This window comes from Grampus griseus (genome assembly GCF_964374135.1).
Source record: "Grampus griseus genome assembly, chromosome: 10".
In the NCBI taxonomy this organism is placed as follows: Eukaryota; Metazoa; Chordata; class Mammalia; order Artiodactyla; family Delphinidae; genus Grampus; species Grampus griseus.
Genome location: NC_139004.1, coordinates 84,101,661 through 84,245,839, shown reverse-complemented (window position 1 = coordinate 84,245,839; position 144,179 = coordinate 84,101,661). Strand labels below are relative to the sequence as shown.

The following is a 144,179-nucleotide window of genomic DNA, read 5'->3' as shown; positions in this document are numbered from 1 at the left end:
CGCAACAGGAGAGGCCCCAACAGTTAAGAGGCCCGCGTACCACAAAAAAAAAAAAAAAAAAAAAAAAAGAATGATCTATCAAACCATGCAAATATGCAGATTAATATTAAATGCTATTGCTATTAAAAAAGCCAGTCTGAAAGGGCCACACAGTATGATTCCAATTATATCACATTGTGAAATAGAAAAAAAACAATAGAGATAGTAAAAACAGATCAGTGGTTGCCAGAGGTTCTGGAGAAGATGAGGGTAGGGGGGCTGATAAAGCAAAGGGAATTTTTTTTTAGTGCCATGAAACTATTCTGTATGATACTGTAATGGTAGATACATGACATGATGCATTTGTCAAAATCCATAGAAATTTACAGCAAAAACAAAGAATGAACTTTAATGTGTGAATTTAAAAAAACTACTAATTTAGGAGGGTGGAAAATCAAAGGATGTGACAAAACGATCTGACTGCATTACAATTAAACAACTTCACCAAAAGGAGGCAGGTAGAGAGGTAATGCTCTAAGTAACATTTGAAATCACTGAATTCTGTAAGACCAAAGGCAAAAGGAACTGTACATAAGCACTGACCTATACTTGATAAAGTTGTTTCCTATGGGAATACAGGTTATCACTTCTGAAACCACTCTTCATGTATGCTGGAACTGAACAATTAAGAAAATGGATGACAAACTTTGGGAACAAGATTTCTCACTGTTGGAGTGGGAAGTTATAGATAAACAAGGGGAGAAAGTTAGTATGATCCATGTAATAATGGATTAGAGTTGGAGACATCCATGTGAACTCATGTTTAATTTAATATAGATATAGATTATTACATGTAGAGATACTTATAAGTATACACAGGAGTAAGTGTACACACATATTTCCTTGTTCTCTAAGCTGAGATGGCCTAGAAGCAAAGATATACCAGTAACAACAAGAAGACCTCATACCCAGACCTTGGTTTCTGGTATCATTCTCTAGTAAAAGGAACCAGAAATCCTTGGAGAAATGGCTAATGCTACGGCTGAGGCAGCAAATATACCAGATGAGCCAGGAGCACCTTATAGTGCCAGAAAGTAAGGAAGTGCTCAAAAACACCCACAATCATGGAGGTATGTCCAAGGCACACAGAAGCCAGTTGAAAAAGTTCCCAAAGGCCAAATATGGGGCAATATGAGCATCAAAGTAAACCATTATTGGCTTCTGTGTTAAGTATAAAATAAATATCCATGCATCCATATAAATAAATGAATGAATAGATACATGAGGGAGAAGACACAGATCCCATATGCATAAGAATTTTGAATAATTTATATAGATACTCTACCTTCCAGGAGGTGGAGTATAACTCCCCACCCTTTAAGTGTGGATTGGGCATTGTGACTTCCTTCCGAAGAGTACAGTGAAGAAAGGGGAAAGAAAAAGAATAACTTTATAGTGGAAACTTGACAAACATTACCTCACCCAGGTAATCAAACTTAACCTCAACAGTGGTAAGCCATATTGAGAGTGCATATCCTTGATATGATACAATGAGCACCAGACTTTACCTCTGTGGCCTTCCTCCCAAAAACCTATAAGGTCAGTCTATTCATAAGAAAAACATAAATGAGGGCTTCCCTGGTGGCGCAGTGGTTGAGAGTCCACCTGCCGATGCAGGGGACATGGGTCCGTGCCCCGGTCTGGGAAGATCCCACATGCTGCAGAGTGGCTGGGCCCATGAGCCATGGCTGCTGAGCCTGCGCGTCCGGAGCCTGTGCTCCGCAGCGGGAGAGGCCACGGCAGTGAGGGGCCAGCGTACCACAAAAAAAAAAAAAAAAGAAAAAAAAATAGAAAAGAAAAACATAAGAGAAATCCCAGTTGAGGGGCATTCTAAGAAAATACCTAACCAGGGCTCCATAAATTTCTCAAGCTCGTCCAAACCAAAGAAAGTTTGAGAAAGCGTCTCAGCCAGGAGGAGCCTAAGGAGACATGACAACCGAATGTTACGTGGGGTCCTGGATGGGATTCTAGACCATAAAAAGGACACTGGGTAAAAACTAAGAAATCTACATAAAGTATGAACTTCAGTTATAATAAGGTACCAATACTAGTCATTAATTGTGGCAAATATACCAGACAATATAAGATGTTAAGAGAAAGGGAAACTAAGTGTGGGATATTCAGGAACTCCCTACTATCTTACCAATTTTTCTGTAAAACTAACATTATCCTAGAATAAAAGGCTTATTTTAAAAAAGCAATGGGGAATTGTCTTCAAATACTAAACTCTGCGCTCTAGAGCCTGTGAGCCACATCTACTGAGCCTGTGTGCCACAACTACTGGAGCCCGCACACCTAGAGCCTGTGCTCAGCAACCAAAGAAGCCACTGCAATGAGAAGCCCGCGCACCGCAACGAAGAGTAGCCCCCGCTCGCCGCAACTAGAGAAAGCTTGCATGCAGCAACGAAGACCCAATGCAGCCAAAATAAATAAAATAAATAAATTTATATAAAAAACAAAGGTAACATCTCCAGTTCCCTCTTGTTTGGCACTTGTAACTCTTCAAAGCATTTTACACCCACTGCTAACTTTCAGTACCTACTACCCCTGTTTGCCACGTGCTGAATGACTTGAACTACCACGTAATGGAAATCAGCCACCTCTTTACTCCTAACTGCCACAGTACAAAAACACTGGCCAAAGATAAAGGGAAAGGGAGAAAAATTGAAAATGAAACAGACAGAGAAGAAAAGAAACACAAGCACGTTTATGTTGGAAGCGCCGAGGTCACCAGCAGGGACCTCCTGCAGTGCTGACCTCGTTTACTTCTGCCTAAAGAGGATGTTTCTGGAAAGAAAGGGTGTGTATCTCATAAACCCCCTCTTACATTCTAAGGCAGAGTTTATAAAACACCCGCAGGACATTTCGGCTTTCTTCAGAAAATGTAGCTTACATTCATCCATTAATCAATCAATTTAGTGAAAGAAAAGTGCCATTTGGTTCCTCGGAAGTTAACAGGACACTCACATAAACCCTTTGGCGAGAGGATGGATGGTGTAAAGCCAACTACGCCGGTGCACACCACCAATGCACCTCACTCAAAATTATCATCAATTATTCACGAATTCTCAGCCAGCTAAGCATTTATGCTAAGATATAGATTCTTTAAAAATTTTCCACTTATTAACAAGCAGTGTCAAATATGACAGCAGGTGTTTACCGAAGCTACTGAAGAGATGAGTTTGAAGTGAGTCACCTAAAGTTTCCTGTTATAGATATCATGTGATCTTCCCAGTTTTTGTAAAGCAAAAAAAGTGCTTTCTGTCATCACTCTTTCTGCCTCAAACAACTGATCCCCAAACACTCAATGGTAATAGTAACAGTAATAGTATTTTACAACTCGAAATGGTATATACAGAATAAAGCATTTCTATTAAAGCCTATATTTCAGAATATGCTTTGCTACTATTGCTTTAAAAATGTTAGTTTCTTTGTAATAATCCAATAAGAATCCTGTTTTGGGGATTTTGAACAAGGGCAGTTTTACAGCAAGTCTCTAATAACCATTTATGCAAATGTTTGCTTCGAATATGCCACATTCATTGATTTACAGGGGTATCTATTAACAGACCTTATATACTACTGATATATTATAAATATTGTATGTATCCAATACTAATAAAGCAATATTTTTAAAGTTTTCTCTTATTGGAGTCCTTATCTCATGTTGGACACTGTGTCTCAATAAGGAAACATTGCGATGTTTCATGCCACCATTAAAGGCAAAGGTCTTTCTGTCCATCTGCTCTGACATCCTTACTTGAATAGCTTGTGTCCTCATGGACTCAAAATGGCCGCTGTGCTTCCAGTCATCACATTCATGTTCTCGGCAAGAAAGAGGCAAGAGGGAAAGGGCTGCTGCCTCATGAGGCTTTGTCTTCTTATGGAGGAAGGGAAATACTCCCTAGTAGTCTTATTCTTCCATCGCATAAATCAGAACATAGTCATAAACCAATCAGTGATCAAGGGGAATGAGATTGTTTTATCATGATTTGTTTTGACTAACCAGGATTTATCGTCTGGGCTGGGATAGGAACCTACCTTCTCTGAGATTAAGCCATCTTACCCTCCTTATAAAAAGTATCAGGATAGTGATAGATGGAAATGAAGACGGTATTAGCTGCATGCTCAGCAGGCCAAAAAAAAAAAAAAAAATAGGGGTTGCTACACAGTTCTAGATTCTAGCTGGGTAAAAGCACTCTCAGTATATGCAAGTCCTTTCAGCTCTACTTGGTCTCTTATGGGCTAATTACAGAATCATAGCAGGGCCAAGCTGAGAAAAGGAAGTGACTTGGATGCCTTGTCTCCCCCAGCCCCAACTGCATCAAGGAAGCATATCCCAAAGCACCTGAAAGAGGTCTAACTTAAAAGACAAGGATTCAAATAAAATAATAATAATAACAGGAATGGCAACAACTCACATACGTATGACACTTTGCAGACACATACAATCAACACATACAATCACATGTTAACTTGGCAGCCACCCTGCAAGGGAGATTTCAGGATCATAAACATTTTACAGAAGAGGGAACAGACTCAGTGAGGTGTATTCACTCATTCCAGATCACTGTGTCAGGGGTCCACAAACCACCCTAAGTTCAGTGATTTGCTAGGAGGACTTACAGGACTATACATGAGCATACAGTCATATGCACGACTACGTTTTATACAGGGAGGAGAACCAAAGCAAAATCGGCAAAGGAAAAGGCACATGGGTAAAATGTGGAGGAAACGAAGCCAAGCTTCCAAGAGCTCTCTCCTGTGAAATCGCACAAGGTATGTTTCACTCCCCCAACTGTGACAACACCTGTGAAATGTGGTCGTCTGGGGAAGTTCATTAGAGATGCAGTACACAGGGTTTTTGTTGGGGGGCTTGTTACCTAGGCATCCTCTGCTGAGCACATACCAAAACTCCAGAGTCCTTGAAGGAAAGCAGCCGCTCAGCATAAACCACATTGTGTTTATACAAACAACCTAGGCAAAGCGAGCCACTCTGTTATCAGTTAGGGTGGTGGGAACCCTCCCCAAATCCAAGTTCCCACACAACAGCCAAAGGCCAACATCTCAAGCAGAGCTTTTTAAGGGTAGCAGTCTCAGGTTTGCTATTAACTCTTTTCTGCACAATCACAGATCTAGAATACTAGACAAAAACCCGGACTAGAACATGGGTCTTCTGTTTCTATATCCCATCATTCCCCTTTTTTCTTTTTGAATATAAAATAGGGAATTTCTAACATTAAAAAGAAAAGGAGTAGATATTGGGATATTTATATCCAGTTATGACTGAAAAAGGAGGGGCTCAGAGAGTTCATATATCTTGGCCAAGATAAAAATGTAATGACTGTGAGGGAGCTACAGAACTGGGATTCTAACACAGGCTTGTCCAAATGTTAAAGTCAAATTTCCCCCCATTAAAACACACTGGTTTAACAGAGAACTCTACTCAATATTCTGTAATAACCTATATGGGCAAAGAATCTGAAAAAGAATGGATATATGTCTATGTATAACTGAACTACCTTGCTGTACACATGAAACGAACACAACATTGTAAATCAACTACAGTCCAATACAAAGTAAAAATTAAATTTAAAAAAACACACTGCTTTATAAAATTGATCATATAACAAATACATTATAAATGTTGATCACTGAATAATAAAAATACATGACTCTAATCTTGGCATACTGGAACATACACAATCAAAAGGGTTTAATATTTTAACTATAATTTTATGATATCTACAAATTAATATATTTCAAAGGAACTAGAGAAATGCAATGAAATTGAATTTTAAATAAAAAGAAAAAGCAGAGATTCAATGTACAAATTAACCTATGGAGAAAAAAATATAAAAACAAAAGTAATTATTAAATAGAAGATAACATGATAAATGTTACAGTTTTGAATTTTATTTATTCATGTTTTCATTGAGTGTGTGACCAGTGGAATTCCATTCAGGGAATCACAGTTTTAAGATCAGTTTATGAAATGCACAATCATTATTTAAGTTAGCATGCCAGTCCATATCCTAGCAGGAATAGAGGCACCTTCTAATATCAGTTATAGCATATGGTTATGCCAAGTGATGAAAAAAATCTCGCTAAATAAAGCTTACAAGATGTCTATCATCATTGCAAGAAATTATAATAAACCTTGGACATGCAAGATGGTGAGCATTTATTTATTCATATTCTTTGCTTGCTGCATTTTCCTTGGGGAAAACCAGCAGCTGAAATGTAGCCACGGTGCAGAATTTACAATAGGGAAAACAAGCACTTAACAGGGTAACTGCATTCCAACACTGCTGGCCCACAGTTAGAGCAGGAAGCCACGACTCAAAGAGGAGCTGGTACTCTCTTTATGGTTCTAAATCCTGGAATACCAGAGCAATTATTTTTAAATTAAATACCTAAGAGCATGAGATATAAAACTCCCTGTTAAATTTAGATATTATTAAGTCATTCTAATTTTCTGTAACGTAAGGAAGAATAACACTGGACAGTCCCACAGTCTTTATTTCACAGTCCTCAAAAATTAGATTTTACGGCCATAATTTCATATCAGAGGGACTTAAATCCTGTCCCTTAAAAAGGCAACACCATCATTTGATTCACTGATGGTGGTCTGGGAATAGCTAGAAAGAGATGAACTTTTATCTTTTGGTAAGGAATCTACTCTTCAATGAAATGAACTTCTCTCTCTCTCCCTCTCCCTCTCACAAATACACACACACACACACACAACAAGAACAACAAAACTGTCCATCATGTTCAACTCCTGCAACAAAACATTCCAAAGGAAAGATGATGATTCTTTCTGAAGAAAGGATTCGTTAGGTATGGACAACACAGAAAAAAAAAAAAAACGTTGCTAGTAAACTCAACTACTGAATTCTTCTTCCAAGTTCTATCTCAGACATTATACTGCTGTGGGTTTTTCATACTTTACAAGACTGATAAAGAACAAAAGTGGTTCATAAGCAGGAGATGTCCATACCAATCAAGAGAGCCAGAAAATGTTACTTTCCTGAAGCTTTGACTCCCAAAAGTTTCCCACAAATCTCCCTGATTGACAGATACATCTTTGAGCGGGAAAGGGGAACTCTGTATTACATGGAAAACTCCAGAAAGGAACGAAACTACTGCATAACTTTAGAAATACACAGCACATCATTACACTGATAACTCCTGTCTTGCAATTGCTAGTCAGAAGTGTACTTGAAACACTCAGCTTCCCAAGAAACTCGGATAATATTCAGAAAGGCATCAAATTGGCCTTGCCTTCAAAAACTCAGGGTCTACTTATTTTTCTTCTTTTACATAACTTACCACGCAGTTCTTAGATATTAAAAAAAATTATCACAATTCTCAAGTTAAAATATGTAACTGAATCAAATTGTAAGCCTGGAAGATGTCAAAGCTCACATGTTTTCTCAGTGCTGAGTGCTATTTTGCACAGTGCTTCGTTTAAATATTAAAGACAGTGATTGGGGATCTAATTATTTAAAATTTAAGCCTCCCTTCTTAGGAAGAACTGTTGGTCTTGCTGGTGATGCCAATTCCTCACTACAGCCTGAAACTGTAATTATATGAGAAGAGTGCCTAGATTATGATACCCTCTAGCCATGTAATTCTCTTTGGTTTTCCAAGGTGGAAATCCCTGTTTTGATATAGGTATAAGAACATAGTGGGGAAGATAAATTTGAGACTACCGGCACATTTCAAATTTATTATTTCAGGGGTTTGAAGACTAATACTCTTAATTTTTAAAACATCAGAATAAGTCCCTTTACTCTTTGCTGATGTGATAGTAAAGCTATTTTCTCATTGGTAAAGTGAATTTAACTTCTGTACTTCACAAGCATGGTATAAGCCTAGGGTATTGATGAAAAATTACCCAGACTGGAGTGGGCACAAGTTCAAGATACCTTCAGTATGTCAATGCCACTCAGGATTATAACACTGGACAGTCCCACAGTCTTTATTTCAAAGCAGCTACTTTAGTTATTAAATCTCAGAATGGTCAATTCTAACTGAGCTCTTTCTCTCATAGAAATATTTTGTGTGGTATTAAAAAAATATACATAGATAAAATTTTGATGAAAACCTTGAGAAATATGATCACGTACTGGTCAAAGGGACAGAAGCTGAGCATACATATTTTGTTCTGCTTACCACAACCATCCTCAAGCACAACAAAACAAAACAATGTTTGGAGATTTGAGGAATCCAGGAGCTAGCAACAGTAACCAAGAGGCACGTGAAAAGATGCTCAACATCACTAATTATTAGAGAAATGCAAATCAAAACTGCAATGAGGTATCACCTCACACCGGTTAGAATGGCCATCATCAAAAGACCTACAAATAGGGGGATTCCCTGGTGGCGCAGTGCTTGGGAGTCCGCCTGCCGATGCAGGGGACACGAGTTCGTGCCCTGGTCTGGGAGGATTCCACATGCCGCGGAGCGGCTGGGCCCGTGAGCCATGGCCACTGAGCCTGCGCGTCTGGAGCCTGTGCTCTGCATTGGGAGAGGCCATGGCAGTGAGAGGCCCGCGTACCGCAAAAAAAAAAAAAAAAAAAAAAAAAGACCTACAAATAAATGCTGAAGAGGGTGTGGAGAAAAGGGAACCCTCTTTGCACTGTTGGTGGACGTGTAAATTGATACAGTCACTATGGAGAACAGTATTGGAGGTTCCTTGAAAAACTAAAAATAGAACTACCATATGACCCAGCAATCCCACTACTGGGCATATACCCTGAGAAAACCAAAATTCAAAAAGAGACATGTAGGGCTTCCCTGGTGGCGCAGTGGTTGAGAGTCCGCCTGCCGATGCAGGGGACACGGGCTTGTGCCCCAGTCTAGGAAGATCCCACATGCCGTGGAGCAGCTGGGCCCGTGAGCCATGGCCGCTGAGCCTGCGCATCCGGAGCCTGTGCTCCGCAACGGGAGAGACCACAACAGTGAGAGGCCCGCATCCCGCAAAAAAAAAAAAAAAAAGAGAGACATGTACAACAATGTTCACTGCAACACTATTTACAATAGCCAGGTCATGGAAGCAACCTAAATGTCCATCAAGAGAGGAATGGATAAAGATGTGGTACATATATACAATGGAATATTACTCAGCCATAAAAAGAAACTAAACTGGGTCATTTGTAGAGATGTGGATAGACCTAGAGTCTGTCATACAGAGTGAAGTAAGCCAGAAAGAGAAAAGCAAATATCATACATTAATGCATATATGTGGAATCTAGAAAAATGGTACAGATGAACCTACTGCAGGGCAGGAATAGAGACGTAGATGTAGACAACGGACATGTGTACACAGGAGGGAAAGGGGAGGGTGGGACGAATTCGGAAATCAGGATTGACATGTATACACCACCGTGTGTTAAATAGATAGCTAGCAGGAACCTGCTGTATAGCACAGGAAGTTCAGCTTGATGGTCTGTGAAGACCTGGATGGGTGGGATGAGGCAGGGGTGGGAGGGAGTTCCAAGAGGGAGGGGAGATAGGTATACATACAGTTGATTCATTTCATTGTACAGCAGAAACTAACACAACACTGTAAAGCAATTATACTCCGATAAATAAATATCTCAAAAAAAAGAAAAAAAACATGTACTGTATTTACCATGTACATAATATTCTGAAAGAAACAAAACAGTGAAACATCCACACTTCACCCTCAAGGAATTTGCACTCTAGTTGGAAGTGAGATATACCCACCAGGTAAGAAAATAACTGTAATGGAATGTTCACGTGTGTTCACTGGGTTAGATGTTTACTTATCTGAAGAATGTCTTTTATGCCCATTCTAAACATGAAGGAACTGTGTTTTTTTTCACCTAAAGTGATTCATTTATGGGTAAAGCACCAAGATTAGATTCTAAGTCAGCCTGGAACCAAATCCAATTATCTCCATTATATCACACTGGTTCTGATGAGTAAAATCAGGTACTAAAAATATGTCACAAGGAAGGATACTATTAAGTTCCAAAGAAATGGTACATACTGTTCGTGCAAAAATTTCAGAAGGAAGAAAGATTACAGTGCAATAGAAGGCACTGCAGTCTCTTCATCAGAAATACACAGGGAAGAGTGCCAGCTGGCTGACAGGGTTACTGAAAATGTTAAATTAGAAAATGTTAAAAATACCTAGCATGCTCTCTAATACACACTATATACTTAGTTTTATTTACTTTTTTTTTTTTTTGGCCACACTGTGCAGCATGTGGGAACTTAGTTCCCCAACCAGGGATCGAACCCACGCCCCTTGCATTGGAAGGGTGGAGTCTCAACCACTGGACCACCAGGGAATTCCCTTATCTATTTACGTTTGTTGGTTCATTTGTTGCCACTCCCAGGGGGACACAAGAGTCGTGATAAGATAAAAGAGATAGTTTTAAGTAGTATTTAAGGCTAAAATGTAACCTCAATCTCAGTTCTTTAATTCATTAGCAGGAGAACTCTGAGACTTTTCAAATCTGTTTCTTCATCTATAAAAATGAGAGAAAAATAATTTACAAGGTTGTTTACAAGGGATATTGAACAAAATAAACGGTATCATGCATAGAGCTTACCCCACTGCCAGGCATACAATTAAGCATTCAGTAGATAGGAGCACTTATTTATAATCATTTTTGAAGTAGAAGCAGGATTTAGCTAAGTAGCAAAAGGAATATATTATCCTATAGGTCACAGGTATTCAATTTATTTTCATTGAAATCAGCATTAGTGAAATACAGATTCGAGCTTATACCCCCAATGCACATGAAGTTATTTATATATTGCATACATATGCTTCTGTCATGGGCGAATATCTCAAGGCATTCTCTTCCCAAGAGGTCATGTCATCATTAATAATACTGAATGTAAATCCACATTTTAAATTGTCTACTTGATAATTCTGAATTTTTTGGACTAATTCATATTGAATATGTGTATTATTGTTTATTATTATTCATGTCTTACAGTGAGGCTGACAAAGAGCTTGTACCCCAAAGAGCAGAAGGATGCTTACATAACGATATTACCGTCAAGTACTGTGGCTTAGAGATCTCTCGATGTCGCTTTTTATAGTTTAGAAAAAACTAAATTATATAATCTATAAATCTACTTAACAAAACTCCAATATCCTTCAGTAGCTCAAAATATTCTGAAAGCAAGTGAACCAGTGAGGGTGCCTCGTCTATAGACCCCCCCGTGTACAATTCCCACCTTGAGTGATAGGTGACCATCAGATAAATGATCCAGTGAGAAAGCCATTGACAGTTGATATATAAAATATTAGTTATGTTTAATTTCTCATTGATATACAGTTTCTAATAGTTTATTCATGTGCTCCACTGGGCTATCCTGCCCACATCCTTCCACTTGGATATCACTACTATGGAAACTGAAAACTGTTAAAGATGTTTAAAAGGACTGAGACATAAAAAAGCAGGGGGGCGGGGGGTGAAGCGCACTATTTAGCAGCGATGTGCAGGGTAGTTTGGAAGGATGAAAGAAGAAACAAGCAGACCAGTGAGAAAACCAATTTAGACTCCAGGCTCTATATAAAAGTTTGACAAATAAAAGAAAGTCAACCTAAGTGTCCAACAAGAGATGAATGGATAAAGAAGATGTGGCACATATACAATGGAATATTACTCAGCCATAAAAAGGAACGAAATTGAGTTATTTGCAGTGAGGTGGATGGACCTAGAGACTGTCATACAGAGTGAAGTAAGTCAGAAAGAGAAAAATAAATACTGTATGCTAACACATGTACGTGGAATCTAAACAAAAAAAAATGGTTCTGAAGAACCTAGGGGCAGGACAGGAACAAAGATGCAGACGTAGAGAATGGACTTGAGGACACAGGGAGGGGGAAGGGGAAGCTGGGACAAAGTGAGAAAGTGGCATGACATATATACACTACCATATGTAAAACAGATAGCTAGTGGGAAGCAGCCGCATAGCACAGGGAGATCAGCTCAGTGCTTTGTGACCACCTAGAGGGGTGGGATAGTGAGGGTGGGAGGGAGAAGCAAAAGGAAGGGGATATGGGGATATATGTATATGTATAGCTGATTCACTTTGTTATACAGCAGAAACTAACACACCAGTGTAAAGCAATTATACTCTAACAAAGATGTCAAAAAAAAAAAGTCAAGGGCTTCCCTGGTGGCACAGTGGTTGAGAGTCCGCCTGCCAATGCAGGGGACACGGGTTCGTACCCAGGTCCGGAAAGATCCCACATGCCGTGGAACGGCTGGGCCCGTGAGCCATGGCTGTTGAGCCTGCGCGTCCGGAGCCTGTGCTCCGCAACGGGAGAGGCCACAACAGTGAGAGGCCCGCGTATCGCCAAAAAAAAAAAAAAAAGTCAAGACCCAGATGGCATCCATCTATCCCCCAGTCATCCCGTATAGTATTTCTTGCCTAGTATCAGGATGACTGTGGCAGTTCCGGGTGGACATCAACATAAGTTTTTGTGTGGGCATATACACTGTTGTCATTTCTCTTGGGTAGACACCCAGGAGTGGAATTGCTGGATTATCAGGTAACTCAATGTTAGCATTTTGAGGAACTTCTAAACTGCTTTCCAAAGTGAAATTTCCAAATTTCACCAAAGTTCTTGGTGAAAATGAAAAATGCGTCTTTTATTTTTACTTAAAAACTGAAGGAACATTTTGGCCAACCCAACAGATATGACAACTTCCAGTGAGAAAAACAATGGAAGTTTCTACTTATAAGTCTTTTTAAAATTAGGTTTCTACTTACAGGTCTTTTTTTATATAGTTTCTCATGATTCAGGTATTTTACATTATTTTATTTTATTTGTTTTTTATTGTACTTATTTTTAAATTTAATTTTTAAAGAGAAGAATACCTTTCCTAGAAATCTCCCACACATCTCAGAGGCAGGATTGGGTCCCATGACTCTCTTCTAGGCCCAGTGGGAATGTGAGTACAGGTGGACCTCGTTTTACCATTCTTCACTTTACCACGCTCTGCAGATACTGCATTGTTTTTTTTCTTTACAGGTTGAAGGTTTGTAGCAACCCTGCATCAAGCAAGTCTGTCAGTGCAATTTTTCCAGCAGCATTTGTTCAGTTTGTGTCTCTGGGTCACATTTTGGTAATTCTCGCCATATTGTAGACTTTTTCTTGATTATTATACTTGTTATGGTGATCTGTAATCAGTGATCTTTGACGTTACTCTGATGACTCTCCGAAAGCTCAGATGATGGTTAGCATTTTTTACCAATAAAATATTTGTTAAGGTATGTACAATACATCGTTTTTTTGACATAAGGTTATTGCACACTTAATAGGCTAGAGTATACTGTAAACATAACTTTTATATGAACTGGGCAACCAAAAAATTCATGTGACTCGCTTTCATGTGATATTGGCTTTACCGGAGTCGTCTAGAACCAAACATGAAATATCTCCAAGGAATGCCTATGTATGGCATTTCAGTCTCCAAAGTGGGAAATACGCTCTGTGTGTACAAGGAAGGAGTGGGGACTACTGGTTGAGCAGTGTCTGAAGCACAGTGACATGAGAAAAGAAATTCCCAAAGGATAGAGTGTAGAGAAATTTGTGACCTAGGAGGACAGCCTGAGTGAGGATGACACAGGAAGAAAAATGACTCCCAGTTTTTGAGGCTGAGAAGTCAAGGAAAGATAATAACATGGATACAACAGAGAACACAGAAGGACCCACCATATCCAAGAATATTACTGCTCATCATAGCAACAACTAGGAACTTACACAGTGCCAAGCACTGTGCTAAAACCCGTGGTCTCATTTAATCCTCACTTGAATCCTTGTGATGAAATATTTTATGTAAATTCTTCCCAGAGAAGGTAATAATGAGCTCAGTTTGGAGGATACGAGATCTGAGATGATACCTGGACACCCAAGAGGAACATGAAGACAGCAGCTGTGTCTCACTTGCCACCAGGATGGGGACTGCAGGGCAGTGCCTACGAGGCATTCAGAAGAAGCTTAACCTAGGGAAGGCCAGCTAGCCTGTAGTGCTAAGGAGGGAAACAGAGTCATTTCAACACCATGGAGACCTTCTACAAGAGTCAGACTATTCATGAGAGAGTTTTAGTGAAGAGAAAACAAAACACCAATCCGAAGTGAGCTCCTGGTCAAAGCCCTTCCCTCCCCAAACACATCTTTTCTCTTTTGATCGCTGTGTGTTTTGAATTAAAGAAAGCCATCCTAAAATGTCTGTTTAGTTGACTTACATCACTGTGTCCTTCATTTGGAATATTTGTACAGAGAAGAGAAAGCGACTCTCTGAAAAGATTCACACTGACCTAAACAAAGGAGCTTTGCATTTCTAGATCATTCCTAAGATCTATCAATACTGAATTCACAAGTGCCACACTTCCCTTTGTCTGCACAGACAGTAGTGAAATAGTAATTTAATTGTGAAGTTACTGTACCAAATCTCATGAGATTTTCCCCAAATCTCATACTAATACCATTTTGTTCCATTAACTTTTATAATCTCCTGGCACTTGATAAATTCTACATTGTGCCATTATCTGAATATGACAGTCTTCTGTGAGTAGAAGCAAATGGAACTTTATTCCGCTAAGACTTCAATAACAGTAAAGATAAAGGGCAGGGATGCAAATTATCTGACAATTTTTTAGAAACAAAAACAAGGGCACTTTATTCTACCATTTATATATACAAGCTGCTTGGAAAAGTTTAAGTGAATTTTATATTTAAAAATAGTTAAAGGCACTTCTCTGGCAAGATGTGTGTGTGCAGACTTTGTTGTTTTACTTTCATCGACAGCACCTTGAATTTTCTACCTTATCTATCATAAAGTCCAGTAAGGCATCAAGGGCTATGTGGAATGCTTAAGTCTAAAATAGATTGAATAAATTGGATTTGTGGTTGAGGTAAAATCTAGGGTCTGATAGCAGGTGGCCCCAAGTCTCATTCTGATAAGAAGGAAACAGAAAACACACATTTCTCTCCCTGGAGTACCAAAATGAGATAAGCTGCACATAAGCTCTAGCCGTCCACAGTATTAGATCACCCATCCACCAGGACCAATTACTTCATGGGACGAAGTTTTGATTGGGCCAAGTAGGAGGGTTCACAGGAGCAGAAAATCATGCAATGGAGAGAAAAAAATATAGAAGAGCAATGGAAATAAACATAAGGCTATAGAAGCTATTCCCAACATGTAGGATGAGATATCCTACGTACATTTAAACAATCTTCAGAGTTCTTGCTCTGAAGTATCTGTGCTTTGTCTAAGAGGAAAAAAGCTTCAGTTTGGGGATCTTAATTTTCCCAAGTTTCATATCCCCATAGGAAAGTTATGCATATTGTTATCAACAGAAATAGAACTAAATTAAGATATGTAAAATTTTAACACAGCCTAATCTAAAAGGAATTGTTTTATTTCCACTTTCAAGTGTATGAAATCATATATAATGAATTGCCTGTAATTCATTTTCTATCACTCCAATCATTCAGATTCTATACAATAATGTCTTTTTATAGAATTTTTGATACAAATATAAATGATTTTTTATTGTATTTGGAGTGTTTTATTGAGATGTGAGAATATTATAGCATTAAATCAACCACTCACTATAATCTACTATTATTTTTATATTTAATTAAAAACCCAAAACATCCTTCATTTATAATTGACCTAGTTTTAAACAAGCAGTACTGACTCAAAGAGCGTAGTATCAATCATAATTATCAAGTACAGCACATAAACAACTGTTTTTAAATGGTCTGAAAATATTATACATGAAATAATGATTGCATTAATAAATAAACAAATGCTGTAATACAGAAAAACAATGAATACTGGGTTTTTCCCCCTCCTTTGATTATCTTCTGGTATTCTCTCTTACCTATAAAAGACCTTAGGAAATCTAAATGCTGTATTTAATGGTATTATATAAAGACAAATATAGATATACCATGAAGATAAAGATAGCTTGTCTGAATATGCTATTTAATGTTAATTGTTCATTTCACTTTGCATGTACATCAGATTACTGATAAGTTCTCAAAGTTCTATAACTAATTATAGAAAAAGGTATGTGGGTTTTGAAAGATTTAGATTAGTTCACATTAAGATTTTAAAATGATTTGACTTTTTAAAATATAAAAACACATTTAAACATGTTAATATTATTAGTTATTCCTTGGATCACTTTTTAAGTTTCTCTTAAAGTTTATATATTCTTTCTGAATTAGGGTTATGATCAGTTATTATTAAGAAATTTATATAGTTATTTAGAGGTTATTCATTCTGTTTCAACAGAGTTAGCAGTCCTTTTTCACCTTGGAATCAAGCATTATAGCTGTCTTCTTATGTAAACTTAGACTATGTTTTTCCTGAATTTTTAAAATGTAAATATCTAGTGACTTTATATTGCATATAAAATTATTTCAGGTTCCACCAATACTTCATAGGTGTATGAAGTATATCTAGGTGTTTTTTGATAATTTACAAAATACAAAGATGAAAGTCTCTACTCAAAATATGTCTTGTTATTCGATTAAACCTTTTACTCCAATGAATTTTTGAGAACCTTCAAGTAAGCAAATAATCTTACTTGTTCCTTCAAAATTTTAAATAAAGTAAAATCTTTAGAATTCTTTCAATCATGTGATTTTCCTTGTATGTCAGATAATACATCTACAAATGAGTTTTCTGAAACATGCTAAATTTCATATTTTTTTCTCATAGGCAGTGTTTTCTAGTTTCTCCAGCATATCAGAATCACTCGAAAATTTGTCATTAAAACAGAAAACCTGTCGCATGGAAGTTACATTTTCAGTGGTATAAGCCCATGGCTTTTTTCTATGATGTAATACTTCAACAATAATTTTGCACAAATCTTTACCGAGATTCAGTGTGTAGAATCAAGTTACTACCAGTTGATTAATACAGCCAGACATAAATTGAGTTAGAAATCTCAAGTACTCCCAATTCAATAGTCTTTAGAAAAATTGAGCAAAATAACAATAAAACAGCTTAACCATTAACTTGCTCACAAATAGCATTTTTAGAATTTTTTGAATGAAAAAATAAAGGCAAATGTTAACAGAGCCTTTAAAATTTAATAACTTATCAAAGATATAAGGTTAATCCTTCACTTTTATTAAGCTACTGAAAAGCTTAAAGACTTTTATAAGTCTTTTTCTTCTTTAATTCCAATTACTTCAGAAAGTTTACTGCTATTATTATTAAAGATGAATGACTATGATTGAATATATGAAGTAATTGATTATCTAAAATTTTGTGTGTGTTGCCTAAAATTTGCACTGGACCTTTTCTGTCTAAAATATAACTAAGAACGTAATTTCTTTAAATTCTTCTTGCAACAAAACATCATTAGTAAGTATGATCCCTCTTTAGAATGATAATAACATTAATAGCTTAATTGTCAAAAATATTTCTTGGACACATGATTTCAATTGAGACAAACCCACCTCCTTCCAAATGCCAAAAAGCACTATTCCCTAGCTATAGACTGGGACTTAGCCTAGTGAAACAAATACAAAGAAATTTTTTAGAGCAGGTTTAGGTTCACATTAAAACTGAGGAGGGGACTTCCCTGGTGACGCAGCGGTTGGGAACCCACCTGCCAATGCAGGGGACACAGGTTCAATCCCTGGTCCGGGAAGATCCCACATGCCGCAGAGCAACTAAGCCCGTGCACAACAACTACTGAGCCTGCACTCTAGAGCCCATGAGCCACAGCTACTGAGCCCATGTGCCACAATTACTGAAGCCCGTGCCCTCTGGGACCTGCGTGTCGCAACTACTGAGCCCTCGTGCCTAGAGCCCATGCTCCACAACAAGAGAGGCCACTGCAATGAGAAGCCTGTGCACCAAAATGAAGAGTAGCCCCTGCTCACTGCAACTAGAGAAAGCCCGCACGCAGCAACGAAGACCCAACACAGTCAAAAAATAAAATTAAAATATATATATATATATATATAAAACTGAGGAGAACGCACAGATATTTCCTATATAACCTCTGCCCCCATACATGCATAGCCTTCCTTATTACCAACATCCCCCTCCAGAGTGGTATATTTGTTGCAAATGATGAACCTACACTGACACATAATCATCCAAAATCTATAGTTTACATTAGGGTTCACTCTTAGTGTTGTACATTCTATGACTTTGGACAAATATATAAGAACATGTATTTATCATTATAGTATAATACAGAGTACTTTCACTGACCTAAAAATCCTCTGTGGTCTACCTGTTGATGTTTCCACTCCCATCCCCTTACAACTGCTGATCTTTTTACTGTCTCTATGGTTTTGCCTTTTCAAGAATGTCATATAGTTGGAATCATACAATATATAGCCTTTTCATATTGGCTTGAAGTACATTATTGCAAGCTCTATCGTCTGGCTACACCATGGCTGTGTTTCTTTGAGATCTCACAAGCTTAATTCCCTACTCCATGAAGTAAGGATGTCAATAGTATATATCTTTAAGTTTTGGAAAAGTATTAGATGAGGAAAAGCACATAAAATGCTTAGCACATTGCTGCTTTGCATATTTGTAATGATGGTCTGCCAGTCTTGAATTCTCAGCTTTTTATGTCTGAAAAAACTCTTTATTTCACCTTTATTTTTGAAAGAGATTTTTGCTAGGAATAGAATTTGAGGTTGATTTTTTTCCCCTCTCAATATTTAAAATAGTTGCACCACTGTTTTCCCTCTTGCATTATTTTAGATGTCTGTTGTCTGCTGTCATTTATCTATTGTACCCTATTTGTAATGTGTCTTTTCTCCCAGACACTTTTAAGATTTTTCTCGTAACACTAGTTTTAAGTAATTTGATGTGCTTTGGTGTACTTTTCTTTCTGTTTCTTGTGCTTGAAATTCACTGAACTTCTTTAACACATGGGTTTATACTTTTAATCAAATTTGGAAATTTCCAAAAAATTGGATTTCTAGCCATATTTCTTCAAATATATATTTTCTTCTGTCTCCCTACTTTTTCCACTTTTTCTGAGCCTCAGTTCTACATAAATTATACTGATTAAATTGTTCCACAACTCAAATGATGCTCTGTTGTTTTTTCCCCAGTTATTTTTTTCTCTGTGTTTTATTTTTGATAATATCTATTGCTATGTCTTCAGGGTCATTAATCTTTTCTTCTTCAGTGTTTAATATACTTTTAATCCCATTCAGTATAATTTTTTTCATCTCTAAAAGTTCAAATTGGTTCTTTTTTAGACCTTCCCTGTCTCTTTTTATGTGCATGCTTTCCTCTACCTTTTAGAACAAGAGAGTATAGATTTACTAGCTGTCTTGATGTTCTTGTCTACTGTTTCTGTTATTTGTGGCAATTCTGGGTCTATTGCTAATGATTGATTTTTTCCTATTTATTATCAATTGTCTTTTCTTGTTCCTTTGTGTGCCTGATAATTTTTTATTGGATGTCAGACATTGTCTTTTACATTGTTGAGTGCTGGACGATTCTTTACTTCTAGAAATATTTTTCATTTTTGTTCTCGGACACAACTAAGTTATTTGGAAACAACTTGATTCTTTTTTGGCTTGCCTCTATACTTTGTTATGCTGAAGACTTACTCAACGCTCAATGTTTTAGGTCTTTTTACTCTGCCTGGTGGGAACATAAACTCTTTGTGGCCCTGTGTGAGCTCCAGGTATCGTTCTGCCTGTTTCTTTCTGATAATTCTTCCTGGACGCTCATGGTTTTCTCACAGGTAGGCACTGAGCCATATTTAGCTGAATTCTTGACAGGAATCATTCACTCTGTGTGTAGCTCTCTTCTCCCCAGGACTCTGCCATAGGCATTCTATTTGTTTTGGCTTTCTTCATCTCTGAACTCTGTCTCCTAAACTTTGAGAGACTTCCAGGCTCTGTTTAGGTTTCCTCACCCTGCAATGAACTTTTAAAATCCTTCTAAGAAGCAAGCTAGGACAATCATTAGGCTCATCTTGTTTGTTTTCTTTCTGTCAAGGATCACTGTCCTGCACTTCCTGTTGTTCAGTATCTAATTGCTGTTCCTTATGTTTGTCTAAATTTTTTTTTCAGCTGTTTAAAGTGGAACGGTAAATCTGGTTCTTCTTATTCCATTATGGCTAGAATCAGAAGTCCTTTGTAATATACTTGATGGGGTAATACTAGTATTAGCGGTAATCATCATCATCAAATATGTACAATGATGCCAAAAATTAGTGAAACAGCTTTCATCCGTAACTGTCTTGCCATCATGACATAAACTACATGTACATGAAATACATATTTATGGGGTAACTGAATAATGAGAATAAATGAAAGATAATATATATCAAATGGAAAAACTGTTCAAAATTTGATAAGACATGGAGGAAGAAGGAATGGAAGGATAAAAACTCTGGTACAACTCTTTAGCCCTTCCAAGTGTCTCCTCAGAACATGAGAGACAACAACTGCAATGAACTTCGTGACTAAGTGCCATGGACGGCTGTACTGTCAAATCAAAAGGAAGTTTGTTGCCCCCCAAGGAGAACGAGAAGTTTACATAACAATAGCCACCAACATTTATATAGTATTTACTAAGTTCTAGTAATTGTTCTAAGCACTTAACATTTAATAATCATTTAACCCACAAGGACACTGTGAGATACATACTGTTATTAACCAGTTAAAAGATGAGGAGAGTGCAAAGCAGAGTGGTTGAATAACTTACCCAAAGTCAGATAACTAATAAGTGGCATATCTGGGATGTGAAGCTCATCATTTTGGGGCTATATTAAGAATCCCCATTAATTTGAAAATCTTCCAGTCTGAGGGTAGATAAGAAACACAGATAAAGAATAGATAAGTAGATAGGTAGATAAGAATGACAGAAAAAAACAACAGAAGGTATGGAAGGGAGGGAGGGAGGGAGGTGGAAAAGAAGAAAGAGGGAGGGAGGAGAGAGAGCACACATTAGAAATAAGATTACAAATTCACAGAATTCAGAAATGCTCTTCAACTGTACTGATCCCAAGAATATCAGGGTTGTGCTGAAATCAAATCAATTTTGCTAGGATACGGAGAAAGTTACCAGGAAAGTAAGAGTGAAAAGGTGATATACAAAAAAAAGAAAAAAAAGGTGCTACAATCAACTGGACTGTAAATAGGTGAGGGAAAACAATTCAACAGAAAGGAAAATCTCTATATAGATCTAGAAGAAAGTAAACCAAAGTGACTGATCCCATACTTTAGGCCTATGCAGGCTATGACAAGGCAGCAATGGTAGCCTGGTCTTTTTGTGGAGACAGGACCTGAAAGCTAGAGTAGATGGTTACATGCTCTTGGTGGACCTTCAGTTATTTTTGCTAAAGTTATATGCTCACCATTCACTCATCCACCCTGTCCTCTAGAGTCTGACTACTCGAAAGTATGGTTTGTAGAGCAGCAGCATGTCCATTACCTGGGACCTTGCTAGAAATACAGAATCTCAGGTCTATTCCAGACCTCCTGAATCAAAAATTACATTTCAACAGGATGCCCAGGTCATTCTGTAGGCATAAGAAATGTTGGGGCCTGGAGAGAAAGGGGTCACAAGACAGGCAAGGTCTCTTTCCACCCCTTTCATCACTGTATTCCCAGAGCCTAGTTCAGGTCTACACATAATAAATGCTCATCACACTTTTTTTAATGAATACATTATGGCTATTATTAGTAACACTTCAGGTCTGAAAACCAGCCTTGTTTTCTTCCTTGACTACCTCAATTCAGTGAGATGAACATGTTAACCACTACACTATGGAAACACGATTATCTCAGTTCCTAGTGAGTTCTTCCCTGCTAAAATCCTACAGTTACTGAATGTGCATCTCAGCTGGCACTAATTAATATCATGCCATGTTTTAGTCTCTACCTTTCCATATGTATGTGTCACTGTACATGTGACATCCCTCCAACTAGAGTGAAACCTCCCTGATGGTAGGGATTACATGTACTTCCCTTAGATTGCATATCCTTCCCTTAAATTACATATCCTTCCCTTAAATAACTGGTTATATTCAAAGCTATCTAGAACATGCATACTCATGTAGGACAGCCTATGAGGCAAACTAAAAACACCTGTACACTGTAGGGTACAGTAATAAAGTATAAGTTTAGATACTAAGATGACCTGGGGTCAATTCTGACTTCCACTAGTTCTCAGCATTAATCGCAGTAGATATTTCAGCCTTCTGAGCCTCAGGTTTTATCCTTAGGGTGGAGATAATGGCACATTTCAGAGTGCAGAGCTTCCTTAGATACACAGGGCTAGTGCTATAACTCATCAGCTACTCCTATTCTTCTATCTTCGGAGCTCTTAGTCCAAGATACAAAATAATAATGCATAAAGGGACTATTACACCAATAACCAAGCAAGGACACGAAATATTTTTGTTTGGTCATGTGTAGGCGAGAAAGAAAAATTCAGAAACTGCCACTTTGTCTCATTACCTGTTTTTCATAGAGAGTTTAATAGTTCAGACAAGACTTCCTTTACTTGGACAGAGACATGTTTTATAATGTGATATACCTACCAGTTCTCTCCAAGTACTGGCTGTTTGTTTTCATAAACATGTATTTACAAAGGTTATAGGCTGATGTCGTACAGGTGCAATATCAGCCACTCACAAATGATTTCTTGGAAAGGGAGTATTGTGAATAGAACGATAAAGAGAGAGAGTAGAATTGGAAATGAGCAAATTGCAAAGGAAGGAAGTGTCTCAAAATTGCTCTCCCTATAAGAGGACTACATTACTATTCCAATAAAATATTGTAATATATTTTTCCCTCTCGCAGCATCAATTAGTTAGAGACTCTTTGTAGTTGATTATTTCCTCTTTTGAAATGTAAATGAACACTTGAAAGTTGAGTCTTATTCAATCTTCCTGCAATAACTTTTATCAGCTAATCAGCTAGGTGTGGATCTCCACACCTAGTTGAGATACACACATAGTGAAATCGCTGAAATAGGAAAGGAAATAGACCCAGATGAAGTACTTTCCAAGTATCTCAACAGAGAGGCAACTCATTTTGGGGAGGTCATTTCTTTATTGTGCAGAATCCTCCTTACATAACAGGATGTTCAGCACCCAAGGTTCCTGTCCTTGATATGCCAGTGACGTTCCCTAGTCATTCCAGCCACCCAAAGGACTCCTTTTGCGAAGCACTTGCTTGCTTCACCGAGAGAAAACAAGTGCATCAAAAACTAACCTTGTTTATTTTACAGTTTTGCCTTGCTGGCCTTGCAGCAACTAGGGTGCCATGGAAATGTCTCATCTACATGTAAACAGCTGAGTTAAGATACAAATGAAGTGTGTGGTCTGCTCTGAGCCTGACTTTCCTCCATTTCACTCAAGGCTAACCTGGTTCCAGCTTTCAATATTCCATGCCTTCTGTTCATTATCTCATTGCCTTTTTTTGCCATTCACATATTCATCTTCTAACTCAACACTAAGAGGGAAAAAGAATGGAGAGAGGAGAAGAAGTATTCCCTCTATGACCTCTTTTTGTTGTCACGGTGCAGTGCACTGTGCCTTTCCTACACCAGCATGCATTTTCTGCCACCAGCCTCCCTCCTGTGGTTCAAGATCTCCTGAAAAGGGCTGGAAGGAGTTACATTGCATATCAGCAGGCATTGTTCTCCATTGCATTCTTATGATCACATCCCCTGGATGCATTGAATTTTGACTGCCTAAGTGGGATTTTAAGTTACATTAATTCTGTTCTTAGATAGCACTTAGAAATGATGAGAGTCAAATGACTGAGCTTATCAGAATGTATTCCAATATTTCTCAAAGTGTGTTTCCTAACCACTGGTTGCAGGGTTATGTTAACAGGAGCTACTTGGAAAATGATTCCATGGTCAGATAAGTTTGGAGAAGGATGGACTGAACAAATTACTTTAGTGCGTGGATTTACAGAGCCTTTACTGTGTGAAGGTGGTAGGATCTCAGTACAGTGGTGAGGAATGAGTTCAGTGTTTTTCAAATGTATTTGGCTACGAAGTCAATTTTCCCACCTATTACTGGAGCAATAAATGAGAAACAAGTGATTCTAGTCTTTAATAAGCCACTTAAGCTATGGGAATACAGACTTTCAGAGCTGCTGATTCGGCCCCTAGGCAGTACACTACAGGACTATAGCAGTTGGCGCCATTTACATGGCGCAACGTGAATGGAGCACTTTATCAGTCAGAGTTCAATCAGAAAAGCAGAACCACTGGCAGGTTTATATAGTAAGGGATCTGTCACAGGGATTTGATCTTACACAATTTGCGAAGTCAATTAGTCTCTATAAAGTTGTAGTTTTGCTTCTGATGCTGGAGTTTCAAGTGGGTGGAGCAGGTTATCAGGAAGACAAGAAGGTATGTAAAGCAGAGGATAAAAAGGATAAACTGACACCCATGAGCTTGAGCTGGAAGCCATGAGTTTGGATTGGAAACTGCATTGGTTGTCACTACCTCCAACTCTGAGGAAGTAGATACCCTGCAGAGAAGCTGGATAAATTCCATCTAATTTGTGGAAGGAGAATTTCCCCTTTTATTATCTGTACCCTACTCCTTTCCCTTTTTCAATCATTCCTTCTTTTTAATCTCTGTCCACTAAAACTTTCTCATCTCTTCTCCAAGAAAACTCATTTTTCCCCTTAGAACTTGTAGAACATTAACAATTGTGTATTCTTAGATCACTGTGGCTTACCTATGTAGGTCTTGTGTGGTTTTAACTTTATTAAGTTCATAATTTAGGGATATACTGATATTCTTTTCCAATTAGTCTCTACAGCTCTTCAAAGAATTATTTTATCTCAGATAACATCAAATAAAACAGCTTACAACTTTTTATTTGCTTTATAGTTCTTTAAAGGATACAAAGACATCATTTGTGAATAGCTGATCAAATGTTAGAATTTCTCTTTGAATCCAAAAGTCCTATTAAACTGGGATTGTATTTGAAGTTCAATTTATTTAAATGTCCTGCTTTAAGACTGACCCATGAGAGGTGGTCTGGAGAAAAGACTGATCAAGATAACATATTTTTTTCTTTCTCTCCAGGGATTACAAAAAAAAACAGTATTCCTCACTGATGTAGGTAGAAAACCAGGTACTGTATGAAAGAAATCACGGTTGTCCATCCTACTTAATAATGACCACCATCTCCAAAGGAGATCTTGGAACTAAAAAAGCCAAGACACAACCAAAAATATGACAAAGAACTTGACAATGACGAGATTCAATTAGGAGGGAAATAACTACATGTAGTCAAGAAATGTCTCTCCCTCAAAGAGACAGAAATTTCCAGATGTTAACATTTCAAGAGTACATTTGAATGACATAATGTACTGATTAAAGAGGACTTTGTTTTAAGCATTATCATACCTCCACCAATAATATCCACTAGTTTACATAATTATTTAAAATAATTATTAAGAATTTAGAAAAAGGTACTGTAATGTAAGAATCCAATAAATCAATCCCTTCTCATTAATAAATAATTTTTAAGTAATTTGTAATACAAACTCAGTAAGCAATGTTCTATACGGCTGTAATCGCTATCAGCCAAATATTTCAAAATATCTAGGTTTCCAGTGAGAAAGCAAAGTTGCTATTTCTGCAATTTACTTTTAAAATAAATTGCACTAAATGTTCTAACTGTATGAAAAGTTCAATTATCTTTTTAAAAAACAATAGTGCACATTTCTGGGAAGACAATATGCCTCTTCATTTCTATAATGCAATTTTGAGAGGTTAAGGGGCAGTGTCTGGTCTTATTGTCTTCAATTTTATAAGCCACCTTTTTCCTCTTAGAAGGTTTCCTAGCAGATGGTAGTTCAACAAAGACCTCACAGTAGTCAAATATAAAGATGAGACAGTTGTAAACTCCATTTGGATGTCAACTAGTCTCTTAAAAGTAAAGTTGTATATTCTAGGGTAAAATTAATTTGCAAGCTAATGAACGCTATTTTTAAAACTGTATTTTCTAATCACAATTTTATTTATTGAGGGGTTTTCTCATTTTCCCCTTAAAATTTTTTAATTTGATAAATACTAAAACCAAACAAAAAGTAAAACCACAGACTTGTATTGATACATAAGTGTTTACAACAGTTTTATTTGTAATAGCTGTAACAGGAAACTACTCAAACACCCATCAACAGGTGAATAGATAAACAAATTGTGGTATGCCCACACAATGGAATGCAATAAAAGTGCACTACTGACACAACAATATAGATGAATCTCAAGATCATTGTGCTGAATTCAAAAATCTAGCAAAACAAACCAAAAAAAAAAAACCCACAAATCACAGTATATGATTCCATTTAGATTTAATTCTAGAAAATGCAAACTAATCTATAGAGAATAACAAAAAGAGGATTTGTATTTGTCTGAGAATGTGGGTGGAGAGAAGGTTGGATTACCAAGGGATGAGGAGACTTTTGGAGTGATGGGGATGTTTGTTATCTTGATTACAGTGATTGTTTAATGGGTTCATACACATGTCAAATCGGACCAAACCACATGCTTTAAATATGTGTCACTTTTTGCGCTTCAACTATACCTCAATGGAGTTGAAAAATAATTCACTCATAATAAACAGAATTTCTAAGTCTTTACTGAGTGTTTAATGTATGTTCAGGCTCTTTTCCAAGCTCTTTACATTCATTAATATTTAACCACCACCCCCAACAACTTCAAAGTAGATACCATAATTATTACATCTACTTTAAAGATGAAGAAACTGGAACAAATAAGTTGCCCACTTTGCTCTCCTGATTCCCCCATTTTTCCACTTTCTCACAACCCAAACAGGCCATCCTGTGTTAAACCCTAATGATTGGATCCCAAGTCCAAATTTTGGGAGAGAGGATATTGGATTGGTCAGCTTGAACCACCTATTTCTGATACCACCTGTTATGGCCAAGGAATAGGGTGCTGGACCCACCTCTGTGAGTGATGGTGGTCATTATCTAAGAAGGAAGCCTTTCTAAATAGACTCCTAAAAAGCACTTCTAAATGTTGCCTACATTGGTGAACTCATCTTTAGAGATCTCGGGAGAGTAGTGGGAATGGAAGTATAAAGCAAGGCTATGTCTTCAGATCAACAAAACATATGGTGTTTTTATTTCTCTTTAACTGACATTAACCTAGCATTTGTGCCAACATTCCTACTGATAGTTGAAAAAAACTTACAAATTCAAGTTAATTCAATCTCTTCCAGCTTCAAAGAGAGGCTTTCAGGCTATATACAATCCCCCCTTAACTTCCCCTTGGATAGCAAATCTAACACATGATAATCCTCTGTCATTGCTGGTCTTCACTTAGAGAGAACACTTCCTGATAGCCTTTGGGGATCATCTCTTTCCCCACAATTTATTCTCCCAAAATCCATAACCCTTCTATTGCTGCTAGCGTGGATTGCCTACTATGCAGCATCCACGAATGGCATCTCTTATTGAGACCAAGAGCCTTGTTTCTGTTTACTGGCCCTCAGCACTTCTCTCAAACTTGGACGAAGTTTGGAGTTCTCCCCAGGTGTTCTCAGAATACACTGTATTAACGGAAATACTCAAATCTTTTCACCTAGTCTTTCCATCTGCTACTGATATTTAGATGTCATGCTGGATGCAAAGATTTTTCTCTAAGTCTTGAAAACTACTAAGGTACTTCTAGGAAAATGGGCAAAGAACTATTCTGCCCTAGTAATCCCCAGATTATCCAGGGATCCTACTGTCCCAATCTTTCAAGAATTAACTAAAACAATAATGCACCAAACTCCTATTTAATGAACATCCAGCATCTAAACCACAGTCACACATCCCCTTCCAATTCCCTTCCTACTCACTTGTCAAAATTTAATTGGGTGGGGTGATTAGCTCAAACACTAAACTTTAAAGCAATTTTGTAGTCTTACCTAACATATGATTTATGGTTTAAATGTGATCTCAGTTCTTTGGTACTTATCATAAAAAGGACTTGCTTTCAAAACTACTGATTCTTCTATGAACTTAAAATAAAATGAAATTTGAATCTCAAAAAGGAGCCACCCTTTGTTCTAGACTCATCTGCCCCACACCAGGGGATGTTGAAACCTGTCTCTGATGTCTGATTGACTGGAAGGATAGGGATAAAGGAATGTGCAAAATTTCTTTAACTTTTGGTCTCAATGGAATAAATGATACTGGACTTGCATGTCTTCATTTATAGTTATAAAACCTGATAATTCTTGAGAGTAGGTAAAAACAAAAGACGAACTACATATTTGCTCCAGCTCTTGACTTGGCAACCCTTTCCCTACCAAAGTGCAAGTACTGAACAGGCCAAAGTAGAGTAGCAAAGTTGTTGAAGTGAAGAGGCACAGACTGGAGTGTGGGCTATTGAAGTGGCTAGAATGTTCAGTGCAGGGTTCTGGAGAAGAGGGAGCTGCACGAAGAAGGTAAGGGGCAGAGTTCACCCTAGCATTCCTGGCTAGGGGCTGGGTTGTGCATGCATAGGAAGAGACTTGAAGTATCTCGCAAAAATTAGCTTCTGCGGGACTGAGCAATGAATGCATGTATGAGGGTTAATACAGTGTTAGAGCACACTCTGGTCCAACTAGACTAGAGATATCTCACTGAGCACCTGGGCATTTAACTGAGCCCTGAAAAAGGACATGCCTCAGCCAATAATAACCAGATATTTTAGCCTGAGCTACATCGTAACACTAAGAAAAAAACTGAAATTGACTCAACCCTAACAAAACATAAAACCAAGCCTGACAGGATCCAAAGTATATACCAGTAGTTTAACTGTTAGCTAGAACAAAATTCATTACCCTTTAAAAGAATGCGGTGTTGCCCAGAATCTCCATAATGTATCATCCAAAGTATTTAATATACAATAAAAGATTATCAGCCATTTGAATAACCAAGAAAGCAAGCAGTCAATAGAAGATCCAAATGTTGGGGTTACCAAATGCTGACTTTAAGCTAGCTATAATAATATGATCAAGAAATTAAAGGAAAAAATGGTGATAATAATGAGTATTATCAGCAAAAAAGTAGGAACTATTAGAAAGAACCAAATATAATGTAAATTCTAGAACTTAAAGTATGTTTAAAATGAAAAATATACAAGATTGCTTTAGTAGTAGTAGATTGGGGAGTATAGAAGAAAAGGCTAGTCACATCAAAAGCAATTCTAGGGCTTCCCTGGTGGCGCAGTGGTTGAGAGTCCGCCTGCCGATGCAGGGGACACGGGTTCGTGCCCCGGTCCGGGAAGATCCCACATGCCGCGGAGCGGCTGGGCCCGTGAGCCATGGCCGCTGAGCCTGCGCGTGCGGAGCCTGTGCTCCGCAACGGGAGAGAGGCCACAACAGTGAGAGGCCCGCGTACCGCAAAAAAAAAAAAAGCAATTCTACAAAGATTATTCAATCTGAAGAAGAGAGACAAGAGGCTGGGGAAAAAATAAGTCGAGCCTCTGTGACCTTTGTGAAAATATTAAGTGGTCTAACCCATGTGTAATTGGAATGCTGTTGGAAGAGAAGACAGAGAAGGGAAGAGAAAACATATTGGAAGAAATGATGGCCCCAAATGTCTTGAACTTGGAGAAAAACGTCAACTCGCAGAATCTAGAATCTCAGCAAAATCCAAGAAGAAAACATTTTTTTTTTAAAACTACATCTAAACACATCATAGACAAGCTGTTGAAAACCAAAGATTAAAAAATAAAATTAAAGTGATCAGACAGGGAAAAAGGCATGTTAGATATAGGGGTACAATAACAGGAAGGATGTCAAAACTAAAATGAAGGAAGGAAGGGAGGGAGAAATGGAGGGAGGGAGGGAGGGAGGAAGGAAGGGAGGGAGGGAGGAAGGGAGGAAAGGACGAGGGAAGGAGAGAAGGAAACTAGCAAACAAGAATTCTACACTCAGGGTAAATATCCCTTACTAAGGAGAATGAACTCAAGACATTTTTAGAAAAACAAAAGCTGAAAGAGTTTGTCACCAGCAGACCCGAACTTCAAGAAATGGTAAAGAAAGTTCTTTAGGCTGAAGAGGAATGAAATCAAATGAAAATTCAGGTCTACTAGAAGGAATTGAAGAAAACCAGAAATGGCAACTGTGTGGGTAAATGTTTTTTAAAATATCTATTTTTTCTTCTCCTAATTTATTTAAAAGACAGTTGACTATTTAAATACACACACTCACACACACATGCACACACATACACACAGGAACACTGCCCATCAGATTATAACATTTTAAATGTACAGCACATAGAAATAATAGTACAAAGGTGAGTGTGTTAATTGCATTATATAGTTATAAAGTTACTAATTTAACATGAAGTGGAACAATATTTACACTAATGGGACAGTAGTAAATTAAAGGATTTATACTGTAATCCCGAGGAAACAAAAATCTTCATAACCCACTAGCAAGTGTCATTCACATGTTTACTCTTATATCTTTTCTCAGTGCCAACCAAGGTCTATGTCAGTAACAGAAACTCTGTAAGGTATAAAAATAATTTGGTCAAGGTAAACAGCTTTTTTAATGGTTTGGCATGAAACACGGATAAAACTTAATTCATTTTATATCCCTGAGTGCTATTTCTTAAACCTAAACTTTTGATGAGATCTAACATCTAATAAATCCTTGAATTGGTATGCCTTGTGGTGTTAGCTGTAACTTTCCGCTGGGAGAGCCTGTGTTACAAATAAGGAATTTTCTTCTTGTTTTGTTTGTCTTTACCACGGATACTTTAGACCAATGTTTATTTACTCCATGTGTATTTTTGTATCAAGGCCACATAATCTCAAAGAGAATTTTAAAATGTAAAAAAACGTGATGGCATACATTGGTCATTTGAATGGCTACTGAAAACTTTTTCATTAACTATACTAAATAATATAGAGATTCCATTCTGTAGGAGAAAACATACTTTTGAAGGGTAAGCACTCATCCTATACCGTTTCCATCTGGACCCAATCCACCAATCCTTCAGAAAGATGGACTCTACAAGAGTCCTCAAATCCAATAATCCAAGTTGGTGACTTCTCTACACACTGATTAATACCATTTTGTGCATTACACATATAATGTCACTGTTATACAAACAATGGCAAGGGACAATGCAAAGATTTTGAAGACAATCACAAAAGACTAATGTGATAGCACATAATTATTTGTTAAAGAAGGCTCTAGTTTCACACATTCAATTTTATTTTAAAAGAAACAAGAAGATGAAACATATGACGATCTTGCAGGGATTTTTTTTTTTTTTTTGGCAAAGATAGCTTTATGCTGGATAGTGTGCCCTTAAAGATTCTATTTCTGGATAGGATTTTGATTAGGAACTAGAAATACTGCTGCATGAGTCAAAATAAAGGGAATGGAATTATTACTGCCGCATGAGTCAAAATAAAGGGAAATGGGTAATTCAAATTATCTCCTTTTAGAAAAGAAAACAAAAAAAGAATTTAAAAAGAAAACTTGAGCCTGGAGACCACATTCCTGGGTCTGAATTATTTAGCTCGCTATTTGAAATGAGCACAACAAACATAATTTGGACAGGGGATCCTTTCAATAACATGTTTATTCTCCTTGGAGCTTAGTCAGACCAGTCTGACCTCTGAGGCTGGCCAGTCACTTCTGGGTTTTATTTTGAACCATGTATTTCCAAGTCTGCTCTGCCTGGGACCCACTGGACTTAACTCCTTTTTACTTCCTATCATCCACTGTGGTTTATCTTTTTCATCCCAAGGCCCAGTCTAGCTCAAGAGACTAAAACCCAGTCCAAATCAGACTCCATCACCCAAATGGAGAATTCTGTGACCCAAGTACATCTCTAGGTGGGTGAATGAATGATTTAAAGGTTGGCATCAGTATGGAATACCCTTACTGCAATGTCCAACCAACAGGGACACTAGTGATATACAACTGGTTCAGGATAAAGTACTTGATGCTTACTTTTATCATCTTTCCTGATGAAGTAGAAGAAAAAATGCAAATACCATGCTTATTAATGTCTACAGTTCTCATTTTAAATGATTGCTAAAACAAAGACAGGAAAGGAATTTAAAATGAGTTGTCTGACTTCAAAAAATGGCATCTTCAAAATGAAAATAAAAATTCCATATAGAAAATTCAAATAACGTCACCCACTCTTCAAGACAAAAGCCAATTCAAAGAGCAAAAGTGAAATCAAAGGGCAGTGAAAGTCTAAGCAGAGAAAAATGATAAAATAGAACAACAGAAAAATTTTAACTGTTAGGACATGTTTAAAATATATCAGTCAGTCTCCAAAGAAGATATACAGATTGCCAACAAACACATGAAAGAATGCTCAACATCATTAGAGAAATGCAAATCAAAACTACAATGAGATATCATCTCACACCAGTCACAATGGCCATCATCAAAAAATCTAGAAACAATAAATGCTGGGGAGGGTGTGGAGAAAAGGGAACACTCTCGCACTGCTGGTGGGAATGTGAATTGGTACAGCCACTATGGAGAACAGTATGCAGGTTCCTTAAAAAACTACAAATAGAACTACCATATGACCCAGCAATCCCACTACTGGGCATATACCCTGAGAAAACCATAATTCAACAAGAGTCATGTACCAAAATGTTCATTGCAGCTCTATTTACAATAGCCAGGAGATGGAAGCAACCTAAGTGTCCACCATCAGATGAATGGATAAAGAAGATGTGGCACAAATATACAATGGAATATTACTCAGCCATAAAAAGAAACAAAATTGAGTTATTTGTAGTGAGGTGGATGGACCCAGAGTCTGTCATACAGAGTGAAGTAAGTCAAAAAGAGAAAAACAAATACCATATGCTAACATATATATATGGAATCTAAGAAAAAAAAAAAAAAAGGTCATGAAGAACCTGGGGGTGAGACGGGAATAAATACACACACCTACTAGAGAATGGACTTGAGGACACGGGGAGGGGGAAGGGTAAGCTGTGACAAAGTGAGAGAGTGGCATGGACATATATACACTACCAAACATAAAATAGATAGCTAGTGGGAAGCAGCCGCATAGCACAGGGAGATCAGCTCGGTGCTTTGTGACCACCTAGAAGGGTGGGATAGAGAGGGTGGGAGGGAGATGCAAGAGGGAGGGGATATTGGGGTATATGTATAGCTGATTCACTTTGTTATAAAGCAGAAACTAACACAACATTGTAAAGCAATTATACTCCAATAAAGATGTAAAATAAATAAATAAATAAATAAAATATATCAGTCAAAACTGGATAATATTTCCAAATTAGAAATGAATGTTATCCTCATAAAAATTCCCTCAGAACTATTCTTCCAAAGGATTTTAAAGTTTGCAATTTACTTAACAAATACAAATAAGTGTATCACAGTAATTTCAAAAGTAAAACAAGTAGAAAAATATGTATAAAACAAGCGGAAAAATATGTATAAATCAAGAAAAATCAAAGCATAAATCAAGAAAAATCAAGAGTAAACCATAACCTCCAAAGTAAGAAATGTGGACAGGATTTGAGTTATACGTTGCTCTGGGGACAGATAATTAGAAACTAGTTTAGTTGAACATAAATAAAATATGTAAACATAATCACAGAATCCAAGGAGAGGCTTCATCATCACACACTCAAGGTAGGAATGGATTCTCCGCCTTAGAAATTGCACGGAAGAACAGGTTATACAATTTGTAAACTTACAGAGAACTAAAACCATTTTGAATCTTAAAAAAAATAGTTTCTGTTGAGGAATAACATGGATACTCATATGGTCTATGATTAAAATACAACTGAAAATAAACTAGGAGGAATAATATGATCAGCAGTGTTCCAGCTCACTCATTCTCGCCTGAACACTTGACTACTTCTTCTCATCTGGACAGTGTTTGCATCTTAGGTTTCTTTAGCTCGGATGATGTCTCTGTTGTTTTAAGATCACTGTGATTGTCATTTACCAAACATCTTCCTGACCCCAGGAATACATAAAATTTAGATAATTTGCTTTTCCAAAGGACAATGCCCGAACTCTTAAAGGCATTAGATTAAGTCTCCAATTTATGATGCAGGGACATAAAGTGCTGTAACTAGAGAAAAGAGACAACCTAAGGAAACATCGTAATCAGGTGTTGCCTATGACTTTGGGACAAGGAAAACACCACTGGTTTTTGATATACTGGTTTTGTTTATCCAACCATTGTTAATCTGTAGGTGATCATGTCTTACACTGAGCAAGATGCAGAAAATGCAGAGACAGAGGTAGACCCCTGGGGGGTTGGGGTGGAGGTGTTTCTAACCTTGCCAGGAAGATAAGACAGGTTTACAGAAGACCACAATGGAGATGATGATGCCAGGAGTCCCAAGGGGGATCAGAGAAGGGAATGATTGTTTCTAGACATTAAGAAGGCTTCAAGATGGGGGTGGAGGTGGGATTTTGAGGCAACATTCTGAAACGTTCATAACAAAAGCAGGTGAGTTCAAGAACAGCAGCATTGCAATTAGGTTAAAGGGAAAGGATAGGCACCTTGGAGAAATCTTAAAACTTTAAGCCACAGTTTGAAAATGATGCTATAGATTCTGACCAGTCAAGGTCTTCCTTGGCTATTTAAGGAATCTGAAATTTATCTTTTGCTCCCAATTTTATTGTTTTTAAAAACTACGTTGATCAGTCAACTTTCACGCGAAACTGGGAGCAAAGTAGAAGAAGGAATGAAGTTGGGAAAAGAGGTGAAATGGATACAAGTCGATCAGATAACAGACAGTTTCCAGGTAAAGACATTAGAGGAGGCAAAACACTTTGGGTTAAAAAATAAAGATTATTTTTTATGATGAAAAGAGGGGATATGTGTATAGGTATAGCTGATTCACTTGGCTTTACAGTAGAAACTAACACAACATTGTAAAGCAACTGTACTCCAATAAAAATAAAATAAAATAAAAAACAACATTTAGGAATGTTGGACTATTTATTATCATGCATTCCTAAGGGTTATGGGTTATGCTCTCTGCTGTTAACCTTCTGTTGAAAACAGTACTATCTTTGCCTAAGAATCTAATGACAAATCCTCTTTGGAATGTGATTCCAAATTCTTTTGGGAATACCTGCAGACTCTCAAAAGGACGTGAAATGTTTTCTTGTTGTCTATAAAACGTTAGAAAAACTTGCCTTTTGAAACAGCAGCTGCAGGGTGAACTTCTAGAAAATAAACCCTGAGAGGTTTCTCTTCCTTTTCTTTTAACACAAATAGCCTACGTATATTTTTCAATCTCTTCTTTCCACATCCTTAATATTAACTGTAAGTGATGAATGGCGGGTGTGGAAAGAAGGAGACTGGAGAAACTCCGTCCATTTGAAAAGAGTTCATTCTTCTCACCCTATCTTGCAGAGTGTCATTTTAAATAAGTGCTGGCCTGGAGAAGGTTTTTATTGTTTTGAACCACAGGCTTTACATTACCTTAAAAAAAAAAACCCTCTCAGCCGCAAGTTGGATGCTTCTGGCAGCAATACAAATCTAGCACCACCCAGGGAGGGAGCGTATTTGCTTCTTCGCTCACTTCTGGCAGGGCAGAGGAATGCTGGACATTGAGAGACAAGAAGGGAGGCTGCCCAGAGCATCGGCACGCTGCTCCCCCGTCCCACGCCTTGGGCCTCCTCCCTTAGGAACAAACAGGTAAGTACATCGAGGTGCTGATGCAAGTGGGGCATCCTAGCTCACTGCAACCAAGCCATGGAGGAAGTCAAGTGCAATGTACTGAGAATACCTAATAGGTCTCAACACCTTCAGGAAGCTCAGCTTGGCCTGGCTGAGGTCATAAGGTTCTCATTCTACCCAGCACATTGCTGAAAAGTCCTTTGGTGTTTATTAGTCTTTCTAGCTTTGCACGTCACTTTGCAGCATGCTTTTCTCTAGGCTATTAAGAAATGCATTAAAACAGCCACTGAATGTTTGGGTTTTGACAAATCTGGGGCTACTTGTTCATCTGTTTTTCTTTCGTATTCAGAAATCAGAGCTCACAGCAAGCTTGACTGCTGAAAAGTGAAATATCATCTAAAGTTTCGTTTTCAATGTCAGTGTTGTAAAATACTATACATGGATAAAATGTAAGACTTAACGTTAGACAGGGAGCTGAAAAACTACAGAGATAAAATGTTCCTCTAATATGAGCGTTGTCTCTAAATATAAGGCTCCATGTTATAAATTTGGGCTCTTAATGAATTTTTTATATAACCAATTCTGTTTCCACTTAGATGTCAGAAACTGAGCTGGAAAAGATAAAAGTCAGAACAGCTGAGCATTTTGAAAATGACAAAAATAACATTTCTTGGTTGAAGGAAGGTAAGTCCTCTTGCTGTTGATTTTCTATCAATGTGAGAATTGTGCTTTTGTTTATAAGCAAAAAAGAGTGTGGAAGAAAGAAGAAAAATGTCCCAGCATTTCAAATGACATTAATACTTCTGATTTTCTTTCTTTCTTTCTTTGTTTTTTTGGCCTAAGTGGTAGTTTGAGGGTGTTTAGTATTGAAATGCTTTTTGTATTCCTTAGACTGCAGAGATCACTCAGATGACTTTATGGGTAAGAGGATATACATTTTCAATTCAAATACACGTTACCTGTGAGGTTCTTGTTGTGCTGGAGAATTTTCTCCCTTGTAGCCAGGAAGATGAAATAATTTGAGGACAAGTATTTTTTAAATAATAATCACAGAAAGGAGTGCAGGCTGTAGGAAGTCATGTCTACAAATAGAATTGCCATTCACTGCAATTACAGAAGCCACCTTCCCCCGGGAGAGCACTGTCAGCCACAAGCACGACGTGCTTAAGATGCTTGCTTGAAATACACACACAAATCGATATGTCCTCCTAGGAGAAGTACAAATATGTGCACTTTCTAAAATACGTGTAAACTCATGATTATTTACTAGAAGGTTTGGTTTCATAATCTTTTCTTTTTATGAACATCTTTAATGTCTTTAATCTTCTTATGAACATCTTTAAAAGGAAACCAACTTGATATTCTATCTAAATAGATAAGTTGTGTCTTCTACTTCATTTCCTGAATCTATTCTGTTGTTAAAAGACGGCTCTTAAGTAGTTGCCATGCCTCAAAATTGTTTTCTAAGGTCACAGGAGACTTTAATATATATGTCAAGTAAGTTCTACAACACCAATAATAATAATAATAATCATGACATCAAACACGATGACAATGTGCATTAGTGATTATGCTGAATCATCACAACAACCCTAGGAAGCATTAATCGCTCCTAATATTCAGGTAAGAAAATAGAGTCTCAAAGAGTTTAAGTAAATTGCCTAATATTACAAAATTAGGAAGTAACAGAGCGGGGATTTGATCCCAGACTATGTGACTCCATAGCATATAAACTGAACTACCACCTTACACACTGTTTCATAGAAAAGATGTTTAAGTTACTTGTCAGGACATGATCTGTGCTCAGAAAGTTTTCCTAAAGTGTTTAAATCAACACCTCCACCTTCACACGTACTCTTCTATCCACTCTTATTCTTAATCCTGCTTTACCCCCATCCTCGTTTTTTAACTGTCCACTTTTTTAAAAAAAAGATTATCCTTCTGCCCCAGGGCCCCATAATCAAATTTAATAGCTGGAACTCATCTCCAGTGAAGACTTTATTTCAGGATAAAAGTGGGTACAGACATGTATTCTCAGAATCATTCCCTTCAAAAAGCCACAGAGCTAAGAAATTCTCTAACTTCTTTTTATTAAACAATCTTTTAAATAGAATCTTTAAAAAAACAATATAGAAGTAAAAAAACTGAACTCAGGCCAAAGATCCCTCTGTGTTTTTCTTGAGAAGACCAAGCCCGCAAAGACAGAGAAGTTCTTCACTGTGACTTAGAGTGTCGTTTATCTTATTTCTTTTGCTTCAATTGCCCATGCTATAGATGTCTCATAGAGAAATAATGACAAAAATTGATATACCAGTCATTTGCTTCCTGAAGAATTTCCATTTTAAAAAATTGTCTCCATTAAGTACAATTTAGGATTAAATTTTTATAATCTACAAAATCTAACTTCCTAGGTGACCTGTTTTAGCCTATTTGGACACTTCACTTAAGCTACACTCAAATTATGTTTACTGTATCATAAAAGGGATTCCAGCCAGATGCAAGATGACAACATCTTAATTGGGAATTACCAGGATGAGTTAGTTTTTGAACATAAATGTCTTTTTTTGTTTGTTTTAATGTTAAGAAAAAGGATCTATGTTGGCTTTTTTTTCTTTTTTTGGGGGGTACGCGGGCCTCTCACTGTTGTGGCCTCTCCCGTTGTGGAGCACAGGCTCCGGATGCGCAGGCTCATTGGCCATGGCTCATGGGCCCTGCCGCTCCGTGGCACGTGGGATCTTCCCGGACCAGGGCACGAACCCGTGTCCTGCATCGGCAGGCAGACTCTCAACCACTGCACCACCAGGGAAGCCCTTTTTTTCTTTTTAAAGCAACCTGGTGCAATGGAAAGAGCAGAGGATTTAAAGTCAGGCAGGTGAAGGTTTAAAACTTCAGCTCGGCTGTTTACTGGCTGTTTGGCTGTGCCGTGTTGCTCAACCTCTCTGAGCTGCAGATTCCTCAGCCAAGGACTGTAACACCTACTTGTGAAATTACGGGAGAGAGATCTCATTACTGTTGTGTTTTTTCTTCCTCTTTAAAGCATGATTCAAAATAATATAATGTTTTTTTTGAGATCCTGGTTCACACTTGGAACAATCTGCACTAGTACCAGCACTGTATATTTTAATAGCTTTGTCAACAGAAAGGACATCTATAAAGACGCAAAGAGGCAGTTTATTTGGGATCTTAGAATTGCAATTTGGGGAATCACAGATTCCGGAGGAACCCAGAATAGTGTCTCAACAGAGGAAAACAGGCAGGGGGTTTTATGGAAAAAAGGAGGAAGTTCATGCAGGCTTAGGCAAGTTGTTTACCAAAGATTTGGATTGGAGGGTAAATATGTTCCATATATACAACTGAGTTATCAAGCACGTCTCATCCCTTACTAGGGAAAGGTAGGGTTTCCTTAGTCCAAAGAAAGTCCAGGTCTCAGCATTACTGTTTCCTTTTGGCAATTCAGCAACTACTCAGCAGCTTTATTTTTGAGTGTTCAGCCGAAGTTCAGCATGGACAGCAAACACGGAGGTCCTTCGTGACACTTCAGTCATTCCTGCCATTGTTTCTCTCACAGCATTTTATATAAATTCCTTCCCATGGTCCCTACAACCATTTGGTGTGCAGTAGTATTGTCTCATTTTACAGATTAAAAGACCGAGGCTCAGAGAAACTAGATCTTGCTCAAACTTACAGAGCTGTTAAGTGGCAAACTGAACCTTGAACCCAAATCTTCCAAATTCTGTTCTTTGCCTTAAACCACTTTGTCACAATGCCTTCTCCAACAGTTATCAGTATTTGAAATTTATCAAACCCCATCCCCCTTAAAAAAGAAAAAGAAATACAGTCATCCCTCGGTATCTGCAGGAGGATTGGTTCCAGGACCTTTTGCAGATACCAAAATCCAAGGATGCTCAAGTCTCTTACACAAAATGGCATGGTACAGTCAGCCCCCTGTATCCACAGCTGCAGAACCCATAGATAGGGAGGACTGACTGAAGACACTTGAAAGTGGTTCAAAAGGTTTTTTCATGAATAGCAAAAGTAATTGCTTCTCCCATCACAGTGCCTCTTGCCTCCCTCTGCAATTCCAGCTGAATACTGGCCATGTTTAAAACATAGGGAATCACAGCACTGCCCTATTAGGGTTGCAGCAAGCACTCACTGGCATAATCTACATAAACCACTGAGCACAGCACCTGACCTCAGAGTGAGCATGGGACCAACAGGAGTTAGCACCATCACTGCCAACCTGAGTACTGATACTCTAACTTCTCATCTTCAAACATTCAATTTACCCAGTTCGAGTCAACATTTATTAACAGCGGTATCACTGGAGACAAGGCATGAGCATAACACAGAACAATTTTAAAAAATGAAAGAAGGACAGAAACACAGTCTTGCACTCAGGAATTTTATCTAATTGTCCTGCTTTCCCCTGAAAGGTGAAGAGGTTCTTATTTGCCTTCTACTTTCTCTCCTATGCACCATGGGCCTGATGGCCTCGGCAATGGTGTCAAAGAGCTGCTTAAAGCAACATCCAGAGCTTTTATTAACAATTAGGGTAAATAGCGTTTAAGAAACACACCAATAAACCTGAAAATGCACTCGGAGTCAAGTTAACTGAATCCTATTTTACCTTCTATCAAACTACCTGGCAATCTTGTACCATTATTCGTCATCTTGCCTTTAAATTCCTGACTTCTCAAATTTTAGATTGATCAAATTCCTGGGTCCCAACTTAAGGAATTCAGGAGGATATAGGTGGAGGCCAGAAATAAATGCTTAAGAGCAAGTTAACATGAAGTAACATGTTCAGGGACCATACTTGGGGAAACCCTGTTTTAAGACAATCAGAGAAACAAAATATGATTGTGAAATATGCACCAGGCAAGATGAACTGTACTGTGTAACTGTGCACCAAAGTGGTCTAGAAAGGCCAGTCTTGAAGGTGGTCATCCTCTATTTGCACAGGTGAAGAGGAGTAATGCTGGGTGCAAATCACAGGCTGCGTGATGCCCGCTTTGGCGCTAGGGAAACGGGCATTTGGGCTAGTTACCTGTGTATGGATTAACACAAAACAAGGAGGACAGAGAGACTGAGTTCCAACTATAAGTTAAGTAGTTAGTTGGACATGGGTTCTAAGTTGTCACTGCAGGTCTGAGGTCAGGGACTAATATACTGAAGTGTCATTTAAATCTGTAACTGGAGTGCAAAGTGGGATGAGGCAGGCAGAGGAAACTTTAAGGCAAGGGGGATGTTGATGGCTAAGAGAGCAATGCATTCAGTAGCCCTGAAGTGAGGACAACACGACCAGCATGAAAGTCATAACAAGGAGAAGAAAATAGGCCCAAACGTGAAAAAGGTTACAAAGGAAAAACTGATATAACATAGAAACTGGGGGGGAAATTACAGGTGGAGTAAGATGGCATGTAACACCCCATTAAACCAGGGAGCATTCTGGGTAAGCATTTCAGTGCTCGTTCCTTACACTATTTGATGGAGAAGAGAAACATCAGAATGAAGGGATGGAAGCCTTTAAATTGTTGCCATTTGCAGTTTAAAGATCACAGCATCACCAGTGTTTGAGCTGCACACGATTTCTTAGAGTGTCTCCTGAATTTTCAGGAGAAAGTGGATTTCTATATGAAATCTCCCGATTTCTAAAGGTTAAATAATAACAATTAACAACAACAAACAACACTTTCAAGAAAGAGCCATGCAGAACAAATGAAACCAGGTTCTGTGAGTCTATTTCAGCCCATGGGCTACCAGTGTGTAACTTCTGTTCTAAGAGCTTGTATCTCTTAACAAAATCTAGTACAATTTCCTAAAAACTGATTTTCCATAAATATATATATATATACACACAAAGTCAAAACAATGGTGTGACCTACAAAATGTGAAGTTAAGAAGATCGAAATAAAACTGTTTGCCCTTCAGAAGACTAGCTCTCTGTAACGGTTTTAGTGGAGCAGTCTCTTTATGAGTGTAATAAATAGAGGGAAGAATAAAATTAGCCCAAGTTACGAGTGTGCCCTCAATGTATGAAGCATAGTTTTATAATCTTCTAACCTGATGCTGACTTGGTCCCATACCTGCTACACTGGGTGGGCCCCAGAGGGAAAATTCATATTATAGAAAATACTTGATTTTTAAAAAATGGCCAGGGGGTGGGCACAGGGAGAGGGCAATGAATAAGCTTTCTCTCACTTTCCAAAAATGCCAGGAAGAAAAGAGCCTGGGAGATGAGAATTCTGTAGTAACTCTGAACAAACTACAGATCCTTTTCTGTAAGCAGTCACATGGTGACTACCGTCTTTGGTGATTTCAAAATTATTATTTAGAGATATTTTAAAGGAAACTTCCCTAAACTTATTTAGTATTGATGTAGAGGAGTCAAGTCACCAATGAGTTGGCATCTTGAATACAGTGGTTATTATTTAATCAAAATTCAGCAGTATTAGAGACTAATATTCCAAGATACTGGAAAACATCCGAGAGTTCCAAAAAGCCATGTTACACAAATTTCCTTCTCAATATAATGCAAAACCTCAAATCCATAACACAAAAATCCCAGCTCACTCTTTTTTTTAATTTTTTTTTGCGGTACGTGGGCCTCTCACTGCTGTGGCCTCTCCCGCCGCGGAGCAATAGGCTCCGGACGCGCAGGCTCAGCGGCCATGGCTCACGGGCCCAGCCGCTCCGCGGCATGTGGGATCTTCCCGGACCGGGGCACGAACCCGCGTCCCCTGCATCGGCAGGCGGACCCTCAACCACTGCGCCACCAGGGAAGCCCCCAGTTCATTCTTGATTAAGGTTTGTTTGCAAATGAGATAGAGAAAGTATAAATCTTACATTTATTGACATTCATAAATTCACGCAACTTCCCTTAATTCCAAGTGAAGACAGTTCACTTCATTTGCTCAGAAAAATAATTTCAGATCTTGAGCATTAAGACAATTCCAAAATGCATACTTTATACAATTCCACAAGCATTTGATGAGGCTCCTCTTGAACTCACAGATAACATATTAGGCGAAGAAACAAAGATGTCAAAAAAATGAAAACGCCACAGGTTTTGCACTCAAGGAACTCATGTATTTCAGTGCTTTATTATAATGACTAAATATTAATCCATGCTAATTCGCTCATTCAGATAATTTTCATTTTTAGAAGGGCTACTTTTTTGTGTCTAGCTTAAAAATTAAGTCACATTAACGCCTATTTTAAATTGTTAATTTCCACCAATAGCATATCTTAGTTTCCTTTTACTATGTACACACAGGAAACAGAATCATTAGCTCTTGTTTTGAGGTCTCCATGAACTTGTGAAAATGTGTTACCTAATAACCAAAATACAGGTAAGGAGAAGGTAATAGTCAAATAGAGTGTTGTGCTGTTTTTAACCAGAGCTGAAAGGAGAAATTATATGTGAAAATATGTCCTTGCAAGTCATATAAAGAAGTAAAATAAGCACAAGATAATTTCACAGGGTAATTGTTTTGAAGCTTTAAAACAAGATGATGTGACAGAAATTGGTGTGGGGAACTGTCCTTGAGAATCAGTGGTCAGAAAAGTTCTGAAGGAGAGAGATTTGAGTGGAGACTTAATTGACAAGAAGAAGCCAGCTGTGCAAAAATCTGGGAAGAGCATTCCGACAGGAAAAAGATCCTGTTTAAAGACAGTATGGCTCAGAATGGCTGGATGGGAAGGAAGGAAGGAGGAAGAAAGGGAAGGAAGAAAAAAAGGAAATGAGGGAGTAAGGAAGGGAAAGGGGGAAAAAAAGGGCTCAAGTTGCAAATAATGTAGAACCTTGCTGGTCGCAGTCAGGAATTCAGGTGTTTTTCCTTAATTTGAATTAGAAGCCACTGCAGATTCTAAGCAGGGGAATAAAAGGACTCATTTATATTGGATGTGGTAAAGAGTGTACTCGGAAATAAAACAGAAGACACTGCAGTTAACCAAGCAAAAGATAGTAAGTGGGATAGGATAAAACTGTGAAGGTGAGAGAGGTAGAATAGGATTCGGGACCTATTTTGGAGGTAGAGCCAACTGAACTGGCCGGTGCCCTGGTGTGGGCCGACAGAAAGAAAGGAGGCAAGGCTGACTCCTGGCTTGAGACACTGCATGATGGTAATGCTGCATGAAGAATAAGAGAAAAACTGGCTGGAGATGGGAGAATCAGAAGATCTGGGTGGGTCAAGTTAAGTGTGAAATGCTGAAGATAATCCCCATGAAGATTATCAACTGGGCAAGAGGATATATGAGATCAGTGCCCAGTTTAAGTAACGCTGACAGGGAAAGCTGGCTAGAGATTTTGCTTTAGACCCGAAGATTGAGAAAGCATCTACCGATGGGAGAGCACAGGAAATGAGATACAATTTCAAGTAGAAACACAATTTCTTTCAAGGCAGGAAAGAACACGTCATGTTCCAGGAAGTGAACAAAAACAAGAAGGGCTGGAGCATCTTGACCCAAAGGAAGGCTGGCATTTGATGAGTGTGGGGAGTTTGCCCAGGAACCGAGCCTCAAGCCTTTCAGAGACCTTGGTCAGTCAGCATGTTGGATTCCAATGAACTCTTTACCCTGGAAATGCCTACTAGAGATATATTTTATCTTGTAGTAAAATATAACCCACTGCATTTTATTCTCAAAAAAAAATTAGGGAAAGGACTATGAAAGGATAACACACTACTTTCAAGATCTAACAATGATAAAATGAAGCTTTAATAGTTTGTATTAGTTCTCCAGAGAATCAGAACCAATAGGCTAGGTTGATAGATAGACAGATAGAAGAAAGGTGAATGGATGGATAGATAGATAATAAAGGATTTATTATGAGGCACTTGTTTATACAATTATGGAGGCTGAGCAGTCCCACGATCTGCTGTCTGGAAGCTGGAGGCTCAGGAAAGCAGGTGGAGTAGTTTCAGGCCAAGCCCCAAGTTCTGAGAGCCAGTGGTGTAAATCCTGGTCCAAGTAAGAAGTTCAGAGAACTACGGGTGCAGATGTCCAAGGGCAGGAGATGGATGTCCTAGCTCCAGTGGAGACAGAAAATATGCCCTTCCTCTTTCTTTTTGTTCTACTTATCCCTTAACCCGCTCTGGAAAGAGATATTCTCTAATCAGACTATCAATTCAAGGGCCAATCTATTCCCTGAAATAACTTCATGTACACACCCATAAATAATGTTCTACCAGCTCCCTGGATATCCCTTAGCCCAGCCAAGTTGACACATAAAATTAATCATCACGTAGTTTTTGAGAGGAAAGTAATAGATAATTTTTCTAGTTAAATTAATGAAAAGTGGTATTTATTGGAAGGCTGGGAGTCAGTTTGCAGTCTACAAGGAAAATTCAGGTCCAGGATGGACAGGAAGTAATCTAGCTCTGGTGATCCAGATAGCAAGATTTAACAATACATTCAGGTCACCATTCCTAAAACATTAGCTCCACACACTTTTTCTGTCCCCTCATCCCCCTGTACTCAAGACTCCAAATCTCAAGGAAGAAAGCTCAACAGATTTATCCATGAGTCCCCATCCTGGCTAGGCAGGGCAGGAAACCGTGACTGACAGCACCACAAGGCTACACGTAATGGGGGAGAGATGCTTCTTCAGATGAAATTCAGTATGCTAGCACCAGAATGAAAGGAGAACAGATGCTGTGTGGCTTCCAAATAATGTCTACTCTAAGAGACAGTACCCACGATTTTCAGTGCTTTGCTCCACAGGGATAATATTTTCTTAAGAACCTGACATGTGCTGCTGATGGAACACTGAACATTTCAGGAAGGAGAGTATTTACTTTAAATGTATTGGCCTTCTACCGAAGTTCAAAAGTCAGAATCATTTTGTTTCTCTGATAACCTTCTTTTATGTTGAGAAGGTCCAGTAAAAGATGAGATCTGTGTTCTCACAGGTCAACAAATTAAATTCACATGGCACATCCTACAGCTGACGGTTGAACTTTCTTTCCAACTAAGCCTATAAAGTGGTAAGTTCATTTCTTATAAAATGATGATGTTGATCCCAATGGAATGGAAGGCCTACAAGATGCCATGTCAGCCTTGAGACTATAACCAGATGAATTAAGCAGTGCAAAGTCCCTATAAGTTATTAAATAGCAGATTTAAACATTCTCTTTCAATGATGATAGGGCAGTACATCAAATCCAGAATGATCTTAGCTCACCATTATTAACTGCAATTTTATGAACTAGGAGTGAAGCCATCTGTAGAAACTGTGAACCAATCTTTCCTGTCTCAACAGGAAAATGAAAGTTGTAGCTAACTAGAAAGTTCAAGAGATTTACTTGTTTCAACTGAGATTTTTCAGGAGACTCCTTTTCCTCTATGTCACAGCTGTTGGTGTGATTCACTTAATCCACATTAGTATAAAGAGAAATCTTATAGGGAGAGAAAAAGTCCCCTATGTTCTATGGCTCAGGAATAAGGACATTCCATTTCTTGTAAATTCCACAAAGAGATACTTTATTTTTATATGATTATGGCCCATTTCTTTCAGCTCAGGAACAGCATTTAGAGGGAATATACTCTCTAATAAAACGTGCCTGCGCTAGGTGTGCACCAGACCATTAGTACAAAAAGGAATGTGAAGAGAGGAAATGAAGACATCAGTCTACAGACATAAATCACTTCAGCCATTTTAGCCATTATTTAAGCCTGTCGAAATGTAAATGAGCAGCAAAGACAAAAAGCAAGGGCAATGACAGTAGTTTTGCCAGCGTATAACTTCAAGAAAAAAGAGAAGGGATAACTCCTAGAGGTGTAGAATTAAATAAGGCATCAGGCGATTTCTCCTCTTGAGCTGAATTTCCACACTACTATGGATTTGAAAAGAAACAGCTACCTTGCAGAAGGTAAGAAAGGTGCTTCATGATGTCTAATCTCAAACAACTGACAATAGGAGAGGAAAATCTGCATTTTACCTCCTTCATTTGCTGATTTTATTTTCTTTATTATATTTAGAATATTCAGCATTATAGACTGGAAACCAAATTTCTCCCAGAGTTGACAAAAGATATATGTCAACACTAAAACATCCTGAATGTAAATTTCATTAAAATATGTAAAGTTTCTATAAATAAACTCTTTGAAGAAAAAATTCATCAAAAATTATATTCCATCTACATTCAACAAAAAAAAGAAAGATTCCACTCTATACATGTGTCTTAAAACTAATTTCTTAGACCACTATATGAAAACTCAGATTGATAAGACAAAGTATTCATACCATAAACGAGGCATTTGTTTTATACAATAATATACAATTAAGTAAACCAAATCAACGAATGTTTTGATTTCCTGAAACGCAAAGACTTAACACAAATAATATGTCATGATTCTTGTGCCCAAGGAACTTATAATTCAGTTGGAGAAACAAAATATCAACAATACGTCCTGTGTGCCAGAGGACTCAGACAAGAGCAAGCTTTTCAACTTTATATGAAATATAGTACAATGTGCACAACCAATTTGCATGGAACTTTTCAGTACCAATCTCTCACACACCAAACCATACGCGTATACCTAGTTCCTTAGATAAAGATTTCTCTTAAGATGAAAACAGAGCTTGTTGGTTTGCTATATTTTTAATGGATTTAGCAGATTTCGGCTAAAACAACTGCACTAAAGATTCCCTTGAAAACAGGATTCATTTAAAAATATTAACTTAGATTTCTTACATAGTCTCTTAAAAGAAAAGAACTTTTTGTAAATATTCTTTAACTTATTACCCAGCCTTTTTTCTTAAAAGAAAAAAGAAAAGAAAAACAACTGATGTCCATATTTTAAAATGAGGAAAAACTATAACATGAAGAGATAAAGATACTTAATAAATAGTAAGGGAGTTCATTTTTCCAGGGGAAATTCTAATGTGAATGACTTATTTAGTGAAGAGGGAAAACTGCATTAAGGACTTTTAAAAAAAAAATTACAACACAACTTGGAGGCAAAATATATTCATAGGTCATGAATACACTGGGGTGTCCAATATACTGTTAAACCTCTAAATTCTGTAGGCCAACAACCATTAATTAAGAAGCTACCCTCAGGCCTCTGGATTCTAGGACAAATTACCAAGTCTGAGTTCTAAACTCAATTCATCACTTCCTCTCTAATAGAAGAATGTACTCGTTGCTTCAGTTTTACTTAAGGACATCAGTCTTGTCTTGTAGTCCCCTAGCAGCTAGGAGAAATAACTTGTTCTCCTCACTTCACAGGTTAACAATGCTAATTGGAAATCGAATTTAATTTGTAAAAACCCTGAACAGGGAAAAGTTACATGGTTAAAAATTATATATATAATTATATATTACATACAAATAATATACATAGTTATATATAACACATATGTATATGGAACAAAATATTTTATTCCATCCTTCTCTCTGGCCTTCTAACAATACATTTATTGACTTTCTTCTCTTTGTAAGACAACATAGTTGCTTCTTAGGAGAGAATCAGACATAAATAACACTCTAGGTGCCCACAATCAGTGTATATGTGATATTGCAGAGGCCGGTAGTAGTTAAGGAAACTTCACCATAAGCCACCAGATTTAATAAAGCAGAAATGTTAAGTATTAGATTGCTAATTGCTCAAGGGCATGGGTGTATCCAGCTTACTTACTTCTATATTTGAGCATCCAGATAGCCCCTGGAACAGAGCAGATGCTCAAAAATGATATGAATAAATGAAACAATACGTAAGTAAATTCCAAAGATGATATGATATTCAGAAGTGATATATGATATAAGAAAGAACACATCTACAATTCAGAAAAATCGGGGATGTGGCTGGGCTATAAATCATAAGTAGAGTAGGCAGTAGCATTACAAACTGCTGGAATACTATGGTCTAAAGTGGAGACAGAGAAGTCTGGGGTGTTCAGAGAACAGTAGTTATGTTTTTCTGGGTAAAGGGTATGTGTGTGACAGTAGGAAATAAACATTGGCTCTATCATGAAGGACTGTTAATACTAGGCTGAAGAGCATATTTGGAAAGTTCTAGGACAAAGAGAAGCTATCAAATGTATCTGGGCTGGGGGTTGGGAAGGCGGACAGGACCTAAAGATGGCAGAAAACTCTGTGCTTTAGAAAACATTTGTGATTTGAGCATCTTTATTTAAATGGATTAGAAGCATATAAATTGAGGGGAAGGGTAGAAACAGAGTGTTGCATCCACAGATGAGAAAGAATGACTTCTGCATTGGGCTACTGGTTGCCAGGACAATGGGAACAAAGGGGCTGGCACCCAAGAGAGTGCTGGCCCCAACGCCTTGGCCATGGACTAGATGGTAGAGGGTAAGAGGAGGAGTTGTCAGAGATTCTAGAAAACCTCAGGGTTGAAACTGGAATGCCTCTGTGTGTGTGTGTGTGTGTGTGTGTGTGTGTGTGTGTGTCCCCTTATGTAAATAATCTGTTTCAGAAAATTAGAAAACGCAAATGGCAAAAAATTACTCCAAATCTTAACACTTAGGGGTAGTCACTGTACATCTTTCCTTATATGTTTTATATGTGTACCAAAGTGTATATACGCACACTAGTAAATTTAATGAAATTTGATTATGCAATATAATTAATAATGTGCTTTTCTTACTCATAAATGAATGTCAATACCTTTTCAGGTTAACAAATACAGATTTATAGCACCATGTCAATGGCTATACACACAGTACTCCACTACTGAAGTCATAAAATATATGTCAACATTTCCTTACTTTCGGATATTTAGGTTGTTTCCAATTTCTTGCTTTGAAATCTCAAAAGAATACACTACAGCATCTATTGCGATTTCCTTTCAAACGGATTAACCAGAAGCACCTTGTGCATCCTCACACCTTATCTTTGGTTGTCAGGGAACCGTATGCAACGTACTGCACATCAGTGCTTCACTTTATGTTCATAACAGCCATGCTCAGGAAGAAAGTAAAGGTCAGAGAAATTTTAAAAATGAGGTCTAAAGTCACACAGGTAACAGATCACAGAACCAGATCTCAAGCCAGGCATGCTGATCCTAAATCCACGGCCTGTTCACCCTAGACTCTGCTCTGAAATATACTTGAAGGTAGATAACCAATAACCCCTCACCTGCACTCATTATGACAAATAAAATTAAAGGAAACTGAAAAAGTTCGGGGAAGCCTTGTGGATAATGTATATTTATTTTTTTATTTTTTAAATTTATTTATTTTATTTTTATTTATTTTATTTTTGGCTGCGTTGGGTCTTCGCTGCGCGCGGGCTTTCTCTAGTTGCGGTGAGCGGGGGCTACTCTTCGTTGTGGGGCATGGGCTTCTCACTGCAGTGGCTTCTCTTCTTGTGGAGCACAGGCTCTAGGCGCGCGGCCTTCAGTAGTCGTGGCACACGGGCTCAGTAATTGTGGCTCATGGGCTCTAGAGCGCAGGCTCAGTAGTTGTGGCACACGGGCTTAGTTGCTCCACGGCATGTGGGATCTTCCTGGAACAGGGCTCGAACCCGTGTGCCCTGCATTGGCAGGCAGATTCTTAACCACTGTGCCACCAGGGAAGCCCGATAATGCATCTTTAAACCTCTAATTCATGTAGTTGGATTCTCTAAACACCTGTCTTCAGCAAAGACGTGGTGATTTAAGTGGGAAAGAGGACTTAGTTATGACATTAGGCAAAGATTCAGAAGCCAACTTATCTACAGATTGTAGTGATTAAATAGTTCAGAATGAATTACAACATTGTAATATTGCTGCATTCATATTTAAGAGATAAAAGTTGGAGTTCAGTTCCCATAATAGCCAGTCATTTAAGACACAAGAGAGTTAATCATGTTAATATCTTCCCACTGATGTTGGCTAACTAAAGAAAAAATATGGCTGATGGAGGAGGGAAGTGGGAATCTTATTTTGTTTGCTGATCTTTCTGAAACGAGCACTTGAAAATAAAACATATCACATCAAAGTGTGGGGGAAAAATAACTCCAGCGGCAGAATCAACCATGATCAGATTAAGAAACAGCAATATATTTTTGCATGGCTAATAAACAGATCAAAAACCTGCAGACCTAAGGATATTTGGATGCCAAATCTAACTTTAATTTTCAAATAGCCTTATCTGGTCTTACCATCTCTCCAGCAAGAAAATTACATTACACATAGCCCTGCTTTCTCATATTCAGCAAGTAGCATCCCACGGTCAACCTTAGACGTGACCTTAATTTTCCTTGTTATATTCAGAACTTAAAAAAATTTGTCCCCTTAAATCTTTAAATAGTAGGATTTAGCAAAGAATAAAAGACACCATTCTGTAAAAGCTTGAAGCCAGAAACAAACACAACGTATTGCAGACATGATGGATACTTCATCCATTGTATTTTTCAACCATAAATTAAATTCAATTGTACTTTGGTGATCAGAAGCCTGCTAGTTTACAATAATAATATTTTTAGTTAAAATTATAAATAAAGCTATTTTTTTAGGTAATCAAATGACACTTAACAAATTACCTGAATTCTTACCATCTACCCCACCAACGGAAAACAACAACAATAACAAAATGCTTAGGGGAGAATTTTAATTTCTCATTTCACATAATGGAGGAAAGTGAGTCAAATATTTTTCCACCCTCTAAGAAGTTTAATGCAACTCCAAGAATTCTGATTACACAAATACACTTACTGCTCCACAAGGCACCCAGACATACGCAATGAAAAGCATTCCTATTTCTGTCTAACCAATTGAAACTACAGTGATTATATGAAATTGGCATTAGTAATAAGAGAAGCTAAATGAATAACTTGAGGGTTAAACAGAAGTAGAGTCTAATTACAGCCCTCTAGTGGCTCAAATATCTAAACTGTTCATTTTCACCAAGACATCTAGTCTCTGTGGTCTGAAGCAATTTTCTTACAACCTTTATCTAAACTTTGCCTACCATATTCAAGTAAACAGGTTGGCTCTTTAGTTCTTTTGCTTTGTTTCTGTAAGGACTCATTTTACAATAACCAATTACTCAGAGTCAGACAAAATAATTTGCACAATTATTTAAATTGTCCAATATTAAATTCAACAAGGAGAGAACTGTGCTTAAATGTAAATTTTATTTGTTCTCTTTTTTAAAATAAGCAGAGATCAGAGAGAAATAGGTTGCTATCATTTCAGATTTCCATAAGGAATAATATATACACTAATTAGTCAATCAAAAATCATTGGCAAAACCATAATATACTGGGGGGGGGGGGTAGAGGTTGGAGAGGAGGGTATTGGACCAAAGCCTGGCAATAGGCTAGACCAGAGAGGCAGATCATAGTGTACTTATTAACCATGTGAAAGAAGTTACTTGAAGGGCAATGGAAAACATTAAACGGCCTTAAACACAGAGAGACCATTATTAGATTCGCCTTTTTTAAAGACCACTCTGGCAGCAGTGTGGATGGGAGAGGCGGAAAGCAGATAGAAGGGTTCTGCAGTAGCCGAAGGAGAAATTTTTTAAATGACAATATGAATGAGAAGAGAAAATGTGAGGATTCGTTGAAATTTACAATTGTCAGGACTTCCTGGTAACTTGGTGCTGGGGATGAAGGAGACAGATGTCAAAGACAGAATGCAACTTGCTGGGTCAATTACCAAGCTCTTTGCTCAGGTGGAAACACAGGAACTGTAGTGTATCCTTCACTTGCTGTGAGTTACATAACTAAATGGGTTTGGTTTTTTTTAATTACCTTAATTGAAGAAGGATGTCAACCAATGTGGAGGTGTTAGAAGTGTTGGGTTCTAGAAATTGGAGTTGAGTATTTCTTGGACTTCGGTTAACTAACATGAATTCCATCATATTTTCTGGTGGGCTCTGGGTGCAGAAGTTAATAGGGAGGAAGCAGCATATTCAGAGTTCTTTCAGTCTCTTAGGGAGACAGTAAGCTGAAGATCTGGAGAGGGAAAACAAGCATAGGGTTTAAATGAAGCTTCATGGCCTTTTATGTTTTAAATTTCAAGTTGTTTGGGGGCTTATGGGGCAAGGAAATCTAAGGTTCGTAGTAGGTATAAACGACTCATTCATTTTCTCTTCACCTTATTACAAAGTAAAGAAAATGTTTTGATAAACAAGGCTTTCACCCTTTCCCCACGAGTAAAAATACTGCTGCTTGGAATGAAATGTAACATGTAAAACAGACCTAGAATTCTGCTGATGTCTTTAACAAGGTGATTCACACATTAAACACAGTCTTAAATGGGGTACACAGAGGCTGTGAGGTTTGCAAATCAAGCTTGTTTCTATTTTTACACATAATTTACCTTTGTTGTTTCCATAAAGGTGAAAGAATATAAGGAGCAGGCATGAGAAGCAAAGAGAAAATAAATAGGGGGCATGTGTTCTTTTATCAAACCATACTTCAGTTTCATTCAGTAAGGCCCGTATCAACAACAAAAATGCAACAACTGAGATATCCAACATGAATCAAGAGGTATCATGGATCAAAAATACAGCACTTTAAAATATTTCCATTGCAATATTTATACCATTGGGAATGATACTGTCAAGAGCCAAGTCCTTGGAACCACACTGACCTGTATTTAAAATCTGGTTCTACTCCTAATTAAACAGTAATCTTAGCCAAATCACTTAACATCCTTGAGTTTCAGTTTCCAAAGTTATAAATCAAAAATAATAAAGGCTGCATATACAGTGGATTGCCTACCCAACATCCATTTTCCCCTTGTTCTTAAGGAACCTCAATTTTGTTCAGAAACCCACCTATTTCATTACAGCCATGCATTTCCAGGGAGGCTAGCTGCATCAACAGTCCCAGGAGTGAAATGAATTCTGATTGGTTTAACCCAATCATGGTGGTTCCAATTGCCCTTACCGGTAATCGTTTTAGACAAGTTTGTGAAATAATTCAGGACAATGAGACGTGAATCTGCTGGAGACTTTTGGTACAGGTTTTCGTTTTGTTTTATTTTGTATAAGGAAAGGTGAGTTGATTGCTTTATTTATTTGTTTGTTTATTTATTTATTCACTTTTATTTAGGTTTTAGGTTTTGGGGGATCCTAAGGAAGTTTACAAGTAAAGTTCTTTCCACTTTTGGATGCTGTCGAGTCTTTATGTGACGCCTGAAAGTGGGAAGCCACCTTATGGTCCTAAAGGGAAGTTAGCCTAATAATAAAGTCATGCATCTGACCTAATAAATTAACACAGGGGAAAAAAAGGAAACAAAAATCTTATGAGTGTTGTCAAGCAGTTGATTTAATCAACCCTTGAGCCAACGTACCTCTGAAATTGATATGTGAGAAATAAATTACCTTTTTTTAGGCAAGTTTTAGTTGGAATTTTCTGTTATTTGCAGCTGAAGGCTACTTTGCAGAATGAATAATAATGAATGAAAAGTACTGAGCACCCAATAATAACTACTGTCATTATTACTTTAACCTTTTTTTCTCATAGTCACTTTTTAGGTCTTTTTCTCCCTTTTCTTGACCCTATGGAAACCATCAGGGAATGTGTAGTTTCTTATTCCTTTCTATATTCCCCTACATACCTACAACAGTGTTTATCAACAGTAACTGCTTACAAATATTGTCAAAATGAAATAGAATTGAATCAAAGCATTTTCACACATTGTACTGTAGGGTCTATTAATGAACTAGAGTAGACAGATTTCATTAGCAAAAGAGGGTGTATTTTATAAAGAACAGTATGAGAAACATCAATGTACTTTTTATTCTAAAGAATGATATATTTTTCATTCTAAAGAGAAAATATAAATTTCCATGAACCAAGTTTCAAATGCTAGAGCAATACTATTTTGAACAAGTGACATTTCTAAAGCACCGAGAAAAAGAAACTCAGATGAGAAAACTTAAAACATGACAATGTCTTTGTAAAACCAAGCCGTACTCTTAATAAAAATTGATAAATATTAAAGACTCATTCAACTGTTGCCCAAAGTACCATCCTTGATCTTATATTCATATTCCTGAGTGATAGCTTGCGCTTTTTATGTTTTTATGCTCCCTCTTTCATCAGATAACTCCACTCTTTCTTTCTGGCTCCAAGAGTCTCTTTAGGCCTCAATGTATAACACAAAAGTAAATAAAGTGACGAAATAGAAAACAGCACAGTTAATTTTACCAATTAGCAAATATAAGCAAGCTCATAAGGAGGCCTTTTTTCCCTCTCTTTTCAGTAAGAGTCAGATATTCATTCATCTTTTTTTCTTTCTTAAGACTTTCTGGATGAATATTAATGTCATAAAAAAAGAAATCCTGTTAACTTCTAGTGAAGTCTAGTGTTGTGCTGAAAAGAGAAAATGGGAAGAAAAGGATCAAGCCTACCAAAAAAATCTTATCTGGGGACAAATCCCAAACTAACACAGTTTTATATCACTGTAACATCCAACTAAAGCAGAAGTGTTTTGTTTTCACTAACCTCTAACCAAACTTTAGAATTCCCTTCAATCATAAAGGCAACATCACAATAATTGGCAACAACTGTGATTATGTGAACAACAGAAATCATGGATATTTTCACAACACCTTACAATTGTAACTGATATCTCAAAATGTTGTTTATTTTTATCCCATCATTAGTTATTCGATTTCTGTACTTATTGAATTTATGTGATAAAGATGCACATCTATTACTATATCAACAATTTTTAAATATTTTGATAACTATATGTAATTGATCTCCTTATAATCCTATGGATTTTATTTTGATGCATTTAAAACATGACTCTGAGACGTGGTTTATAGCCTTCACCAGACTTCCATGGCTCAAAAATAAATGTTAAGGACCCCTGAACTACGGAAATGCAAATGAGCAGAACACTTCCAGAAATCTAAAAAGTAAAGGGGGTGGAAGCAGAATCAGCTAAGACTGAACCTCTGCCCCTCCCATCATACAATATGCTACTTATTTCTTCTCAAACAACAAAAATCAAAGTCGATTACACTTTCCACAAACAGCTTTTACTTATTTCAAAAAGATAAATTCTTAAATTTTCAGAAATCAATTGTGCATATGTTTCTCCTGAATATGTTTGATAATTTTGAATCAAAAATATTCTAAGCTTATTTTGGAAAAGTTAATTATATCAGACTTATACCCACCAGGGTAATTCTACCTTCAAAAGAAAATTTTTGAACAAAACTTCTATTTTTATTTATTTATTATTATTATTTTCTTTTGCGGTACCTGGGCCTCTCACTATTGTGGCCTCTCCCGTTGTGGAGCACAGGCTCCGGACGCACAGGCTCAGCGGCCATGGCTCACGGGCCTAGCCACTCCGTGGCATGTGGGATCTTCCCGGACCAGGGCACGAACCCGCATCCCCTGCATCGGCAGGCGGACACTCAACCACTGCGCCACCAGGGAAGCCCAAAACTTCTATTTTTAAATTACAATTCCAATGTGTAACCACGGAAAGGAAAGTAATGGTTTTTTATCTGCAAATTATAGATAGATAATACATATATCTATATGTAGATATATCTGTACATCATCAAATATGTACTTTTAAACGTTTGCACATCATTAAAGAGGACATTTCATAGGCGAAAATACTGGAAATGAATTTTGATTTTGTCAAATTTTAAGGTGGTTTAAAAGTGCTATTGCTCAAAGAGAAGAAAAGTCATCCCAATACAAGATATTCCGACATAAAAAATACATAAAAATACATAACAGATATGAAAGACTCCTACATAAAAAAGAAATCACAAGTTTGTGAACTTTCTTTTCTCAATGTCTCTCAAATTAAAGGAGCCAGGCAAACATAGCTTGAACTCCATCTCTGCAATTGCTTCCAGATTCCCCCTTATTATAGTTAATAGTGATTAACAGTAAAGTAAGAGTAATTGCATTTACAAGGTGTCAGGCACACTAGTTCAAACTGTAGCTATAAAAGGAAACAAGGCAGGCACAGTGACTACACCGAGAGACTCTGGTTTAGTAAGGCAGGTATTATGTAATGTAAATAATCGGTTAAATACAATTGTTAATATTATGAAGGAAAATCATATTGTGTATTATCTCACTTAATTCTTACAACAACTCTGTGAGATAGGTTATTATTATCTTCGTTTCATGAAAAGAAGCTTAAATTCAGAGACGTGGAGTAACTTCCCCCATGTCAAAAGGGGGCCACAAAGATACAAGCGTAACAGGAGAGGCTGAAACATACAAATTTAATTGTAGAGTAATAGCTTTATATTACAGTGGTGTTTAGCTTTCTGAAGGAACACAGTGATTATTTATTCAGCTTTGAAACCATCATGTCTTGTACGTGATAGGTAAAACTTAACTGTATGACAATAAAAATAAATCACTGGACAAAATTTAAGAGGTAAAGAATGGGAGAACACAAAGTATTACACTCCTACATTCTGCCAGGAAGCCAAAGACAAGATCTGCCAACTGTACATTTTGGAAGAAGGTTACGTTCACCTTCGGTCAAAAAACAGAAAAAAGGTACTATTCTAGTGAGTGAGGTTTGTAACGGAGCAAGCTATGCATGCGGAGGGACAGGGGTAGGCGGGAAATCTCTGTGCGCCCTCTCAATTTTGTTGTGAACCTAAAACTGCTCTAAAAAAGTCTCTTTACATTTTTTTTCCACAATAAATAATGAATAAATAAACAGACAAAGGAAATATTACGTATTATTTAATATCTGATGAGCATCTACTATACGGGTAACAAATACATTGATCTTGAACTCTTTGGTTCTAATCGGCTGTCAGTAACTCCTAGGAGGGCTGTGCTGAAGAGCATTCTGAGTGGGGTAAGGGTAGCAACGCTGTACTGGAAGAGGGGAGAATGACAGGATGCTTGCCAACGATTTGCCATTCCTGGCTACTGATGTTGTGATACTGTGCTAAGGGAACTGTCCTTTCTCAGGAGAATCTCAGAGTGTAGCGGGAGATAAGCTCAAAGAAAGAGAAAAAGCACAGGACACTCTGACAAGTGCAGGAACAGATCTATGTTCAAGATTCTAGGTCAGTCCCAAAAAGGGAGATAGGAGTTCTGCCTGTAGTTATTAGTAACTTGATTTATTAGTTATAATAACAATAACAGTGTGATATATTGCAAGCGAACAATCTGTCCAGCACTGTACTAACTACTTACATGTCTTAAGTCACCAAATTCTCTCAAAATTCATGTGAGATGGCTGCTATTATTATCCGCAAAAAACTGAGAAACAGTTGAGAAAACTGAACTCTAGATAATATAATTAACCTGCCTAAGATCAATACATGGTAGGTGGGGAACCGGAGTGCAAACCTCACATGGTCCAGAGCCCAAGACGTTACCCATTAAAATATGTGAAAAATACTTTTTTTTTTGGCACTGGGTGTGTTTCCTCCAGAGATAAGTAAAATTACTTCAAGGATATTCTTTTCCTTAGTAAGAAGCAAGTAATTTGGAACCACAGTGATTTAAGTTTAACCCACTTAACACTGTCAATGAAACTTCAAAAACATGGATCAGCTATACCAATTCATTAACTCTTGATGTTTGTCACTCTTCAAGGAATTCTTTTTTTGTTTGTTTTTGCTTTTGTTTTCACATAGGTTAACAGACTTTTGCAAGGAAACATGCGAAAAGTCAAATACCGATTCTGACAGTTTACCAACTGGAATTGCAAATTCCAAATACAACTCTATAAAATTCTATAAAATTGTAGGGCAGGATTACGGAAATAAATCACAGGGATTAACAAGTACAGATATCCTGGCCTTGTCACTTTTCCTGCTGCTTAATGTTCATTAAGCCTGTCTAATGAAATAAAAACTATAAATGAAGCACAACATGACTCTAGCTTTCATGGAACTTTAACAAGAACAAGGTAACAGTTTTAAGAGTCAGACTCATGAAAACCAGTCTAATTGGGCTTTAAATCCAAGTTTTATTCAGGATTTTAAAAAGCCACTAGCCAGTATCACTGCCACCCAAAAACATGTAAAGGCCTTTCGTATGAGGGTAGGAAGACTACAGATCAGGGATCAGAAGCAGACTTGTTAATCTTGGAATCATCATGTAAGATTATTAACAGCACATATATTAACTACTTGATTTTTGACATTTTACACATTCTCTTAAAAAGATATTATTTACTCACCACCCAGACTGAACAGATGTTAACATATGGCCATCTCTGCCTCAGATCCTTTTTCTTTTTTCTTTTAAAAACTAAGTACCACATACTCTTTAATCTCTCTTACTCTGTATGAAATCAGGATTCTAACTTGAATCCCCCTGGAGATTCAGACATTCAAACCCTAACTTTTATTATGATCATAGCTACAAAAGGTCTAACCCAAGCATCAATCCCGTGCAAACACCATGGAGATGGGTGACACAATCATGTCCATCGTACAGAAGAGGTAACCAGCAATAGGAGAGACTGAGATTTGCTAGCTAGTAAGTGACACATGTGGGATTTGAACTGAGCTCTGACTGTCTTCAAGGTCCCTATTCTTTGCATGTGCCTACAGTTCCCAGGAATAATAATGATATCCATCAGTCTCAACAGTAACCATTCCGTCCCAGCTTCTGCCAAATCTAGGCCTATTTATACTGTGGTTATTGAGCATTTACTATGCTCCAGGCACAGTGGATTAAAAACGCAGGCCAACCAAAAAAGAATCAGTCAGAGCACTGCTGATTTTACAAGGCTTCTGAAAATCTATTCCAGTGTCTTCCTTCCTTAATAAAGCTGGGATTCACGGGCATCTCCTGCCACAGGATCACTTATGCTCCCAGCCATCTAGTGCTACTCTCTGTGCCAGGCAAAATGGATTCTATTCCTTGATTATTAATCACCCCAAAAGCCACTGGTGGAGAGAATTCTACCGAGGTTCCCAAGCCATGAACCTCAAAAGCTTTGATGATCAGGATACAGTCAACTGTTTCTTCCATCTCCTGCTCCATTCTGTCTTGTTACCAGAATTAGTCTTGTCAACAGGCCTGTCCTGAACACCCAATTGTTATAAGACTCATCTTCTAATTCCCCCTTTCCCTATTTTGTACTGATGAGACAATGTTGGCAGGTTCATTTATTTTACAAATATTTACTGAATGCCCTCCATTTCCCTGACACTATTCTAGGCACTGTGGAAGGAACAAACAAAATAGTCATGATGTTTGTATTTTAGTGGAGAATGGCAGACAATAAGCAAACAAGTACATGGTATTTCTGGTGATAAAATGGTTAAGGAGTAGAAGCAGGTAGGGTATAAATAGAGTAGTCAAGGAAGGACTCTCTGATTAGGTAACACCCCAGCAGGGACTAGAATGAAATGAGGGCAAGAGCCACATTTGTATTTGGAGGAAAAGAATTTCCATCATGGTAAATAACAAGTGCAAAGTCTCTGAGTCAAGAGAATTCTCAACGTGTTCAAGGCCAGTGAAGTAGGATGAGCCAGGCTGAGTGCTAAGAGCTAAGGTCAGAGAGGATCAGAGGTCAGATCATAGCAGCCTTTAAATTTTAGCTCAAAAAGAATGAGCAATCATTAGTATGTATAAGTATCATGATCTGACTTATAAAACTTCGGTTGTCAGGATAGGACGTGGGCATTTCGGAATTTGGTGGGAGAACATAACGGATTCCACGGGGTTGGACACATCTTCTTGAATGGTGTGTCTGTCCAAGAGGGCTTCCACACAAGCTGGGACTCGCCATGTGTGGTACACAGGGTGTTAAAGTAGGTCAAGGAGCCACACACGGTGAAATCAACCAAAGTGCTTTATAAAATTGAAGATTCCATGAGGCTAGCTCAGATATGATGAACCAGAATTTCTGTGGCCAGGGCTAAAGAATCTGCATTTCAAACAAGGTACCTTAGTGGCTTACATATACGAGAATTTTGGAAAGCTAATGGGGTCAGGGAAAGCTTGGCAGAGAAGATGATTCTTGAACTGAGTTCCAAAAACAAGAAAGAGTTAACTTATGGGGGAGGGGCAGAGAGCAATGGTGGTCAGGATCCCTCAGGGAGAGAAACCATTATGAATAAATACCTAGATACATAAAATATTATCTGACTTTTAGATTCCCACATGCAATATGACATAACCAAAGCAACTTTTTTTCAACATTTATCCTGTGCCAGGCATATATGTGATCTCATTTTATGACCCCAATCACCATGAAAGGAACTTTAAGAAAAGTGAGAACCAGAGAAATGAATGGACCTATTCAAGATTACTCAGTTAGTAAATGGTAAAGGCAGAATTGAGGCAAATGATGTTTAACTGAAGCATGTGATCTTAGCCATTAGACTGGGGAGACTCAAATAACAAAGTATGAGAGATAATAGAACAGATCAGGATGTCCGTGAATGCCTTTGTATAATAAGCCAAAGTGTTTGAATGTTGACACAAAATCCATGGAGGGTTGCCTTGAAGAAATTTATGCAAGGGAATGATGTAATCAGATGTGGGTTTTGGCATGTGATTTTTGGCAGCAAGAATATAGGCAAGAAGTAGTGATAGCTGGAATCAAGTTAATGGCAAAGATAATGCCTTCACTCAAATGCTCTAGAAATCAGAGCTTGAGGCAAGGGTAAAGTGCTGATGGCTTACCTGAGAGGTACATACCTATGGTGGTGAAGGTAAAGAAATAAGGTAAATGTAGGAGACTGAATAATGATCACCCAACAATATCAGATCCTAATCCCTGAAACCTTGTAAATGTTACCTTGTAAGGAAAAAAGGATATTTTCAGATGTGATTAAGTTAAGGATATTAACAAGTAGAGATTATCTTGGATTACCTGAGTGGGCCCTAAACTCAATCATAAGTGTCTTTATAAGAGACAGGCAGAGGGAGATGTGACACATGCAGAAGAGAAGGAGGGGATGCAACCACAGAGACAGAGATGGGAATGAAGCAGTCACAAGTTAAGGGCTACAGTCAGCCACCACAAGCTGAAAGAGGCAATAAACTGATGCTCCCCTAGAGCCTCCAGAGGGAGTAAAACCATGCTGACCCAACTCTGTTGCAGTGAAACTGATTTCAGACTTCTGGCCTCAAGACCTAGGAGGGAATAAATTTCTGTGGTTTTAAGCCACCAAGGTTGTAATTTGTTATAGCAGCCCTAGGAAACTAATCCAGTAAGCAAGGAAAGAAAGGATGCAAGGCAATGTGATGTATTACGATGCCTTACTATGCTGGTCACCACTTCACAAACAACCACATCATGTCGTAACAGGCGGGTTGCCATGCAGCCCACGGGACTTCTGGAGAAGGTATACAAGGAGAAACAATACTCCAGAGCAGCCCACTAAAGGACAAAGGGTGAGGAATTTATCTGCCTGTATGCATAATCTAGCCCGTTGACAACTATTTGGAAACCCCCATTCCACACCTCATGGTGTGCATTTCATGTAAATGCAGAAACAGAAGAGCTGCTTACTGTAAATAGGACTCAGCATGCGGTGCAAGAGACCCATGCAAATCTCAGCCTCCAACTCTGATTCTGTCTGAATTGGGAGCTCAGCAGGCGGTGCCAGTAAAGGTGACGGCACGGTGACTCATGTGGCAAGAAGAACATTGTCAACGGAAGCTGAGAATGTGTACAAAATCTGCACGTGATAAGGGGTATAAAGATGAAATTATATATTCGGGGATGTGTTGTAGATACAGTCAAGAGGACTTTCTAACTAGTTTGCTATTGAATTGTAGTTAATCAAATGAGCATCTGAGTCAAGGAGATATGGTTTCAAATCCTAGTTCTACCACCTACTCAAATTATTAAGGATAATTCGATCTTTCAAACTCTCTGTTTCTTCCCATCTGTGAAATGGAAAGAATAATATGCACTATGCAAGGTTCTAATGAAGCAAAATGTGTAAAGCATTTATCACAGGGTTTGGCACAAAGCACTTGGTAAATTAAAAAGTGGAATGATACTCGTCATTATTGCATGGAGTGAGTGAGGCAGAGGAAAGAATATAGGAGGACATTCAGGAGTCTGGCTTGGGCAACTGAGGATATTAGGGAGGGGAGAAAGCTTGACAAGGTAGAAAATGAGAAGCTGACAGACAGCTATATATAGATGGATCTTCCTGGAGCAGCTTCACTGTTTTGCTTGACCACCCAGACCACTAAGAAGAGGGGAAAGGAACTATTCATTGAGCCCCAGCTATGTGTCGGGCACTATCTCACTACTTTACATGTGTTATTTCACTTGTCTTCATGACAACCCTTTGATTTAGGGTGTTTTGCTATGCTTTACAAAAAAAGAAATCTGAGGCATAGGGAACATAAGTTATTTTACCCCAGCCACTCATTTATAAATAGGTAGAGACAAAGATGTCAACCTAAATTCCTCTGATCCCAAAACTGGTGTTCTTACCACCTCCCCCATGCCCCATGATATTCCGCACACATGCTCAAGTATACTTAGAAAACATATTCCCAAGCCAAGTATATTTTTTCTTGAATTTTCTACACATGCAGCATATAAAGGCATTCACATCTATTAAAATATTGCAACTGACAATATCAAGTACTGACAACAACACAGAGCAACTAGCATTCTCATATGCCGCTGACGGGTGTACAAACTGGAACTATTTTAGGAAAACTGCTAAGCTTTATTTACCTAAAGCTAAAAATATGCTCATTCTACAACGTAGCAACTCTACTCTTAGATTTATAACCAGTAGAACTGAGTGTTTACGTCCACCAAAATAATACACAAGAGTGTTCAAAGCAGCTTTATTCAAAACAACCAATCACTTGGAATAGCCTCCAAGTCCCCCAACAATAACATGGGTAAATAAATTCTGGTGTAGTCCTGCAATGGAACACTACACATCAGCAAAAAGAGTGAACCGCTTGTACACATAAAAACATGAATGAATCTTACCAAACAGGATGGTGAGCAAATAAAGTTAGGTATAGAAGAATATACATCACATAATCCCATTTATAGGTAGAACAGGCAAAAGTAATCTATGGTCACAGAAGTCAGGATAACAGTTACTCTTGGGGGCAAAGGTGCCAACTGGGAGTGGGTCACATGGGAACTGTCTAGGGTGCTGAAAGTGTTCTTTATCTTGATGGACAGTGGTTACATGGGTGTACATAAAAACTTAAAACAATCTGTACACTTAAGATTTGTGTACTTTATTCTATACAAGTTATATCTCAATGAAATTTTAATTTAAAACATTAAGGAGGCCAATGAAACCAGCCAGCAGGCCCTCAATCATCAACCTCTGATCAAAACCAGTTCTGTATTAATCAGATCTGTCTCACCCTTTCATCCCCTACACCTGGCACACAGTAGTAGAACTCAACAAGCATTTATGTAACAAGTGAGCACATGCCTAGGGCAATAGGCAAGTTCCCACCCACCATTAAGTACATCCCTCTCGTTCCTCAGCTAAACCACAGACTGTGGTGGCATCACGCTCTGCAGCTCAGGAGGTGGTGGGACCAATCCCCAAACCTGGCCATACCTTCATTAGAAGAAATAAACCATAAAACCAAGCAGCACTTTTGCAGTATGACACAGCAGTATTGCTTGCATTAGGCCAATTTTCCACTTATGACAGCAGTAATAGCACTAAAAGCTGATAAAAGCGGTCTGTTCGTTCCGAGATCAGCTCTTATGGCTTATTCTAAATATTATCAAGTGAATCAAGAGCCGCCATTACAGTGTCTAAAAAGCCTTCATACCTTGTAAGCAATCTGACAAATAATCATCAGCGTGCTTGTGTGAGGCCAGGACTGAGGGAAAAAAGTCAGCAACTGACATTCCCGTTTACAGAAGTCATTAAGGTAATTTTGATTAGTTTCGGAATAAACAAAATGGATTTCATATGTAAAGTCATATACCACTGCTTTCAACAATTCCAGTATTTTTAAAAATCTTATTTCCAGGCACTTGAAGATATGGGCTACTTAAGTTGTTGAAGCCTTCTCAGGCCTTATGAGGACAGAAGGAAGTTCAATAAAACTGCTGAGGGCTCAGTCAGTCACAGTGGCTCAGCCAATATTTCTCACGTCTCATTTTAAGTAAATTTCAATATTTCTGATTCCACTAAATTTCAGATTTGGTGATTATTCACGCATGCTATGCTCAAAATAACTTGCTTCTAAGGAGTTTCTTAAGAGAAAATAAATAAGTCCAGTAAAAACCAAGCTATGTTTAGCTTGTTCATGTGAGAACTTCTGGATTACAGTTGAGGACATAAACTTTCTGGAGGATAATTTGACAAAATTACCATCTACCGGATCAGGGGTTGGTGAAATTTTTCCGTAATGGGCCAGACAGTCAATATTTTCAAATTTGCAGACCATATAGTCTATGTCACAGCTATTCAACTGCCATTATAGTGTGACAGCATAGACAATATATAAATTAGTGTCACCATGTTCCAATAAAACTTTATTTAAAAAAAAAAAAGAGGTTGCATTTGACCCCTGGTCCATAGTTTACCAACCTCTGCACTAGACTGTAAGATCCCTGTCATAGGGCTAAACCTGCTTTATTCACCATAGTATCTCCAAGTGGGTGTAGAGAAGAGCACAAATTAGATATTTGGTAAATATTTACTAAATAAATATTGAATGAATCATAAGCCTTAAAATTCCATATATTTCATTCACCAACCACCTCTAGACATTACCCTAAGAAAATAATCAGAGGTGAGTATAAGTATTTTGCTATGCGTACTTGTCACAATATTTGTTTACAATAACAAGATAACAGAATAACACAAATAACCAATAATAGGGGAGTGGATGGAAAAATATGTATATTAATAAGATGGAATGTTAATTACTCATTAAAAATGATGATTTGGAAGAACAATATTTAACATTTTTTAAATATCTTCAAATGCATGAAGTAAAAAAATTTATTAGAAAAAAGTATTTTTCATTAAATATTTATTGAACACCTACTATATACCAAACACTATTCTAGACACTGAAATATGAGAGGAGCAAAACCAGCAAAAATCCTGTCCACATAGAGGACATATTATCTTAAATAAGTATGGTTGTACTATCAAAAAAAAGTACATATAATATTTTTAAGTTTGAAATGTTCTTCATCAAAATATTTTTAGAAATTAATTGTCAGGGAATAAACTCCTGAGTAATTTTATCTATGACATTTTGATTAAGAATACTAAACAAAGTTGATTACTTAACATGAATGGTATCAATAATAAATAATCTGATTTCAAGTAATTATTGCCTAATTAAACACTGATGGGGTAAGACATAACTTCTAGAATTTTTTAGCAGAAAAGTACCTATTTTGAAAGAAATTTATTTTATTCACCAAGCCCTCATATAGCGTGCATATATATGTATATATACACACACACATACATATCTTATGCTAGACACTGCTCTAAGTACTTCACAAATATAAACTTATTTAATCCTTGTAACAACCCTATGAGGTAAGTATTATTATTATCCCTAATTGACAGATAAGGACACTGACGTATGGGAGGTGGGGTAAGCGACTTACCCAAGGTCACAAAACTAACCAATGGCAAGGCCAGGGTTTAAACGCAGCCTGTACCATTCCAAGGCCTGTAGTTTTAATCATCATGAATACTATTTGGAAACGCAATATATAAAATAAGTAATAATTTTTTTAATATCCACTTTCTTTGTAAGTTAAAATTTCTAACATTGATATAATAAGATCAGTTAGAATGATGAGGCATTTCTGTTAACTATGGGAATTTTTGTTTGGAAGTTATGAGTGACAGCTGCAGACTTATATCACCCTGAAGAGGCAGCTTATTTTTGCAGTTTGCTTTGGAAGACAAAGTACTGAGACTCTTCCTCCTTACAGACAAATGGTAATAGATTTTATTCTCCCTTTTTATATAACTTATATTGCAGAACAGGCAAAAATCTTGAACGAAACTAACCCAGAGCTTACAGGAGGAATAGTAAAAAATAATTGGGTTTTAAAGTTAAATCACTAGCAACATCTAATAATTTTTATAACATTCCTTAATGCATATTCAATTTGGAAGTTCCTAAGTTCTTTACTCAGTTTGACATTAATTATTTCCAGAAAATACTTTGCAAATGTATATTATAACACCAAGCTGATGAATAATCTCTTTGAAAAATTATATATCAATGCTCATTTCTGTCAGATATTCACTGTTTTCCAAGAGTTAAATTTATTTTGTTGAATATGATGACTCTAAACCGTGTTTCATTTTCATCGATCATAATTTATCTGCAATCAAAAGCACCAAAATATTATAACCCGAATTGCCTAATTGAACTCCCTGAGATTTAAATAATCAGCTCTCTCTCTCTCTCTCACTACACACATACACACACCCCACATGCAGCTATTTCTTCATTTTAATTATAATATTTATACCAACCTCTTGCTCTGAAAAGGCCAATAAATTTTGGTATCAAAAAGCAAATTCTGGACCGCTCTGCAAATGTGACTACTAACCAACTCTGAAAAAGCTACCCTTTAAAAAACTATGATCAAAAAAAAAAAAAAAAAAACTATGATCAATGCCTGCCATTGGCACAATAAATGGAGAATGGCAACGTATGTGTGCCAAGTATTTCTAAGGCTTGCCTTTCTCCCCTGACCCTAGCAAAATGCTCTTATAACCAAAAACAAGACACCTCACTTCTTTTTAAAAAAAAAAAGATCCTCCTAACACAGACTTTACACAAGGATTGACTTTTTCCCAATTAGATGATACTATTGTATTATCTGGAGTTCGCTGTTTTAGGGAGGATTTTTCTGGAGCATCTCCCGGGTGATGGCAATCATCCTAAAATACTCCTGGAGAGAAACGATTCTGTGATCTCATCCTGAAGCTTTTAAGACTTCCCTTCGGATTAAAGGTCTTAGCATCTCATCTTTAAGAAGAAAAGCGAGGTGATGAGTACTATATAAACACATATTTTCTTGAGAGTAATCTTCAGAGAAATTGTGGAGTCGAGTAAGTTTTAATGAACTCGCTGGGTTTAGCACACTTGTTATTCTACCTCTGGGACAAGCATTCACATCTGCATGAAACCTCATGCATACCTTTCATGTCTCCCTGATCACCAGGGTAAATCTTAGATTTGCCAGTTCTCTTAGGATTTTATTCATCTTCCTTTTACACATAACCTTTCTCATACAAAACTCAGGCTGGACTCCCTTTGGCAAAAGGGAGCCAGGAGTGTGACAAAGAATCTATGAAGCTAAATGAGGAGGGAGGTTATTATGTGACCTGGATGGAGGCCTTCATGGCACCAATTAGAAGGCACGTGAGCAGGAAGGGCGCTTTGGAGAGCTATTGCAGAATGTTACCTGCTGGCTGTCTCTTTTAGTTATTTATTTGAGTGATCTCCTCTGATCTCTTTTGCATTTCCTTTCCTTCCCAAAATCTTGCTGAAACAAAATTCTAACCCGGTGACCCAGGAAACATTCATTTGTGCTTTTCAGTGAAAACGTGGAGGAAAGCATGGAAGAATTTAGAGGAAGGATAATAGGGTTTTGGTATTTCAGCATTGCTACATAGTCTATCTAAACTCACAATGTGCTGAGAAGTTTTTTTACAAAGTTGAACATAAACTCACCATACAACCCAGCAATTCCACCCCTAGATATTTACCCAAGAGAAGAAATGAAGATATATGCCCACAGAAAGGCCTGCACATGAGTGTTCACAGTAACTTTCTTCATATTAGCTCCAAACAGGAAACATTCAAGTGACCATCAGAGTAGAATAGATAAATGAATTGTGGTTTATTCATACAATGGACTACACACCTCAGCATTACAAATGAATGAACTCAGCAAAATGGATCAATCTCAGAAACATTATGGTGAGCAAAAGAAAACAGCCACAAAAGAGTACACACTGTACGGCTCCACTTACATTAAGTTCAGGAAAAGGCAGATTTAATCTATACGGACAGAAAACAGATTAGTGGTTCCCTGGGGCTGGCTGGTGGGGGGCACGGAACTACAAAGGGGAATGGGGGAGCTTTGGGGGAGGTGGAAATGTTCTGCATCTTGATCATGGCGGTGTTTTCATTTGCCAAGATCCCAACACACACATAGAAGAGGTACCCTGTATTACATGTAAATTATACTTAAACAAACTTGACCAAAATAAATGTGCTGAACAACCCTTGGCTTGTGATGGGGATTGTCATTCTTCCTTTAAAAAATGTGATCAAACCATTACAATTTTAACCAATGTCGTGCAGAGGTAGCATGGCACTCTTTTGTGCCTTTTGATAGGATTCTCACTACAACACAGCTTCGGCGAGTGTGAGTCAAGAGGCTGAGATTCAAGGGTCACCCCTGCCCCCAACTCTCTGTGAGGCCTCCTTAGATGGGTCAGTTACTTACAAAGGTCTCAGTTTTCTCAGCTGTAAAATGAAGGTAATGGACTAGGCCAGAATTTGCAAAATGATGGGCTATGGGCCACATTTGATCAAATTTGCAGGTCCAGTGCAATGTAATTTTTGCAGTGTAATTCTTGTTAAATATTTGAATTAATTACCAATATTTAAACATCAGAAACTTTTCATAGAAAGTTCAGACTTCTGGCTTCTTTGAAAAGCAAGTATCTGATGACACTTAATCTGCACCCCAAACGGCACCAGTTAGCTGGAAAGGATTAACCACAACTCCATTTAGCCATGCGTAATACTCTCCAGTTCGCCTTGCCTTCTCCCAGGCCCTTTTCATGTCCCCTGGTCATGTTGAGTTTGGAAATCCTAAACTAGATTAATGATGAATAACTGGTGCCCTCAAGGTGTGAACAACTTCCCAGCTCTGAGAAATGACCTACGATCTAATTTTAGGAATAAAATTGCAATGTATGAAAAATTAGCCCTGTAAAGCCACTCACTCAGGTATACACAAAGAGAAAACATTCACAAGCTGTGAAATTCCAGGCAACCTTTTCCAAACACTGGAGTAGGACTAAGGTAGCAGCCTACATGTACCAGAGAAAGTTTCAATAATTAAAACAGCCCAAGACCGACAGTATGATAATCAGCCACTGATCTACTAGTGACTGAAACAAACATTTAGCCCTGAAACAGATCCTGCATTCATATGGGACTGCTCTGCGTTTTTCCTTTTTTGGTTTGTTTTCTTGTTTAATTTATCATTTGGGGTTCAGGACTATATATTCTTTTCTTTTTTTTTTTTTAGGACTATATATTCTTTATAAAATTATTGGAAGCTGTGCTTATTTATTTTCCCTGCTTTAAATATTTTATAAAGCGCTGGAATTAATAGTTGTACCTTAGAAATTTGAAAGGAATCATTCTTAAAATCAACTAATAGTTGAGACTTCAACCACTTTTTCCAAAGCTCTTAGTCTATTCTGTTTGTCTATGTTTTCCAAATTTTAAAATAATCTAAAATTTCTAATTTATTTGTATAACTGTGTGGTTTGCATTACTATATTTCTCAGAACTTTGTGTTCTCGGTGTCTTTCCTTCCCTGGAGGAAAAATAAACTCTCGGATTCATTTATCCTTGCATTCTTGTCCAATTCTTATTTCTCATTCAACCTGTTTCCCATTTCTTCTCTTTCCCTTAGGATCATTTTCTTTTTAAATTGTCTTGAGTTGTATACTTACATAAGTAACTGTCACTTAAGCGTAGTAATTTTCCTTAAGTTTATATTTGACTCATGCTTTAAACTGGGATATTTAGTATCACTGCCTTTGTTTCTGAACACAATATAATTGTGTTTTGATTTCTTCTTTGTCCTAATAACAATTTGGAGAATAATATTTAAACTTCCAATTGGCTAGGCATATCTTTTTAAAATTGTCATTAATTCCTAATTTTATTTCACTATAGTAAAATATGACCTGTATGTTTTCCACTTGAGGAATTTATTGGTATTTTCTTATGACCTACCATGTGATAGGGGACTACCTTTTAATTTTTTGAAATACCGAATGTGGATATTTCAAACAAATATTCCACAAATGTTTAAAAAGAATACGTAAGTTTTATTACTCCATCCTTTATTTCCTTTTTATGCAAAAATATATGTATTTTTTAACCTGTGACAGACTGATAAAAGGATATTACGATCTCCCACTATAAAAGTATTTTTCTCAATTTCTCTTTATCTTTGAGCTTTGTAATATACAGGAAGCTGAAGTCTTCTTCTGGTTCAAAAGAGAGCACCATGTTTTAATCACTTCCATCGTAAATTATTAATAGTAGGCATACATGATATGTGCTTCAGAAAAAAATAATTCTCATATATTGAGAGTTTATAAATTCACTGATACTAAATATTTGGTAATAATACCTCAATTTCTTTGGTAAATGAGAGAAAAACATTTCTGAAGCAAATTATCACATGTAAAGTGGATACTACATTGAGATATTCTCTAAAGGAGTTACTAGAATCAATAACTTTTTTTTTCAATTGGCTGCAGAGGAGCTGGGACAGACACTGAGAATTTAATCGTTTGAAAAAGAATGCTTAGAAATTAGAACCAAAGCTCAAATTCCCAAGTCTACTTTTCAGAAGTTGAACTAAAATCTATTGTTTAGATTATCAAAACAATAGATTGTTTTGATAGTCTAAAATTATTATCAAAAATCTATTGTTTTGTAGATTTTAGTGTACAGGTCATACACATATGTCCTTAACTTCATTCCTCAGTATTCTATGGTTTTTGATGCTATTGTAAGTGGTATTTTCTTCATATTCATTTTCCAATTCTCTCTCTCTCTCCACTCCTTCCTTCTCTCTCCCCCCGCTCTGCCTCTACCTCCCTACCTCCATTTTACAGCTCGTCTACGATTCCTTTTTCCTCTTAGCGATACTCTCTCCTGCCACAAACAGGTTCTCTCTAGGAGGGAAAATGGCCACTGGCATTGCTAAACCTAATTCCTTAAAGGTCATGGTCCCAAAGGAAAAGATTCTTCCCTGTTGATTCCATCAAGAAATTCCCCAGGAAGTCTATTCTTGAACTGCCCTGAGTGACCAAACGCAACAGGTTTTAAGAGATTAGGAAGAGTCTGCCAAGGAAACCCCTTTCCAATACTGAGTGGGCGGGGGCACGGGGGGAGGGGTATTCAGAAGACAAAAAGCAGAGTTAACCAATTCCTAACAATAATCATAACGTATGTTATCAAATTACCTTCAAGGAAAGTTGTGCTGGTTTACCCTACCATAAACACTGTACAAATATCCTCTTTCCTTTTTCATTCTATGCTTTAATGTTGATTTTTCACCATCATATCTGTGAATTTTATAATACTGACCAGATACTCTCCCCACCACTGGCCATGTCCTTCTCTCATTTGCTTAGTCACAAAGTCTGGCTTTTCCTTGGGCTTCACAGTGGGGACAAACTTTAATCCATTTCCCAAGGAACTGAAAGCAACTGCTAAATTCCAAGTATCCATCTACAGAAGTTCATTTAAGTTTCCAGTTGCCAACAAAGGGGAAATAGCCTATCTACTCTGAATTGCAGTGTCAGTGTGATAAAACATGTTTAGAAGCTCTCAACTTGAAAGTAAGTGATTAATAGGGAAATTTCTCACAGTCAGAATAAACTAGAGGACCAATACCAATAATATCATTCCACCCTTTCCATTGCTTCCCCCTACTTCTGGAAAAGGAGGGACATATTTCACAACTTTAGGCCCTACTGAATAAGGCATAATTTACTTTACTGATGGAACAGAAAATGGCAGCAATTTTCCAATGTTATATTAATTTCATTAGTCACTAGGTTTCCAACATTTAGAAGAACTAATTGAACAATGGGGTCCTGAGGCCCTCAAAGAGTGAGTATACCACCCTAAATTAGAATTGGGATTACAAGCTTTTAATAGTTACAGTTTACCATCAGCATCCTATCTTTTTTTTTTTTTTTAACATCTTTATTGGGGTATAATTGCTTTACAATGGTGTGTTAGTTTCTGCTTTATAACAAAGTGAATCAGTCATACATAAACATATGTTCCCATATGTCTCCCCTCTTGCGTCTCCCTCCCTCCCACCCTCCCTATCCCACCTCTCCAGGCTGTCACGAAGCACCGAGCCAATATCCCTGTGCCATGCGGCTGCTTCCCACTAGCTATCTACCTTACTACGTTTGTTAGTGTGTATATGTCCATGACTCTCTCTCGCCCTGTCACAGCTCACCCTTCCCCCTCCCCAAAACCTCAAGTCCGTTCTCTAGGAGGTCTGTGTCTTTATTCCTGCCTTACCCCTAGGTTCTTCATGACATTTTTTTTTTCTTAAATTCCATATATATGTGTTAGCATATGGTATTTGTCTTTTTCTTTCTGACTTACTTCACTCTGTATGACAGACTCTAGGTCTATCCACCTCATTACAAATAGCTCAATTTCGTTTCTTTTTATGGCTGAGTAATATTCCATTGTATATATGTGCCACATCTTCTTTATCCATTCATCCGATGATGGGCACTCTTTTTTTTTTTTTAAATAAATTTATTTATTTTTTTTGGCTGCGTTGGGTCCTCGTTGCTGCAAGCAGGCTTTCTCTAGTTGCAGCGAGCGGGAGCTACTCTTTGTTGTGGTGCGTGGGCTTCTCATTGCAGTGGCTTCTCTTGTTGTGGAGCACGGGCTCTAGGTGCACGGGCTTCAGTAGTTGTGGCACGCGGGCTCAGTAGTTGTGGCTCGTGGGCTCTAGAGCGCAGCCTCAGTAGTTGTGGTGCACGAGCTTAGCTGCTCCGCGGCATGTGGGATCTTCCCGGACCAGGGCTCGAACCCGTGTCCCCTGCATTGGTAAGCAGATTCTTCACCACTGCGCCACCAAGGAAGTCCAGTATCCTATCTTAAAAAAACCTTAGAGATTAGTTTATACACTGGATCATTATAGAGAGGGTTAATAAGAAGTCCAAACCATGTCTCTCAAACGATGAGCACATTTCTATATGACTCAGAGAACCTGTAACAGAGATACATGTTATCCTTTTTCTTTTTTTTGAATTTCATTTATTTTTTTATACATCAGGTTCTTATTAGTTATCTATTTTATACATATTAGTGTATATATGTCAATCCTAATCTCCCAATTCATCCCACCACCACTCCCATCCCCCTCCTGCCACTTTCCCCGATTGGTGTCCATACATTTGCTCTCTGCATCTGCGTCTCTATTTCTGCCTTGCAAACCGCTTCCTCTGTACCACTTTTCTAGATTCCACATATATGCGCTAATATACGATATTTGTTTTTCTCTTTCTGACTTCACTCTGCATGACAGTCTCTATGTCCATCCATGTCTCTACAAAGGACCCAATTTCGTTCCTTTTTATGGCTGCGTAATATTCCATTGTATACATGTACCACATCTTCTTTATCCATTCATCTGTCAATGGGCATTTAGGCTGCTTCCATGTCCTGGCTATTGTAAATAGTGCTGCAATGAACATTGGGGTGCATGTGTCTTTTTGAATTATGGTTTTCTCTGGGTATATGCCCAATAGTGGGATTGCTGGGTCATGTGGTAGCTCTATTTTTAGTTTTTTAAGGAACCTCCATACTGTTCTCCACAGTGGCTGTATCAACTTACATTCTCACCAAGAGTGCAAGAGGGTTCCCTTTTCTCCACACCCTCTTCAGCATTTGTTGTTTGTAGATTTTCTGATGATGCCCATTCTAACTGGTGTGAGGTGATACCTCATTGTAGTTTTGATTTGCGTTTCTCTAATAATTAGTGATGCTGAGCAGCTTTTCATGTGCTTCTTGGCCATCTGTATGTCCTCTTTGGAGAAATGTCTATTTAGGTCTTCTGCCCATTTTTGGATTGCGTTGTTTGTTTCTTTAATATTGAGCTGCATGAGCTGTTTATGTATTTTGGAGATTAATCTTTTGTCCATTGATTCGTTTGCAAATATTTTCTCCCATTCTGGGGCTTGTCTTTTCATCTTGTTTATAGTTTCCCTTACTGTGCAAAAGCTTTTAAGTTTCATTAGGTCCCATTTATTTATTTTTGTTTTTATTTCCATGACTCTAGGAGGTGGGTCAAAAAAGATCTTGCCGTGATTTATGTCAAAGAGCATTCTTCCTGTGTTTTGCTCTAAGAGTTTTATAGTCTCCGGTCTTACATTTAGGTCTTGAATCCATTTTGAGTTTATTTTCATGTATGGTGTTAGGGACTGTTCTAATTTCATTCCTTTACACGTAACTGTCCAGTTTTCCCAGCACCACTTATGGAAGAGACTGTCTTTTCTCCATTGTATATCCTTGCCTCCTTGACACATGTTATCTTGATTCCCAGAAAGTGGCTTTATTTTTACCAGCAGCAAACAGTTTATAATATAATTGCTTTAACACTGCCATCTGAATTACAAGGACCCGCCTCAAAAAGTTGTTCCTTACACTAGGGGAAACTAATAGATAAATTTCTTTGACCTTGTTGGTTCTTGCCCCATCACCTAGAACCCTGAATTCTCATTACTATTTGCACTAAAAATGAATTCCGGGTGGTATTATTACCTGTAAATTGGTTCAATTCTAATGGGGAGAGAAAGGGATAGATCCTGATTTTAAATCACATATTTACAATTTTTACCAATTCTCCATGTAATTAAGATTTTTTTTCCACAACATGTTCAGGATCCACAATTTACACATAACCAAGGAGTTAAAGCAATTCCCAAAGCGACAGAGGCTTCCGCCAATTGGTGTGTGTTTGTCCCAGTTCCCAGTGTTCAAAGGGTACCTAAGGCAAGTTGAGGAATAGGACTGCTTATTTACTCCTGAATCACAGAACCAACACACTTGTTCCATATCTGCTTATTATGAACCAAATGTCAAGAACAGCTTAGACTCATCTATGGCCCTTTTATTTGTGTGCCTGGTGACACCCATAAAATCACAAAGTATTTTTCATAGTTTTGTTTTATAAAAAAATGTATCAGTCATTAGTATAATCGACTCTTTATCCTGTAGTTTAGTAAAATTTTTAAATTTCTTTTACTTTTCTTGTAATGACATATCTCAAAATAACTTCCTTGATACCAAAGACGCAGCATGGTTTAAGAACCAGTTTACTATTTTGTTAATTGAACTATTTCCCTTTAATTGCTCCATTACTTTCATCTGCACTTCTTTCTTCTTCAAGCTGGTTCCCCAATCATTCCAAAAATTACTACAGTCCTCCCTCAGTATTAACAGGGGATTGGTTTCAGGGACCCGGCAGACACCAAAACCTGCCAATGCTAACGTCCCTTATATAAAATGGCATAGTATTTGCATACAACCAACCTATGTACGTCCTCCCATATACTTTAAATCATGTCTAGATTACTTATAATACCTAACACAATGTAAATGCTATGTAAATAGTTGTAAATACAGTGTAAACTCTACATAATTCAAGTTTTGCTTTTTGAAAAGTTCTGGAATTTTTTTTTCCAAATATTTTCAACTCACGGCTGTTTGAGTCTGAAGATGCGAAACTCATAAATACAGAGGGCTGACTGTATTATAAAACTATAGGAAACAAGCTAAATGCCATATTACTGGTCAAATGCAGAGGAATATTATAAAATCATTAAAGAAAATGTTAAAGTAGAAAAAGCGTAAAATAAAGACCACTGCATATAATAAGCTCTCATTTTTAAAATAAAAATGAGGGCTTCCCTGGTGGCACAGTGGTTGAGAATCCGCCTGCCTATACAGGGCACACAGGTTCGAGCCCTGTTCCAGGAAGATCCCACATGCCACGGAGCAACTAAGCCCATGTGCCACAACTACTAAGCCTGCACTCTAGAGCCCGCGAGCTGAGCCACAACTACTGAAGCCCACGCACCTAGAGCCCGTGCTCCGCAACAAGAGAAGCCACCGCAACAAGAAGTCCGTGTACTGAAACGAAGAGTAGCCCCCGCTCACCGCAACTAGAGAAAAGCCCGCGCACAGCAACAAAGACCCAACACAGCCAAAAATAAATTAATTTATAAGTAAATAAATAAATAAATAAATAATAAAATAAAATAAAAATGGGAAGTGCTAGGGCTTCCCTGGTGGCCCAGTGGTTGAGAGTCCGCCTGCCGATGCAGGGAGCGCGGGTTCATGCCCCGGTCCGGGGTTGGGGGGGATCCCGCGTGTCGCGGAGCGGCTGGGTCTGTGGGCCATGGCCGCTGGGCCTGCGCGTCCGGAGCCTGTTCTCCGCAATGGGAGAGGCCACAGCAGTGAGGGGCCCGCGTACCAAAAAAAAAAAAAAAAAAGGGAACTGCTATATATGCAGAAATCATGTAAAGAAAAACACAAGAAACTACCCACAATTTAACTACTATGGGGCGGGAAGTGACTGAACATCTCCATTGGGGTAGAGTGATTGAGTGATGATAGGACTTCTAATTTTCACTTTGTAATCTCAAAAAACAGACTATCTTTTTCTATCACTGTGATAAACTTAAGTAATGAACTTCTTTGTAATTACTGATTTCATAGAAGAAAATTGCATTCCACATTTTGGTTTTTAAGTGCAACTACCTTTGCCACTTCACCATTGGGGAAAATAGACTTGTATTTATTGTTCCAAAGACTTCTACGTGAAAATTAATTTTCTCCAATGTTTAGCAGAAGGAAAGCCCCAAAAGAGTTTATTTTTCTTCTATATCCTTTGTATCTAAGATGGATTATATTATTTCAGATCATACTCACATCTGTTTATAATAATGTAAAACTTGTATAAAACAAAATAATAATTGAGAATAATTGCACAGACTGAATAAAAATAAGCAATTTTTGAATGTTTGGGGTTGAGCTTTTTTTAAAAAGGATTCTTTTAAGTAGTCTTAAAATATGACTTTAATTTATCCATTAAATCCAAGAGAATTCAAAAACAGGCATTACAGCTGTTAAAATCATGCAATTGACAGTAATGTTTTATCATTACTATTTAGCATACAATTTTTTGTGTGTAATTGGAACTAGGTTTTGTTATGTATAATTACCAAAAAATTTTAATGTTCTGAAAAGAATATTAAAAATATAAACATGTCTGGGGCTTCCCTGGTGGCGCAGTGGTTGGGAGTCCGCCTGCTGATGCAGGGGACGCCGGTTCGTGCCCCGGTCCGGGAGGATCCCACGTGCCGCGGAGCGGCTGGGCCCGTGAGCCATGGCCGCTGAGCCTGCGCGTCCGGAGCCTGTGCTCCACACGGGAGAGGCCACAACAGTGAGAGGCCCGCGTAGCGCAAAAAAAAAAAAAAATATATAAACATGCCTACTAAATTCCTGCTATTTGAATCAAACTATACAGATTCATAATGAATCTTACCTCTGTATTTGTTAACCCTCTTCTTTAATTCTACTGAACTAGCTCCATTTTACCAATGAGCAAAACAGAAAAGCTTCTGGATTTTGTTTTGTTTTTAGATGTGATTGTGCATTTTAATATATTTAAATATTTTCATCTCATGGAACAGAATGTTTCCTTTTAGGTTTATTTGATGCGAGAATTTCAAATTTCTCTAAAATGGGTTATGGCATAGTGTTGTTGGATGTTTTATGTTACCTCACTTTTCTGCTGTTTTTTTTTTTTTCTCCTTAGCACTTATACCCATCCAAAATATTTTTCATTTTACTTATTTAATTTTTTATGGTCTGTTTCATGAACCAGAATATTAATCCCATGAAGATTTCTGTTTGTTTTGTTTACTATTGTATCTGTAGAATCTAGAATAGTTTTGGACACATAGTAGGTGTTCAAAGACAACGCAGTGCCTGCATGACAAAACTAGTTAGAGCCAAATACCCACCTCCTATAAATGGGGTACATGTTCTCCAGTTTACCAGGCACGTCCCATTCCTATCACCTGGCCCACTTTATTGATTTATGTTCTTTGCCTGTCTTTGCTTAAGTTTTGAGATTGAAACACTTGAATTATACTTCTAACCTATTACTCTCTAATCTACCTTAAGCGAACTACTTAGTTCAATAACCCATTTGCCAGCTATTACTATAATAGCTTACACCCTCAGTTAAGACTTGTCCCCTCCTCTACTACCCATTAAAAAAAAAAGTCACACGTTCATGCAAATGAAGTAGCAGCACCTGTGAAAGGCTTATGGACCACTGGTACCTGCCACCATAATCCAGTGGACAATTACAGCATATACTTTAAACCTACGTGATACACTGGGTAAGAATTACACCCAGACTGTGTGTACCTCCATTTCAAAAATTATTTTGAGCCTGTAAAAATCTTCTATTTTGTTCTATTTCACCAAGAAAGAGGTTTGGGCATTGATCATTTACACATAACTCATAAATTTATTGAAATGTTTCAAATCTGTATGGAGCTGAAGTCAAACAGCTTTAAAGGTAGCACAGAACCAAAAGACTTAAGAAAAGAGTAGATGTCTTCCTTCACCTGGTCACCTATGCAGAATGTTGTTTTGAAGACACAGGTTAAGGAACTATAATCGGACATAATAGTGTCTCAGTCAGACACTGCCATAATAATACTATGTAACAAACTACCCCACATATCAGGGTCAAATGTCAATGAGCATTTATTTCTTGCTTGTGTATCTATGAGTCAGCTACAGTTTGGCTAATGTAGGCTGGGTACAGTAGGGCTTAGCTCAAAGCTGTACGCTGGGTCCCGTTTTGCCCCACATGCCTCTCATCACTCGTGGACCAGCAACTTTTAGGCATGTTATTCTCAATGCAAAAGGCAGGAGCCCGCATTTGCAAGCACGCTGCTCACATCTCATTCCTTATCTTTGCCCAGTCAAGTCACAGTACTAAACTCTCGAGGTACACTCCACCACCCATCGTGAGCCAGAGCAACGTTCTGCAGGTAAAATACTTTTTTAGGGGAGTGAAAATTTTAGACCGATAAATCAATCTGAATACACCCACTATTATATGAAAGTAGAGACACGGTATATCTATAATCTGAGACCTCAGTATACATAGATAAAATAAAATTTCAGATGGTGCCCTTATTATGGCAAAGATGAGCCACCAACTTAGAATATGAAGGCTGAAGACTGTGGTAAATGACTTTACCTTCTGGACATTAAGTTCTAAGAACTCAGATGTTAGAACTGAAACTACAAAGGGCTGGCATCTCAAAATCCAGAGACAGCAATAACCACAGAACCTGAAGAGTCAGTCCGTCTCCAAAGATGTGGGCAGAAACCACCTTTCTGCAATTTCTCTAATGGAATTACAATTAACCACAGGCTTGTTGTGGAATAAGGCTCCACTGGGTATTAGAAGTTCGGCCTAATGAATACAATTCCACAGTACACAACAGAGTTTCTAGGTCTCTCTGGAAAGGCATTTAAATGGTGATTTCACAAAATATTACTTTTAATCAAATCACATCGGGATGAGTCACTATTTTATAGTTTATCTTTCTCTAAATAGATTAAATTTTATCAAAGATCACTTCTTCAGCCAAACGTGCTACGTAGTTTTGGTGAATCCTTATTATTTGACAACCTGCCCATCAAACCTGGCTTCCCCTGAAAAGAACTGTGTGCTGAAGAGGAAATACATATGTTTATGTCTATAAATCCAAAGGGAACACAGTATTTTCTTGGTCCCAAATTGCAAGATGCTTCCAGGACAAACAAAGGATTGCCAGTGGAAACTCTGGATATTAGCATTTGAAGTGTTCTGGGGAAGCTGGAAATTTTTGTGAAATAAAAACATACAGTAATTTGAAATTACACACATTCATAGAATAAACCTAGCCAAACTGGCTGCTCTGAGACTATTTTTCCACCCAAATAGTTTAATGGTTTTTCTTTTAAGTATTAGTTGAAAATATTTACCTAGAAGCTCAGAGGAATGTCCCAGAATTGACTGAATTCGGTTGGAAAACACTCTGAGTTTTTTAAAAAATTATTCATTATGAAGAAAAACACAGAATGCTTTCTTGTCAATAATGATTAAATCTGAAACACAGGGTGTGGTATCTTCTCAGTTACCTAAATAATGTCATTGACAACAATAAAGCTACAAGCGACTTATAAATTATGTACTACGAGAGCAGAATTAATAAATACAATAAGAGAGATTTAGGGCGTTAGCTACACGAAATGAGAAGAATTAAGGGGCCCAACTCAAGAAGTTGCGAGAAAATGTTGAAACTTCAAATCCCTCAAGATATTTATTGAACAGAGAAGAATAACTACCAACAGCCTGAAAAAGAAATCCCTTGGCTCAAACCACTAAATAGAAGAGGGGACACAAAATGTGCACAACCTGACCATTCCTTTGTTTAAAAACAATAATTTAATAAACAACTCGAAGGCAGAAGTTCTCTCTTGATTTCTGATGGAAATAGCTCAACATCAGCTGGACTAGAAGATCTAATTTTATGTGCTAAAACTTAGGCCACTTGGCATACTGCTCACTTTTTTGCCAGAAAACTCCTTCACCCCCTCAAGAATGTTTTTTATTAGGCTTAGCAAATAAAGGAATTTTCGTTCTTTATCTTATGACCACTGGGATCAGCAGTTACAATTTGAAATGACTACCGTATCTTAGCAACTCTAATCTTAACAAAATAAATACAGCAAGGAGCAAACAGGCTTCATGCCACACGAGTGTCTCATCACCATCCAAAAAACGCGAAGGGGGAAATCAACAGAGGATGACTCTCACCGTGCTGGTACTCTGGACTTGGCAACTCTCCAATCGTCAAAAACACTACATTTCTTAACATTTTCACAGCAGGGGCACCTACAATACTATATTTTAGGGAAAATTTCACTAAGACCTAAAGGGGCAGTCATGAAAGAGGGAGGGGAAAAGGATGCTTCATCCAAAAAGAAAGATACGAAGGGAAAATGTGAAATGTAATTATTTTCTGTTCCCTTTTCTCCTGGAACTTGGGGGTCACAACAATGGTGGCATCTCCTCAACTGTATCCAAACCAATGTTCATATTTGCACAGTATGAGCAGTTCCTTCCCTTAGACACTAAAGCCTGAGGTAGCTCTGAATTATGACTTAAAATAAGAAAGAAGGCACTCAATAAATAGAGTGAAAGAATGAATGAATCCATTTCTGGCCTCTCCAACTGGTTAGGAAATAGTAGAGACACAAACCTCTTGAAACCACTTCAAACTCCTGCAGAGATTACTTAAAGTGTCTCTGATGCAGAACTAAATGCTTGCTCGATGTGGTCCAAACACGCGCATCACTCTGAAGTGAACCCGAGGCTGTGCAATTGAAAGGAGAGATCAGGGACTTTGTGATTGGATGGACTTGAGCAGGGAGCTCCACACCATCATTTCCTAGCTCTGTGAATTTACAATATTACATCTAACATCTCTGAGCTTCAGGTTCTTCTTCAGCCAAATGGGATAAAACTCCAGAGGGGGGGGGGAAAGATGGCTGTGAAGTTGTCACTTAGAATAATGCATGTAAAGCTACCTATCCCATTTCCTTTAAAGGTGACTGATTTTACCATCAACAAAGGAGACTCACTTTCCTTCTCTTGGTATCGTTTCCTCTGAGTCATATAGGCCACCATCAGCAAACTTATCACATATGGCAGCCTACTTAATGTAATCCTGTTTGATGCTGAGCAGGGTAATCTCCACTCCTCAGAATGTGCAGCTGTTTAGTTCTTTGGCTTGTTACATCTTGTGCATCTCCAGTTAGAAACTGACATCTTGTTTAAGCCCTCATTACCTCTCACCTGAACTATTGACTGCGAGAGCTCAAACACTGCTCTTCTAACCTAACCTTGTCTCTTCCAATCTGCGGCCAGCATTCTCTTTCTAAATTTGACCATATTAAACTTTATGGGGCCTCCAAGTTCTGAGTTATGCCTATTTCTTAAGTCTCATTTCCTAGAATTACTTCTATACTCCAGTGAAACCAGTCTGCTTCTAATGCTGCTTCAGACTCAACACTTTGGCAACTGTTGTGCCCTCTACATAAAATGTCTTTTCACTTTTTTTGGCCAGTTGGTAATTCTTCAGAACCCACCTCAAGCATTATCTCCCCAGTGAAGACATTCCTGCAATTGCTTTAGAAGGTTGATAAGATTCTACAGGGGACCATGTCTGCACAATATACTCTGTCTTTATAGCACTTAATTACGGTGCACTGCAATCATTCACTTCCTTGGGTATCTCTGCCACTAGATCATGAGTTAAAGAGTCCTGAGGTCAGAGATTATGGTTTAGCATTCCCACTGCCTGGCACAGTGCCTGCATGCAGTAGATGTTAGTAAATGTTAGCCTATGTCCTCTAGCACTCTCCTCCCTACCCTTCAAATAGTATAAAGATGGATTAAACTGGCTTGTTTGGACTTTTATTTTGAAGAAGTTAACTGAAAATTCTACTTTATTTGTTAATGTAATGTCTAACCTAATCTAAAAGACGAGTAAGCATCTCTTTATCACAGAAAATAGATGGAAACTTACATTTAAGAAAAAAAAATGTTGATGTTATTTTTGTTCTTGCTGAACTTCCAGTTTCTGTTTTCTTGATGAGCATAATTCCATTTTGCATGCTTGTGACCTTGAATCTTTCTTAAGGCTCTAACTCATTCTACTTCTTGCTTCCCTCACCCCACACTTCTTTCACTCTATACTTCCTTGGCAAGAGCCCATGGCGTGTATATAATAGGAACAAAACCAATGATAATGATGATGGGGATAAAAAGATTTACCTTTTGCTATTAAAGAGTCACAAAATTCTGAGTTTTAAAAGAGACATAATGTTATATATCAAAATTCTAATACAATGGAGTTGCTGTTTGGGTCTGTGGTTCAGAACTTGGTACAGTGCCTAAGATAAAAATTCTATATACTTCAAGTCCCCTAAGAGGAACTTCCCTGGAGGTCCAGTGGTTAAGCCTTCGCTTTCCAATGCAGGGGGTGTGGGTTCCATCCCTGGTCGAGGAGCTAAGATGCCTTGTGGCCAAAAAAACAAAACACATAAAACAGAAGCGATATTGTAACAAATTCAATAAAGACTTTAAAAATGGTCCACATCAAAAAAAAAAAATCTTAAAAAAAAGTCCTCTAAGAAAATTCTTCATTCATTCATACAACAGATAATATACTTTACGTAATAAAGAATACGTATGAAGTGCCCAAGAGTATAGTTGAATATCTGAACTTAAATGTTTCTATAATACAACTTTCCTGGTGGCCTTAAAAAATTACTTCACTAAGTCTCCCATCACCATGAAAGTCACCCTCAACCTTCCAGATCTAATCTAGTTCCATCCTTGTAAGAAATATTGCCTATACCCTACTGCTAAGATGGTATGACATTTCACCCTATGCAGGCTAAAGGATATCTCAAAATGGAAATTCAACTATAGAGGAAATATTATCATTATGTCTGAAAAAGGAGGGAAATGACAAAAAATTAGAAGGAAAGAGAAAATCAGTTCAATGGTGAGGGAATAAATTCATTCAAGCAGTGTGGATTAAACTCCTACGATTTGCTTGACTCCATATTTGGTACCCAGGAAAACACATTTAAAAAAAATTATCTATCCTATATGGCAGTTAGGGAGACAGACAGACACCAATTATTATGATAGGACCTAAGCCTTACATTGTTCAAGAATATTCTGTCCAGGACCTATAATTATAAATTTTTGAGCAGAGAGTCATGTCTCAACATAATATTGTGCATTACTATTCTGTGAGGAGGAAAGAGATTTACAATCTTTAAGATGGTAAGGCTGTTGTAAGGATAAGAAAAAGTTAAAGTTCTACCGGTTTTTCTCTAAAGCCTTCTTTCCCCAATTATAATCTGCTTTCTAAACAGTACACGAAGCCTTGCTTTTATGGTGAAGATAGCCAGATTAAATGCAGGATGCCTAGTTAAATTTAAATTTCAGCTAAATGATGCATAAGTTTTTAGTATTAAGTATGTCCCACATATTGCGTGGGACCTCCTTCTCCTAAAATTTTTGCATCATCTACCAGAAATGCAAATTTCACTGGCCATCCTGTATTTTTATTTGGTATTTTTTAATTTAACATGGTAACCCTATTTATAGGGGTGCCCATCCAATCTTCAGACTCCCCACTTTGAGTGCACTGTATGTGGTCTTAACGAACGCAGTGGATCACACAGTGACTGAGATACAAAGCAGTCTCCTCGGCCTTGTGTTTACCACAACATTGTTTCTCAAGCCTGCAGGCTTGGACAGCTGAGTTCCCAGCTCACTTTCCTAAACTATTTCTGGTTTATCACACAAGTAACAAAATGTGACCTTTATCCTTCTCTTCTCCTGAAGAAAACAGAAATTTTCTAAAGGGGTAAAAATAGCCGAAATTAAAAAAGACTATGAACTATTCCAGAATCTTGAGGCTGTCAATACTTTATGCTTTTAAATAGTTGCCATGGTTCACCCCAGAAGCATCTGCATATTTCTGTGGTTTTCTTCATGGTGTGTAGTGAACTTTGATATCTTTGGGGAATAAAAGAACTCTCTATCTGTCTATCTACACATATATATTTAACAATGCGAGTTATTGTTATATAAATGTAGGCTGTTGTCAATTTCAGTTCCCTGCCATATCAAAAGAACAAAGCAGGCAGGAAGAGCAAGAGGATGATCTAATATGCCTACGCTAATAACAAAGCCAGTGTCCTAAACTGGCAGTGGCAGCCCTCTTCTGCAGAGATTGTTTTTTACACCATCAGTAGACATTTTACAAAATTGGATGGTGACAGGAAGAGTACATTTTAAATTGTCAACCTTCATGATGTCCTTTTGAAGAATAGCAATTACATAACTCAGGGAGCTTTATTTTGCATTTGAAAAAATATGTATCTAAAGGAGTTTGCAGGGTTATGCAAGACTCCACATTCTGAATTCTTTGTAGAAATTAAGGTCCCTTATTTTTTCCTGTAATCTCATATCAGTTTTTATCCACTTCCTAGTTAAGGTGGGAATCAATATTAAGCAAGTAGTACAGAAGTAAAGCTGTTTTTGATTTAAATTAACAAGTTCATTTAAAGAGGCCATCAACCATATGCCATTCTTTAACCATATTTAAAATCCAGTTTGTAAGTTTCCAAGGATCACACACCTTCTTTTCATCTCTATGGCATTAAAAAGTTTGCTTATAATATTCTAATATTTTGTTAAAGTTGTTTCCTCTTAGGCAATGAGAGAGGGAAATATTATGCAAAAGTAATTTTATATCACCCAAAAGTCATTTGGTCTTTTTCTTCTAATTCTCATCTTTTTTTGAAATAATTTTAGAAAAAAAAAAAAAAACTCTTTAAACAATGCAGACAATGCCAAGAGAAACGCATTGCAAGTACCCTAAATAGTTAATGTATTTTCTAAATGAATGATTTAAAATAGCTATTAAAGGAGAGGAAATGAGCTTAGGTTTCTAGTAATGACTTCTCCTCTTCAAAATGAAATCTGTAAATCCCTGATTGCAATTCCAAATCCCCAAAGGACCAGCAGTTCTGGGACCAGGGCTCACTGGCTTTATGTCTAATAGCACCAGATAAGTAGCATGATTTTTATATATGTAATTTGGGAGAATATTCAGAATTTATAGTCCCGGAGACAATTTATGAATGAATTTCCTTTTTAAAGTACATTATTCTAAAAATCAACTTTTCCACCCAAATTGTAAGCAGAGCACACAGGAATGTGAGAGGCATGGATATATACGTAGAGAGACATATGTATATATATTTATATATGCATGCACACACATGCACGAAATGTAAGTACCATTTTATTCATAAGAGCATAATGATTCAGCCTGTGATTGTTAATAAAAATGCATTTCTAACCATCAAATTTGAGTCTATTATTCTAAGTTAATTGCATTTGCCCTAAAGAGACTTACAGCTGGCTGTCAGCCTGTTTGTGTCAGTTTCATTTTATTCATCAGTCAATCTTGTCTCCTCTTCTTTTTCACATCCCATATATTGATCAAATAGATTTGTTAGCATCCCTCCACAGCTTTCACAGCATTTAAAAAAATAAAAAAATAACCTCGATATTATCATCAGATACATCTGATGACTTCATTCGTTCGCATGTTATCTTCAGTGCTATTTCAGTAGCAAATAGATGCCCTTTGGACAAGCCCATAAGATTGCCATTAAATATAACAGATGTAACTCACTCAAAGCGGCATTGAGAAAAAGTTAAACGGGAGAAAAAAGTGAACAACGGCAGTGGTCGGCGGCATCTCCGCTTTTCAGTTGGAATAGAGGATACTCATTGCGGTAAACATTAGTTCTTTACTGGAGTGTATTATGGAGTAAAAAGCATCTAGTTAAAATTCATCCTCAGAAGAGAATGTACTATTAGGTGGTGAAGTGGATTAAAGAAATAAATGGGCACCATGTTCCCACTGGAGCCAAAGAAAACCAGTGGGGGAAACAGAAGAGCAGGGAGGTTAGGGTAGAAAAGTAGTTAAGGTGAAAATCTGCAAAGAATTAGAATCTTCCTTGTGTGAGTCAAGTTGCTTAGAGAGGAGATAAAAGGCATCACAGGGTGAGGAGATAATTAGCAGATCAGAAGCAAAGCAGTTTAAAAGGTGACCCTTACCTCCTCTGTTACTCAGTCTAAGAAACTATAGACAATTATTACAGTATTTTCTCCAGGGATGTGTGATACAGTTTCTCCACATATCCTCCAAGACACAAAGCTCTCTCAGCATTGTCACTGCGTTGCCTGAGTTCAGTGCTTTTTATGGAAATTCCTTTACATCACGCCAGCCTTGTCTTTCAACCTTGCTTTAGATCAGTGATTCTCAAATGGGGTGATTTCACGCCCCCCAGGGGACATCAGAAATACCTGCAGGCATTGGGGGAAGGTGTTACTATCACCTGGTGAGTAGAGGCCAGCTATGCTGCTACACACCCCACTGTGCACAAGACACCCTCCACGACAGAGAGCTACCCACCCCAAATGACAATAGTGCCGAAGTTAAGAAACCCGGCTTTAGATGGCTGACTGAAATACACGTAAAGCTAAAAAACAAAAACTACATCACAGTACAGCAGCAGTGCAGTGAGCAGGATTTTAGCAACTCTGAGAGGCAGAGAGCAGTCCAGCGACTACACACAGGATTTCACACTCGCCTATTAAATAATACAATTCATTTACCTAGACCCCAGGAACAGTGGAGCAAAATACAACCCCAATTTTGAGGAGAACAAAGAAAAATGAAAATCATGGCTTGAGAGAAGACATTTCAAAGACCTCCAAGACAAACCAACTGAAAAATCTCCAATCAAAAGACTCCGCAAGAAAATTGTATCACAGCCCCTAATCCTCAACAGACCTTAACAAGATGTTCGTGAGCCAAAGACTCATGTCTGCAGAAGACAAAAGACATAGGAAACAATATAGTCTAGAGAAGGATTATTGTTAAGAGGCAGGAGAAAGATACAACAGATTCCTCCACCTTACAATTAGAACGCCTAAAAAGAATAACCAGAAATATGCTCAAAACCATGTTACAGTAACTGTTACATCTTTCTGCTCTTGGGAAATTAATATTTAGGTTAGACCTGGGGCAATATTTTTAAAACCTTTTTTTGATGAGTGCTTTTACCCCACCTGACTAGACACCCCTGCCTGGCACAGATGGCCAAGACATTTGCTTTTTTAAATACTCCATATTTCCACAGCCACCCACCAGACAAAAATTAGATTACCAATGCTTGTGTAAACTTTCCAAGCTCTGACACAATAAGATTCCAGGAAATGTACATGCACAGCTAAAAGCAGCATTATACATAATGCACTGTAATTCCAACAGACAAGTTGCTATCTTCGATAGATATACACACTTTCCATGCCAAACACATGAACGTCAATACATTTTTCTCAAGTTAAAATGGAAACCATTTAACAGATATAATGGGCACAATGAATTTCATTTTGCATTACTAATGCAGCAGGGGAGAAGGGAAGCTTTGGCAAGGATTGCAGTAAGACCAAGAAAAACAGGAAACAACTTAGAAGCTATCATGGCTGTGCAAGCTATTGCCCTAAAGCATGGTCATGAACCCAATGGCCACTGAGACTTCATATTCTCAAAACTCTAATTCCACATAAACAAATTTTTGACTCATGGGAAAAAAGTAAAAAATGGACAAAAGAGTGGTTGCATTTTTCGCAAAAAGGTCAAGAGAACGTCACCATCATTTTTTCCCACAGTTCCTGAAGAGATGTTATCATGACCAACTTGATTTTAGGGGAGATAAATTGGAGGCAAATGAATTAGATGATGCGTCATGTGAAAGGGAATTAGGAAGATAACCCAGGAGCCCAAATCCCCAGCCTCTGCTTTTACCACCGGAAATACGTATCCCCCAAGACTCCTTCTCATCATTGTTAAAAAAAAAAAGAAAAAAAAAATCAAAAACAGCAATTACTTCACTGGCCCTTACCTTTATCTTAAAGTCTTTCTGGCACCTAAAATAGTTTACCTCAATCATTGCACACCAAAGAATTTTTTGGTGCTTTCTACTAGATTTAGATGGTAAACTCTGAAGCCATAGATAAACGTTATTATGCAATTTAGAATAAAGGTTTTGAGCACAGGCTTAGTGCAGTCAGGCACACCTCACTTCCAAGCTGATCTCGCCTACTTAGTGAGATGGGCAAACTGAGTGACTCTGAGCAAATTCCGTTATCACAGTTTCACTTTCTCCATCCATAAAATGGGTGTATAATAGTCCTTATATTAATGGTTTTGGGGAAGGATTAAATGGGGCCATGTGTGTAAAACATTAGGTAAATTAATAGTAGTAAAGTCTAGCAGCAGCAGGAACACTTCCTGGGTTCAAATCCCTGCTTCCACAGCTTCCTGGCTCTGTGAACTTGGATAAAATCTCAGTTTCCTCACCTCTAAAATGAGGATAGTAATAATAATAACTTACAGGATTGTTACGAGAATGAAAGTGACATAATAATAATAATGGCTTGACAATTCCTAACCTAAATTAAAGCACATTACATTTTAACCATAATCATTCTTGCCATCATATTTACAAAGGAGATTTAACATCTTTAGTATTAGGCTCCAAAATAAATGATGAAAGTATCTCAAAATGTAAATGCATATATAGAGATAAACTTGGAAAGAAACCAACTGGAGGAACAACATAAGACTTTCTTCATTATGTTTATCATGAGTTCCAGCAAGGATCTTTCTTTGATCTTATTTTTGCCCTTAGAAAAATAAAAACACATCTCAACACAGTGAACTTTTCAAAGTGGAAATTTGACAATATTTAGAAAGCTCAGACCTAGCAATTCTTCAAAAATGCTCCCACTTCCAGCAACTGATGACTTTTTTGGCTAATGTGCCATATATGGTACCTCATCTAATTACAGAAGTCAGTATCACCACAGTCAGTCCCATGGCTAAAAATGATGTGACAGCAAATTGGTTATAAGATGTAAAAAATGGTGGACACAAAAATGAAGAATATCTTTGACTGTGAAAGGTCAAGATGAGTTAGTAAGCTATTAACTTGGCTCATTTTTCAAATGATGAGTCAATTTTTATGAGAAACATTCAGTGTTTTCAAACTGCTTATCAAGTTCCTAATTCTGTCATCTTAAAGGCCTATATTACTCAAAATTTTAGAACACCACTTAACATCTTAGTTGTCACAGTGATGTGACCTGGAATATGAAAATAACTCAAACTTTTAGCTTGTTTTTGTCTTCCCATGCAGAATAAACTTTTCAAAATGAGGGGCTTCTAAGGTGTACCATGTTTAGCCAGATAAAAAATAAACCAGATTGGTATGATAGTCAGCAGTAGAAAGAGAAACAAATTAAGTACTTATAATTAAAGATTGAGGAATGAAAGAATTCACACTTTCTTAGAGCTATTATTTCAGACAGTCTGGTGTCAGAATTAAAAGCCAACCAGTGCATCTGTTTACATTGCCAAGGATTTTCACAGTAAGAAGGGCTAGGAAACACATATTTTTTAATTAGGGTCCAAATCCCAAAGAACACCTAAAAAATAGGATGCCAAAAATAAATGTTCTTGTGATTTGTATTGTTCAATGTCTAAACAAAGACAAAAAATTATGTTTCTTACTTCTCCTTTATAAACACAAGTGAAAGGAAAAAAAAAGAGAGAGAGAGAGAGAGAAAAGAAAAGAAAAGTAATTCTGTTGCTTTGGCCACAGACTCCTTTTTTTGTTATCCTGCTTGTTTCTGGCTCAGCTACTGCTTTTCTTTCCCAGGATGAAATAATATAGGAAAAGCCGATTAAGGAAAACTTCACTCACACAGAAGGTTCACCAAGATGGCTCAGTTACCAAGCCTTAAAAGCTGAATTACAATGGCCACCTAAAATGACCATTCTATACTTTAAAGTACATCTCCATTTGAAAAATTTCAGTTAACTCTTTGCTTATCTTGAGCTTTGAATTAAAGGAAAGTCCTCTTTAAAATCCACAGTGATGGATCGAACGTTGTAGTACTCAAATCTACCATTAGCTTATTTTTACTTCTCACCAGCAAAATTAGAGGTATTTTCTGCAATTTCAAAGATCACTCCTTTGGTCAGTTGAAAAAAATATATAAAAAGTAGTATTCTGTACACAAATAGACTTCCTTCCCTCATTTATTTATTCAACAGATATTTATTGATCCTCTATTATTTGCCATACGCTGGGCTCATTGCTGGGAAATACTGAACTAAACAAGACATCACTGCATATAGCATATAATCATAACGCAAGGTGTTACCATCTCTCCTATTGGAGGTATAGGGTTCTGGGAAGCACTTACCAGTACAAGTGGACTAGGATAGACTTGAGAGATGATCAGCCCTCATATCTTTTATTTGACAGAGGAGGAAACTAAGATCTAAAAAGATTGAGTTGCATAATCCCAGAGCTCTTTACTGGAAAAAAATCACAGGACTAGAATTCATGTCTCCAAATTCAAATCTCAAACTCCCTATATAGCAATACACTCCTCCCCAAAACATAATTTTCCCGAAAACAATAATGCCAAGCCATGAATGTCAAAGCAGTTGACTTGTTGGAAATATGCTTTGAGATCAAAGGGTCAACATTCTTCCTAATTGTACGGCATTCCCAATGGTGGAGAGGGAGGGCTCAGAGGTCAGACCCAACTGGATCCTAACCTTAAATCGACCATGCCTAACTAACTAGTGACCTTGGAGAAGAATGAAACTCTGAAAATCATCTGGATTTTAAAAAAATCTTCCAAGTCAGGATCACAATATCTACATGAAAGGGGTAAATTTCATGAAAGAAATTGAGTAGAAACTCAATACACATAAATTTTTGTCCCCTCTTCTCACTCATATAAATTGAACAGAACTGATTGAAAGACCAGGTTAGCAGAAACCACACCTCAGTTTATTTCTTATCAGTTATTTTAGCATAAGATCCAGCCTCCAATTTTAATCCATTTTCGTAGGTCATTTTTGGCATACCTCCACATAATTTAACATTTCTACTCTGTGAACATTTTGGGAGTTAGAAAGCAGAGATTAAACAATTGAATTTAGAGAATTTCATCAGCATACATCCTCTAAAGAGAGATGGGAAGGAAACAACAGTCAGAAGAAATATTTAAAATGAATAAAGCCTCCTATATAATGTCGTGGGCCTCTTTCCATTATAGAACACAGAAAGCCAACTAGCATAGGTAAAGGGAATTTGTAGATTCACGTATCTAGGATGTCCAGGAGTAGATGAGCTTCAGATGTAAGTGAATCCAGGGAGCCAAATGATGAATTCGGTACCTTGCCTTTACTTTTTCTTGGCTGTTTGGCTCCCTGTTTTGGCTTTATTCTCAGGCTTTTTACACAAGGCAGGAAAGATGGCTTCTGTCAGTCACAAGCCAACATTATCTTTCTACCCCACAAAGGAGGAGAGAACCCTCACTTCCAGCAGGCTAATCTCAAGTCTCAGGGAGCAACCTGATTGGTACTGCCTGGTTCTTAGAGCCATCCCACCACAAACCTCTATGGCTGGGAAACAGAGGACATGGGTTACCATGTCTCTGTACATGGAACACTGATGGACAAGACCATTCCACTCAAGCTACATGGAATAGGTCCTCCGTTGGAAAGTGGTTTTCTCTTTCCTGAAAAAGGGAGTAAAGGGAGCCTGGAAAGGCAAAAAAATGGATATCCACTCAAATAATTATTTTTAATTTCCCTTCTTTTAGGACCATCCAGCTCAATTCAAAATCCTCTGGAAGACCCTGGTAGGTTCATTTTATTTCTTTGTAATAGCTTCCTATACTGGCTAATGGGTACTTTTGGTGCAATATGATAAGGGAAGGACTCCATCTTTGTCTACATCCACAGTATAGTGGCCACAGCACCGGCACACACATCATCACACATCTGCATTATTCAAGGCATACTGCAGTCAGTTTTTTACCTTGAAGGTGCTTATACCCTATCTCTGCATACATGTTAGGTCACAAAAGTTTAAAAATCATGTATTCATTTATACAATACATGGATTCAGAGTCTATGTTTAGGACCCTATGTTCAGCTTTGAGGGATGACAAAAACCTCAGTCTCTGTCCTCGAAGGACCAAGGAATCTCTCAAAGATATCACCTGAAGCTGGAATTTGCAAAGAGCACTCCATGTATAATTAACATCTGAGCTGGGTTTGGGGGCATAAGTAGAAGTTTCACTGTTAGGCATGTACAAAGAGGCCAAGACAGAAAAGTTGAAATGTGCTTTCTCGCTTAGTGAAAAGATGACACAGAAGAATGGGGAATAAATAGCAAGGTAGCTTTTAAGCATTCAGCAATGAAAGTCTGCCTAAATACGTCATGGTTCTCCGGTAGGAGGCAATACTGTGCCCCAGTTCTTCAGGAAGAGGCAGGGCTAAATGAGCAAGACGCATTAATGAGGGGAAAAAAAAATCCAGTGTCACATTGACAAATACAGTACGGCCCATTTACATTAAGTGAAAATCAGACATGCATATGTTCGTTAATGTAGACAAAAGGTCTAGAAATGAGTTATCCCAAACTGAAGATAGGAACAGCCTCCATAAAGAGTAGTCAGAATGAAGCAAGCAGCAGGAGTGAGGTGGGAATTTTCCTTTGCTTTTACACTTCTGTATCACTTAAGCTCTTTTTTTTTCCACAATAAAATTTTATCTACATGTTGCTTGCCTAATAAATAAATATTGTTTACATAGAAGGAAGTTTTTGATCAAAATAAGGACCAAAATAACACTGGCAGGATAAGGAGTGTGAACTTTTAAAAATTAATGTTCTTGTTATTTTTGGTTGTCAGTGGGGTAGAGAGCCAATACCCTGAGCGAGACGTTAGGAAGAATAACATTTTGCAGGTGGGATTATCTTCAAGCCAATAAACAAATGGGCAGGTAGAACTCTTTGGAGGTCGTTACATAGATAAATACGTATATTTTGTAGGTGTATATGTATATATAAATTAAACAAATATATAGCCTAAATAAATATATTTTATATAGGAGGTTATTCCAAATACATATAAAATAATGAATATATATAAATGAACGATAAGCGTTAGGGAGAGAGAAGAAAGACAAGTTCTTTTCTGAGTATGAGGGATTTTAAGATATCAAAGAAATGCCTTTAGGGATGTTTGCTTGCAAAGTGTCTTAAAGACAACACATCTGGATATGGAGATCACAACAAGCAGAGTCGGATTTCAGGTGAGATGTGGCAGTCATCTACATGAAGAGGAGAAGTGAAGTAATGAATGAGGTCAAAAGGTCATCAGGGAATAAATGAGATCAGCAAGGGAAAGAGTGAAGAGAGCCTAAGGCAAAGCTTTGAGAAGGATCATCCATTAAGAGAAGAGAAGCAATGCACTGGCTCATTCATTCACAACTAATTTTTTTCAAGGACCCTGAGCCAAACACTGTAGGTTTTGAGGACAGAATAGAGCGGTGGAAAAAATGGCATGGTGACTGCCCAGAGGGACTTATAACCACTGGAATGAGAACACCCACTAACATTAACTGAACGCTTCGTGACTTTGCAATGTCACTGAAGTATCACATCAACCTTAAAACAATGTTATTACCATCTCCTCTCTATGGATGAAGACATGAGGCTTAGTGAGGTGGGCAATGTGTCCCAAGTCATACAGCTATGAAGTGGCAGGGACTTGATTTGAATGCCAAGTTTATCTACCACCACAACTCATAAGCCTGTGTAACGCTGCAAAGTGGCCAACCAATGGGTCATAGAAGAAACATGAGAACAGAAAAAGGAAAAAAAAAAAAACAACAGCATTCTATGCTAAAGAAGACAGGGACAGAGTCGTGGGCCTGCTAAGCCATGTTATCAAGGAGGAGGGAAACTGATGCAAGATCACTGATTTGATGGTTAGAAAGTCATATATTCATTCATTTATTCACTCAACCAATATGTATTAAGCAGCCAGCATGTATTACCTCATGGGCTTTGAAAGATCAGTTTTACTTCTGTGGGGATGGAAGTCAATTGTGAAGGATTAAGGAATGAGTAGATGGTAAAATCGCTTGCGTTAAGGACTCCTCTGAGGAATTGGGTGATGGAAAAATTAGCTTAAGAAGGATTTTCAGGCTATGGTGTACCTAAGCAAGCACGCAGAGGCAGGATGGAGTCAGTAGAGAGAGTGAAAATACAGGGAAAGAGGATGATGGTGAATACAGATGCTTCCTATGGATGGAGAAAGAGAAGGAGACGCAGACTCCTGAGGCAGAAGGTTATCTTTAAAAGGAGAAGGGTCCCTTTTCCTCTGATAGGGGATAGAAGAAAATATAAAGGAACTGAGAAATGCTGCTGCAAAATGCAATCATAGGAAACTGTAACAATAAGGTTTTATGTGCACACTTCTAGACATTGGTTCTCGACCCTGGCTACACACTAGAATCATCTTGGCAGTTGTTACAAACTGTGATGCTTCGACTGAACTCCAGTCCAATTAAATCAGAAAAATGTGAGGTTTCTTCAGGCTGAGGATATCCAAGGCTGTAAAGAGGACTTGGCGAGGTGTGACTAGGGGGGAGGTTACATGTGATAACCACTTGAGTAAAATGAAAAACTAGGATCCAATAAAGAAATGAATTTGCCTAAAATAAAGGAAGGAAGGAAGGAAGAAGTGGGCAAGAAAATAGAAACATTAGTATGTGGGGAGATGACAAAGGATCCTTATAAATTTCCAAATTGCTGCAAAGTAGATACACGTGCGTACCATTACTTACGACCATAAACTGTACTAAGCACGGGTCTTAACAGTACTACTCTCTTTTGCATTCCCAATCAATCTGCATCGGAGTCCCTGGCATACAGTGGATACTCAATAAACATTAGTTGAATGAATAACTTAATAAAAAAACAAATGTATAACTCACGTGGCAGCCCAGCCCTCTCTTCAAGTATCTAGAATCCTTGAGAACGGTGGAATCGTCTCATACGCAATCCCAAGCCACTCACTGCAAATACTTCTCACATCTCAGATCTACATGGGGCCTCAGCTGGTTTCAGGGGATATGATTTCAACCTCTTTATTCTTAATGCCATCAACAATAGGTTATGTGGGTAATCGATTTTTACTAAAGTTTTACAAAAGTGAGAAAACAATGGGGAGGAGGGCTTTATCAGCAAAACACCAGCCAGCAAGCAATTTAAAATTAGCTATTAGACAGCCACAGTGTTAACTATGTCACTTGGCCTTTCTCATTGGCCCTTATTCCATGCTGAGCCCTTGCCTCCTGCCATCTTGCTGCACTCTTATTTCTGTCAAGCTTCACCAGTACCACCCAAACCACAAATTTCACCTTTTCTTATGCAGAGCAGTTTCACTATGACTATCTCCTACACCGAGGCTTGGGGGGATCTCACTTTTAGTACCTAAACTTTCCCAGAAGTGCTTTTGCCAAACCAAAGGTTAGATATTAACCCCAACCTTTTTAGGGCCCCAAACTTTCATAGCCAATTATGATTTTAAATGGCCTTTTCCTTCCTTCCATACAAAAGAATGAATCATCCTGGGAAGACAAATGGAAAATCCCCAACCCAATAATAAATGAGGCCCCGTGAGGGAATAAACATTCATCATTGGAAGTCCATGGAATACGTATACACATTACCGTTGAGAATAATCCTTACCTTCCTTATTGGGGCATCTCAAAATTAGTGTCTTTGTCTGTGAATGTCATCATCGTATCCAGTCACATGAGCAGTGATGTGAATACAGCGGGCACTCAACACAGACGCACTAATCATGAGGATAAAGGGTAAAGATGAGATACTCTCTGAGATTTTATACCTTATAATAATAGTGGTAATAATAGCTGCTTTGTATGTCCAAAGCCGTTTAAAAGCATTAACATTTCACATGGCCACACATCCTCGGAAAGGAGATCAATATTTATGCTTCCAAGTGTGTCAAGTATACAGTTGCGGAACCTCGAGGTGAAAGTTTCACCCTGCCAGTGTCAGCCTCAGACCTTGGAAATCACATCCCCAGTTCAATGTGTCAGAATAATAAAGTGACCCCGGCTGGCTGAATGTATTCATTAATGGCTGGGGGTGGGGGGTGGGAAGCAGGGGGAAGGAGCAGACAATAAGGCTCTGGGAACTCACAGTGCTAAATAGCCGGCAAGGAAACACTATTATTTGGTGTTGCATCAGTTCTGGAAGGGAAAAAGATATACACACACACACACACACACACACACACACACACACACACAGACATCACACATCACAGCAGTCCTGTTTAGTCCTTTCCAATGAGAATTTATTTTTGTAACTCCTGGTCCAAGTAATTTTATTGCCACTGATTGGAAGGGGAGGGGGATGGTACTAAGAACTTCCTTCTGGCGTCTCTCTCTCTCTCTCTCCCCGCTTAGTGTGTGCTTTGCTGATTAAGCAAATCGACCTTAATTAGGAACTAAGTAGAAAAGAACTCTGCAAGGTTTCCTTAAGCAGCGTCAAAACGACCACAGCCCATTCTCAGAGCCCATTAAGAGGTAATCAACCAACGCAACTAACAAGTCACTCAGACCAGACTTTTGGAATTTGGCTCTTTTGTTCTGTCAGTTTGAAGAGCGCTGGGCGAGTGATGCAATTTAGAAGGGAGCTCTTTCAGAGCTTTCACTCAGGAAGGCATCGGGAGCTCTGGGGGTAGAGCTTACTTAGCTCAGAAAAAGGGAAAGAATGCAAGTTTGCATTGACAGCTTGATCCCAGAGAGAGGCTGCGGGGCTGCTTGTCTGGCGGGTCCTCTGGGTGTGCATGAGGCACGGGTAGGAGCCCTCGTCTTAAGTGAACGTGCGCCTCCAATATTAAAAGAACAATTACCTTCCTGTGCACTGCTCGCTGTTTGCTACTGCTGTTTCCTTCAATAAAACCTCTTTTCACTTGCCAATGGGAACCTGTCAAGCAATAGTATTTTTCAGGCGTGATACACTTACTAAAATGCCCTTGTGAGCTTTTAATACATTTACAGTTGATAACAATAGGGCTGTTTTGTCAGGAAAGGTAAAAGAAAAGTATTTGTTACAAATGCAGAGCAATGGCAAGACAGGATTGGACCAGTGTTGCCGTGCGTGGTGGCTGCTGGTCCCTCCTAAGTGTCAATCCAGCTGCCGGAGAGCAGGGAAAAGGAGCAAAATGTGATCAGGGTGTGGTCTTTTTATTCAAATTGAAATTCACCTTTTTTTTTCCTAACATAAATACATTTTATAGACAATATATTGTTTCATGGAGTAGAACATATTCTTCTTTGGTGATTACTTATTGATTTTCTTTTGTCTATAACAATTTAAAGTACTTTATTGCTTACATTTAAATAAATGCTAAATCAATTGTAAGTTATACAACTATATAGTAGATATATGTATAGAGACATTATCCAGAATACATGCCCCGGTCAGAATGGAGACTTGTAGAAATACTCACTTTAGATGACTCTTATAAGAGCAGAAATGTGAAGAAATAAAAAGATCTTACATTTCATCCTCAATGCTCAATTCTTTTTACCATCTTTATTAGAGTATAATTGCTTTACAATGGTGTGTTAGTTTCTGCTTTAGAACAAAGTGAATCAGCTATACATATACACATATCCCCATATCTCCTCCCTCTTGTGTCTCCCTCTCACCGTCCCTATCCCACCCCTCTAGGTGGTCACAAAGCACCGAGCTGATCTCCCTGTGCTATGCAGCTGCTTCCCACTAGCTATCTCTTTTACATTTGGTAGTGTATATATATGTCCACGCCACTCTCTCACTTCGTCCCAGCTTACCCTTCCCCTCTCCGTGTCCTCAAGTCCATTCTCTACATCTGTGTCTTTACTCCTGTCCTGCCCCTAGGTTCTTCAGGCCCTTTTTTTTTTTTTTTTTAGATTCCATATATATGTGTTGGCATACAGTATTTGTCTCTCTCTTTCTGACTTACTTCACTCTATATGACAGACTCTAGGTCCATCCACCTCACTACAAATAACTCAACTTCATTTCTTTTTATGGCTGAGTAATATTTCATTGTATATATGTGTCACATCTTCTTTATCCATTCATCTGTTGATGGACACTTAGGTTACTTCCATGTCCTGGCTATTATGAATAGAGCTGCAATGAACATTGTGGTACATGACTCTTTTTGAATTATGGTTTTCCCTGGATATATGCCCAGTAGTGGGATTGCTGGGTCATATGGTAGTTCTATTCTTAGTTTTTTAAGGAACCTCCATACTGTTCTCCATAGTGAAGTTCACCTTTCTAATAAAGACCTTTGTTTGTTCAGATCCTCTTGGATGGTAACACAAGCCAGGTGGGTGGTGGGCGTGCAGCATCCTTATATTTGAATATATATTTGGCCCTTGGATTCACCGTGGAGCACTGTCTTTAAAACTCAAGCAAGATGAATTGTTCCATAGAAAAACCTCCAATTAAAAGAGATTTTCACCCAAAAACTAGAATCCTCGAGTTATAAACTATAGTTTGCTGTGATCACAGCTCAGGTTTGTTTCGTTAAATGAAACCAGATATTAAATAATAAATAATCAATAGAGAACGTCTATCAGCCAATTTCTAGAGAGATTTCTGTTGTCATTCAAACATCCATTTGGCTAGAGTTTAAAATATATATATATATGAATCATCTATTATTTGCATAACAGTAATAAGTTGACAGAGATTTTGAGAACCAAATAATAGTTCTAGTGGTCAAAAATAAAGATTTTGATACTAGCCCACAAATAAATACGTATTTTTATGAAGGGACATACTGGTGAGAAGAATTTCTGTTGTCATCCTAAGGGTGAAATGGATCTTCTGCATTATTCTGCAGGATAAAGGGAACTGGGTGTCATTAAACTATGTTCCCCTTCAGGAAAGAAATAATAGGTGATATTAGTTGCTCAACATGTATTACGGTATCTACCAATGGGAGACAATATACAGTTAAGAGGACAGCTCCCATATCTGACAGTATGGATTCAAATCCTGGCCACGATATTGTTAATTCTATGATCTTAAGTAAAATGTCTCCAACTCTCAGTTTCTTAACGATTACTGTGTGAGGGCAGTAATAGTACCTACTATTATACAACTACATAGTACTACTGCTACAGTATCTACTAAGTACATTTCTTATAGTTGAAAATTAAGTAATAAATATATTGTATTTTGTACCAATCCTGTAACCCTATAAATTACAGTAAACGTTATTATTCTATAATAATTACTGAAACATATTTATTGATTACTTATGAGTTGTATTCCAAATTAACACGTTATTAACCAGATTGATTAACAGCAGCTGCTGTAAACAACCCCCAAGTTTCCATGGCCTAACTTAATAAACGTTCACTCGTGGCCACCCGAAGTTCAATGCAGATAAACACTTCTCAGTTGTCTCCTACCACATGGTGACTCAGATATCTAAGCATTTTTTCTCTTGTGGCTCTGCCATCCCTAGAAGCCCCCTCAGAGTTTTCTACTGTATTCTTTGCTTATCTCTGTCCGAGAAGTAAAGAACAAAACGTGGAGAATCACAGGGCGTATTTTAGGGGATAAACTGGAAGTGAGGCACATTATTTCTGGCCGCATTCCTTTGCACAGAACTATGTACCTGATCCCACCTAGATGCAAGGAGGCCAAAAAATGTACGTTTACTGTGTATCCAGAAAGAAGAAGAAGATTTGGCTCAGTAGACAGCCAGTCTCTGTCACCAACATAAATCTTTATTAGCTAAAGTCAGTATAATTGAGAGTAGTTTCCTTAGCCATATTTGAAGCACTGCGCATGCCAATTTATGCAAATTAGGAGCTTTCTGAATATATAATGTCCTTCTTAGACGCACTGGCGCTGTTGACCACTAAATTCTTTTATACACTCACCTTCCTTGGCTGCCTCTGGGCTTTTCTTCTACCCTCTGACTATTCCTCCTCACTCTTCCTTGCTGATTCCCTGTCTAACATATGTACCAGAATGCTGATAACTGAACTCTTTTTTCATAAAAAGTTTTACTTTTTTTTTTCTTCTTTTTCTTTTTTTAACAAAAGAAAATGTGTATTCTTCCTACTCTTCCTCAGATTCCGCTCTTGACTCACCTTCTCTGGGAAGACCTCTTCTATGATGGAGAATGAGCTGGGTGCCCCTCACCAGCAGCCCTGTAACCCCTGTCAGAGCATTTGTTACATGGAATTCTCAGTGTCTCCTCAGCGGAGTCTGCTCCTTGGAAGTGATTTGAAAACTGACTTATGTCTTTTATCTGAGTTTCTCCTCCCCTAGTATAATAGTATCTACCACAGAGCAGACAATACCATTCACTGAATGAATTAAGGAATTTCGAGGTAAATCCATCTGTACATCTTAGTCAATAAAGAAAACCAAAATACAAATGGAACTGCTATCAAAGAAAAAATGAGTCATGAAAAAAATAAACGGGAGGAATATATTTACCTTTATAAAGGTATAAAAATCTTTTTTTTTCAATTTTCAACATTTAACACTATACCTTTTAAAAAGCAAACAATCTTGAATGTTGTACCAGTTTCCAGTAAATTGACTTTGGAAATATTTTTCTTTCCTTCATGTATTCATATACTATCACTTGAAGAGAAAAGACAACTTAGAACAAGCCTATCAAAGAGCCTTCTCCCAAAACTTGCAAGCTATGTTAAAAAAAAAAAAAAAAGGCCATCTCTGAATCTCTATTAGTGAAACTTTTCTTTTGGCAGCCTAATATAATTACAAGACAAATAGTTCCTTCTAAGATACAAGAAAAATACTTATGCTAAAGGTGGGTGACTTTTCAAGTTAAACTTTGATTACAAGATTTTTTATCAAGGTTTTTCCATTCATTCACTGTGAAAATATATAGTGTTACATTTTCTTCAGTATTTTTGCATTATTGTCTATTTTACATCTTATTATAAATATTCACCTCTAAAAAATGTCTTTCTTTATAACAAAACTTCTTAAACTTAAGGGTAGTAAAGACTACTGTTACCACCTTATTCATGCCAAATATTAAAATATTGCACACTAAATCCTAATAATTGTGGTGACCTATTCAAACTGATATCATTAAAGTTTCTCCTTTGCATTTAATGTATACTGCATATTCTATTACCATTATAATACCACTAGATTATCAATATTACTTATTCTATTATACATACTAAGAATGTTATTTCTTGCCTATTAAGTCTAACTTTATCATAGGCAGGGCACCATAATAATTAAAAGCTCATCTTCTTTTCTGGAACCAGACTTCCTGAGTATCAGTCCCAGCGCTGCCATTCACTATCTGCAATTACAATTCATAACTTATATTACCTATCTGTGCCTCAGCCTCCTCATATATAAAATGTGGATAGTAATAGTCCTTAGCCCATAGGGTTGGTGAGGATCATATAAGCTTACACATGAAAAGTCTTAGAACATCTTCTGGCACATCAAAAGCCTCTAGAAATATTTAGCTATTATTACTTACTGAGAGAGTACTGTATGTTCCATTTTTCTAAATTTCTTATTTCTGTTTTCCCCCATTCATCCTACTTTAATCTGTCTTCTAGCTTCACCCACCTATTGAAATTCCTCTAGCAAATTGTCACCGAATTACCAAACTCAGCAGTTTGTTTTCCATCCTGAAGTATCCCTGCCTTCTTTACAACATTTGCCCTTTTAATCACACATTTTTCGGAAATGTTCTCATCTCTTGGGCAAGAAGAGGCACAGAAAAATTCAGAGAGACTGATATTATAGTTTTGGCCCCAGAAAAAAATAGTGTAAGGAAAAGGTTGTAATTGGTTTACAGGTAATGTGATGGAAAGTAGTCAAATAAGAATAGCTAGAATCCTGGACTCCAGTTTACTTTCTCTATAGTTCATCCTCCATATTGGACTTTCTAAGACAAATATATGATCTTGTTTTATTTCTGCTTAAAACATTTCTTTCAGGCTCTTAAACAAGTTAAGGGAACTTGGATATAGTTTGCATGTTAGGGGGGGCGAGGGGTCAGTAGTCTGTATTATATGTTTGCGTATGGTGCATTTTTCCAAGGAAAGAGTTCATATACTTCCTTGGGGTCCATTCCCCCTAAATCAAGAACCACTGCCCCAATGGAAAGTCTAAAATCCACAGACATACATAAAAAACTCCACCTTAACTCTCACAGTCCTTCTTCTCTCTTTTCCCTTTTCCCCCCATGCTCTACTAAGTAGTTTTTCACACTTCCATGTTTTACAAACTTTTTCTTCTTTCTTGAATATCAGTGGCCACCTGGCAGCTGAATACTAATTTTTTGAGATCCAGTGAAAACGTCATCTCTTTTTAGACTTCTATCTGCTACAATACACCAAGCATTATTAGAAATTCCTGAATTTCACACCCAGAGAACTATGTACCACCGAACCTTATTATCCGTTTATCATATGCTATTGAAGTCATCTGAGCGCCTATCACCACACTGAAGGGTAAACTCAGAAGACAGGGAGCAGGTCTTATTTACCTTTGTGTATCTACCAGCAGTGAGCATACTGCTAAGTACTACGTAAAGAATCCATAAATGTTTCACAGATGAATGAGTGAATTACTGATTGTTGTCTTGCTTCAAATTCATCTGTTAGGTGGATATTGCGTGACATTTTCTGAGGGATCTTTTTTTTTAATCCGTGTGGTTAATCCACATAAATACCATAGTTCTGAATTCAGGAATAAGGTGCTATGTTTCACACTCCTTAAATTGTTTTAAATCGTGTTAAGTATCGTATCAAAAAAAAAAAAAAAACCTTGATAGTTGGTGATGAAACAAAGATTTGATAGCATGATTTTTAAGTCCTAGGAGGCCAACACTCTTTCCACTAGTAACTTTTGTCTAAAAGGGACAGTTTGAAGTTATTTCGATAAAAGCACCACCATACATCTTGAACTGAACACAGCAGTGCTGCAGTAAAAGCCACATACATAGCTCCAAAGGGAGACACTGAGATAGAAGCAAATGACATATTTTTAAAAGACATACATCTAAAGTACTTTTTTCTTTCTATGATAAATATATTTTCCTTCCATTGTTTCATCTTCATGGATTACAGAAACACCAAACCTCGTTTGATCCACAAGAGAAAGTTTTCTTACAAACATGTATAAAGAAGTTAGAATTAGGCATGCTTCTGGCATCTTCCCTTTTTGTGGAGAACAGGATTTTGAAGCAGGAAGAACATAAACAGTACACATTGACTCCTGACACACCATTGCTTTCTTCAACTAGAATAATACAAATTTGCAAGTGAACAAAAGAGTGGGAGGTAGATATCTGATTTACAATGTTTCTGAGATAAAGAACACTGTAAAAAAAAAAAAGATCCATGTGAATAATAAAGCATTGTTAACTGAGTCCTGACATTTCTATTCTAGTGACAACGACAGCAGAACTGCATACGGGCGCCTTGTGCCACTTTGAAAGTGGGAGGAAGACATATAATTATAATTCTTACAATGACGAGAATTCAAGAAAATCTGGGGAAAAATTTATTGAAACACATATTGACATATTAGTATTATAAATTACTTTCTCTTATTGACCTCCTCCCCAAAATTCTTTTGTTGGCTAGCTCATCATGGCACTAAAGGCATCTCATGAAAAGAGAGACCTGCCTTGAAAATTCTCTTCTTACGTTGAAAACTATCTACCATGTATTTATTCTGTAACTTGCTCGACATGCGAGATATATTAGAGAAATACATTTTCAAAACAGTTTTAACCTCCATTGTCTTGAGCGCACGTATCAACTCCGTCATGTCACTTATCCAAAATCCTCATGGAAACTTCACATTTAGGCAAAACTAATGAATCTGTTTTAACACCCTTTGCGAAAGTCAAAGAAGATATAATATTATGTTTTCACTTAACATACATTTTCATCCATCTCTTTTCTTTGTTGGATGGTGTAAGAGGGGAAAAAAATACTACAAAAATTACAGTGATGTTATCAACCGCAGTGTTTCAATAGAGAACAGAATTGGAAATGGCATTTTGCTGAGTGAACCTCTAAATGAATGGAAAAAAAAAAAAACCCACAGGGATGAATTTTCTCCTGGTGTTTATCTCCACTGAAGTCTCAGAGGGAAGACTCCCAAGTGTTGAAGGAAGCTCTCTAACTGACCCCATTACTGCCTTGGGCACTGGGAAGGCAAAGGGGCAGTTGTAAAGTCAGACCCTGAGTGAGCATCCTGGAAATTATAGCGTTGTGTTAAATGCATCCTCTGCAGGGTGCTTTCCTATCTTCAGAGAACACTCATGAAATGCTGCCAACGAGAAAACTAAGCGTTTGTCTTTAGAAAAAGTGCCACCTTTTATGAAACATCTGGAGCCCATCCAAAGGGCCTCCAGAATAGATGCAAGAACGTAATAAAGCAAAACACCTCAGCCATTGAGGGCTAGAGTCATTTCTGCACACGTACCAGGGTTATTCATCCACCATCATAAATACTCGTGAGACCAAGGAAGAACGCAGGGTATCTGGTCCATGTAGAGTTCAACTCAAGGCCCATTGAACCAGTAAGCAAGAAGCCCACTTACAAACTTAGAAGAAAACATATTTTGGCTATTTCTTGCAGTTTACTAATCCCATTTCATCCACACTCAATATTTTCCCTCTGCTTGTTAGTGATAAGGATACACATGAGGATTTGGCTTTTACATGAACCTGGGGTTTTCTACAATGCCTGTTGTGATAAATAATAAAGATTAAGATACACGAGGAAATATATAACGACTAGAGATATTGCACTCTTGTACATATCCAACGCAGAGAGCATATCAGCCAAGTCAAGAAAGAAAGGATACCACAAGGACTGTGGAGGGGGGCCGGGGGGAGAAGTTACAAAAGTCAGATAGACTAACGGGTACCACAGAAAGAGCACAGTAAAAGAGGATTAAAGATTAGGTCCCAAAAAGTGATAAAAGTAAATTCACCTCTGAGAAGAAAAAAAAAAAAACACCACCAAAAGAACCCAAAGAAGCCCAGCGTCATCTGCTCATTTGTATGTGAATTAAATTGACTGCCTGTAATCATGTTGACCTGGTTCTGTCCTAGGATGCTCTTAAAATTGGGTAGTAGGTTGGGAAAAGAAATATCTCAGAGTTAAGTTCTGGTGATGAACCTAGGACAGGGCACCGGCCTTTAAGTCTCATTCAGACAGTACGAGAATTTAATAGATGACTCATTTTCTAGAAGAGAATTTCAATCTTTCCTAATTGATGCATGGCAACTAGTCTCTTTGAAATCTAGAAAAGTAACTTTTGCTCGGAAAGGAAAAGAGAGGATCATTTCTAATTCTAACTCAAACATCTTCTTAAACATATGTGTGCCCGAAGTATTGGATGCGAGTGTTTATTATCGGCACTCTGCACTCATCTCAGCTGATCTGAAGGAATCTGTGCAGAGATAGATGGTAACAAGAGAGAGGACTTTGGAATCAGAACAAACTGGGTTTGAGCCTTGGCTGTGTGACCTTGGACAAGTTGCTTCATCTCTCTGAATTTCAGTTGCCTTGGGGCTCATAATAGCTACACAAAAATTTTGGGGGCCACTCTCCTAGGTATTAGAAAACAAGATCTAGGTGGGCTCACGCTAACATGATGTATAAACTATTGCACAGTTACCAGCTGGACTCAACAAGGTGATCACCTATAAAGGTATTCCTTTCAGAGCAACCTTGACAGGAGCAAAGGTACTTCCTTTAAAACATCAGCAGTATCTTCTGATGACTTACAGAGCTCTCCTAGAGAAACAAAAAATCCTCGTTCAGCAGTATCTTCTGATGACTTACAGAGCTCTCCTAGAGAAACAAAAAATCCTCATTCCAGTCTGCCACAATTATTGAATTGGAAACACCTTGTATATTTATACCTGTTTGTGTATCACCAAGGGACAACCTCAAAGTATAGCTGGCTCATTTCAGGTTTAAATATCCCATTAGCTAAGTTGTAAGGAAGTTCACGTAACCCAGGAGGCCCTGTGGTTCCACCTAAAGTATTATTCCTTTAGAGTTTCTGTTACTGTTTTCAACCTTTTGAGCTCTTGCAAATGTATTTGGCATTCAATTAAAGTGAGATTAATCCAAAACAGATGTAGTAGTACTAGTAGTAGTAGTAGTAGTACTAGTAAAGAATTGCTTTGTTGAAAGCCTACCCATCCAAAGTACTAAATTATAAGCACACAGACACAAACAAATCCACAAGTATCAATTCTTTAAAGTGATTTAAAATGCATAGTTTCATATAACTCATTTGACAAAAATACAAATGCCGATGCGCTCTTAACAAACAGCTACAATGCCTAGTTTTATCTTTATGGAAACATAAAAGCATTTCAGATGCTGAGGACCTAGAATCTCAAAGAGTCTTCATCTCCAATTACCAAGAACAACTCAAATTTTACCCAAACCTCCAACTCTCCATGGCTATGACTGTTCCCCTACTTGAGTTCTTAGATTTCCAAAGAAAGAGACCGGCAGTGCTTCTTTGTCCTATAAACTTGGGGGGAGTGGGTGGACCATAAAAGCACCTACAGCGATCTAAAGCATAAAGGGTGGATGACATCATGGTTAATACTACTGTTATTTTCTAAGTGAGAGTCAGAGCGCTCACCTGCTAGACACAAAGGATTTCCGCCAGGCTCAGGGGTTCTTTTTCTATGACAACCTAATTGATAGAGGCTCTTAAAGAGAATCAGGAGATTAATCTACCCAACTGATAGGATGAGGCCCAACACTCATCATCTAATTTCGTAATGTCCTGTAAATATGCAAGCTCTCCTTAACAATGATAGCCAAACATGATCATATGCATCAGAGTCCCAGGGAGTGGGACAAGAGCCAAACTGCCTTATCTTCCATCATACATTGTCCTTTCTGCCCCTTCATTTGAACCTTGGCCTCACTGGGGATTTCTGACCAGCTATTAGTCATTAAGGGGAATTTCACTGGTACAAAAAGCAGGTTACAGATGGCAGAGAAGGGATACCTGTGGGCAATCTATCTGTTGACAAGTTTGCCTCCTATAAATAGACCATAAAGACCCCAAAGGCACAACCATGCCACATTCATCTTTGTGCCTCCTGCATCTTTGTTAAGAGGAAGGACCGTAGCTTCCAAATGCCTAAATTCAAATTCCTACTCCAATCTCTACTAGCTTAGGAACACACCAATGAATAAAGCACAGCCCCCTTCCCCTCTAAACTGCATTTTCCTCGCTAGGAAAACTGTACTTATAATAACCTCCTCATTGGGTTATTGTGAGGATTAAAGGAGAATTCATTTAAAGCACTTAGCCAAAGCTTCTCACGGTGTGGAGCGACTATTAGGTGTCCTTATTTTCATTATTACAGCAGGTGCTAAGTGAATGAATGGATGGATGAATTGGTGTCTGGAAGATGAAACTGACATCTATGATTTATCCAACATCTAAAATTCTATAATTTGACTCAGTTTCCAAAGAATTTCATATCTGAAAACTTACCTGAAAATATGTCACCTGTCCTGGCTATTATTGTACCTGTTTTGGATGCAATATAATATAGCGGAAAGAGAAAGAGACTAGAGGCCAGGGGAACAAGAATTTAAACATTTCATTGCCTACCACTTAGTAAGCAGATACTGATCTACATTCATGCAACCTTTATGCCAAATGCTCTGCTAAGGTCAGGAATACCAAGGCATGGACCCCTTTCCTCACAGAAAAGAAAGACACATGCATAACAGAATGTCTTGGAAGCACAGAAAGAACCTTTGTCACAAGTCAAGAAAGGCTTCAGAGAAGGTGAAATGCCCATTGAGGATGGGAAATGGGTTTCATTAATCCCCATATTCCCTGTATCTGGCAGGGTTTCTAAGTACAGGAGCAGATGACAGATAGCTGTTAAATAAATAAGTACCATGTCCTCCAGGTCTGAGGAATGAGGCGCTGAGTAAGGTGGGGAAGGAGGGAAGGGAACTCTAAGCAGAGAGAATGGCACTTGTAAAGGGCATTCGCAAAATTGGGAGTCACAAATGTCTATGTGTGGAGAGGATGCTGTTGGGAGGAAAGGATCTGCAGATCAAAAGAGACAGTGGGAAAAAAAAAAAAAAAGAGACAGTGGCTGTGAACACACTGCGTGAATTGAAAGCCCCCGACAGCTGCATTACTACTGTGCTGCTTGCTGCCCTGATTCTGACCTTTTTGGCATCCCATAGGGTTCTGAGATGGGTTCCTCATCTCAACATTCACTAGCTCCAGGATCTTCTCCAAAATGCCTGAATTCTCTCTTCCGCCTTTCTTTATAAAAATATTTTAGAGAATCACTAAAGAATAAAGACGTATAATACTTGCCTTCATCATTCCTTTCATTAAACAAAGGAAATACTTATACTAGTACTTTCCAAAGAATAAAATTATTGACGTGTACACAACTGACCACTCCAGACACTAACGTTTCTATTTGACTATCTTGGTTTCTAATCCATATCGTTGCATCAGTATTTTATAGCATTCATTTTAAAGTTCCCCATTTTTAATTGGTCATTTTGAAAAGGAATATTTTTTCAATGAAGAAATATATTTTTCTTAGTTTTTACAAAGGCCTTTTGTGTCAAAATGCTCATTTAAGAAAACGTGAAAGATTCTGAAACTTTGGAAAACTCATGCTCGTTACAGGCAGTTGGAAAATTCAGAAAACACTTTTGTGAGTGGAGGTTTTATCTGAGAATCTTTCTTACGTATAATTTCCAGGTAACTGCCATAATGAAGAATAAAAATGAATCCTGCAAAGGTTGCTTTATAATTACACCCAGATACCATCTGATAAGGAGACCAAAGAGTTCTACACACTTCCTGGTTTCTGGCTCTGTCACCTCCAATCAGTGCTTGTTTTGAATAAGGACATTCACCTCAATATTTTCATTGTAATTTTAATTTTGTAATAACCATTGATCGTTCCTCAAGACAACTGTCATTCTTTCCTTGCCTCAGCATCTCAAAACCTGAGTTCCTACCTTTGCTTTTGCTTTCTCTGGAAGTGAAAATATAACTTTAAATAATGTTTTCAGAAAAGGTTTTGTTAGTTTTCTTTAGAGTAGAATATTTTCTTCTGATAATGTATTAGGAGAATACCTTAGCATACCTTCCCACAGAAAAGACAAACTGATTGAGGATAAAATTGTCAAGGCCTAATCTTTCCTCAAAATTTAAGAAATGTTGCACCACTGTTTTTTGGCACGTAGCTTTGGCAAAAATGATTTGGGGACAACCTCAGAACAATTCTTTCTTATATGATCCAGTTTTCTTGTCTGGGTGCTTGAAAAATATCTTTATTTTTATAATTTAAAATACTTTGTAGGATTATTGGTCTCTTTTTTACTAAATTTTAGACAGTGAGGTACACAATCATAAACTGTTTCTACTGAAGACATACACATCAAGATTATCTTTAAACAAAGCTTATATTTAAATTGTTTTGGTTTCTTCTTTAGGAAACTATTAACGCTTGGGTGAGATCTATGTGCTCTGACCTCTGTATCTAACACCATGTTTATCATCATAAGTTCAGTCCTTTATCCTTTACTTTTAAACTATGGGAAAGCTGTTCATATTTACTCTCTACGTGACTACTGATACTCTCTGTAGGGTCAATTCTCTGTTTTACTGCCCAGAACGCAGATTTTAATTCTGTCATTATAATCTTGACTTCTTCAGAATCTCTTAATTCACTGTGTCCCTCTGGATCTATCCTGCAGGCTTTTCACCTCCATTTGTTTGCTCCTTAGTATTTTCTTCTCTTTTCTTCACAGATTTCTTCAGGCAATCTAATCAGAATCTCAATTTTTGAAAATTTTCTGTTTATTGTAAAAAATCATACCTGGATTGGTTAGAGTGACAAAGAACTACAGCTCACTGGTCAGATCAAAAAGCACAGGTCTTCAAAGGAGAGGGCAGCTCAATTTTCCAAATGATACAGAATATTCATTACTGGACCAGGCAAGGTGTTGGGGCACGGTGGGGAGACGGAGGTTGTGCACTGCCCTCTCAGCTGAGCTAGCCGAAGCGCCAGACGGATTGGATTCTTTAGTTCAATTCTAATGAGTAGATATGTTGTGTTAATTCTTCCCAGAACAAGCAAGCCCATATTTTGTGGACGTGAGCATTTTTCTTTTTCCATATTGTCAGAGGTGTTTAAGAAGGAAGCTAGGAGAAATTTTATCAAGGATTTCTATAAAGACAATATTTTAAACTTGGAAGCTGTGACTACAGTGACTATTAGGCCTGTGGAAATAACTTTTTAAAACCTATCATGATTAATACATGGAATAAGTGGATACTTTTTTAAAGGAGCCTTGTTTTTTCCTTGAAATGGTCCAAACACTTCATAGAATTGTTCTGTTATTTTTAAGACCTGAAAATGTAACCTAACTTTGTGCTAGCCTGCTTTAAGCATTCTAAAATATATTCAGAATAGTCTACCTTCACATGCTGGAATACTGAATATTTTACGCTCGGACAAGGAGCAAACCGTAGGTCTTTCGCCAAGCACCGTCAGTGCACTTGAGTATGGGTTACCAAAAACTCTGGAGAATTTTTTTTTTCTATTTATTGTTATAGCTGAAATCCTTGTGTCTCTGGTAGGCTTTAAGTGACATAAATATGCATTTCCATCTGCACGTCCTTGTCAGGAATAGTTCTGCTGGGAGGTGTTATGCCACCCAAGTACTTCCAGAATAGAGTCTGTTAATCCTGTTACCACTATAGAAACTCAGAGGAAAAGTCTACTCAGGCCACTACTGCAGCTGCTGTGGCTGTCAGTCTTCCAGTGTGCCACACCCTCGGTACCAGAAGGAAGCCTAAGAAAATGGATTTTCCTTCAGGTGGAGAGGGATGTAGAGGGCTGACCTCAGTCTATTACTTAGACCAGCGGTCTCCAAAGTTTTTCTTGTAAACCTTTATTAGTAAAAAAGGGGAGAAAACAGCAAGGCCCACTTTAGGTAGGTATGTGTATACATATACACACACACATACACACACACACACACACACACACACACACACGTGCACATGCAATGGATATATAAGTTGCCACATTAACTGCTATGTATGTTATAAAATATACCAAAATAACTATTATATGATAATTTTCTTAAAAAAAAATGTCAGTAGCTGCTCTAACCCGCATGGGATAGACTTGTACCTTCCCTAGGAGGGAGACCATTGGAGTACACTTCCACCAGATGGGCCACCAGGAAAATAGATCATAAAGCCCAGTTAGGCTTCCGATAGATGCCATAATACACTGGGCACATACAATGGGCCAAAGGAGTTGTAAATGAGCACGTGCTTTGCTTCTCTACTTACTCCATCTTGTTACCTCTTGCCCTTCCTCCTAGTGTGGCTTGACTTCTAGCCTCCAGGCTCTCTGTTTAGATCTCATCCCTATCCTACATTTAGATAGGCATGTTACAAATGGGTATGAACCTGTCAAGACCTACAAGCCAACAGGGATCTTGCACAGTCTGTCAACAGACATGTCACCTCAGAGCCCTCAGGACACAAAAGCAAAAACCAGCTAAATAAATGAAATCCAAACGTCAATCATCCAATAAATATTTTTGAACAAAAACGTATAGATCTATAAACCCAAAATGAATGTCTTTCACTGTCTAATTCCATATAATACAGCAGAGCTCAGAATTACCCATGAATCTAGTTGTGGAACAAAAATTCTTCAGAAAGGCAGTGGATATGAAAAAAAACCTCGCACTTCTCATGATAGTGAAAGACGGTCTTTTCAGATATAGAAAACTGAAGACTTGGCTCAAAGTTCTGTTTGAATTGATAAAAATAAATTATTTTATTGGTAAAACCTAGAGTCAGCCAGAAAAGAGTATGCAAACTTCCCCCAATCACTACTGGTGTGGGTATAAATTGACATGATCCTTTTGGAAGGCAATTAGTAAATTATACGAAAAGCTTTAGAAATTTGGCCATTAATCCAATTAAGTCCTTACTTATGAATTAAACCTGCATAAATGAATAGATATATGAAAAGATTCATGAAAATAGTGTTTAAGAATATTTATAATAGCAAAAATTGGCAACAATTTACAGTTTTATTGAATGGTGGAATGTTAAGTAATTTATGATATGTCATGCAAGAAATGTTATGCATTATTTGACTTCTTATTTATTAAGTACCTATTATGTTCCAGGCACCCTTCTAGGAGATTGCAATTAATTAATATAGACAAAGCTTTCATAAAGGTGATATTTTAGTCAAGGGTAGAAGAGATATATACTCCATAATCAAGTAAACAAATACATAAACAAAACATTTTCAGAATAATGGAAAGCACTATGAAGACAATGAAACTGTGATGCAGTAGAAATGGCTGGTGGTGAGGGCTTGAGATTAGTTTATATAAGGATTTCTCAAATTCAGAGGAAACCATATTCTTTGTGGAGGCTTTTTTTTTTGTCGGGGGGAGGCAGGGAGGATTCCTGTGCATTGCAGGATGTTTAGCAGCATCCCTGGCCATGAGTCACTAAAAACACTCATCCCAATCATGACAGTAAAACACACCCCCAACCATTGCCATTGTCCCCTGGGTGGCAAAATCTGCCCCAATTGAGAACCATTGCTTTAGATTTAGTGTGGGGAAGGCTTCTTTGAGGAGGTAACATTTGAGCTGAGATGTATGTTTTTAAATAATCTTTAGGATATAGGGAAACATTCATGAAATAACTGTAACATATATAATACAATATATTCAATAAAATCGCAATATTGATTTTCTTTTTAAACCTCTATCTAGACAGACAATATAGCATGATGGTTAGAAGCACAAACCTGTAGCCAGGCTGCCTTAATTATAATCCCAACTCCATCACTTTTTAGTTGGGTGACCTTGGGTAAGTTACTTTATACCCCTGTGCTCTTGGGTCCTCATCCAAAAAATGGGGATGACACTAGTAGTACTTAACACATAAGGTTTCTGGGAGTATTAAACGAGTTAATACATGCAAAGTTCCTGGAAGAGTGAGTGGCACATCTTGGAAACACTATATATAATATATACATATATAATAATATATTAAAATTAGATAAACATTCTAATTTTAATATTTTATATATTATAAATCTGACATATATGTAGATATATATGCTATATATACACCAGATTTTTCCATTGTCTCTTTGTGAAACAAATGAAATAATGTGTTAATAATGGTAGGGGGATTTTATTTTCTTTGTGTCTTTTTATATTCTTCACAGTTTTATAGATACAAATGCAAATGTTGCTTTCACATCAAAATAAAAATCAATATGTATTTTAGCACAAAAGAGAGAATTTTTAGACTTTCACCAGGATCAACTGGCATAGCGAGAGTGGGAGAGGAAGACCAATGGAAGATGTGCTCAGAAACACCTGTCCCAGGGAAAATGAGTCAATTGTCAACTGAAAGCTGAGACACCCCACGTTCAATCTGTCAGTCAGTTCATCAGTCATCTGAAATTTACTTAACGCTTGCTTTCTGCCAGACACTGTGCCAGGTGCTGGAAAATCAAAGATGAATGGAGGTCACATTTCTTCAAGGAGCTCACAACAGAAAAGGGAAGAGAAATACATCCACAATTAGCCACAGTACAATAAATGGAAGTATAGGCTATAATGAGGACCAACCCAGGTCTCTGGGGGCTCTCAAAGGTAACAATTTCAGTTGGAGTGGGGGGCAGTGTAGGAAGCTCCACCTAGGAGATGACACTTGCAATGGTCTTTGAGGGATAAGTTTGGAAAATGCAATCATTTGTTAAGAATTCTGGTTTTGAGCAAACACAGAACGTGCTTCCTAATCAAACACCAGCAAAATCGCTTAGCCTAGAGAAAGGAAAATCAGAAAGGACAAAGGAGTTATACTTCAGAAAAGTGTCTTGATCTCATATCAGAGTGCCTGGTTCCATAAAGCAATTTGTGAAAGTTTGACTGTCATAGGAATTAGAAGGCGTAAGTTCAAGTACTAGCCCTGCCCCTTACCAGCCGGGTAATCTTGGGCAAACCATTAAAATCTCTGACACTCCATCTACTTCCTCATTCATATAATGGTGATAATAATACTTTGCAATACTGTTGTGAGCGTCAAATGAGATAATGCAAGTAAGAGACTTTCAGTGACATTCAAATAGTTGGGATGATAAATTGTGATGGTTTTAACATAATAGAGACGATCGTGAATAATTATAATTTAATTTTTAACATTTATATTCAAACATAACAGTAAAAAAAGAAATCAAATCTATACACAACACCAATTATACATGAGTTTATAGCCTGATTGGCTTCATATATTTTTTCAAAGCTCTTAACCTATTACTAATCCAAGTGCATCAAGCTATAAAAACTGCTAACCAATTATTTTTTTCCTAAGATAACATAATCTCTGCTTCTTGAGACACTTTATACTAACGTTAAACTGAAGCTAACTGCATGAAAATGAAATGGAGACTCATAATTGCAAACTGTTTTCATGTCTAAAGAAGATTCAACCACTTCTTAGGACTGAATTGCTCCTTGTTAAAGTTTAAGATCAAGCTATAAAAGTATATCACTTAGCCTATGTCTGCCTACTGGTGCAAAGTATAGTGGCAAGCAGAAAACGGAGGTAATTATCTAGAAACATTAGGCCAAAAATCCCACTTCGGCCCCAAAAGACTGAAGTTGCTTTGCAGGTATCAGGGAAGCCTGAGGAGGGGGCCACGTTCAACTTTCTCTTAGAACCTTCTTCTCCATGAATCCTTTTTACCTTGAACACTCATTGCTATGACATCTGGAGGAATAATATTCTTTTGCTTTTTCTCTCTCTAAAAAACAAGATTTACTAAGGCTGACTGAAAAGGCTTAAAATGTCCTCTTGTTACGGCCCTTGATAAACATTTTACCTAATGTTTTTTGAAGCAGAGTTTCAGTTGAAGTGCTGCAGAAGACAAAGCAAAACAATGATATGTAAAACTGCTGCTTTAACCTGAATGTCTTAAAAAATGAAACAAACAAACAAAAAACCTGAATGTCTTTAAAAGACATCTAACCAGAGCTGGCATTTGAAAAATTAAAGAAAAAGAAGGTCCAGTATAATATTCTTAGTTCATTTATCCCTCCCCCATCAAAAAATAGATGTAATGAACCCAAGATTTTTTGTTCAGTCTAACTAACAGGATATAACAATGGAATGCTCCATGAATTACTCACTGCCATTCATTTCAAAAGGTGAGAACATTTTAGGAGGCCTTCAACGCTCACCTTGGGAAAACTACCTTCAACGCTCACCTTGAGAAAATTACCCCACTCAGCTTCCAAAAAAGAAAATGTGGGTTTTTTCAAAAAAAAAAACACCTTCTTTGAGTATCAGTTACCTTTTATTATGCTTTTGTGACTACTAGGGAACCCTCATCGTCCTCATTTTGTTCTGTCTTTAGCCATACTATCAAATCTCAAATTTAACTCAATGTAAGAAAAATAATGCTCTATACATACAGAAAATGATTCTAGCTCGTTCTAATAATTTTCATCATGTGTGATCATGTTGTATGCTTTTCTCTACTTTGTGTATTGTGTCATTACCTACCAAGCTGTGGAGAAGAAAGTCCATATAGTCTAACAATAACAACAAAATATCATTTCTGACATTTGTGTGAACTTTAAAAACTTTACATACAAAGGAAAGAACTTTTTTTTATCTCTACCGTGTCAGCTTACTAACCATACTTATTTATTAATGGTTTAGTAGCTTACACTTTGAAATGTCACTTGTCTGTTTTGATCTGATTTCAACCACGGATAATCACAGTACTGAATTCTAAGCTAGACTATAGTTTAAATCCAAAGGAAAATATAATTCACCATTACAGCTTTAAAAATGGTCCAAACATTTGAAATACACACTCACCTTAAACGTTTTGGTCTAGAATTAAAATTAAAATCACCCTGCCTTAATAACTTATCTAATAATTTTCATAGAGGCTTCTGGAGTTTAGCGTTCACAAGAAAAACTTAACAACAAGCAACTTTTGTCAAAGGCAATTTGTCGGTATAATGGATAAGTTAACTGAGAATAAGAGAATGGGAAAGAAAGAGCTGCTGACATCTTGTGTGTATGCATGATGTGCGTCTGCTTTGTTTCGTTTTGCTTTTTCATGAGTAATATGACCAGAAGAGTACTGCTCACGACATCATTTTGATTACAGTGAGTAAGATGTCTTAGGAGAGTTGTTATTATAGGTGAGATCAATGATTACTGAAACACAGGCTGACCTTGTTTCATTGTGCTTTGCTGTATAGTGCTTCACAGATACTGTGTTTTTTATAAATTGATGGTTTGTGGCAACCCTGCATCAAACAAGTCTATCAGAGTCATTTCTTCCAACAGCATTTTCTCACTTCGTGTCTCTGTGCCACATTTTGATAATTCTCACAATATTTCCAACTTTTTCATTATTACTGTATTTGTCATGGTGATCTGGGATCAATGATCTTTGCTATGACTATGGCAAAAAGACAACAACTCACTGACGGTTAGCATTTTTCAGCAGTGAAGCATTTTTAAGTAACAAACGTACCTTGTGTTTTTAGACATAATGCTGTTGCACACTTAGTAGACCACACTATAGTGTAAACAGAACTTTTATATGCACTGGGAGAGCAAAAAATTCATGTGACTTGCTTTATCGCAGTATTTCCTTTATTGTGGCCATCTGCAACAGAACCAACAGTATCTCTGAGGTATGCCTTGGAGTCCAGATTTGAGGGCACAGAAGATTAAACCTGAGTGGTAGTATTTCAAATGAAAAAAACAGAGAGGGACTTGTGAGATATTTAGAAGGAATAAGAAAGAAAAACTGGAAGGTCACTGAACAGAGAGATGGAGCAAATCAAATATTTTTAAGCTCATGAAACTGGCAAAATGACAATACTATGAAAAGAAATCGAACTGTGAATTCTCCAGGGATATCCGGGATTACCAAGTTTGGGGAGGAGAATGAGGGGCCAATAGAAAGAGACACAGTAATTGTAAGGATTTGGCCAGTAATTCAAATAAAACATCCAATAGTCAGTTGCAAGTTTGAGACTGCAATTTGTGATGACTCTGGGTCTCTTGAGGACTATTTGCTCTTAGTCTTTGAATTCCCAAGCACCTAGTACAGCTAGACACATAGCTTTTGTGGCTGGCTGGCTAACTGCATAGAGATTTGGGGCCCAAGTGCACAAAGAAAATAAGTTGTGAGTGTGAACGAATACAGACTTTAAGACCAAGGAACAAAGAAAGGAGCCAAGAGAACAAAGTTTGAGAAAAAACTACATTGAAGGAATGGGAGGGAAAAAAGAAACCAATAATCAAGATAGGAAAGGTCAAAGAAGTAAACCCAGACAGAGAAATGGGAAGGGAAGGGAGGGGGAAAACAAGAATAGGATGGGAGGAGCCGGGGGTGGGGGGGGAGAAGAGATGTTACTTATTCATGATTTGAATTCATATATAGAGAGACTCAGAAGATGCACCAATGCAAAAATTCTAAAGTCACACTTAGTGAGCAAAAATGAAAATCATTAAAATGTTTCATTAATGACTTAAAGTAAATAAATTACCAGCTCCTGTCACATTGATTCATCCATTCCATGTGGGCACTCAATAAATGTTAACTGAATTAAATTAATAACATTTGCTCAGTGGTAATAAAAAATTAATTTACTGTCTGTCGTCTCTGTTACTTAAGTTTATGCCCATTGCTTCTGCAATTACTTCTAGCCCAAAGAGAAATTTTCTATTTCCCTGACTTTCAGTACACACTTTCTTTCCCAAGAAATACAGTTGAACTTCTAATTTTTGTCCTAATTTTGGTGATTTTTTCCTGTTGAAAAAAATTATTTTCTCTAAGTTAATGTCAAGAACTATGTATAACATCCCAAATTTAGTTTCACGAGTTCCTTATTTAATTCCAAAATAGTTTTCTCTGCAGAAGATGTGATGCCACTTTTTATGTGTTTCTCCTTTTAGCTTATGCTACTTTATAATACTTCGGGTACAAAGTCCAATAACACCACAAAAGAAGGAATCTGGGGAAATTACTGTTAGCATTCCATCTATAAAAGATGGAAGATGTCAGTAACATTCACCCAAAAATTGTGACTCATTTCAGATGTCAGAATTCTGGGTTGAACAGACTGGGTTCTGAAATGTGTGTTTGTCAGATGATTTTCTAATGAGTAACAGATAGTTCCCAGTGGGGAATGAAAAAAAATAAAAATATAAACAGAGATTATAGAATTAAAATAACTTTATGAATGGCAGTTTAACTTCTCCATAAAATTCTCTCAGTACAAGCCCAGTGTCTCCAAATGGTTGCTTAATGTAGCACACCACTTAGATTCAAAATGCTATACTTAAAAGTGTCGAGAAATTAAAAAGAGAATCATATACCACTTGGCTGTATACTGTATTCTCCGCATGTTCTTATATTCCAGTAACCTCTATCCAACTTTTTTTTTGTTACTGAATTACTTTGTGCAAAAGCAATTTACATTACATGCAGCCTGACTACGTGTGATAATTTGAGCTGATTGTCAATTAATTCTGTAGTAAATAGCTGCTGTAATCTCTATACTCATCAAGGTTTTCTTATCTATCAACTTTTCCTGAAATGCTCTTTGATGTACGGGATACAGCAGCTGTAACTAAAGAGGCAGGATTCCCTAAGTGTGCAACAAAGTAGTCTTAGCTTTGCAAAGACTGCTTAGGTATGTCTGTAAAGCAACGTTACTTGCAAGGCTTGATTTCAGGTAGGTGACACATCACCGGATTGAGAGTGAAGAGGGTTTTGCTGATGTGCAGTCCCAATAGTGAGGAAGCAGAGATAAAAGCTAAGAACAAATTGGAGAAAATGTTGAATAATATAAAGAGACAGGGACGAGAGCAAAGCTTTTGGAATCCAAACGGCCTGGGTTCAAATCCCAGCTCTACCATTTACTAACAAAGAAGCCTCAGGGAACTTATCTAAATAAACTAAGCCTTGGTTACGCTCATTCATCTGTTAACTTGGGGTACCAATTTATACATTTCCCATCTGTCCTGGGAGGCTGCCAGTATTACCTCCTAGAGTCTTTGTGATGCTTAAATTAAATAAGGTATATAGTGGTAACACAGAACTTGACACACAAGGTATACAATTCTGTGTGCTGTGTGTGTGTGTGTGTGTGTGTGTGTGTGTGTGTGTGTAAAGCAGTGGTTTGATATTCAAAATTGGTGGTTTTGCCCCATGGAGGAAATGTGGCAATATCCACAGACCTTTTGTTTGTCATGTCCTAGGGCAGCTGGTGTTACTGGCATCAAGCAGGTAGAAGACAGGGATGCTGCTAAACATCCTACAACCTCCCTGTGACAAAGAATTACCTGGCCCCAAATATCAGTGCTTCTCTAAGTACTGAAGGCATAATGTGAGTGACTATTTGTGATTAAAGCTGGTTACTTGACACTTTGATATCCAAGCAAGAAAAATAAACTATGATTTTTGTCATCATCGTCATCATCATCGTTATCATCACTATACCATTAATTTGGTGAATCTCTCTTGGGTTAAAGGAACCCAAGAGCTTCCCAATCTGTTGAACTAATTCTATCTATTCAATATTACATTAACTGCTATCAACAATAGATGTTTTTCTGAACCCCTATTTCTGCAACCAAGAGATTTAAAGCTAGCAGCCTAAGAGGTAGGGAATAAAAATTAAACACTGTTGAAAGTCAAAGCTGTTTGGAGGCTCAGAAAGCAACAAAAATGGCCTAAGACAACTGTGCGTGCAATACTGTCAGCTCTCGTGCCAGATAGGAGCCTTTGGAGAGCAACTGCCTCGTGATTAGCTTCTGAAAATCACTGATGTATGTATCAGTGGCTGTCCTCTCCTTCCTCCACTCTCAAAAGCAGAAGGCCCCTGTGGCAGTGGTTCCCAAACTTTTCTGCATGTTGGAATCACTCAGGGAGCTTTGAAAATCCCTCAGGAAATGTGATCTAATCTGTTGAGGGGGAGGAGGGATTGCCTGAGCTTTAAAAAAATTCCAAATTTTTAGAAGGTTTCCTAGATGATTCTACCCTGTAGACACATCTACCACTGTCCTAGGAGGCAGGATCAAGCAGAGATTTCCACCTACCTCAAACTAAGAAGCAATTTCTCAAAGGACAATGAAAACGGACTTGGCAAGAATGTATTTCTTGCACAGAGCTACCTAAGCACAGTAAAATTAAACCAGGTTGCCAACTGCTTTATTGATTTCAGTCACTCTGTGAGCATCACTGAATCAGGCATTGCGCTAGTGATGGAAAAGGCAATTCTCTAGAAGGCATCTTCACTATCTCCCAATAGTGCTGCCACATCACCAGGACTGATGCTTGTTTAGGTCTGAAGAAGTCCCTGGGTGTCATCCTGGATGCAGGTTTGAGAATACCTTCTGTTAACTCTTCTCTCCATCTTAGGATGATTTAATTAGTGTAGGTAAGCTATACACTGCCTGCATCACTACCCCATCTGGATGTTTCTGAAAGCCAGGGATCATGCCTGTCTTAGTCAGCACTTAATTCCCAGTTTCGAGACCAGCGCTTGTTATGTAACAGACCCTCAATTATTCTGCGGGAACCAGTAAATGAGTATGGGAGTTCTGAAATACACGAAGCACCTAGGTCTTTTCAGCCTTCGCTGTGCCTCTCCAAACCAGAATCTCAGTCAAGGACTTTGCTCTAGGTTCCCTGCCAGGTGGTTACATGGAAATAAAAGCCTGTTCCCAAGAAGTACACCCCCAAAGCCACAAAGACTATCAACTTCATAGACACCTAACAAATGGCAAGGCAGAGAAAAGACTGGCAAAGTAAGAGTCTTTAAGGGCAGATGTAGAAATGGGCTTATAGGATGGTTATGTGTGACCACTTTTCTTATACAGGGCAGGAAACTGAGATTTGTAGACACAAAGAAATAAAACAACTTGATTGAGGTCACATACATTACTTAACAGCATTTAAGACACTTCTACTACTTCTGAGATCCATAAAACATTATGACAATAAGCTGACAACATTCTATGAGGTTTTGTTAATCCTAGTGAATGAATGCCTTGATTCTCCCCACCCATCACTATAAAAACCACTGTGTTTCTGAAATAAGTGGTACAAATTACTGTGATAGGTGAAACTTGTAATATGGGTAAGATTTTATAATTACTGAACTTTTATTCTTACATATATTTTCATTCAAGATAATCCTGTCCAATAATGCTTCATGCTTCTAAATAAGATTTTAATCTTATAAAAGCCTAGAATGTGAATTTTTCTGCCAACGTCCCTTCTTGGATCGGGAGGTCACGTCAACTATAAGCGGGTCTGTGTATGTGTGTTTTCTTTTTTCCTCTAGATACGCAACTCACAAACGGAAAGCAGGCAGACGAGAAAGCCATTAATACCATCGTCATAAACTCAGTATCCGAATTCAAAATCACAGATGGACCAGCCAAGGAAACCCCCAGTGAGAAAAAACTGTCAGAATCCAGCATATCACTGACCTCCCTTGAAGAATGCCAAACGAAATTTTCCTACCTCCAAACTCACCCTTCAGTTCATCCAAGAGACACTGATGGTATGTTTCTCACAATCAACCCATCTCTAAATAAAGCTCCCCAAACCCCAGCCCCTGGAAAACCATCATATATGCTGTTAGAAAAAAAAAAGTCTTCATGAATATTAAACAGGAAGGCTTCAATTTGAAAACTCTGATGAATGACACATGTGAAGGTCACCTGGCAATTATGAGGTGCTTGGCAGGTTGTTTGCTCTCAAAGCTGGGAGTTTGAGGCAAAGTGTTTTAAATAGCTAGAGTGAGGTAAAATCATTCTTGCTATGGAGCTATGAAGTAGACTAAAAAATGGCCAATTTTTTTCTCTTCTTGCATCTGGCACTACTCAACCCGTGACTCTAGGCTGAGAGGAGAAGAAGATAGGGTGGAATAGCATTGCAAAGCTGGAAAAGTATAAATATAGACTGCAGCAAAATACAAGGATGCTTACACCAGCAGCCTGTGGAAAAGGGTTGGTTCCTCTAGGTAACATCACCTCCTAGGCATTCGAATCAGTGCAAAGCTACACCAAACCACCTCTATATATGACATAAGAGGCATGTTGCATTTGCAAAACCAATTGCAAATTGAATTTATGCTAAATGATCAGCACAGTCAAGTTCAAGGTCATGGACTCCACACCAAGACATACGGAATTTTACTCATGTTAACTTTGCACTGACCTTCATAGGAGACATAAACCATTCAGGAATTGTGTAATGTTCCATATTGACATTTGCATTTAAAGAAACCTTGAAGTTTCTCAAAGGAAGACATAAAAAGGTACAGTTTCTGGTCCATATTTAAATTCATATTTACTTTATTAAAATAAGATAAAAAAGTGAAATAAACTTTGCATAACAGGAACTTTGAAATCACATCAGTTTAATTCCTGGCTCTGAAATTTATTCACTGTAACACTGGATTAAGTTTTTTACCATCTCTAAATCTCAGACTCAGTTTTATAATGGAGCTAGTAACACGCAATAGGGTGTTTTGAAGATCAAATGAAATAACATGGGTAAAACATCCAGTAGACAAACTCTCACAGAACAGATGTTTGACTTCTGCTTTTATTATGATCATGGTTTTAAAAAGTAAGGGGAGAGATTTCTAACACACGTTATATATGATCTCATGAAAACATTGCCATGGAGGCTTTAGACTAGAAGACACAATTGCCTGCAGTTGCCAGGAGACAGTGAGAATAAGGAAGTACCTCCAGATGTACGATAGGGATGGGTGAGGACTGTGGCAAGGAGAAGAACACTGCCTCTACTCAGCTCCAGCTAATTGTTGCCAGAAGGAAAAAGAGGTTCAGACCTGCCAGAACTAGAGTGTTACAGGAAATCTCCCAATTTTTAAGTGTTGGCAATAGTTCTATTTCTTCTATGAAGCCCCAGACACTCCCAACAATACACAGCTTTCAGCTAACTTTGGCCAATAGGCTGCCAGGTATGACCTTGAGTCCAAGATGATGTCCAAGCTTCTGGTTTTGTTAGAGCTTGATGCTAATCAAGAAAACAGGCAAGGGCTTCCCTGGTGGCGCAGTGGTTGAGAGTCCGCCTGCCGATGCAGGGGACACGGGTTCGTGCCCCGGTCCGGGAAGATCCCACATGCCACGGAGCGGCTGGGCCCATGAGCCATGGCCGCTGAGCCTGCGCGTCCGGAGCCTGTGCTCCGCAACGGGAGAGGCCACAACAGTGAGAGGCCCGCGTACTGCAAAAAAAAAAAAAAAGAAAAGAAAACAGGCAACAGAGGAGAGTTCTCTACATTTTGACAATAGAGAATTTTATCAGATCATGTAAGGGATGCATGGATTTTTACTTGTAATGGACCTTGGTTGTAATGATCCCAGAATTACGAATTACCACTATATGTATCCACACAATACAGGAGAGTGCCCCTCCGGAACCACTCTGATCTGTCTTATCAGGTATCTTGGCAGAATGAGAAGGACCAATGCAGCTAGCATGATACCTGAACCCTTGTATTCTCAGGGAAGACCAAAATGACTACTCCATTAAAATGGCAACACATGCTCAGGAGCCTCATGTAGGAAAAGAACCAACTACTCTTTCTTCAAAAGGGCAAAGGAGATTCATGAAGACCATTGAATTAGACTGTTTTCTTAGGCCCTGGACAGAGGCTATTATGACCCAGAAAATTCCAGTATTAAGCTGACAACACAGGTAATAGCTCATCCTCATTTCTCACACTGCAAAAAAAAAAAAAAAAAAAATCCCCCCACTGAGGTAAGAGTTTTTGGTACCTGGTTAAAAAACAGAGTAAAACACCTAGACTAGGGCCCACAAATAGTGCTAAGAACCTCTCATTATCCTAGATAGCAAACATCAAGGAAATAAAGAGTTAAGTCAGACTCATTGCATTTTAGGAAAATTTTGATAGTAATTAATTTAAGGATGCAGAAATTGAGAGCTGGGGTCACTGTTCATACTGAGATAAATACAGAAATATCTTTCAGGAACAGCAGGGGAAACAGAAGGGAAAAGAGAAGATTGCATCCACTTTTATGTAGTTTGTGGTTAATTTATTTTCAAATATATAAATGAGTGCATAGGAATGGATGCTTAATTGCTAATATCTATTATTTATATACATTGCCCCACTTAAAACAGGATGGAGAAGCCTCACACATGCAGATTTTGTAAAATGTGTTACATCCATTAGCACAGTTCATGGTGTGTACTCTGATGGGAATTTAAAATGATCTTTACTGCACATCACACACTATGTGCTGTGACATTATTATTAAATTGTGCCTCATCCTGTGTGGTCCCTTTCCTGAAGAAAATGGAACAAGTACAGAGCACTATCTGTGTCTCTGCTTCTGCTTCTATGTTCAGATTGCAAAAGCATCCCCGTGGATGATAAAACCAGGGATACACATGATATGAGAAAACAGGCTCCTTAAAAAGAATCTTGAGAATAAACCTAATTGATGTATAATTTTGAATTTGAGATGTCTCATCCAGGTGGAAGGGGAAAATCATAAATACAAGATACCTCAAAAGAACAGTCTTAATTACACCATGGACTACTGAATAAAATGATTACATTTTCTACACTGTAAATTTCATACAATTAAATGCAATAGTGTCATCTTATAAAATGTTTCAATTTTATAATTATTTCAGTTCATTTGCTCAGAAAAAAAATAAGCAAAAATTTACTAAGTATCACCCAAATCTAGTCATTCTAGTTCTAAAGAACTGACTTGAATGTTAGTTGTGCTTGTCTGAACTTAAATAGATCTTGACATATTTAAGTAGCTATTAAAATTGATAACATCAGGAATGATACCCCAGCTAGAGAAAGGCAGTCACACTTTATTTATTCCCATTCTGTATTACATTTTTTTAAAGAACTAAATGTTGGGGGAGTGGGAACCAATTTTTATACTTTTTTGGTTTATTCATTTATTTATTTGGCTGCATTGGGTCTTTGTTGCTGCGTGCGGGCTTTCTCTAGTTGCGGAGAGTGGGGCCACTCTTCCTCGCGGTGCGCGGGCTTCTCACTGTGGCAGCTTCTCTTGTTGTGGAGCATGGGCTCTAGGTGCACGGGCTTCAGTAGTTGCAGAACGCGGGCTCAGTAGTTGCAGCTCACGGGCTCTAGAGCGCAGGCTCAGTAGTTGTGGCTCATGGGCTTAGTTGCTCCGCGGCATGTGGGATCTTCCCAGACCAGGGCTCAAACCCGTGTCCCCTGCATTGGCAGGCGGATTCTTAAACACTGCACCCCCAGGGAAGTCCCAATTTTGATACTCTTTGACCAAAAACTTCTAGTGATCAGTTGGAGACAGGTGTCATGAATCTTGTTATTATGCCAAATTCTCTCAGGGACAGCACATTAACCATTAACGTATGAGAATACTGGGGGTATCTTGTCTTTTTTTTTCTTACTTTGTTTTGGGGGGAGAGGAAGGGAGACTGTTGTTTATCTGGGGTCACTTCTGGAAGAATCATGTTCTTGCCGCTTTGGAAAATGATTCCCAAAGATGCAGGAAGCATGTTTCTGGAGTTGAGGAATGCGCCAGGGACCACAGAGGGCAGCTACAGCTACCTCTTGCTCCTCCTTCCTCCTGATCCTGGGGAATCATGGTGGCAAGAACACTGAAAGCTGGAAAGACAAACTCAGGGATTACAGGACCGTGAACGTGGGGCCGACCTCAGGTATATGAGTGGAAACTCCTTCACACTGTTACCTTTTCCACCATGATTAAACATGATCCATTCTTATAAGGCAGATTCTTCCTCTCTTTATTACCCTCTTTTTTGTTCTTTTTTAAATTGAAGTATACTTGATTTACAATATTGTGTTACTTTCAGGTGCACGGCATAGTGATTCAGTATTTTTGTAGATTATATCCCATTATAGGTTATTACAAGTTAAAGGGTATAATTCTCTATGCTGTACAGTATATTCTTGTTGCTTATCTATTTTATACATAGTAGTTTGTATCTGTGAAGCCCATACCTCTAATTTGTGGCCCCCTTCCATCACCCCTTTGGTAACCATGTTAAGATGTGGTATACATATACAAGGGAATACTACTCAGCCATAAAAAAGAATGAAATACTTCCACTTGCAGCAGCGTGGATTATCCTAGAGAATATTCTGCTTAGTGAAGTAAATCAGACAGAGAAAGACAAACACCATGTAAGTAGCCACTATCCAGTTAACATTTAGCACCTTTAGAAGCTGCAGTAGTCCTTCAGGGGCGTGAGGGTATCACTTAGCATATTATAGCCTCCACATCCTCAATGTACCCTAGGGGTGTAAAGAGGAAATGGAACCAACTTAAGAGAGGGTTTTTATCATGGCTTCTTGCTCAAAGGCAAATACCACTTCCAGCTGAATGGCCTGCAGGTCTTGGATACATCTTAAACCTCCTTTAATCCAGGTTTAACGAAGAAAGAAGTAGGAAATGAGATGGGTACTATGACAGCAGCAACTAGAGCCTATGCCATGATGCCAGGTAGTCCAATAAAAGAAATTTAATACTTGGGAATGTGTTACAAAGGTATAGGGAGAGGTGAAAAGCTACGTGAGGAAATTACCGACAACAGGAAAGCTCTGCCACCTCCTCCCTTGGTCTCTCTAGGGCACTAGTAAATCACTACTACTGGCATTAGCTCATTGGCCACTAGCAACTAACTATTACTAGACAGACCACTAGTAAGTGGCATTAGCAGAAGTCACAAAGAGAAGGGCATTCGGAAAAAGATAAAACCAAAGGGAAGATACAAAGCAGAGAGAAAGAAGGAGATATACCCCAGGCTTTCCTTTCTCCCACCCTCCCATTTCCTATAGCTGCCTCCTATTGGCTGGAGCTAGCCAGAAGCCACCTGGCAGAACCTGCAAAACACATCTTACCAGTCTTGCGAATACAGAGGGGAGTAGGGTGAGAGGGGAATGGAAGGGAGAACAGGTCACCAGGAGGCCTAGAGCATCTGGTGCCAGGCTTGAACGTGACAGAAGAAAGCGTGTGTGTTATGAAGGGCAGGTCAGCTTCAGAGTTAAGGGCTCTGGAGGAGACAATCTAGGTTCACATGACAGCCCCACCACTTCCTGTATTTCTTAAATTCTCTGAGTCACAGTTTCCTCATCTATAGAACAGTAGTAGTACTCAATTGAGAGTTATCTCAAGACCCATGTGAGATGTTTGTAAAGTGTACAGGACTGCAAATTTGCTTTCCACGAACCAGCTGGCACATCTAACAATGAGAAAGAGAGCACAGATTTTGGATCCAGAGTTAGATTAATTCCTTGCTCCACCACCACACAGGTGAAAGTTTTAGGACAGTCAGTGACAATCCCTAAGCCTTACCTTACATCTAAAAAGTGGGGACCATGTTGTTTATCTCTTATTGTTCATTTATTCATTCATTCAACAAGAGATAAGCCATTCTTGTGACTTAGGTTTTAAGTAGGGGGGGAACTAATCAATAAACTAATTAGTATACTATCCTGTGGTCAGTGCTATGAAGAAAACAACAAAGCAGGGTGCTATGAGAGTTTCTGCAAGGATGTGATTTACAGGGAAGGTGTTTTAAGCTAAAGACCCAAAGGTTGAGTACGAGTTAGGTAAAGTTGTGAGGGGAAAGTGTGCAACACATGCCAGAGACAGAGCACGTACAAAGGCCCTGAGCTAGATGCATCCCAGGAACTGAAATTTAACCAGTGTGGCTGGAGTGCAGTGAGTAAGGAGGACACTGGAACTGGAATGCAGAGCAACAGGCAGGAACCTGATCACACAGGAGCTTGCAGGCTATGCCAAGGATTTAGGACTTGACTCTAAAGGGAGAGTGAGATGTTCTAATTAATGATTAACTGTATCACAGGGGCTGATGAATTTGAGGTGGGCTCATGTGGAAGCAGTGTCAGGACAGGAGGCTGTTTCTGTTGACCTGATGATGGCTGATGGTGGCTACAGCTAGGATGGTGGATAGAGGCTGATGGGTTTCAAATAGGAATTTGAGAGAGAATCAGCAGAACTTAGGAAAGAACTGGCTGGGAAGGGTATGATGAGGAAAGGGAAAATGACAAGAATGAGTCCCAGATTTGTGCCAATTCATCTGCGTGTTCGGGAGCCATTCACAAGAGAAAACGAGGGAAGAGACAGGTTTGTGGGATGCGGGAAAGAGGGACACCCATGATGTAATGCGGCCTTGGTAAGTGTGAGATGTTCTGAGCACAGAGCAGAAGAGATGGGAAGCAGGCAGCAGGATGCAGGGATGATGTTTTGGATGGGCCGAGAGGAGAACTAATCATAGGCTATGACTCTGAACAACAAGTTTATTAAACATGAAAGTCCCAAAGAATACTGCAGGCAAAGGAAAATATACCCATTCAGGAGAACGGAAAGTCCAACTCTCTTTTCAAACAGTGCCACTTTCAATTTTCCTCTGAACTGCTTACTCTACCTTTGTGCAAACATAAACTGGCCATATGCAAAACAGGTTTGCCTGCTCGTGTATAATTATTTAATATGTCTTTTAGGAACAGTGTGGAACACACTTGAAAGTGGGGAAAAATCTGTTTTCAATTCATTAATGTTGCCGTGTTTCTCTAGGCAAGAAGCTCTGCCCTTTACAACCAAATAAAAAGGACTGACTTATAAACAGAAAAAAATGGGCTCTATTCTCAAGTGCAAAATAGAGAGATAGAAGGAAACAAATGCCAACTTGACCAAAGGATTAGGCCAACATATATTTTTTTATAAATAAAATCTATAATATACATCAGAAGCAGAGACCTCTGGAGTCTGCCAGTTTGAGGAGACGTTGGCAAGAGGATTTGAACCAAACGGTTATACGCCCACAGGAAATTATAAGGCCATTTTACAAACAGGTTTTCACACTTTGATAGGAAACACCAGCTCCCATCCCCACAGAACACCCTACACCCAACCTGACTTACTTCCAAGCCAAACTTTCAGTCTCGCACCTACAAAAGACAGGACCTAGTGGGAAAATCATTTGTCATGGTCATGGACCATGACATGTCATGGACTCATGGACCTGAGTCTCTAGCCTAAAAGATCAGGGAGCATTTGCTTGGAATATTTTCTTCTGAGAACTTCTTCTTTGCCAGGGGCTGCTATAGCAGCAGTCTTGGAATTGCAAAAAACGTGACGAGGTTTTATGCCTGAAATCTTTGACCACCAACACGCCCTCTTCAGAAATGCACACGCAGAATAGAGTCTATGTACAGCACTCACTCACTCCTGAATTTCTGCGGGAGATTTATAGTGACTTATGAGTTACGGGTGAGTTGGCCACATGCTAGAAACTGGCTCTGAGTGAACAAAAATACTCCCAGTCTGGCAAAGAGATGAGTACACACACCACAGACATACTATGGAATAGTCCACCTAAACTACAAATACTGAGTGATGGCCACAGCACCTGCAACAATATATGGCAATTCAAGTGGTCATAAAAGTCATGGTGTGGTTCTTTACCACTGTCTTATGGGGAAGAAAGAAATGGACGGTGAGAGGCACGGGGAGGGGAAGGAACACAGGGATGAAGGGAGATTTCTGTTTACCTATATGCAGAACTCACTTTAGACCTTTATAGATGTTTTTAAAAGAAATAAGAATGGTTTTCTTTAAAATATTTGTTCCCTTTCAGAGCAAGTTTCCATGCTCTCCCTTCTCTTAAACACTAAGAAGTATATGAATAAGAAAAGAAAAAAGTTTTCTGGAAAACATTGTTTGAATTCAATGAAGGGAGCTCTAGGAACACTTAGATCGCTCTGACAGGTGAGGCAAAGAGTGAAATCTCTCCTGCAGGCTTGTACAGTTACAGTCAACTGAAGTCTGAAAACCAAAGGTTATTAACATTCTTAATGTGGGAAAAATAGATTACAAAAAGTCTAATGTTAATTGATTGATAAGCCCATCAGGAGGAATGAATTTTTCTCCAATTCATGCTAGAATGTTACTTTCAACCATCAAGTCTTCAGGATGCTGATTTTAATTAATTAGATGCTGTATCACATGAACACTTACCTACCCTTTTTCAAAACCCTCACATGTTGTTGAGACTTTCTTAACTAAAAAAAGGAAGAAAGGAAGGAAGGAAGGGAGGGAGGGAGGGAGGGAGAGAAAGAAAGAAAGGAGGGAGGGAGGAAGGGAAGGAACGAAAAAGAAAGAAAAAGAAAGGAAGGAAACAGAAACTAGCAAACAGAATCCAGCAGCACATTAAAAGGATCAAACACCATGATCAAGTGGGGTTTATCCCAGAATGCAAGGATTCTGCAGTAAATGCAAATCAATCAATGTGATACACCATATTAACAAACTGAAGGAGAAAAACCATAGGATCGTCTCAACAGATGCAGAAAAAGCTTCTGACAAACTTCAACACCCACTTATGATAAAAACTCTCCAGAAAGTAGGCATAGAGGGAACTTACCTCAACATAATAATAAAGGCCATATATGACAAACCCACAGCCAACATCATTCTCAATGGTGATAAACTGAAACCATTTCCACTAAGATCAGGAACAAGACAAGTCTGCCCAATCTCACCACTGTTATTCAACATAGTTTTGGAAGTTTTAGCCACAGCAATCAGAGAAGAAAAGGAAATAAAAGGAATCCAAATCAGAAAAGAAGTAGTAAAAGTGTCACTTTTTGCAGATGATGTGATACCATATATAGAGAATCCTACAGATGCTACCAGAAAACTACTAGAGCTAATCAATGAATCTGGTAAAGTAGCAGGATACAAAATTAATGCACAGAAATCTCTTGCATTCCTATACACCTATGATGAAAAATCTAAAAGAGAAATTAAGGAAACACTCCCATTTACCACTGCAACAAGAAGAATAAAATACCTAGGAATAAACCTACCTAAGGAGACAAAACACCTGTATGCAGAAAACTATAAGACACTGCTGAAAGAAATTAAAGATGATACAAACGGAGAGATACACCATGTTCTTGGATTGGAAGAATCAACATTGTGAAAATGACTATACTACCCAAAGCAATCTACAGATTCAATGCAATCCCTATCAAACTACCAATGGCATTTTTCACAGAACTAGAACAAAAAATTTCACAATTTGTATGGAAACACAAAAGGCCCCTAATAGCCAAAGCAATCTTGAGAAAGAAAAATGGAGCTGGAGGAATCAGGCTCCCTGACTTCAGACTATACTAGAAAGCTACAGTAATCAAGACAGTATGGTACTGGCACAAAAACAGAAGTATAGATCAATGCAACAGGATAGAAAGCCCAGAGAGAAACCCACGCACCTATGGTCACCTTATCTTTTTTTTTTTTTTTTTTTTTTTTTTGCGGTACGCGAGCCTCTCACTGCTGTGGCCTCTCCCATTGCGGAGCACAGGCTCCAGACGCGCAGGCTCAGCGGCCATAGCTCACGGGCCCAGCCACTCCGCGGCATGTGGGATCTTCCCGGACCGGGGCACGAACCCATGTCCCCTGCATCAGCAGGTGGACTCTCAACCACTGCGCCACCAGGGAAGCCCGGTCACCTTATCTTTGATAAACGAGGCAAGAATATACAAGACAGCGTCTTCAATAAGTGGTGCTGGAAAAACTGGACAGCTACATGTAAAAGAATGAAATTAGAAAACTCCCTAACACCATACACAAAAATAAACTCAAAATGGATTAACGACCTAAATGTAAGGCCAGACACTATCAAATTCCTAGAGGAAAGCATAAGCAGAACACTCTATGACATAAATCACAGCAAGATCCTTTTTGACCCACCTCCTAGAGAAATGGAAATAAAAACAAAAATAAACAAATGGGACCTAATGAAACTTCAAAGCTTTTGCACAGCAAAGGAAACTATAAACAAGACCAAAAGACAACCCTCAGTATGGGAGAAAATATTTGCAAATGAAGCAACTGACAAAGGATTAATCTCCAAAATATACAAGCAGCTCATGCAGCTCAATATCATAAAAACAAACAGCCCAATCCAGAAATGGGCAGAAGACCTAAATAGACATTTCTCCAAAGAAGATATACAGATTGCCAACAAACACATGAAAGGATGCTCAACATCACTAATCATTAGAGAAATGCAAATCTAAACTACAATGAGGTATCACCTCACACCAGTCAGAATGGCCATCATCGAAAGGTCTACAAACGATAAATACTGAAGAGGGTGTGGAGGAAAGGGAACCCTCTTGCACTGTTGGTGGAATGTAAATTGGTGCAGCCACTATGGAGAAGAGTATGGAGGCTCCCTAAAAAACTAAAAATAGAATTACCATACGACCCAGCAATCCCACTATTGGGCATATACCCTGAGGAAACCGTAATTCAAAAAGCGTCACGTGGGCTTCCCTGGTGGCGCAGTGGTTGAGAGTCCGCCTGCCAATGCAGGGGACACGGGTTTGTGCCCTGTTCCGGGAAGATCCCACATGCCGCGGAGCAGCTAAGCCTGTGAGCCATGGCCGCTGAGCCTGTGCGTCCGGAGCCTGTGCTCCGCAACGGAAGAGGCCACAACAGTGAGAGGCCCTCAAACCAGGGGGGAAAAAAAAAAAAAGCGTCACGTACCACAATGTTCATTGCAGCGCTATTTACAATAGACAGGACGTGGAAGCAACCTAAGTGTCCATTGACAGATGAATGGATAAAGAAGATGTGGCACATATATACAATGGAATATTACTCAGCCATAAAAGGAAACCAAATTGAGTTATTTGTAGTCAGGTGGATGGACCTAGAATCTGTCATACAGAGTGAAGTAAGTCAGAAGGAGAAAAACAAATACTGTATGGTAACACATATATGGAATCTAAAAGGAAAAAAAAAATAGTCCTGAAGAACCTAGGGGCAGGAGAGGAATAAAGACACAGATGTACAGAATGGATTTGAGGACACAGGGAGGGGGAAGGGTAAGCTGGGACGAAGTGAGAGAGTGGCATGGATATGTATACACTACCAAATGTAAAATAGATAGCTAGTGGGAAGTAGACACATGGCACAGGGAGATCAGCTCGGGGCTTTGTGACCACCTAGAGGGGTGGGATAGGGAGGGTGGGAGGGAGACGCAAGAGGGAGGGGATATGGGGATATATGTATATGTATAGCTGATTCATTTTGTTATATAGCAGAATCTAACACCACAATGTAAAGCAATTATACTCCAATAAAGATGTTAAAAAAAAAAGAAAGGAAGGAAGGGAGGGAGGGAGGAAGGAAGGAAGATGTTAAGAAGTTATAATTTTAACAAGAGAACTGCTACATCTTCTAACTAATTCCCTTTATGGAAACAAAAAATACAATAATCTATAACCCATCACAGCTGTTTGGCTAGAATTATCAATTACCTTCAATGCCTTAGAGATACTTTTCACACTTTTACAAGTCTGCATAGTAAATTTTTAAACCAATTTTCTTAAAGAGGATTGATAAGATTTATACCATTTTAGGTGTACACGATGACATATTTCGTTTAAGTTGATATAAAATCAAGGCTTTACATAAATGGAGGAAAAAGAAGACAGGGATTAAAAATAAAAGACAACCTGAAACAACTATGATTATTTAAAAAGTCATTTATGTTAGGTTTTGGTGCTTTTCACTCACATTTGAATATGGGTGTTGCAGATTTACTGGAGTCCACATCAAACAAATAAGAAAGCCTTGTGACGAGAAGCCAGAAATGTGTATGATCGCTCATTGTCCCCAGATCTAATTGCTGCTGCAAGCTCCCTGCACTTGGGGAGGACTTGCTGTTTTTCAGACCACTGCAAGGTTTCCAGATAGGCAGCTAATTGTGCGGCTTCCCAGCACCTCTGCAGGCAACGTAAATAAAGTTTAGAAAAGTGACAGCACTTTAAATAACCAGATTACGTGGAATCAATAGGAAATGCTCAGGAAGTTAATGAAGCAATTAATTAAGTAGAGTGGATGGGGGAGGGGGAGCTTGAGAGGATAACTGGTGTACATCGCCCCTAATACGGATAAATAATTAAGAGCGGGCTATAAAGTTATCAAGCACACCACTGCACATGCCTCCTCTTCATATGCGCCCCCAGAGGGGCCACCTGTAATTGTCTTTCTTCTTCTTTAAACAGAGGACTGTGCCTCCCTCATCCTCACCTGTCTGTTTTGCCAGTTTTTGGATTGTCTCCTGATGCTCCCAGATACGTGTGAAACGGTGTGTACCAGTTTGTGCTGCCCCTCTCACAGGTATCGCCACACCTCAGATGAAAGCCACTCCCGGAATGACTGCAACTGCAACTGTGACATAGACTGCAGCCTTTTTGAATCTTGCCAGGAGACCAGTGAGTGTCTGGAGCTGGCCATGGAGATTTCAGAAATCTGTTACCACTAGCGCGACAAAGGAACCACATCCCAGCAGACCCTTTGGCCCCCGGGGGAAACTCCATTACAATGAGACTGTGATTTCTATGCGCTGAAATGTAAGGACTGTATACATTTCTTGGATGCTCCAGACCATTTTATTCTGCACCTGTCTGGGAAAAAGCTAGTATTGTCAACTCAATGGCCTTATTCCAAATTTCCCAACCGCATGGCTCACTGAAAAATCAGATCTTGATCACATGTGATGAACAAATCTTAAATACCTCTTAAATGCCATAGGTACAAGATGTTTCTTAACTGTAAAACAGCATGTGAAGCCATTCTGTTATTGCACTCACTGGCTTGCATCATGGATTCAACTTCATTCACAAATTCAGGACAAATTAGCACATTCTTTTAGAACTGACATACATTAGTTTGTCCTTCTAATGGACTCATGTATAAACATTATGCATTGTTGGTTATTATTAATAATGCATTGCATAACATCATTTTGTAATTAAAAATTTATTTGTACAGTCTCTTAAAATTCACTTATATGTTCAGTTTAGGTAGAAAGGGAATTAAATGAATTAGAAACCGTGTTCCTATAATTACTACAGATGTCTCCAAGACATATCCAGTGAATTTTGAATATGATGTACTTCGAGAGAGTGCTGTAATTCTAGACCGTATTATTATTATGTCTATGACTATGTCATAACAGGTTATGCATGTTCTTAATTTGTTACAGAAAGGCTTTTCTTTATTCTAATGAGCAGAAATGGGAATTACATGCAAGTTTCAAGAAAATGACCCCAGATCATCAATTTGCCATTTTCCTCATTCCTGTTTGTCAGGTACAATAAGCAGCAGGATATTAAAACAGAACCATTTCATTTTACTGAACGATGAGTTGTGTAGGCACCTGAAAGAAATACATGTGCAGGCACTTATGCAGCACTAAGTTTCCTAATACAGCACGTGCTTCACAAACCATATTCTTTTCTTTTTCTGATAATTCAAGTGATTCATAATTATGTTGAGCACTTCCTCACACGTACAAAAATTTTTTTAAAGATGTGATATAAACGTAGAAAGTGACTTCCAACTCCAACGAATTAAAACAATTTGTGCAGGTTGAAGTTACTTTGGAATTTTCTTTACTTTCTGTAGGCATGGCGTTGCTCACAAACATGTGCTTAAATATTCCCATGGACATCTTCACTGAACATAAAAAAGCACACTATATCAATAACCGAACAAAGAACACGAAAGTAAAATGGAGAGTCGAGGGAACTTTTTATGATTTAGGCAAACAACAACAACAAATTCCAAAATACCTGTCTTTGCCTGACTTAGGTAATTTTGAACAAAAGCTACACTTGTTTTGTTTCTGTAGTCAACTAGCACATTCTTCTACTCTGCAGTAATTTCCTCAAAACGCTGAAAACTCTTAATCTTTTGAAAATATTTTTAAGCTTCCCATCAAAAGGCACTGAACTGCTCTTGTCTTGTTCCTGATAGCACAGAGCATCCATGGTTAATGCAGGCTTCATCCCTGCTTGACTATCATGTTTTCCACAAAGTACAGAGCATGTGACTGCCCACCCCTTATGAAACACTTTGGTCTCAGTGCTTTTCGGAAGCTCAGAGACAACTCCATTCTCTATGCATAGAACTTGTAGATCTTTATGAGGGAAAACTATAAACCCTTAAGAAGGGGACTTAGAGATGTTCTTACCCAGTATTTTCATTTTTCCTAAGAGAAAATAGAGGACTCCAAGAACTGGCTTATCCAAGACCATACAGTTATTTAATAGCAGTGTTGGGAAATCAAACCGGTGGTCTAATTTTCTAATGACACTGTACCACCCCAGGATTCTCCACTTCTTAGTCCAGCTTTACACAGTGGTACAGCTACTCCAATTGTTCAAATATTAAACTACTACTAGACTGGCTCATAAACAGTTGCTACCGTGAACCTCCTTAGGGCTTCTCCCTGTACCCCCAGCCACCTGGCCCCTCTACAAGCACCCACCCACCTCCCCCCGATCCAGCCACTCAAGGAAGAACACCTGGACCTGCAGGGGGTTTCTGGGATCCTGTCCCAATAATATGGTACCTGGTGTCATTGATCAGGCCATGTCATATCGATGTTATTTATTTTGACCATCATTCCCTTATTCTTTCTAGTCTACATACCCTCAAATTGGGCAAAGATGGTCCATTTCGAATGTGAATTGAACGCTTGTCAATTAGAGACGTTAAGAATTGTCAGGTCTTGGGCTTCCCTGGTGTCACAGTGGTTGAGAGTCCGCCTGCTAATGCAGGGGACCTGGGTTCGTGCCCCGTTCCGGGAAGATCTCACATGCCACGGAGTGGCTGGGCCCGTGAGCCATGGCCGCTGAGCCTGCGCGTCCGGAGCCTGTGCTCCGCAACGGGAGAGGCTACAACAGTGAGAGGCCCGCGTACCGCAAAAAAAAAAAAGAAAAAAAGAATTGTCAGGTCTTATTTTATACTGTGGTCAGAATACTACAAGATCTTTCTGTGGCCTCTCTTACCACGGTTTGTTAACTTATTCCTCACTTTCAGAATTCACCATGCTCCATGCTCTAACAGAAAGGATCGGTTATACAAAGTGTGCAATTTCTTTTCTTTATCACCAATAATAAAACATCATCCTTTTTGCAAACATGAATGGCTCTTTCAATTGAATTCTTACACAATAAAATTTACGCAGCTGGGAAAATGCAATTGCAGAGGTAAGACAGATGAAAAAGGAATGTGGTTATTGATTAAATACAAATATCAGAATCTGAGAAGGCTCAGGTTTTTTTCTCTGCAATGATGAAGGCCGGTGATCACAAATAAAGATAATGTTGTTCTTTCAGGTGGGCTTTTAAGGGAAAAGAATATTCTGATTTAAGGAAGCACACTAGATAAGAGAGATCTGAGAACATACAACCTTTATAAGGATTCCAGAAGAGAAATTTTTTTCCCCACAGCAATATAACCAGATAAGTACATTGTCTTTGCTTTGCTCAATGGATTTTTATAAAACCATTGCTTCTCTAAAAGCCTACAAAATATGGAAAGCCATGAAAAAAAGAAGTTACATTTAACTTGCTGATGAAATTTTCCCACTACATAAGCTGATAGGCCTACAAAATTAATTATCAATGCTGGACAATCAAAGTTAATAAAGCAAAAGTCGCTTCCATTTTTTCCAAAGAAGTAAGACAACATAGTCAGGGAAGCTTTACAAATAGGAGACATCACATGAAGGCATATCAGCATTTTTTCAAGGATAAATGTGAAGGTGGAAACGTTTGAAGGACAGAATTCATTATCCAATGCCTCTAAATTTCTCCCTCTACAAAATGAAGCAAAAGAATAACACATACACTTAAGAGAGGCACTTTGACTATAGGAATTTTGCCCATCAAATGCAAAGTTCACCAAGGGTACACAAACTTATGACCTGTGATAAAATTGTAAAATTTAAGTATTTGGTTTAATAGTTTGTTGGGTGTTCTCTGAAAAACATATCTGAGTTAAAACCTGAAGAGTTGCCATATAGAGCCTCACGTGAGCCGTTTAGAAAGGCAGAGTGAATAAAGCATAATTTTCCAGTGATCATAATCAACACTGGACCAAAACTGTATTAGTGAGATCCTCTACGTATGTCTAGACAGCTCCTTACATTACTGTGAAGAAGTCCAGAATGTGGGGAGGGATGAAAACGGAGGAAGGGACAGGACATGTAACAGCATTGGATAAAAGTGCCACCTTCTGGCCTATCATCTGGATTGGATAAAAGTGCCTCCTTCTGGCCTACCATCTGGATTGGATAAAAGTGCCACCTTCTGGCCTACCATCTTGATTGGATGGAAGTACCACCTTTATCCAGGTCTACCATCTTGATATGCTTCACAGCCTCGCTTTTGCCACTATCTCTAAAGCAGTGGTTCTCAATTAGGGGTGATTTGGCAATCATTTGGCAATGTCTGGAGACATATTTGGTTGTCACAATGGAAAGAGGAAGGATGTGATTAGCCTTTAGTGATTAGAAGCTAGGAATGCTAATAAACATCCTACAACACACAGGATAACCTCCCCAAAGAGCTCTGCGAGCCTTTCTGTCAGTCTCAATGAACCATCACCAAACTGACCTTAAAAAAACTGTTGGAGGGGCTTCCCTGGTGGCGCAGTGGTTGAGAGTCCGCCTGCCGATGCAGGGGACACAGGTTCGCGCCCCGGTCCGGGAAGATCCCACATGCTGCGGAAGGGCTAGGCCCGTGAGCCATGGCCGCTGAGCCTGCGTGTCCAGAGCCTGTGCTCCGCAACGGGAGAGGCCACAACAGTGAGAGGCCCGCGTACCGCAAAAAAAAAAAACAAACTGTTGGAAACAGACTTGCCAGGTAAAAGAGAGGATGCCCAGTTAACTTTAAATTTCAGATAAATAACAAAAATATTTTAGTATAAGCATGTCCCAAACATTGCATGTGACACACTTATACTATGAAATGATTCCTCATTTATCTGAAATTCAAATTTAAGTGGTTGTCCTATATTTCTATTTGCTAAGTCTAGCGGCCCTAGTTCAACAGACTCCACATTTTGAGAAGGAATGCAGGGAAATGGTGATCCTTCAGCTCCCTCCCTGGCTCCAAGAGAGGAATGATTGTTGACCTCTTTGGTCAGAAGCCAGGACATTCACTGGGCCACATTTTACCTGGTGGTGTGATTTAGGTCGGGGAACCTGGTTTAAAGATCAGCTCTAAAACAGGACACTCTCATTTTCCCTCCTGTCTAAGGTTCCTGTCTTGGACTAAGCTGGTCATGTCACATCTCTGTTGGCAACTGAGGAAGCACCTTAGCCAAGAGCTATCTTGATTCAAGAAGTAGTAAGCAGAGGCCTTCACTTACACCTTCACATCTAAACCATATTTTCTGATTCAGTCTTGGCTAGAAAGACCTGCCCTGAGTAGTGCTTGTATCTCTAGATCAACAGCTCCCTCTGCCAAAATTCAGTAAGGGAAAAAGGGTGAGTGGGAGGGTGAAATTGAGGCATTTCTTAAACCTGGACTGCAATACCATTACTAACACCTGAACTTCACCATGCACTCTTAGTATATAGTTAGGAGGAGACCAGAGAGCCTGAAAGTGTTCCCTTTACTACATTATTCTTATTTATTTTACGGATGAGAAAAATATCAAATAGAAAATATTTGGGGGTGGAGGAAGGGAAGAAGGATAGACTGGGAGTTTGGGATTGACACACTGCTATATTTAAAATAGATAAACAACAAGGACCTACTGTTAAAAATAAATAAATAAATGTTTAAAAAAAGAAAAGAAAATATTTGATTAAGTGCTTTATATACATTATCGCAATTCTCTCAACAGCCCTATGACACAGGTCCTACTAGCATCCCTATTTTCCTAGGGAAAACAGAGACCTAAAGAAATTAAGTAACATGCCCAAGGTCCATACCAAATAAGCAATTGTCACAAGGCTTGAACCCAGGTCTGTTCATTCCAAAGTTTATGCTTTTAATCACTAAGCCTAAAAGTTGTCCATATGAAAAATGACCAAATCAAAATAAAGTTCAAGTATTCACTTCTAAAGCAAAAGCAATCAGAAAAATACGACACTATTCAAAGAAACCCATTCGCTGATAGTAAATGTTTTCCAAGCTGTTATCCTGTGCAATGATGAGAATCTGAAACATCTTCAATATGCTTTTTTTATATGCTTTTAAGATATGTACCCAATAAGTAATAAATGAATGTATTGCAATTTAATCTTTATATGAATGCAAAGTGAATGTATTGCAATTTAATCTTTATGCCAGTAGCTGTGCCCCATTCATCTCTGGTTATGAAGGCTTACATTTTAGTGCTCCATTTTAGCAAAGCAACTTTGATCTCTACCTCCAGAGTCCATATCCTGTACACACACCCAGGCCAGCCCTCATCAGTATTCCATGAGAGCATGAATTGTTTTTAATCAGTCAACAACACTATGTCAACCAAATGCATTCTGATTCTGAGACCTTTTATCTCAAAAGCTATGCAGAAACCAAGGTCACGGTAACCTCTTTTATGGTTTATAGTTCCTCAAATGCACTTACAGTGAATTTACAATGCCACAACTTACTTTGTGGATTCTGAGCTTTCACTAGGTTCAGCCCTCTCCGACATTCTCTTTGTTTCCTCTTTCAGCACTTTCTGCCTAAGGGTCTTCACTGAACATCAAGTTCCCGTAAATATTAAAAAAATAATAAGAATATTGAACAAGATTCTCCCAGCAGATAAGCTACTCATCGTTTGTAATTGAGGCTCTTCAGAAAGCTGCATGAATGTTTCAAATCACGGCTGTACAGCTTTGTAATACGAGGTGCAGGCCCCTGCAAGGGGGCAGGAAGGTAAGAAGGTAGGATTGTGCCAATGCTGTCACTCCGCCATTGTTACAATCAAATACCTGCTCATGTGGCCAACGCAGTAAACCACCTAGCTCAGGGGACAAGTCTGGGGAGCTGCTCTTGGAGAGATGAGGCAGAGATAGGGTTCTAAGGGCCTCAACAGATCCACAGAACTCATGAAGTTACCTCCTAGCTCACTTTTTTGATGACTCTCATTCTAAGCAATAACATGCATAAATTCATGGTCTTGATCTACTAGTAACATTTTTACAATAATGTACTAGCCAGGTATTAGAAATAATTTTGAGAACAAAAGTGTCTGTAGCACCAAAAATCATCCTGCATGCCCCCAATGGTACTTACACTGGGCAACAGTAGGTTCAATGAAAGCAAGAATGAGAGAAATTTGGTGACCGGTTGGGAGGTTATTGCCCAGCTCCAGTAGAGGCTTAGTAGAGGCCTGTACTAGGTGGGTGGTTGGGAAGTGAGTGCTTGGAAAGGAGGAAGAGGCAAGGTTCATATCTAGAAAGGGCGTTAGATGTTACTTTGTGATGTACTTAGGGGCAAATGAAAAGCCACTGAAGAATGGCAGGGAGTTACATGATTAAAGTGGTGTAGGAGGAAGATGGACCATGACACAATGTACAGGACAAATTAAAGCAAGGAGACACTAGAGACTGACAAAGGAGCCATCGCAATGAGGCATGGGGTGCTGAAGGCCTGAAATAGGATGGTGACAGGAAAAACAAGATGGAAGAGATGGATGGGAAAGAAATTAGAAAAGGACCATTAGTCCTTTCTCAAACTCTTCTCATTTTAAGACTCAAATATTCCCTACTGTCTATCATGTCTATGAGTCATGAAGCCATTATTTTCATTAGGGAAGGAACTGGTCGGGGAGGGGAGAGTTTTATTCCAAGTGGAAAGTCAAGGTATATTTTTAGCTACATTAAGCCAGCCTTCTGCTGCTCAGCACACTGATGTAATTCCAACATAAAACATAATCTATAATATTCCAGGGGAACAAATCCAATTCTTGGTCATATAAATTTTCATGTAAGTCCATCACAATTCATTCCCAAAACATCTCATTCTCTTTGAAAGCTGGAGCTGCAGCAAGTGATCAAAAAGAGTAGTTTAAAATTGCTCTGGAATTTCCGGAGATGCTAAATCTAACCTGCTGACGGCACAGGACCAACCCCCCAAACTTTAAATCAGAGGTAAAGCATTTTATGTTTTAAAAGATATATTCCTCAAAGTTTATCACAGTGTATTAAAGTCAAATGTGAGTTATTACTTACCAAATCTGGAGCTGATGTCTCCTCTTTGATTGCCCTAGGTAGGCGAGAATAAGTATCTTCCAACCAACATATTTTTTACTTTTTCATCTGCCTCTTTCTATTTACAATAGAGTGAAAAATAATAGCCAAGGAGTGACTTTTCAGGGTTGGACGAAGTGCAAATCCCATCTGACTGGAGCCTAAACTGTATTCCAGGCCCCTGGCAAGTTCTGCCGCATGGGGAAGGATAATGGAAACTGACTTCTCAAGAGCTGGATTGGTCCTGTAGGAATAATCAGTGAAAACTCATCTGATGAACTTTCAGCACATTTGCATTGGCTTAGAACCCAGGGTATATATTATTAGTCAGGCTTGAAATCTAGTTCTCTCTGCCCTCGCTGGGGCTTTCTGCAGGAGGGAGACAGCTATGCCATGATCAGGATGCCCTGTGAAAGCCCAGAGAGAGCAGAACTTTTATAACTAATACCACTGAAAAAAAATTCCTGTCAGTTTTTCTGGTGTTATCTGTTGCCAACATAGCAATTATGAGTAATTGAAGCCTCCTTCTAGGGGATGAGGGAGTTGGGAGGATGGAGGACATCCTTTGGTTTAAAGCGATCTTAGATCCTTTCCTGTAGGTGGGGTCAGAATATTACCTAGGCACTCAGTTAGAGGAGCATCCCAAAGGTTCACCGTCCCAAGGGCCCTCCCTTCTGGTTCCTGGGTGTTTGGGCTGTCAGGACACCCCTGCTCCAGAATGCCCAATTATAATGCAAGTATCTTCTATTAAATGACTTTAAGTAGCCATGTAACAGTAGA

The 144,179-nt window shown here is 38.2% G+C and overlaps 1 protein-coding gene across 1 annotated transcript; it reads left to right on the top strand.

The window, feature by feature from the left end:
* Window positions 1-36,312: 36,312 nt before the first annotated feature.
* Window positions 36,313-135,680, top strand: MDFIC2 (MyoD family inhibitor domain containing 2; the record flags this gene model as incomplete). Its single annotated transcript, XM_082663538.1, has 4 exons — window positions 36,313-36,400; window positions 92,861-92,899; window positions 122,620-122,841; window positions 135,421-135,680. 4 exons carry the CDS (start codon window positions 36,313-36,315, stop codon window positions 135,678-135,680), a joined length of 609 nt encoding a protein of 202 aa, XP_082519664.1.
* Between the last annotated feature and the right edge of the window lie 8,499 nt (window positions 135,681-144,179).